Source organism: Pleurodeles waltl, chromosome 1_2, assembly GCF_031143425.1.
Source record: "Pleurodeles waltl isolate 20211129_DDA chromosome 1_2, aPleWal1.hap1.20221129, whole genome shotgun sequence".
Taxonomy (NCBI): Eukaryota; Metazoa; Chordata; class Amphibia; order Caudata; family Salamandridae; genus Pleurodeles; species Pleurodeles waltl.
In genome coordinates, this window is record NC_090437.1 from 1,310,887,515 (window position 1) to 1,311,031,693 (window position 144,179).

At 46.6% G+C, this 144,179-nt stretch overlaps 1 protein-coding gene across 1 annotated transcript; it reads left to right on the forward strand.

The window, feature by feature from the left end:
- The first annotated feature begins 15,439 nt into the window (after positions 1-15,439).
- SMYD5 (SMYD family member 5) lies at positions 15,440-113,298 on the forward strand. The gene is made up of 13 exons (XM_069205600.1): positions 15,440-15,568; positions 22,638-22,746; positions 24,320-24,459; positions 27,309-27,430; positions 28,360-28,429; positions 50,419-50,523; positions 55,340-55,402; positions 57,645-57,715; positions 82,831-82,937; positions 84,954-85,010; positions 93,596-93,690; positions 105,684-105,754; positions 109,881-113,298. The coding sequence occupies exons 1-13, from the start codon at positions 15,479-15,481 to the stop codon at positions 110,023-110,025; spliced, it is 1,245 nt and encodes a 414-aa protein (XP_069061701.1). The 5' UTR covers positions 15,440-15,478; the 3' UTR covers positions 110,026-113,298.
- Positions 113,299-144,179: the final 30,881 nt, after the last annotated feature.

The following is a 144,179-nucleotide window of genomic DNA, read 5'->3' on the forward strand; positions in this document are numbered from 1 at the left end:
AGTCTTGAACGTGCGTGCGGACAGTCTCAGTCGCCACTTCTCAGCAGACCACGAGTGGCGTCTCCATCCAGATCAAGTCCGTTTAATCTTCCAGAAGTGGGGGTTTCCTCGGGTAGATCTGTTCGCCACTCGAGAGAACGCGCATTGTCCGTTGTTCTGCAGCCTTCAGTATCCGATGCAGGAAGCGTTGGGGGACGCGTTTCAAATGACCTGGTGCGGCCAGTTGCTTTACGCGTTTCCTCCCATACCCTTGATTCCTCGAGTATTGAGGAAGATTCGCCAAGACCGGGCTCTAGTAATCGTAATAGCTCCGGATTGGCCAAGGAGGGTGTGGTACTCCGACCTTCTCCAACTCTCAACGTGCCCGCCGCTCCGTCTCCCTTTCAGGGCAGACCTCCTCTCGCAGTCGCAGGGGCAGGTTCTACACCCCAACCTCCAGAGTCTGCACCTACATGCCTGGAGATTGAACGGGGCAACCTGAGTTCCTTCTCTCTCCCGCCTGAGGTAGTGGATGTTATATTAGCGGCCAGGCGACACTCCACTAAATCTATCTACGCTAATAGGTGGTCTAAATTTGTTGCGTGGTGTGGAGAGAGGCAGATTGATCCTTTACAAGCTCATCTATCGGACGTTTTGTCTTTTGCTCTATCTCTGGCGCAGAAAGGTTGTGCAGTGGCTACCATTAAAGGTTATTTATCGGCCTTGTCAGCCTTCATATGTCTTCCAGACCAACCATCTTTATTTAAATCCCCTATTGTTATCAGATTCTTGAAAGGTCTTCTAAATCAATATCCTCCAAAGCCATTCGTTATGCCGCAATGGGATTTGTCCTTAGTCCTGACTTTCCTTATGGGGTCCCCTTTTGAACCTATGCATTCTTGCCCCTTGAGGTATTTGGTTTTAAAAACAGTCTTCCTGATAGCTATAACATCAGCAAGGAGAGTGAGTGAGTTGCAGGCCTTATCAGTAAAACCCCCTTATACAACTTTTTATGGGGATAAGGTGGTGTTGAGGACCAAGGCTGCTTTCCTCCCGAAGGTTGTTTCACCCTTCCATTTGGCTCAGGCAATTACTTTGTCCACGTTCTATCCTCCGCCTCATCCTTCCAAAGAGGAAGAAAGACTGCACCGTCTGGATCCAAAGAGAGCGTTGAGCTTCTTTATCGATAGAACAAAGGATTTCAGGCTGGAGGATCAGCTGTTTATTGGATACGTGGGCAAGAGGAGAGGAAAGGCAGTCCACAAGAGAACACTATCCAGGTGGGTTGTTCTTTGCATTAAAATATGTTACTCTTTGGCAAAGAAGGATCCTCCTGAGGGCATTAGAGCTCATTCCACCAGAGCTAAGTCGGCCACTTCGGCCTTAGCCAGAGGTGTTCCTGTGGTCGACATCTGCAAGGCCGCAACTTGGTCGTCCCTTCACACTTTTGCAAAACATTACTGTTTAGATTCTGAGGTTAGAAGGGACGGCCATTTTGCACGGTCAGTGCTGCAGGATTTCTTGGTTTGACCATTTAGGCACCCACCGCCAGGCGTGGTACTGCTTTGGGACTCTATTCATGAGGTGAGGAATCCACAGGTAGTTGTATCCATCAGAAGAACGAGTTACTTACCTTCGGTAACGACTTTTCTGGTGGATACATTAGCTACCTGTGGATTCCTCACGGTCCCACCCGCCTCCCCGTTGCCTTTATGGTCTTGCCAAGTAATCCTTGAGTGCGCTCCTCTTGATCTTTGAGGGTGCAATAGATGTATATATATAATATATTTATATATATATGGGTATATGTGTATATATCTTTATGTATATACTTGGTGTGTGTATATATTTTTAAAAGAAAGAGTTTTATATATATATATATATGTACATAAAAAAGATTTACAGTTATTCATACAATGTGGTGTATTTTTACAATATAATGGATGTTGCTTTGTTCTTTCATTGCATTGCCTGGTTGTTCTCATGCACGTAAAAAATGATTGGTACTGACGTCCGCACGTCGTCGAGGACCTCTTATTGCCTGTATGACGTCAGACGGCGTCGCGTGCGAGACAGTGACGTCCTCGTCGACGTGCAGAGACTAGTAAGAAGATTTCCGTCGAATGCTGGCGCCATGGGAGTATTCATGAGGTGAGGAATCCACAGGTAGCTAATGTATCCACCAGAAAAGTCGTTACCGAAGGTAAGTAACTCGTTCGTTTGAGGGGTTGTTCTTCTGCTGCAGAGGGAGGGTGCTGGTGGTCTGTGAGTCCTGTGGCAGGTCCTCCTGCCCATTACCTGCAGCAGATGTGGAGGGCTGGTCAGTACACTGGCTAGTGGAAAGGGTCAGCTGGTGTGTTGGGTGTTCAGCCATATCACTGAGCACCCCTGCAATGGAGGCCATGGTGGCATTGAATGCCTGCAACTGCTGCATGACCTCCTGGTGGTGTTCTCTCTGCAGCCTCTGGTTCTCCTGCAAGATGGTAAGTACCTGGCCCATCCTTTCCTGGGATTTCTGGTATGCTCCCAGGACATGTGACAGTGCCTTCTGGGCAGTTGGTTTCCTGGGTTGGCCCACCCCTTGGAGCACAGATATCCTCCCACTGGCTCTGGCCCCCTGTGCCTGTGTCCCCTGAACTGTGTGCCACCTCCCACTGACACCAGGACCTTTTTCAGTGGTGTGTTTTCAGTGGGAGTTGAGATTACTATAATTTTTAAAGACTGGAAGCTCAGATGGTCTGTTGAATCCTATTCTTGATTGTCCAAAGAGAGGGTGACTCCACCCAGTAGACATAGTGCACAGGATTATATAAGCTAAAAGTATCAAGAAGCTCCTTAAGGGGGCCGCAATGATGAGGAAAAAAACACAAAGGGGTAAAACCTCCTTGGCAATCTTGCAGCTCTTGATTGAAGATAAACACTGAAATAATCAGCACGCTACAAACCTCCTATTGACATCAAGAGTGAGAAACGAACCAGGCACAATATCCAGAAGAAAAATCCAGAAGCCATTCCAAACTGTGAGAAGCAAAAATCATGGACAAAAATAGTACCAAAAGGGGCGAAGAATGCAACAAAAAAACAGGGAACAAATGTGCTGTGACACATCTTCCTTTTGTGATTGCTCCTTTATATAGGCTTCAAACAGGAACTGACATCAGAAGAAAAGACTACGGCCCTCATTATGTACCTGGCGGTCTTCAGCCCGCCAGAGTAATATGGCGGTATTACTGCCAACAGGCTGGCGGTACAGACCGCCACATTTTGAGATTGGCGGGTTGGCTGAAGCCAACCCACCAATTTACCACGCATATCGCCATGGTGGTATGAGCCGCCGGGCCGGAGTTGTCCATCTGCAGCCCGGCAGCTGACAGAGTACTGCCACTGGCATCATGAGCCGGCCTACCACCATGGTTTCTGTGGCATTAGCAATTCCTTGCCTGTCACCGGTAGGCGACTCCCCCACCCCCCAAACACTCACCTGACATCCCTCACCCCCCATCCAAACTTACCCCAATACACACACTGACTGCCCACCCCTGACATTCAAACTTACCCCCCACCCCCTCCGATACACACACATCCCTCCTACCCTCCGATACACAAACTAACACCCCCACCTCCCTCCGGTCCACTCACTCACCCCCCATACACGCACACACCCACAGACACACACACCACACAACTGCCCCAAACCCCACAGCCACACACACATCACCCCCTCCCTCTACCCCAACTACAGTCACAGCGCCCCTCACCCCCGCTGCATACACGCACAGACACCCACATGCACCACACATACTCCCATTCACTAACACTGCCATACACGCATTCATACATACTCACACATTCTTTCACACATTCACACTGACATGCAGACACGCACTCACTTCACCATTCTTACACGCATTCACTCACACGTATACAACCATGCAAACAACACAACGCACACAGACGCATTCACACATGCACTCACACACTCAGACACACACACACAACACCCCTCACCCCCTCCCCTGTCGGACGCCTGTCTTACCTAGTCCAGCGAGGAGGTCGACTGGCAGGGAACGGGAAGGGGCACTACTTCCGCCAGCAGCGCCCCCCTAGCAGAACACCGCCAGGCCATATTTCTGGTCAAAATACGGCTGGCGCCGTTCTGCTGGCGGGGCGCTGCAGGTGGTAGCAGCGCCACCTTACCACCATCCGCCAACATGAGTACTGCCGGATTTCCGCCCTTATTGTGGCGGAAGTCAGGCAGTGCTCATAATATGGCGGACGGTTGGTAGCCGCGGTAGCGGTATGTTGGCGCCCCTCACCGTGGCGGTAGGCGGTATTTACCACCAAAGTTAAAATGAGGGCATACATCTTGTGTTGGGAACCTCAAACAATATCATGTGGCTAGACTACCATCTTGGAAAGTGGTTGGCACTGCCATGCCCCTGTCCCCAAACTTGTGACATTTATTTGACAAACAAAACAGAAGTCTAAGTTTGGCATTCTTCACACCAGGCTGAAATCTGTAGTCCAGCTGCTGCCCTTTATATTCCATGCTTTAAGCAGCTCACCGAACACCACTCTGGGCAAGCACGAGTGTAGACACTAGAACAATCCAAGTGGTGAGGACGTCCAGGCATAAGCTGAGCATGGCTGTTTAATCTTGTGAAAATCTGGATGCCACTTCTTCTGTCTCCTAGATCCTCTGAATATTGAGAAGAGCGCTACATCACCATTATCGCTAAAATCTTTCCCTACTAATTGCCTTTCTTTTCTGTCTTTGTTCTGTTCTGCTTTCCAGCTTTAACCTACAACAAAGTATGCAATATCCTCCTCACCTTTACTGTTTCTAAAAACATACCCGAACATACTTGCTTTTCTTCACCAACAGCTAACCAGCTTTCAGACTGTCAAATAGCTGGGAGCGTAGTACTATGCAGCCTGAGGCCCTCAGCCAGTACTCTCAGTCTGATGTGGCTCTTCATCCGTAAAGCAACCCAGCTCTTGAACTTCCTGGCTGTATCAATTAGGCAGTTCCACTAAACTTGAGGGCCTCGTGTGGTCTGTATTCTAGAGTCTGGTTCCACTCTCTAGCTCATGGCTGTGCTTGTCTTGCTGTTCCAAGCAGCCTTATAACCCTGGGCCAGAAGCTTGGACCAGCCTTGCTGGTCTTCATCCTAGAGTTTGATTCCACCCTCTAACTTCTCAGATGTGCCAATCCAGTAGTTTCAAGCAGCCTTAGGGCCTTGTATCACGAACTTGGTCTTCATCCTAGAGTATGGTTCTCCCTCTAACTTCTCAGCAGTGCTTTTCCTGACATCTGAAGCAACCCAATACCATCGGACCATGAACCTGATCCAGCCTTATGTGGTCTTCATCCCTGGTTCTAGCCCCACCCTCCAATTTCCTAGCTGTGCTTGGTCTGACATTTCAAGCAACCTGATGTATTTCCCCAGTGTTGAGGATCTCTTGATCCCTCAGCGTACCCCTGCTCTGCTTCGCGCTTGTATTTTGTTAGCTGTAGGCAACATGGCAGATGCCAGCATTGTGTCTATAGCACATTAACAGTCTCTTTACTCACTTCCAGAGAATAGTTTTGCTACTAAATTTGACCAAATGGTACTTTAACAAAGGAGGAAAACACAATCCAAGATACAATTAAAGGGTTTTCTTTACACCTCGCTCCCCCTCCGCAATGAGCTGCAGACTATCAGACCCTATAAAGCAGCCCCTTGATAAATAGCTCACTGGTGGCCTTTTCTTCTCCTTCATAACTGCTTTTTTCCCACCCCCGCTTAGACGTTTTCAACCTCAGCTCTCCTAAGGAGGGTTTATAATGCAGAACTGAGGTAAGTGTAGATAGCCTTCGCCAATCTACTTGGCCTAAAAGACGGCTATTGGTTCTCCTAATCACCATCCCCTTTAACCCAGTCTGCACAGATATATAGCTGTTACCTTCAAGTGAAGACTAAAAAAGGCTTCCTCAGAATGTTTTACCCTACACAAGACTCTTCCCCAAGGATAAAAATCATTTTCCCACTCATAGGAGTAGGAAAGCCCCTGTGCCTGGATACATTGGCATGATTTTGCTGTACCACCATGAGAAATTTCATAGTTGTCATCTGGAAGTGAAGACATCATACTCCGGTGCTGCAAGCCACTGGACTGTTTTGAACAGCTTTCGGTTAGATTGCAAGTTCTTTGAGAACCTCTATAAAATCCTTATATTCGATCTTTCCTCCATCAAGCATTCTGTTTTACCCCAGGGGTCTTCCTCTTCGCATGAGTGCTGTTGTTTTCCTTTGACCCGAAAGGTTGGTTGCCAGCACGAGATCAATTCTAAGATCCTATTCTTTATCTGTGTATCCAGATACCAATCCATAAAAGGGTAGGGAGACTGCTAGGTCTGTCTCCTTGATATCACTGGCACTTTTCCTAAGGATCTTGACAAAGATCAGCAGAGTTATACCGCCAAACCACCATTCCCACTAACCCTCATAATCTCCTTCAAACGCCTGAGATTCCGCCTCTCTCTGTGACTATTGAGCTGTTTATTTCTTAGACAACACCAACACTGCTTTCTCTGATTGCCATTTTGGCCCAATAATAATGAGTTACCTCAAACTCACTGAGCTCAATTGGCTTTGTCTTTCATACTGAGTTTCACATTGAGCTCCAAAGAGCCATTCACCATGCATTGAAGGCTCTGTATTTTGGAATGGAGAGGATAAAGAGAATGATTTGACGGCTGAAGCCACATGCCTAAAAGATCCACATTTAACCATAACAGCAGACATCAGTGCAGCCAGAATACTTTCTTTCTAAAGTGGCAGAAGTGGCATATTCGTAGACCAGGGACATAAGGACCTGCATCTGCACCTGAACTCTGACCAAGCAGCTCCTGGTTAGGACAGATCTAAACCTTTTCTCTATGACCAACTGCATGGCACCTAGCTAACCTTGTTTGTGCACAGTTCAGACTTAATTCCGACCCTTGAGTCTTAAATGCAAAGACCACTACGGTCAATTTGTATCTCCATTCAAATGGTCTGGGTCTCTTCATCACCCAGGCGGTGGGGGATCTACTCAATAGCTAACAGAGAATCCATCTTATTAGTCTTATCTAGGTTTTATCTGCAATCATTTCCTGGTCAAAGGACAAGGACATGCACTATATTATAAATAAGCCCAACTCTCAAAATGGAAGGCATCAACATCATCCCATACATCTTTTAGCATGAATGCTAGCTAACCAGCCTAAACCTGAAGAATGCTTATGCCACCGTCCCTATCCATCCACTTCATTGGGATTTCCTTCAGTTTATTTGGCTGTGGGCTCCCTGGAAATTCACTTGCAGCCTCTCGTCTGCGCTTCGCGGATTCACTTCAATGGAAGCAAGCTGTTTCTGAACAAGTGGTGTCAGTATGCACACATTTTTCAAGAACCTCATTTTAATGGCCCAGACCTATGCCATGGCTCCCTGTCACACATCCTTTCATCCTTTCCTTTCATTACTTTCCCCCTTGCTTTCACTATTAACAAGTTATTTTTACAATTATGTATCCTTGTGTCACAATTGATTGGTTATTAGTTTCACACCCTATGTACAATGGCATCTGCTGAATACCAGCCCCTGGTGTATAATCCCACTGTTCATGATGTGAAAAGCACACTGTCGGCACAATCACACTGAGTGAGTTACAGTCATACACCTTGATACACAACCCCCACTAACTGTGAGCTTCACGATTTCAGCACATTCTCATTGAATGACAGTCCTACGCACACAATGCCAATATCTGTAATGTGAATACCATACTGTTGCACGATTTACATGCCCAAATATTTTAAATGCTGAGCTCATTCATGGACTGTTGGAGCCAGAACCAACAGCTGGCTCAGCTTGCTCTCCCTGATAATTTCTTGGCTTGCCCACTTGGCAAGTTTTGCTTGTAGCCAGAAGCTGTAGGAGTTTTAGGCTCTACCCTTTCCACACCGGTAGTGGAGAGACCATGAGGCTGGAGAGATTAAGAAACCAAAATAAAGACTGCAGCTCACCTCATGCACGACTGTGGCAAAGTGACAGAAAAGCAGAAGGGATGCTGTCCTCGGCGCTGCTGCCCACTCGACCACTAGAGTCCACTGTGAAGGTCATTGTGCGACATCACCACCTAGTCCGGGTGTTGCATGCAGGACAGGAAGCAATCAGAAATATGCCATCTCCTGGCCCATTAAACTGTAGTGTCAAGTAGAAAACAACAGAAGGCTGCAGATTCACATAAGCAGGGCCGGCATATGCTGTTATGTGATGCTCCCCCTTAGTGCCTCTAGGCAGCTGTGCTGGCTTGGTTGGCAGAGGCTGAGAGCAAATTGTCTGGGACTGCTGTCAGCCCAAAGCAGCTTTAGTCGAATCGCACTGACTGTGGTTTTTATTTTTCACCCTTACAGATTCGCACACTAGGTCGTCGTAGTTGTAATGTATGGCTAATATATTTTAGTGAGGTGATGTGGATACCTGCATTAAAATGCGTTAGTCTAAGCTCTGAAGCTTGGTACTTGGCAGGCCTGCCAAACTTGCGACAAACCATGTAATTGTGTAAGATTAATACTACAAGCTTCTGATTCTGGCACCAACTTTTTAAAAGAAGAATTCACAATCTAACATGGTAAAGGATGTAGTGACCCTCATGCGAACCAAACAGAACAATAACCACCTGCCCTTCTAGAATTACAGGTTGCACTAGTTATACCTTCAATACTTTTCAATATATGCGTTGAGCCAAATCTTCAACGTAAGTATAGACAATGCATTTAATTTCCTTTTTTATTTATCGAACCATTTTATCTTCCTTTTCAAAATATTTTCCTTTTTATACATAAACATTATTAGACACACCACTTTCTTGAAAGCATTGTTCATATTTCACTCTCAAGCCTACTTCTACCCTAATCACCACTCGCCCAACATAGATCCACCAAAATAGAAGGTCCATACTTCATTCAGTCATACACAACCAGTGCCAGGGCCAGTATTGAGCACTTTTTTATTTTGAGAGGGAGGGTACCTACTCTTCTCAAGAACAACATAATACTTTTCATTTGAGAGTACCGTCACTTCTCAGAAACAAGCAGGTACTCTGATGCAGAGTACCTGCACTTCCATTGTCCATTTCAAGCACTGTGCACAGCCACTTTCACATCATACAGCACACCAAATTAAAACCCACGGGAGGACAGTGGGAGATCTGCACATCGTGACAGGTGTTTTCTTGGTCAAAATACGTACATACGTGCTCATAGTGCTGACTTATAAATTCTATATCAGGACCGGAGGCTCGGATTATGCTTTCTCTTTCTTTACTGAAAATCACAGCAGCCAATTAAAACACGATTAAACAAAAAACAACATTTCCCAAAGTGCTCTAGTGTATAAGTCACATGCACCAATCAACCATAGTGACCTTAGTCCATAAAGTCCATAACCTCTAACGTCATATCCTCTTTCTTTGCTGCTTCGCAGCAGATAAGTAACTTTTCACTTGTACTAATTGTATTGAAGTTTAAGATTGTTTAAATTGTTAAATGTTACAGGCACCGCGAGTCTGCGTGCCTCAGTGTTTACTTTAAACCTTTAGTTTCGGTTTCTTAGAAAGTTAATTGGTTATATTGATTCTCTCTCTGCACTCCACTTGCCGAGTTTAGTGCTTTTATTGATTTTCCCTGGGAGAGAATTTCTCTGGGTTATTGATTTTTCTTGTTGAGTTAAGTGCCTTTATTGATTTTCCTTCGTGGAGGGAATCTCTCTGAGTTATTTATTTTTGTAAAGAATGCCGAGCACGCTTTCAGTTTACCGAGTGTCATTTAATTGAATTTCCCTTGTGAAGGGAACACGGGAGAGGGCTGCGCATTAGAAGCGCAGTCTGTTTTCTCTGGCAACAGGTGTTGCCAAATGCGCAGGTCATTTACGAACCGATCTCATTCCCCTGTGCCCTTACATGAGATCGGTTCGTTTATTCCTCTGCCAGCGCGTGAGGCATCGGAGCTTGCCTGAAGCAACTGCTCAACTCCTCCCCACGCCCAGATAAGGAGAACACTTACTGGGTTGTAAAAATTTATACACAGGCTGGGCCTAGAGTGAAATAATTATTACTGCAGGCATCCTTCTCAGTGTTTTATTATTGTTGTATATATATATATACTTATCTCTCATTAGGTGTGGCTTTAAGTATATATATATATTATTAATTTTGACCTGCTAGTGCTCCTGTTGGGGTTTTTTCACTCCCCCTGTTATTATTATTGTCTTCTGGTCATATATTTTACCTCAATATGGCCCAATGGAGTGACCAGGATGCAGGGTTCTACCCTGATGATACCGACAACCAACTAGAGATAAATTTGGTTGAAGTACTAGATTCAAGAGTGCAACAGTCGGTTGATGATGCTCTGGCTAGAGCTCTTGGCCCATTTTCAGGCCAATTATTAGAATATGCCCAAGCGCAGGGCTGGATGACTGGGGACCCCTCCCCCTCCTCCACAGACACTGCTACACCTGTTCCCAAAAAAATCTAAATCAAAATCTAAGAATATCTCACAGGAAGACTCGGCTGGAGAGTTACACGCAGACATGTTTGAAAGATTGCGCAAGAAAAGAAGCGCAGAGCACAATTATAGCTCCCAACGTAATTCCTCTTCATCGGGAGACTCCGATGATCCAGATTCTGATGACATTACCACCCTAAACCTTAGTAAAAAATCAAACTACCTCCACTACACCTCAAATTTTAGATTTTAACCCATCAGAGATTATATACCCTAGATCTTCGAGTTGGCTCCCAACTCCTGAGGTAGCACTTTACGTTCACGCAAACTTAAGGAAAGGTTTCGATAAAGAGGTGCGTTCCAGGCTCAAGGCGGAATGCCCCAGACCGGAGTTAGATAATAATGTGGCAGAAACTCCAGAAATTGATCCCACATTGATTACCTTCATGAAGAAATACGGGAAAGATCCCAAAAAGGGCCTAGACAGATCCTGGCGCCTTTGCCAGGACAAATTACTAGATATGGCAGGCCCATTGACAAAAATTTTAGATCTGGCTACCACATCCAAGGAATCAGGCACCCCAGTGAACACTGATGTTTTATTGGGATGGGCCCAGAGAGCGGTCTGCCTTTTAGGCAATACAAACTGTGCTATCTCCACTGAACGCAGGAAATCTATACTGATGCGGATGGATTCTAAGCTAGTAGACTTGGCTTCTTCCGAAGCGGGACCAGCTGCTGAAGGTCTCCTCTTTGGCTCATCCTTCATTAAGGAACTGGCCAAATTTTGCTCTACTTTTTCAACCTTGGTCAAGGCTCAACTGTCCCTTAAAAAGGTTTTTCGAAGGGGCCTTTTTGTCAGGGCCGGGCGTTACGGCGGACGAATGCTACATTCACAGGTTATTCTTGGGGGTAGAGTCAGTCTGTTTGTGCACAAATGGAGGGAGATTTCAGGAGATCCTTGGGTTATTCAGACAGTGTCAGGCTTTCACCTGGAGTTCCTCAGCACTCCGTGTCAGCATGCTCCTCCGATAAACATGTGTTTTTCCCAATCAAATCAGAATTTTATAGATCTAGAGGTGCAAGCATTGTTGGACAAAGGTGCAGTAACTTTTTCAACTCCACACCCTACCGGCTTCTGCAATCCTATTTTTGTGGTAGACAAAAAAGGAGGCGGTCACCGGTTGGTATTAAATCTGAAAGACTTCAATTCTTGGATTGTTTACAGACACTTCAAGATGGAGGGAATTCACATGTTGCGAGACATTCTATTGGAAGGGGATTGGATGGTTCGTTTGGATCTAAAAGATGCATACCTCTCAATCCCAATTTTCGCCCCCCACAGGAAGTATCTTCAGTTCCAGTGGAAGGGGCGTTGCCTAGAATTCATGGCTCTCCCATTCGGCCTATCCTCGGCCCCCTGGTGCTTCACAAAGCTATTGAGACCGGTAGTGGAATGGTTGAGAACTAAGGGAGTTCGTCTTATCATATATCTGGACAACATCTTACTGATGGCGTAGGATGCAACAACGCTACTGACACATCTGAATTGGACAGTCACGTTACTGCAGGAATTAGGTTTCCTTATCAATGTGCAGAAGTCATTGTTGAAACCGTCCCAAACGATAGAGTTTTTGGGTTTCAGGATAGATTCCATTCTCTCCCTATTGATACTTCCAGCTGCGAAAATTCGCAATATCAAACGAGAATTGAGAGCGGCATTGCTCAGCCCGAATATTTCCCTAAGGAGCATTGCTCGACTAGTGGGTCTGTTAGCCTCATCCATTCAAGCAATTTTTCCTGCCCCCTTACACTATCGGGCCCTCCAGAGATTGAAGATTCAATATTTGAGGCAAGGGCTGAGTTACTCAGCCCAGGTTCCTCTGACTTCAGAGGTCAAGGAAGAGATTCAGTGGTGGCTTCACCACATGGAAGCGTGGAATGGCAGGGCCATTTTCTGATCTCACCCAGAGGTTGTCATAGAATCGGACGCCAGTCAGTGGGGCTGGGGAGCTCGTTGTGGCTCAATGACAACGGGGGGTCGTTGGTCATCAACAGAGAAAGATTTGCACATAAATTGCTTGGAGCTCTTGGCGGGGTCATTTGCAATAAAGAGTTTATCCCCGATCAGGACAGATTGTTGCATTCTTCTGAGGATGGACAATATATCAGCGGTACGATATGTGAACAAACTGGGGGGAACGCGCTCCAGAATTTTAGCGGAAATTGCCAAGGAATTTTGGCATTATTGCCTGAAACACAGACTAGTGGTGTTGGCGGAGTATCTTCCGGGAGATCAGAACTTAGTAGCAGACTGGAACTCCAGATATCTGACGGATCCCAGCGATTGGAAGCTGGATCCACAGATATTTCGACAAATTATCCGGGCTTGGGGTTTCTGCGAGATAGACCTTTTTGCGTCTCGCCTCAACAATCAGGTTCCAAAATTTTTCAGTTGGAGACCGGATCCTCAGGCCTCGGCAACGGATGCATTTCTACAGAATTGGAACTCGTTCCAGTGTTATGCATTCCCGCCGTTCCTATTGATACCCAGAGTCCTGGCTCAAGTGAGGAGACAGAAGGCAGAACTGATTCTAGTGACCCCGTTGTGGAGGTCTCAGCCGTGGTTCCCTATTGCCCTTCAATTAGCATGTGCTCCTCCACTGCTAATTCCTCCTCGTCCGGACCTCTTGCTCAGTCCGGAGGGCCATCAACATCCCTTAATTGTTTCGGGGACTCTAACTCTGATGGCTTGGATGGTTTCAGGGCAAGTTGGAAAGCCCCGGGAATTTCGCAACAGGCTGAAGGCTTTATCAAGCGAGCATGGGCAAAGAGTACCCACAAGAGATATGCTTCGGCATGGCGTAAATGGGTTAGTTGGTGCAATGGAAGAGATCTTAATCCCATGGGGTCAGGTATTGACATGATTATTAATTTTCTGGCTGAGTTAGCCTCTTCAGGTTTGGCCTATAGAACTATCAATAACTTTAGATCGGCAATTTCTGCAGGTCATCCTCCTATTGAAGGCAAGCAGGTAGGTGAACATCCGCTAGTATGTAAACTGTTGAGGGGTATCAGATTTTCGAATCCTCCTCAGCCTAAGTACTCTGTACTTTGGGATGTGAATGTTGTGTTAAGATTTTTGGATTCTTGGCCTTGTAACAAATACCTGTCCCGGAAACAACTGTCAGCTAAATTAACTATGTTACTATGTTTAGTCTCATGCAAGAGAGTCTCAGACGTGAGAGCCCTAGATCTATCGGGGAGACTTTATTCTCCGGAGGGAGTAACCTTTAGTATTTTCAGAAGAACTAAGAGCAATTGCAGGTCAGTATCGTACCCTTGGTTTCCAGATAATCCAAAATTATGTGTGGTACAATGTCTTAAAGATTATGAAATATCCACCGAAGAACATAGACAGGACTTGAATGGGCAAGTATTAATTGCGCTTCAGAAACCCTTTAAACCAGTTGCTTCGGCCACTCTTGCAAGATGGTTAAGATGGCTTATGAATGAAGCAGGCATTGATACTAGTCATTTTGGAGCTCATTCAGTAAGGGGAGCAATGGCTTCTAAGTCTTTTACACTAGGTTCCAGTTTAGCGGATATTATGAAATCTGCAGACTGGTCGTCTGAAAGTACTTTTCGTAAGTTTTACTTTAAGCCTGTTTTGGATGTGGCCTCTGTTGTTATGGGTCAGCTTTGAACTAGCATAATCCGAGCCTCCGGTCCTGATATAGAATGAAAAATTTTCTAGCTTACGCGCTAAGAATTTTCAATTCTATTAAGGACACGGAGGCGAGGATTATCCCACCCGTTCATGAATATTGATAATTTTATTGCTCTTAAAAAATTTGTATTCATTGTTACCCTCCCACTGTTTATATCATATAATAAGACGTGAAAGATATTAAAAGGTTTTTACCATTATTTTGAAGATATTACCGGCTGGTTTTTTATTTTTTATTTCTTAGGAACTGATCAGAAGAATTCCTGAAGTTCCTTCCATCCAGATGTCTACGTTATTGGAAAACCGACTTGATGTTCAGTCTGGTCTCCTTCGTTGGTTTCTTCCTTCCTAGATGAGAGTTGGTATCATCTAAAGACTTTGAGATCGTGAGAAAGATATTACAGTTTTTGGTTGAAGCAAAGAAAGAGGATATGACGTTAGAGGTTATGGACTTTATGGACTAAGGTCACTATGGTTGATTGGTGCATGTGACTTATACACTAGAGCACTTTGGGAAATGTTGTTTTTTGTTTAATCGTGTTTTAATTGGCTGCTGTGATTTTCAGTAAAGAAAGAGAAAGCATAATCCTCGCCTCCGTGTCCTTTATAGAATTGAAAATTCTTAGCGCGTAAGCTAGAAAATTTTTCATTCTATCACACAGCACATCTTATTACACGTGCCAAGGTACCACAACGCACGCGCCCTTCCCTCCTTCCCTCACGAGACATTGCTGTGACGTGTTAGTGGGCGTGTCTTCCGTTTCAGCTACGCCCCCTTTGAGCGTCCAGAAATAGGAGCTAGCAGGCAGAGAGTATGCATAGACGTGGCCCTGATGGACGTCGTCCAACATTAGAGAAATTAACAAAGCCCGTTCCTAGGTTGATTTGGTGTAACACGTTTTGCAGTTGGGTGCCCACCTGTTTTGTGAAGGGAAAATAAGAACTCTCCGGAAATTTAAACAACTATTTAGTAATATTTGAAACCTATGATACTTTTCTTCACATAATTGCTTTAGTTATAAGATATAATAATAGCACGTTTTTTACATTGCTTTCTATAAATACTTGTTGTTTTATTTCGCAATCTGTATTCGTTTCCCCTCTGTGATACCATTCCAAGATGGCCGCGACGTCAACACTAGTCAGTGCCGCTGTAGTCCCTTTTCTGCTTCGCCGCTCCACGTGCTCTCGCCGGGAAGGGTTGGAGTTGGGAGGTCAGAGGTCGTACCAAGATGGCGGCCTCCACGACTGACATGTTCTGGCTGTCCGTGCCCCCGGCGGGCGGTGGCGCTGTGGAGGTGCGCTTCATCAACAGCGTCAAGGTAAAGGTGGAGGCTCCTGTGGCTGAGCCTTTATTGCTACTGACTCGTTAGTCCGGGAGAGACTTAATTGTCTTCCTTCTTAAGAGCCGGTGTCATTGATGCTGCTTCTCCCTTCTCCCATAAAGGGATCGCCGCATAAGACGTTGTGTTGTTTACCCAGCTCATGGGCAGGTCGTCACGCAGACGGTGATGTTTGGTTGTCAGGCGGGGTGCGTGGGGGTTTCCCTCACTGCCTGCCACACCCCAGTCCTTCTCCTACATGGTCTTTCCCCTGGTACTCACAGCTCTCCGGGGGTACCCTAGTAACCCAGGGGTACCCTAGTACCTCATGGGAGTCAAACAGCCGTGACTCGAGTTTCTGTAAGACGTTTACGGTTAGTCTGTTGCAAATATTGGTGCGCGATGCTCAGATTTACATCCTTTGCTTTCGTTTGAAGACTCTTACTTAAGGCGCTTTCCACAATATTTGGAACATTTTTGCTCCTTTCAACTGCCCACTGATTAGGCGTCATCTCTCATCACTTTAAGCTGGCATCACCAAGATGAGGACTTGTCACTATTCTTAAAAGGGCGGTGTACCTTGCCGCAGGACCAAAACACATCTCAAAATAATTGGTATCGGGTGCTGTTTGCCGTTTTGAGCAATTTATATAACTTTGTGATTAGTAATTCCCTCTGTAGTGTTGAATGAATTTTAAAATGTCACATGGGCACTCTGACATATCTGCACAATCTTTCTCATAGAAAAATGCTGCTGCACAGATTGCCATGCTAAAGAGACAGCTGTGTAGTTGCCAGTGCGTAAGAAAATGCAAAAACATTGAAGCAACCTTAAGATAGGACTACAGTACTGAGCCAATGCACTTGATGTACGTTAATTATTATAAATAACAGGAAGCAAGACATCGACTTCAAATATACAGGGATATTTATCAATAATTTTTTTTCTACTTTTAAAGTAATGTCTGTGGTGTAACAACGAGGGCTGCCATCTTCCAAACTGGGAAACCATCTTCAAGTCTCGTTGTCCTATGATTATAGGGCAATTACTTGATCTCCCAGTGCCTTAAAAACAAAAAAAATGTGTCTTTGTGTGATGTAACTAGTGGTCATGTAAAGCGATTCAGTGCCTTCAGGTTGAGTTTGCACTATATAAAACAACAAAAACGTTTGTGAATCACCCCTATATATTGAACTAGAGATATCAGCTACAGCCTAACCAGTTATTCAACTAAAAATGGGTCTTGACTCGATGAACTATGATAAAATGTTAATCACATTGCTAAGGAAAAAGTCTTTAAATTCTTTTTTTGTGTAAGTCATAGAATCTGCAATCATGCCCTTCTTAGCAAGAAAGAGAGTTGCAATAGTCAGTCTTATGGATACTCTAAGTACAGCCTGGGGGCCACTGACTTTTACATGCGGCCTCCTGGGCAACAGGAGTCCAGAGTTGTTGTTCCTTCGATTTAGCTTTAACAATAAAAAGATCTCTAATGGAGAGGCAATCGTTTATTTCAAGGTTAACTGGTGTTTAGGAAAGGAAGTAACTAGGTAGTCCTGAGCTTCACTTTAGAAACACGTTATTTTTAAAGACACTGAGCGGCAAAAGTATAAAAATATGTCGCTTCAAAATTCAAGAAGTGTATTAAGTTAACATGCTGAACCTTTTCATATAATTATAATTTATTATATCATTACAATGAGAACTATTAATTTAAAAGTGTTGGTTTTCAAACATGAATTATGAAATATTAATTCATACCCCTACCCTGACAAGCCAATAGTGAATTAAAGAGGCAAGTCAGATGTTATGTGCACTTTTTGAATGGCCTGGGTTCCTATTACACATCAACACCATTACAGTTAATTAAATCAAACGCATGAGCAGATTTGTACAGTGCAGACCCTGAAATTTCGCTGCCCTCATAGGTGATAATGAAGAAAAAGGAAGGAAAGTGAAATTAAAGAATTGCCTAAAATCACACAATTTGGAAAAGTAGGGAAGCCGAGATTCATCCCAGGTTTTCTAGTGTTCTATTGCTCAATTAAGTCACTAGATGTATGTCCTTCACTTCACCTGCCCATACCTAACCGCCAATCCTCCTAAGCCCCTTGCTCAACCGCCATTCCACTGGCATGAATGCGGCCCTCGGAACAAACTTTTTGGACACTGGGAACATGTTTGCGAGTAACTGTGGTCTTTCTCAACTTAAAAGAAGCATTACATGTATGACCAAGTATCCTTCCTAGTAATAAAGACAATCCTTGAAACTGTTTTAGTTTTGTTGGCCCTCGTTGAAATGATGCTGGCCATGTCTGGTGGCTCACTGGACCAGCGACCTGTATTTGACCTTTGGGTCACATGTTCAAATTCTGGAGGATCCTCCCAGCCTTTCAGTCTTCTCAGGTTGATAGAATAACTACCAGTGGTCTGGCTAAAAATAACTATTTGCTATTCAGTGCCAATGTGCCCCAAGGGCTGAACATGCGTTTTACAGGCATGTTATGTTTTTTTTTTTTTTGCGTTTTGATATCATGAGGAACTTGACCCAAAGGTGTTGGAGAGCTTTAAATGAGCACCAGTTACGTTACACAAGGACACATTAATTTTTGGTAGGGGCAGAAAGATTACGTGATTTGCCCAGAATCACAGGATTTTGAGCAGATGCCGAGGCTTCAACCTTGTTCCCCATCTCCAAAGTCGGCAACTCTGGCCATTACGCCACACCCTGTAGCTTATGACAGAATAAAGGGAAGGCTGAAGTGATTTTCAGACAGACATCTCTATGTGTAATTATATAATAAAACCAACATCACATTTGTCTTTTTGTTCACCTGTGACAAAACAAAAGAATTACAATAAGCACATTACTCTCACTTCACTCATGTTATGCAAATTTGTTGAGCGCACTATCATCTGGGAGGGTATTCTGGTGCTCAAAATATGCACTACATTCCCCTGAACTGGTATTACAAGTACGTCCTTGCGGTAGCCTTTTTAGGTTTCACTTCAATGTCACTACGCAGCGGCAAACTCAAGTATGAACTGCTGTTTTTGAAGGAAAAAATCGACATTCAGTACATCACTTTGCATACTACACTACCCTATGCTGTGCAAAGTGAAAAGTGTATCCTTCGGCTCGCATACCATGGAGATGCAATGGCAACAGGAAAATAATTCCTATACCAGTTCGTACAGTGAACCTGCCTTCTCACCCACCCAGAGCAGTGATGGCTACCGATTTCCACCCAACCCTTCTCTTGTTTTGCACACGTTCTCTCTCACTCCCCTACCCCACCACCAACCACAGTTTGGCACTTGACCTGTTTCCCTCTCCATCCCACACTCTTGCGCCACTGCTCTCCACAAAGCACTCCTCTCCAACACTTCTGTTTGATTCCCCAATCTTTCATGCTGCATTCCCTTTGGGTCCTCATTGCTCATTCTTGGCCTCCCCAGGCACTCATAACTGCTCCCCTCTCTACTAGGCCACCCAAGGCACTCTCCCTTCTCCCTCACCCCTCTTGGGAGCTTCGATCAAGGGCTGCATGAGGGAGAAGAGGCAGGACCCTTGGAAGATCAGCAGAAATCAGAAAGAAAGTAAGTTCGAAAAAAAAGGTCCTGCACTCTCTGTCCACACGCCCAAGTGTGTGTGTGCAGACATGTTTGTATGTGCAAGAGAGTGTCTGTGTTTGTAGTAGTCCTTGGGTGCATGCATTTGCCTTTTAGGTTTTGCCTACTGCCCCACCCATGAAATGCTGGACCAGACACAATGGTGGTAATTCATTACAATTTGCCAGCTCAGACCCAGTAGTAGTATTCCCTGGCAGTATGCAGTTTCTGGCAATATGATGGCAATTCTGTATTAAGTTCATGCCCTGGCACAGCAGTAGTAATCCTTAGCAACATGGTGGCCCTTGCTTAGTGTGGGTAATTCCTGACAATATACTAGTCCTTCCACAGTAGTAGTAATTCCTGGTACTAGTCCTTCCACTGTAGTAGTAATTCCTGGTAAACGTGTGTCCTTGGCACAACTGTGGTAATCTATGGCAACATGCTGGCCCTGGTACATTGTTGATCATTCCTAGCAGCATGCTGGCCTTGGCACATTGGTGGCAATCCCTTGCAAAATGCTGGTCGTGGCATAATGGTGGTAATCCCTAACATCATGCTGGCCCTGGTACAGTAGTAGTACATTCTGGTAAAATGGTAGCCCTACATCAATGATAGTAATGCCTGGAAACAAACTGACCCTGGCACACTGGTGGTAACCCCAGACGTATTGTGGGCAGCCGTAGTATGAGGGTGCTAAGGCACAAATGTAAATCATGGTCAATACATTCAATTTCAGGCAACTCCGAGAAGAAACAGTGTAAGAGAACCTATGGAACTGGCGCATTGGTGTAAATGCTTAGCTAGCCTCGCCAAAGCTCAAGACAAATGTCTGTATCACATTTTGGGGATAGAATTGGAGAAGGCGAAGTCTGTTGCAGTTGTAGATGTTTGTTTGCTTTTGAAGCACAGCAGAAGATTCAAACAGAGGCACAGAAATACTGTAAAATATTTGCAGTCAATAATAGTGTATTAGGCAATGCACACTTAAGATAACAGAAGTTTATAGTTACCGCTGCAATACTGTCTGTCAAAAACTGGGGTACACATAGTAACCTATGGACCAATGTATAGAGGAGAAAGTGGAAATCCTTTGTAACTACTTACTTAAAACTTGTACAATCATAGTAATCTATGAACAGTGTTCACTATAAAAACTTCAATAGTAATACGTGGTGCAGTTTACTCTGAAAATCTAACTCAGAGTGTTTTTTGAGCCCAAAGAGGCAGTGAAAATTAGTTTAACCTTCTTCACGTTTGGACAAAAATATAGACAAACCCATGTGTCTCCCTTTATTGGCGATCCCTGGAAGACCTTAGCTTTGATGGTGTGTTAAGGCTCCTCCCGGTTAACCATATATGTAAAATAATACGCACAGTGTTTAATGAATTGTGGGCTGCTTCAACCTTGACAACCATGGAAAGCATTATGTCAATGAAGAAAAAGTTTGGGATTTGATGAAGGATTGCATGTAATGTTTAAATCCTCTTCTGGCTCTTCATATATTTGTTAAATAAGCTTTGTGGAAAGAAATAAATAGGTGAATACAGTGACATCGTTGGCTGTAGAAAGCCCTTAAATTAAATTCCACTTAGATTCTCCCAATAACAAAATTTTACTTTTAGACAGTTTCAAACGCATTTTAAGTATTGTTTGTGCAGCTTGAAGATGAGTCAGAATGAAGATGAGATGCATTTTCTTTTTTACCTGTCCATTATAACAACGAACCATGTGTCTAAAGCCTCTTTTGAAATTCGTAAATTTAAGAACAAGTAAGGGACCTTTCTTTGTACTTATTTGTAGTGCAAATCATATATGCAACAATTTCAACGTCGGAGAAGGTTGTTGTGACTGAATGGAGGTATTTATGTTCAGCTTTGTTTAAAGCAGAAGTTGCTGTTTTTGAGTAATTTTAAGACCCTAAGATGAATTGTACTATTATTTATGCCACAATATGTGTTTTCTCTTACTTTTTTTAGCACACGCATTTTTGATATTGATTTGAGATGAAATTCTAGAGGAGCTTTTACTTATTAGTCTTTTATTGTATGTTCAAACGCATGAGGAAACTTTTGATTTCCAAAACAAATAGGATGGTGCTGAAAATTATTGTCAAATTGATTCTGAAATAGCAAGAGGGCTAAGAGAAGGTGATTCCGGTAGCACTCCTCACTTACACACAGGGTGACCACCCAACCACAGGTCATTACGGACACTGTTTCTAGTCCTGAACTTTTCATCTAAAATCATTAATTTCAGGTTTGTCATTCTATTACGTTCAATGGAAACAAACCAAAATGTCAACTCAACAGTGCATTAGGCTAGCACACAAAAGTTCAGGACTGGAAACAATGTTTGTAAAGACCTGAAGAGAGGCTGTAACTGTATCTCCATGTTCACTACACAGTTACACTAGTAACTGGTAAAGTATATAATGAAAACCACTGAATGTGAGAGTTCCTCTCCTGCATCATAACCAACCCTCAAATCAAATAGACGGTTTGAAGTGGAGTTTGAAGTGGCTTCAATTTTAGTGGCACTGCTACTTTGACATAAGCCTGCCTCTGCAATTGTTACAAACCACTCCACTGATTCCTAGCTTCCAGTGGCCTGTTGACACTGCTGCTTTGACTTTCACTCTCAATGTGCTTAAGCAGTCAGTGGTAAGGGTTGCTAAACTACAATATGTTTTCTGTGTTCTATATGCCTTATAGTCTAGCTGTATCTATTTTTCAGCTCTTATTCACTGCTCCCCATTTGGGAGGTTGAGTATTGGGAGCTTCATAATTAGTTGTGTTCCTCATAATGTAAATTATAACATTACTTTAACATTTTAAAGTATTTATGGTTTCAGTGAGTTCTGCATTTAAAAGTCTTTTTCAATGAAATAATTAGTGTATTAAGCTAATGATTACACGAGTTTCATAATTTCAATGATTTAAGTTTGCAATGAAAAGATGAGGCAAAATCTTATAGAACCTTGAGTTAAATTCATATTGAGGATTTCGAAGTCTAATTCAGGATTCATGACTAAGACCCTCTTTTGAGTGCATTGTGGACGATTACTACCAAATATGTGAAAACTGTAAATTTAAATGCCGAGAAGGCCACCATATGGCAGCTGGAGGATAGCACTCACTAGTATTCTTCTGTCTTTCTTTGGGGATGAGCAGTAAGTTCAGACTATAGCACCAATACTGATGCTTTTAGATGAGTTTGCGTGAATTGGGCACTTGCTACTAGGCTCTGCTGTATAGCTGTCTGCATCTGGTGTGGAGATGAAAGGCTGTTTAACTTCACAACCAGTCTCTAATTTAATACTGCCTTTATTAACCCATCAGAGTACAATTTAATACGAATGTCTGCCTCTTCTATATTGGAAGCACCCTCACCTGGCCTATTGCAACCATGATGCATGCTCTCTTACACTCACAGCTTACCTTTTTATCTTACAGGGTAAAGGACTTTTTGCCACAAGAAACATACGCAAAGGAGAGACCATCTTCAAAGAAAAGCCTCTTGTGTCCACCCAGTTCCTCTGGAATGCGCTGTACAGATATAGAGGTGTAAATTAAATTAAGCTTCTTTTTGACCTGCATCCCTTGTAGTTTCACAGTCTTTTAGTGTTCAGATTGAAAGCAGTTTTTATCGACTTGCTAGATAGGAGTCGTTTATTTATTTATATTTTTTTCACATTTGGCGAGGGCTAATCCTAAGGTCATTTTTAAGGTGCCTAGAAGAGCTCGAAGAGATAAAGTAGGAGAGGGAACAGCATCGGGTCTGAAACTACGGTCCAAGCACGCAGCCATTTCTTTCTTTTGCAATTAGCACATGCAAGTCACCTGCACACAAAACTGCAGACTGATATTAGAAGCATGCCTAAATGTGCTCGTGAACATGCAGGCAGTATAACAGGCACACAGTCTCACCCAGACAGCACTGCTGGAATGCCTGCACGTCTGGATAACTTGGTCAAGTGATACTTCTTTGATGGTGTGTACATAATACATTCATTAAAGGGGCTAATTACATGCTAGTTGAGACCTATAATACAATAGTAGCAGAGGACAGGCTAGGTGTCAAAACCTAAAAAAAACTGAACCTTCAAGACAAGCTACACTGTCTCCTCTTTCGGAAAATTTAAAAGTGAATCTACACAAAAAAAAAAACACACACTTTCACTTATTATACAGTATCTGTTTTTAGGAAATGCTCCATTTCTTATTCAGCATAAACAATGTTCTATTTACTATTTAGTACATACAAACTTTAAAATTGAGGTATTAACCTTTTTACTGATTCAAAGGTAATACAAAAAATGTTGCGGTATGAATCAATCACAATATTAGATGCTCTGGACAGGTGAGCTGTTATACACCTTTGATTTTGATATATCTGTTTTCTGTAGTAACACAGACAATTGGTCATTTGAAGTGTTCTTAGAAGTTTCTTCTAAAACGTGCAGGCTCTCAGTTAGTGTTTTACATGGATGTTTTTATGTGGTGTTTCAGTAGAGCAGACCTATTCAAATGGCAGCAGCTCTGTACATGCTCAATGATTGTCTCAAAGTCAAACAGTGATAAGAAAGGTAGCTGGACTGTTTATGTATTGTGATGTGGTGTTCCTTAAAGTGTTGCCAGTTCAAATTTTTTTTTTTTTGGTTTTTATTTTTAAATTGAAGCAACGTTGGGGCAGTCCTGATGGATAAGGGGTTTGTTCTCCCAGATCCTGCGTGCATAGATGGAAAAGGCTTGTTGTCACATTTTTTCTTTTTTACACATTTTAGTCTGCAGTCTGCTGGCATCCTCTCTTCAGGTGTGCCAAGAACCACCAGTGATGGTGAGTTTGTTTGAAAGTTGAGATCCTGTGCCTTTAATAGGATAGCATTATACGTCTTTTTGGTCAACATTTGCAGTGAAATGGGTAGAATGCACAGTACAGATTTTTCCATCTATGTCGTTATGATCTGGAGTTCTCATTTGTACAGAATATTCAGTGTTAATAACCGTGCACCTGCATCCTGATAATGAAGACAGTTGACCTAAATCAAGTACCTGCTTGGTGGTGTGGTGTGGGTAAGTTATTGTATTTTTGTGCCAGCTATGTCTCAACATGTGCTTACCCTATCAATTTGCAGCCTGTGATCACTGCTTGCGAGCACTGGAGACAGCAGAAGAGAATGCACAACGGTTGTCTGGAAATGCTTTTCTTGTCCTACCTCACCCAGAGCAGTGCCACATCAGAAGAGATTTGCACCAAGTTTGTCCTAACTGCCAGGTGAGTGATGGCATAAGTTAATTGTGTGTAGCGGATCTAAGTTTCTTAATCCAAGGATTGAGGCTGATGTCAGTGTTGTTTTGGTATATGGAGGAAGAGCAGGTTTAAGTTGCATATTAGTTTCCTGCCTTCCCTTGCAGCGCCTGAATGAGAAATCTTTTGTTTCTTGTAGTTTTCTACAAGCCTCACCTCGAAGTATAAGGGAGGTGTAAGAATGAGGTTGAGTGGATTAGTTTGGGTTTGTGCCAGTCACTAAAACATACAGCGACTGAATATAAAGGCTTCACGTTCACTGTTATTTAGATTATATGATCAATGCATTATGCTGATGAACCTTTACTTATTTTGAAGTTGCACTATAGGCATACCTAAACGTCAGTGCTGAAGCAGACTGATAGTAGGAGCTCTTCAGTGAACACAAAGTGGTTTGGAATAATCCTGATGCTTTAATCCCAACAGTTTGGACACTGTAGAGTGCTCGGATCTTTCTGCTTTCCATTAAACCACGAGTTTTCGATGAGTCCCAAATTTTGATTAGATATTTTTACAGGTTTGAGTGAACTGCTCCAGTTTTCTAGTTTTATATTCACTGAAGATTTTCCCATGAACAATTGGTGGGGGGTCGCTCCTAGAAGTTTTGGTTTTGCTATGTGCGCCCTAAGTGACAAGGGTATACCCAGACATGTGTCCCTTGCTCTCTGCACCACTGGTTTCAAGCTAGCCTGGCTAGCTGGCGGATGAGGAGTGATGCCCTAAAACTGGTCCCAGGATGCTTGTTTCTGGTCCAGGGGAGACCTGGCTTGGCAGTTCATACTGAACTGTTCCCATGGGGAGCAGGGTCAGGACTGATCTTCATATGGGTGGGTCCAAACTGGGGAGACGTGGCAAACAAAATACTGATGGATTCAACCCAGATTTGTGACTGGGTGTGAGTGTTTAAAAAGTTTCAACACTCCTTCCATCATTTTATTTTGGTTTTAAAAAGGAAAATAGGAACATAATGGAGTGTGGGATGAGTAGTGAAGGGGAGTATTGGGGTGAGAGAAAAGAGGAGAGGTTACTGCAACAATGGAGGGTGTCAGTGAGGTGGAGATCGCGTTGAAGAAAAGGGAGGGCTACTGCTATGCCATGTATTTAGGCCTTCCTCAAAGTGAAGTCCCCAGGCTCCACTGCATCCAGAACTATGCTGCAGAATTTGTCTGTAACCTCAATTAATACAATTGAGTATCACTAGCAAATAGGAGCCAGCACTGGGTGCCTGTCGATCTAAGAATTAAGTTCAAAACTCTGTACCTGGTGCATAGATTTTACTCCAAAATGGCACCTGCGATGGACTTAACCAGCCGAATTACTGGTGCCCTGTAAAACACTCAGATAACCAGGACTTTTCCTGTAGGATATCCTACTTATAAACAAACCTTGAAGAGAGGTCTGATGCTTCCATAGCCAAGCGGTTGAATTGCCGATTGGCCTGAGTGCATCCTCAAGCAAAATTTCCAACTACCTGATTTTCAGGAAGGTAGTTACATCGTAAGAGTGAGGACTCCATTTCTGTGTAAATCCACCTGCAGTTTTACTACATTTACATCTGCATCTAAATCAGGTTTTAACTCAGCACCAAGAGGTCACTCAGATGGTTATGTTGTGCTTCATACATCAAGTAAAAAATTGTGTTCTTGGGATGTCCAGGTATTTTGTGTTTCAATGGCATAGGTTGTTTGCTTCCTGATGAATTATAGTGTTTCAAATATTTTTGGGTGTGTCTGCTTTGTGGATTAATGCTTATAGTAAGATAGGAGTGACTGCTGAGGAGAAGTGTGGCACAATGGTTAGAGTGGCAGACCCTGATGAAGAATCTGGCCCGGGACCAGGGTTCAATTCCCGTCTAGGCGGGTCTTGGGCTCAATTCCCTTGGACCAGATAATTCTCACCTCGGTGCCTAATCTAATTAATGGGTCCTACTCTGTAACTCTGGGCAATAGCTTGCTTAATCTCCACAAAGGCCCTAACAGCGCTTGGATGCCTGGCTTCACCCTGGGGGTTGCCCAGGAGTGGGTGCCTCACAGGAAAAAGCCAGGAGGGGTTCCACAGCGGTATGCGTACAGCGCCTTGAGACCGTAACGGGTCAGTAGTGCACTATACAAGTGTGAAGTTTTTTTTTTTTTTTACTGCTGAAATGGGTCCACTATGGAGACTTCTCATGAAGTAGTTTTCTTCTCGTCCATTGCTATCAGATTCACTGCCTCATTATTTCTGCCATGAAATCTGTTTACAAGTTTCTCTGAAAGTGTTGCGTAGACAACTTTTGGTGGGTATGTAAAGGACTTGATTAATTATGAATTTGCATGGGGAGATGTAGTGATGCACTCCTGCACTGTGTCCTGAAGCTGAAAACTGTACACTAACTTGTCAAGCCAATGTGTTGTTTATTGGAGTTGTCAAATTTCGTAAAAGCTTTTTTGTGTGTTTGTAACCTGTCAGCTGTTTGTATGCAGGAATAAGCGATTTCCAAATGTACATTGAGTCTTAATGCTCTCTAATTCGTACCGCTGTGGAAAGTTTTGCACACAACTGCGGTTGCCTTATAGTACTCCTGTAACTAGTGGATGTACTGCTTCTCTTTTATAAGTCAAATGTGGATGTGCAGCCTTTTTCTTGAATCCTGTCCTTTAGAGACACGGTATAAAGAGATATCCTACTTATAAATAAACCTTGAACACTACACAAGGATGATCTACATGCTGCTGTGCTTTATCGGATGACTTTTGGGGAAGTGGGGTATTCTAGTTTCTCCTGAATACAGTTCTATTGGGAATTCCACGAACGGTACACCCTTTTATCTTATTCAGGTGGTATACTGCAGTGCTGCCTGCCGGACATCCGCCTATGACCAATATCACCAAGCACTCTGCCTTGGAGCATCCCGTGAGGACCCAAAACACCCTCTTAACAAACTTCAGGAGGCCTGGAGGTTGGTGGATTTCACTTGTTCTCACCAGCCATCTTTGCATGGCTGACAGCAGCAGAGGCACCTGGTGGACTAGCAAAATAAATCGTTATTTTTTAACCTAAAAGCGAGGTAGTGGTATGTTGATGTAGCAGACACCAATTTACTTTCTCCCCTAGCTCACCTGCCAGCCGACTTTAACCTTAGTGTCGTGTCACTGGAGTGACCCTGTAAACAGCCTGCTAGAATATTGCTTACAAAGACCATCCTGTGCTTTAGGAAATCTGCTATTTCCTTCGAGAGTCTGCAGCTTGCCTCCACAATATTTGTTCCATTAGAGTACCTCAGTCAGTAACCATTTCTGACCTTTATTCTGGTGCTATGACATTACCTACTGATTTTCCTACTTAACTTCCTTGGTGGATGTTACTAAAGGTGCGGTGTGTAAGCACCAGATATTTATTTGAACCCATCTAACAGTTGTGGTCCACATGGATATGCAGTTAATTACTAAGGCAGGCTCCCTGATGTGTGCATGGGGCTGGTCAGGTGCTGTGGGCTTTCTCTGTAGTCTCACCCACTCTAGAGTACCTTTTGACAGATGATTTCCAATTCGATCTCTTCATCCAAGACATGTGAAGCAACTTTTTTGCATTCTGTCTCTATTAACAAAAACAGCATTTGTTATCTGAGAAATTGATAATTTGGTGTTGAATTGCAGCCTGGAAGGCTTAAATGTGGGGTATCTCAGTTGGGATTTTTTGTTTTTAAATCTGATATTGCTGGGTTACTGGATTTGTTCCACACAAATACTTTATTGCAGAAACTAAATGGAGGCTGTCATTCTACTGTATTGCTGCTCTGCAAATAAAATCGGGCAATTGTTTTGCTTTCCCACTTGTGCAGCTATGCATTATTTTTTATTATTTTTATTTTTATTCATTCCCTTACAGAAATATTCACTACCCTCCCGAAACATCAAGCATTATGCTGATGGCTCGAATGGTTGCCACTGTGAAGCAGGTAGGTGGGCGCATTTCAAGGAGAGGTAAATGTGGGTGCAAGTTGATTTAATTACTTGACAGGCGTGTACTTCATACGCGAGTGAACATAGCGCTGCTCAAAATTGTCTTGTGAAACATCTGGAAATTAGAAATTTCTTGTTTTTGTATTTTACACTTCCCCATCCTACTAAATGACATCAAAACACTTCAATGCACTAAACACACAGTAAAGACATTTAGAAGACAATAATACAAACCGCAAATGAAATTTTAAAAAGAATATTCGTAAGAGCTGATCAAGCATAAGAAGTTAGGGCCAGTTTGTAGTCACTTCTTATACTGCAAGACTGATGCACAAAATGCTGGAAATTTGCACCCGCCATGAAAAGTCCGCAACAAGCCCATCTTGCCCTCTCTGATAGTCTGTACATTTCCACCACACTTTTTCCAGCTCATGTGGTGTATTTTCAACTTGGTGTACCCAGAATTTACAGGCAACACTTGTCCTGATCCAAAGACTATCCTGCAGGTTGATGGAGTATCAAAAATGCAATGAAAGAAATGGAATGTAAAGCATAACTGTTAGCAGACAGAGGGTTGTCGCATGCTTAAAGTGCATTTTTGAGAATGCAGTGGGTTTATAAAGAAATTGTGTTGGAGTTAGATTGGCACCAAGTCACCTCTCACTCTTACTGTCACAAAAAACAAGGTTCCACAGTATAGGCAATGTTCTTTAACCAAACGTTCACAGTAAAAAAAGAAAAAAAACAGATCAGGGCTAGACAACTTAAGGTACCTCACTGACATACGGTTCACAAGTGATTGTCCAGGTGATTTTAAAATCTCGTGGAGGGGTGTAGCTGTTAGCTTCCACAAACAATTGGTGCTCGTGGAGGATGTAGCATCTGTTTGACCAGACTGGGAAGTGCTTGCATATTCTGATAAAGTTCAAAAGTTTCTTTTTCACTTTGTGCTCGTTTATCATCTTTCTAGTTACTAGATACTCTGACTAATATTGACTTTCTCTGCCAAACTTCACTCAGAGTTAGAAATGTAGTGCTGTTAGGTGACTTAGGGCCAGATGTAGCAAGGCATTAGCGCCTCGCAAATGGCGAAAAACGCAGTTTGCGAGGCGCTAATGCCTGCGCGCGATGCAGAAATACATTTTGCAACTCGGAACCGACTCGCAAAATGTGTTTCCGACTCGCAAATAGGAAGGGGTGTTCCCTTCCTATTTGCGACTCGCACCACGATGTAAGTTGATTTGCGACCGCAAAAGCAGTCGCAAATCAACTCGCAGTTACCATCCACTTGAAGTGGATGGTAACTCATTCGCAAACGGGAAGGGGTCCCCATGGGACCCCTTCCCCTTTGTAAATGATCACAAAAGTATTTTTTCAGAGCAGGCAGTGGTCCTATGGACCACTGCCTACTCTGAAAAAACCGAAACAAAAGGTTTCGGTATTTTTTTCTAAGTGCAGCTCGTTTTCCTTTAAGGAAAAAGGGCTGCAGATAGAAAAAAAAACTGCTTTATTTAAAAGCAGTCACGGACATGGTGGTCTGCTGTCTCCAGCAGGCCACCGTCCCCGTGAGTGCCCAGACTCGCTATGGGGTCGCAAACTGCGACCTACCTCATTAATATTAATGAGGTGGGTCTTTGCGACCCCATAGCGAGTCGCAGAAGGTGTCTGAGACACCTTTCTGCATAGCAAATTGCGAGTTGCAATTTGCGAGTCGCTCTGACTCGCAAATTGCAAGTCGCAATTTGCTGTCTACCTACATCTGGCCCTTAAATCCTCCGGCTTCAGGTCCCGGATGGTACAGGACGGAGCTTTGTCAAAGAGAGGGCTGTTTTATGGGTTGCACTGCTCAGTGTGAGCCTTCACAGCCATACCAGTGAGATCCAACTCTTTCTTCTATGTGGGCTGATCATTTCTGCATCGCTGTCAAATTTACTTTTCCAAGGTGTGACATTTCCTGGTTTACTAACCCGATTGTTAACAGAAGGAATTGGAAACGTTTAGACTCTGCCTGTTATACATATTTTTTTCTTGTTTTTGGAAAAAGCCTGTATCCCCCTATGATGTTACAGATCCAGCTGACAGATCTGAATAATGCCATGAGCGGATCATAGCTTTTATAATTGCTTGTGTTTTTGAACTTCTCTTGTGGGGGATTTCCATGTATAGACATAAGCACTGAATAGTTCCGCCCATGTGCGGGGACCCCAGAGCACTTAATTAAAATATCTTCCTAAGTGGAAGTTTTCGCCTTTCTTTAGGAAGGCCTGTAAAATCACTTAAGAAGTGGACAGATAATGCAGCCTATGTACATAGGCTACTCTAATTCTCCATCTTAAATCAAAGAAAGGGCCAGCACAATGTAGTTTGAGAGTAATTTGTCAACAGAAGGAATCTTCCTCACAAACCCCTTTTGCATGATAGAGATGAAGGAGAAGGACCGAATCACCCCATAGGCTGCAATTATATAAATTATATAAAAATGAGACTGTGCCTTTAAGAAGTCAGAGACCACCAGTATCCCATCATGCACAGCCGGTGGCAGTTGCTTCAATTCTTTTTTCCGGGTCCTGCTGACAGGACCCTGGAGCAATGAGCTCGACCAATTTATTTTTGTTTCAGGAAAATTCACTTCTGAGTTTCATTGACAACTATTTCACTCAACGTCTTTGGTCTTCCTCCACCTTTTTCTGCCATTTACTGACAGAACTCTGTGTTTTTTATTATCAGAATGCCATCTCTATTTGATAAGTGCTCAGACTGTGGGAGGAAAAATGGCCAAGACTGATCTTCATACAGTTTGTATTCTATGCTTCCAGATTTCCACGTATCTGACGTGCAAACTTTGCAAGACATTTTCCAGGCGCACCCTACTAGATGGCGCTCCAGTTAAAGAAGGCCTTAAAAATGACATTGGTCCCAGTCGAAAGCAAGAGCATCAATGTTAAGGTGAGGTGTAGTGCCAACCTGCTCACCGTCTCTCCATGGGTCAACGTCAAAGAAATGCCGTACATCGACGTTGGAGTGAAGAACAACAATGGCGATACGATCGTCACACCAAAGGCCTTCAACGTCTAGGACTCCTTCGACATCAAGGCACTCTCACCGATCACCATTGAGGTCCTTATCAACGTCGACTCATCATGGCCTTTTGCCGGCAAAGTCAAGGTCGATGCTTGCAAGGCAGACTCTGATGTTGAGAAGTGGATCGATAGCGAGAGATCAAAGTCTATCACCATTTCAAATTCTTCACCTTTAGAAGGGCGCAGAAAGCAGAGACTAATCTATAGTTCTCCTGATTCAGATTATTTGCCCACCTGTTCTCCATCAGGAGCGGCCCAAAGTGATCCCTCACCAATACCTGCAACGCTTGCGCCTCCAAACCGGTTCCTCCATCTCTACCGACACCACCACAACCACCCTCTCCTGTGGGAACCAGGTCTCATTCTCCTTGAAGGCACCATTCTAGGCAGTGCTCCAGACACCGTCAACCGATGTGACACTCGCCTACAGTACCAAGACGCTCACATCATCGATGCCATTACACCAGGTCTCGTTCCAGGCATACCACAGATACTTCTCCACAAGTACAGGGAGAGATTCCCCATCTCTCTCTGACTCTCCTCCACTGCGCATCTTACTGGTAGATGACATTTCTGCATTTCATGAGGTACTAGTCCGAGATGCACACAAGTTATGTATAACTCTGTCCACACCTACATCGACATCTGTCATCTTCGAGACCTTACAGCAGAGACCAGCCTCACGTCTGTTACTACCTTTGATTCCAGGGCTCTTGGAACGAGTTATGGACTTATTGTTGACTCCGTCATCTATCAAGGCTGCACCTTCAAGGCTTCAGAAAAAATATCGACCTCACTAACAAGATCCGGCCTGTCTATGCTCGGACCCAACTCCAGACTCGTGGTAGTGGTAGCAGCTAGAAAACAACATTCCACAGCTCCCACTTCCACAGTACCACAGGACAAGGAGAGTCGTAAATTAGACTCAGTAGGTCGTAAAGTCTGCAATAATGCACCAACTACAATGGCCGTTACGACAGGGCCCTATGGGAATCACTACAACAATTCATTGAACAACTTACCAAAGATAAAAGAGAGGACTTTAACGAAATTCTCAATGAAGGCCTAATGGTATTGGATCAGATCATTAGCGCAGCAGCAGGATTCCTTTTTGCTGGCAGCACACGAATACTGCCACCGAGTCTCCCTACTACAGCACTCACGGCTTCGCCTCCCTCTCTCAAACCAGAGTCTCAAAAAAGGATTCTTTACTTGCCATTCTCCGGAACCACCCTCTTCGGCTCTTACACAGACAATGACATGGCAAGGATGAAGACTTAGCTAGAGACATTGAAAGCTGTCTGTTTAGAGAAGACTCAAGAAAGTCTTTCAGGCCTTACCAACTCCGCTTCTTGTCACAGAGGGTTCAAGCCCCTCGTTGATATTGGGGTCGCCAACAGACTGTGGCTCAGTGTAGGAAGTTGGCTCTGTATGTGCTATTTCAAAGTAAGGAATAGCATGCACAGAGTCCAAGGGTTCCCCTTAGAGGTAAGATAGTGGCAAAAAGAGATAATACTAATGCTCTATTTTGTGGTAGTGTGGTCGAGCAGTAGGCTTATCAAAGGAGTAGTGTTAAGCATTTGTTGTACATACACACAGGCAATAAATGAGGAACACACACTCAGAGACAAATCCAGCCAATAGGTTTTGTTATAGAAAAATATATTTTCTTAGTTTATTTTAAGAACCACAGGTTCAAATTCTACATGTAATATCTCATTTGAAAGGTATTGCAGGTAAGTACTTTAGGAACTTTGAATCATTACATTAGCATGTATACTTTTTACATAAAACACAATAAGCTGTTTTAAAAGTGGACACTTAGTGCAATTTTCACAGTTCCTGGGGGAGGTAAAGTTTTGTTAGGTTTCACAGGTAAGTAAGTCACTTACAGGTTTCAGTTCTTGGTCCAAGGTAGCCCACTGTTGGGGGTTCAGAGCAACCCCAAAGTCACCACACCAGCAGCTCAGGGCCGGTCAGGTGCAGAGGTCAAAGAGGTGCCCAAAACACATAGGCTATAATGGAGAGAAGGGGGTGCCCCGGTTCCAGTCTGCCAGCAGGTAAGTACCCGCGTCTTCGGAGGGCAGACCAGGGGGGTTTTGTAGGGCACCGGGGGGGGGACACAAGTCCACACAAAAAGTACACCCTCAGCAGCGCGGGGGCGGCCGGGTGCAGTGTGGGAACACGCGTCGGGTTTCCAATAGTTTCCTATGGGAGACCAAGGGGTCTCTTCAGCGATGCAGGCAGGCAAGGGGGGGGCTCCTTGGGGTAGCCACCACCTGGGCAAGGGAGAGGGCCTCCTGGGGGGTCACTCCTGCACAGGAATTCCGTTCCTTCAGGTGCTGGGGGCTGCGGGTGCAGGGTCTTTTCCAGCCGTCGGGAAATGGAGTTCAGGCAGTCGCGGTCAGGGGGAGCCTCGGGATTCCCTCTGCAGGCGTCGCTGTGGGGGCTCAGGGGGGACAACTTTGGTTACTCACAGTCTTGGAGTCGCCGGAGGGTCCTCCCTGAAGTGTTGGTTCTCCACCAGTCGAGTCGGGGTCGCCGGGTGCAGTGTTGCAAGTCTCACGCTTCTTGCGGGGAGTTGCAGGGGTCTTTAAATCTGCTCCTTGAAACAAAGTTGCCGTTCTTTTGGAGCAGTGCTGCTGTCCTCAGGAGTTTCTTGTCTTTCTTGAAGCAGGGCAGTCCTCAGAGGATTCAGAGGTCGCTGGTCCCTTGGAAAGCGTCGCTGGAGCAGGTTTCTTTTGGAAGGCAGGAGACAGGCCGGTAAGTCTGGGGCCAAAGCAGTTGGTTTCTTCTGTTCTTCCTCTGCAGGGGTTTTTCAGCTCAGCAGTCCTCTTCTTCTTGTAGTTTCAGGAATCTAAAATCTTAGGTTCAGGGAAGCCCTTAAATACTAAATTTAAGGGTGTGTTTAGGTCTGGGGGGTTAGTAGCCAATGGCTACTAGCCCTGAGGGTGGGTACACCCTCTTTGTGCCTCCTCCCAAGGGGAGGGGGGCACATCCCTAATCCTATTGGGGGAATCCTCCATCTGCAAGATGGAGGATTTCTAAAAGTTAGTCACTTCAGCTCAGGACACCTTAGGGGCTGTCCTGACTGGCCAGTGACTCCTCCTTGTTGTTTTCTTTGTTTCCTCCAGCCTTGCCGCCAAAAGTGGGGGCCGTGGCCGGAGGGGGCGGGCAACTCCACTAAGCTGGAGTGTCCTGCGGTGCTGTGACAAAGGGGTGAGCCTTTGAGGCTCACCGCCAGGTGTTACAGCTCCTGCCTGGGGGAGGTGTTAGCATCTCCACCCAGTGCAGGCTTTGTTACTGGCCTCAGAGTGACAAAGGCACTCTCCCCATGGGGCCAGCAACATGTCTCTAGTGTGGCAGGCTGCTGGAACCAGTCAGCCTACACAGATAGTCGGTTAAGTTTCAGGGGGCACCCCTAAGGTGCCCTCTGTGGTGTATTTTACAATAAAATGTACACTGGCATCAGTGTGCATTTATTGTGCTGAGAAGTTTGATACCAAACTTCCCAGTTTTCAGTGTAGCCATTATGGTGCTGTGGAGTTCGTGTAAAACAGACTCCCAGACCATATACTCTTATGGCTACCCTGCACTTACAATGTCTAAGGTTTTGCTTAGACACTGTAGGGGTACAGTGCTCATGCACTGGTACCCTCACCTATGGTATAGTGCACCCTGCCTTAGGGCTGTAAGGCCTGCTAGAGGGGTGTCTTACCTATACTGCATAGGCAGTGAGAGGCTGGCATGGCACCCTGAGGGGAGTGCCATGTCGACTTACTCATTTTGTTCTCACTAGCACACACAAGCTGGTAAGCAGTGTGTCTGTGCTGAGTGAGGGGTCTCCAGGGTGGCATAAGACATGCTGCAGCCCTTAGAGACCTTCCCTGGCATCAGGGCCCTTGGTACCAGAGGTACCAGTTACAAGGGACTTATCTGGATGCCAGGGTGTGCCAATTGTGGAATCAAAAGTACAGGTTAGGGAAAGAACACTGGTGCTGGGGCCTGGTTAGCAGGCCTCAGCACACTTTCAATTCAAAACATAGCATCAGCAAAGGCAAACAGTCAGGGGGTAACCATGCCAAGGAGGCATTTCCTTACACAACCCCCCCCCCCCCCCACCCCCCCCCCCCCAAACGAAAGAGGATGAGACTAACCTTTCCCAAGAGAGTCTTCATTTTCTAAGTGGAAGAACCTGGAAAGGCCATCTGCATTGGCATGGGCAGTCCCAGGTCTGTGTTCCACTATAAAGTCCATTCCCTGTAGGGAGATGGACCACCTCAACAGTTTTGGATTTTCACCTTTCATTTGCATCAGCCATCTGAGAGGTCTGTGGTCAGTCTGAACTAGGAAGTGGGTACCAAAGAGGTATGGTCTCAACTTCTTCAGGGACCAAACCACAGCAAAGGCCTCCCTCTCAATGGCACTCCAACGCTGCTCCCTGGGGAGTAACCTCCTGCTAATGAAAGCAACAGGCTGGTCAAGGCCATCATCATTTGTTTGGGACAAAACTGCCCCTATCCCATGTTCAGAGGCATCTGTTTGCACAATGAATTGCTTGGAGTAATCTGGAGCTTTTAGAACTGGTGCTGTGCACATAGCTTGCTTCAGGGTGTCAAAGGCCTGTTGGCATTCTACAGTCCAGTTTACTTTCTTGGGCATTTTCTTGGAGGTGAGTTCTGTGAGGGCTGTCACAATGGATCCATATCCCTTCACAAACCTCCTATAGTACCCAGTTAAGCCAAGGAATGCCCTGACTTGAGTCTGGGTTTTTGGAGCTGCCCAGTCCAGAATAGTCTGGATCTTAGGCTGGAGTGGCTGAACTTGGCCTCCACCTACAAGGTGTCCCAAGTAAACCACAGTTCCCTGCCCTATCTGGCATTTGGATGCCTTGATAGAGAGGCCTGCAGATTGCAGAGCCTTCAAAACCTTCTTCAGGTGGACCAGGTGATCCTGCCAGGTGGAGCTGAAGACAGCGATATCATCAAGATAAGCTGCACTAAAGGATTCCAACCCAGCAAGGACTTGATTCACCAACCTTTGGAAGGTGGCAGGGGCATTCTTTAAACCAAAGGGCATAACAGTGAACTGATAATGCCCATCAGGTGTGGAGAATGCTGTCTTTTCTTTTGCTCCAGGGGCCATTTTGATTTGCCAGTACCCTGCTGTTAAGTCAAAGGTACTTAAGAATTTGGCAGCCCCTAATTTGTCTATGAGCTCATCAGCTCTAGGAATGGGATGGGCATCTGTCTTGGTGACAGAGTTGAGACCTCTGTAGTCCACACAAAACCTCATCTCTCTCGTTCCTTCTTTGGTGTGAGGTTTGGGGACTAAGACCACTGGGCTAGCCCAGGGGCTGTCAGAGTACTCAATTACTCCCAATTCCAGCATCTTGTGGACTTCCACCTTGATGCTTTCCTTAACTTGGTCAGACTGTCTAAATATTTTGTTTTTGACATGCATGCTGTCTCCTGTGTCCACATCATGGGTACACAGGTGTGTCTGACCAGGGGTTAGGGAAAAGAGTTCAGCAAACTGCTGCAGGACCTTCCTACAGTCAGACTGCTGTTGGCTAGAGAGGGTGTCTGAGTAGATCACTCCATCTACTGAGCCATCTTTAGGGTCTGATGAGAGGAGATCAGGGAGAGGTTCACTCTCAGCTTCCTGGTCCTCATCTGTCACCATCAACAGATTTACATCAGCTCTGTCATGGAAGAGCTTAAGGCGGTTCACATGGATCACCCTCTTGGGGCTCCTGCTTGTGCCCAGGTCCACCAGGTAGGTGACCTGACTCTTCCTCTCTAGTACTGGGTAAGGGCCACTCCATTTGTCCTGAAGTGCCCTGGGAGCCACAGGCTCCAGAACCCAGACTTTCTGCCCTGGTTGAAATCCAACCAGTGCAGCCTTTTGGTCATACCACAACTTCTGGAGTTGTTGGCTGGCCTCAAGGTTTTTACTTGCCTTTTCCATGTACTCTGCCATCCTTGAGCGAAGGCCAAGTACATAGTCCACTATGTCTTGTTTAGGCTCATGAAGAGGTCTCTCCCAGCCTTCTTTAACAAGAGCAAGTGGTCCCCTTACAGGGTGGCCAAACAGAAGTTCAAAGGGTGAGAATCCTACTCCCTTCTGAGGCACCTCTCTGTAAGCGAAAAGCAGACATGGCAGGAGGACATCCCATCTCCTTTTGAGTTTTTCTGGGAGCCCCATGATCATGCCCTTTAATGTCTTGTTGAATCTCTCAACAAGGCCATTAGTTTGTGGATGATATGGTGTAGTGAATTTGTAAGTCACTCCACACTCATTCCACATGTGTTTTAGGTATGCTGACATGAAGTTGGTACCTCTGTCAGACACCACCTCCTTAGGGAAGCCCACTCTGGTAAAGATACCAATGAGGGCCTTGGCTACTGCAGGGGCAGTAGTCGACCTAAGGGGAATAGCTTCAGGATACCTAGTAGCATGATCCACTACTACTAGGATATACATATTTCCTGAGGCTGTGGGAGGTTCTAGTGGACCAACTATGTCCACACCCACTCTTTCAAAGGGGACCCCCCCACCACTGGAAGTGGAATGAGGGGGGCCTTTGGATGCCCACCTGTCTTACCACTGGCTTGACAGGTGGGGCAGGGGAGGCAAAACTCCTTAACCTTCTGGGACATATTGGGCCAGTAGAAGTGGTTGACTAACCTCTCCCACGTCTTGGTTTGTCCCAAATGCCCAGCAAGGGGAATATCATGGGCTAAGGTCAGAATAAACTCTCTGAAACTCTGAGGCACTACCACTCTCCTAGTGGCACCAGGTTTGGGATCTCTCGCCTCAGTGTACAGGAGTCCATCTTCCCAATAGACCCTATGTGTTCCATTTTTCTTGCCTTTGGACTCTTCAGCAGCTTGCTGCCTAAGGCCTTCAAGAGAGGGACAGGTTTCTTGTCCCTTACACAGCTCTTCCCTTGAGGGTCCCCCTGGGCCCAAGAGCTCAACCTGATAAGGTTCCAGCTCCATAGGCTCAGTTCCCTCAAAGGGCAGAACTTCTTCCTGAGAAGAGAGGTTCTCTTTTTGGTGTTGTGTTGCAGCTAGTTTCCCAGCTGACTTTCCTTTTCTCTTGGTAGGCTGGGCCATTTTTCCAGACTCCAGCTCTACTTTTTCACCCTGAGCCTTGCATTGTGCCCTTGTCTTGACACAGGGTTCAGGGATACCCAGCATGGCTGCATGGGTTTTCAGTTCTACCTCAGCCCATGCTGAGGACTCCAGGTCATTTCCAAGCAAACAGTCTACTGGGATATTTGAGGAGACCACCACCTGTTTCAGGCCATTGACCCCTCCCCACTCTAAAGTTACCATAGCCATGGGATGTACTTTAGTCTGATTGTCAGCGTTGGTGACTGGATAAGTTTTTCCAGCCAGGTATTGGCCAGGGGAAACCAGTTTCTCTGTCACCATAGTGACACTGGCACCTGTATCCCTCAGGCCCTCTACACTTGTCCCATTAATTAAGAGCTGCTGCCTGTATTTTTGCATGTTAGGGGGCCAGGCAGCCAGTGTGGCTAAATCCACCCCACCCTCAGAGACTAATGTAGCTTCAGTGTGACACCTGATTTGCTCTGGGCACACTGTTGATCCCACTTGGAGACTGGCCATTCCAGTTTTAGCTGGATGGGAGTTAGAAGTGGTATCTTTCTTGGGACAGGCCTTGTCTCCAGTTTGGTGTCCAGACTGACTACAGCTACGACACTAGGCCTTTTTGGGATCAAAGTTTTTACCCTTGTACCCAGAATTGTTTTGTGAAGAGGCTCTGGGCCCACCCTCCTGTGCAGGTTTTTGGGGGCCTGTAGAAGACTCTTTACTATTTTTGTTTTTGGCTGTCTCACCACCTTTCCCCTGGGGAGGTTTTGTGACCCCTTTCTTTTGGTCACCCCCTGTGGAAGTTTTGGACACCCTAGTCTTGACCCAATGGTCCGCCTTCTTTCCCAATTCTTGGGGAGAAATTGGTCCTAGGTCCACCAGATGCTGATGCAGTTTATCATTGAAACAATTACTTAATAGGTGTTCTTTCACAAATAAATTGTACAGCCCATCATAATCATTTACACCATTGCCTTGAATCCAACCATCTAGTGTTTTTACTGAGTAGTCTACAAAGTCAACCCAGGTCTGGCTTGAGGATTTTTGAGCCCCCCTGAATCTAATCCTATACTCCTCAGTGGAGAATCCAAAGCCCTCAATCAGGGTACCCTTCATGAGGTCATAAGATTCTGCATCTTTTTTAGAGAGTGTGAGGAGTCTATCCCTACACTTTCCTGTGAACATTTCCCAAAGGAGAGCACCCCAGTGAGATTTGTTCACTTTTCTGGTTTCACAAGCCCTCTCAAAAGCTGTGAACCATTTGGTGATGTCATCACCATCTTCATATTTAGTTACAATCCCTTTGGGGATTTTCAACATGTCAGGAGAATCTCTGGCCCTATTTATGTTGCTGCCACCATTGATGGGTCCTAGGCCCATCTCTTGTCTTTCCCTTTCTATGGCTAGGATCTGTCTTTCCAAAGCCAATCTTTTGGCCATCCTGGCTAACTGGATGTCCTCTTCACTGGAGTTATCCTCAGTGATTTCAGAGGTGCTGGTCCCTCCTGTGAGGGAGCCAGCATCTCTGACTAGTATTTTTGGAGTCAGGGCTTGAGAGGCCCTGTCCTCCCTAGATAGGACTGGTAGGGGGGAATCTTCCTCCAATTCACTATCATCTTCATCTGTGTTATCCACAGAGGGGTTGGCTCTATCATACTCTGCCAACCGCTCCTGGAGCTGTAGTTTGGTAGGTCTGGAGCCCATTGTTATTTTTCTTATTTTACAGAGTGACCTTAGCTCTTTCATCTGGAGATGGAGGTAAGGTGTGGTGTCGAGTTCCACCACATTCATATCTGTACTAGACATTATTCTTCTAAAAGTTGGAATGCTTTTTAAGAATCTAAAACTGGTTCTAGAATCTAATTCAAACTTTTACAAACTTTTAAACTCTAAAAGGAATGCTAACAGGGACTAACACAAGGCCCTAGCAGGACTTTAAAGAATTTAGAAAAATTTCAAATTGCAAAAAATCAAGTTCTAATGACAATTTTTGGAATTTGTCGTGTGATCAGGTATTGGCTGAGTAATCCAGCAAATGCAAAGTCTTGTACCCCACCGCTGATCCACCAATGTAGGAAGTTGGCTCTGTATGTGCTATTTCAAAGTAAGGAATAGCATGCACAGAGTCCAAGGGTTCCCCTTAGAGGTAAGATAGTGGCAAAAAGTGATAATACTAATGCTCTATTTTGTGGTAGTGTGGTCGAGCAGTAGGCTTATCAAAGGAGTAGTGTTAAGCATTTGTTGTACATACACACAAGCAATAAATGAGGAACACACACTCGGAGACAAATCCAGCCAATAGGTTTTGTTATAGAAAAATATATTTTCTTAGTTTATTTTAAGAACCACAGGTTCAAATTCTACATGTAATATCTCATTTGAAAGGTATTGCAGGTAAGTACTTTAGGAACTTTGAATCATTACATTAGCATGTATACTTTTTACATAAAACACAATAAGCTGTTTTAAAAGTGGACACAGTGCAATTTTCACAGTTCCTGGGGGAGGTAAAGTTTTGTTAGGTTTCACAGGTAAGTAAGTCACTTACAGGTTTCAGTTCTTGGTCCAAGGTAGCCCACCGTTGGGGGTTCAGAGCAACCCCAAAGTCACCACACCAGCAGCTCAGGGCCGGTCAGGTGCAGAGGTCAAAGAGGTGCCCAAAACACATAGGCTATAATGGAGAGAAGGGGGTGCCCCGGTTCCAGTCTGCCAGCAGGTAAGTACCCGCGTCTTCGGAGGGCAGACCAGGGGGGTTTTGAAGGGCACCGGGGGGGACACAAGTCCACACAAAAAGTACACCCTCAGCAGCGCGGGGGCGGCCGGGTGCAGTGTGGGAACACGCGTCGGGTTTCCAATAGTTTCCTATGGGAGACCAAGGGGTCTCTTCAGCGATGCAGGCAAGGGGGGGGCTCCTCGGGGTAGCCACCACCTGGGCAAGCGAGAGGGCCTCCTGGGGGTCACTCCTGCACAGGAATTCCGTTCCTTCAGGTGCTGGGGGCTGCGGGTGCAGGGTCTTTTCCAGCCGTCGGGAAATGGAGTTCAGGCAGTCGCGGTCAGGGGGAGCCTCGGGATTCCCTCTGCAGGCGTCGCTGTGGGGGCTCAGGGGGGACAACTTTGGTTACTCACAGTCTTGGAGTCGCCGGAGGGTCCTCCCTGAAGTGTTGGTTCTCCACCAGTCGAGTCGGGGTCGCCGGGTGCAGTGTTGCAAGTCTCACGCTTCTTGCGGGGAGTTGCAGGGGTCTTTAAATCTGCTCCTTGAAACAAAGTTGCCGTTCTTTTGGAGCAGTGCCGCTGTCCTCGGGAGTTTCTTGTCTTTCTTGAAGCAGGGCAGTCCTCAGAGGATTCAGAGGTCGCTGGTCCCTTGGAAAGCGTCGCTGGAGCAGGTTTCTTTTGGAAGGCAGGAGACAGGCCGGTAAGTCTGGGGCCAAAGCAGTTGGTGTCTTCTGTTCTTCCTCTGCAGGGGTTTTTCAGCTCAGCAGTCCTCTTCTTCTTGTAGTTTCAGGAATCTAAAATCTTAGGTTCAGGGAAGCCCTTAAATACTAAATTTAAGGGTGTGTTTAGGTCTTGGGGGTTAGTAGCCAATGGCTACAAGCCCTGAGGGTGGGTACACCCTCTTTGTGCCTCCTCCCAAGGGGAGGGGGGCACATCCCTAATCCTATTGGGGGAATCCTCCATCTGCAAGATGGAGGATTTCTAAAAGTTAGAGTCACTTCAGCTCAGGACACCTTAGGGGCTGTCCTGACTGGCCAGTGACTCCTCCTTGTTGTTTTCTTTGTTTCCTCCAGCCTTGCCGCCAAAAGTGGGGGCCGTGGCCGGAGGGGGCGGGCAACTCCACTAAGCTGGAGTGTCCTGCGGTGCTGTGACAAAGGGGTGAGCCTTTGAGGCTCACCGCCAGGTGTTACAGCTCCTGCCTGGGGGAGGTGTTAGCATCTCCACCCAGTGCAGGCTTTGTTACTGGCCTCAGAGTGACAAAGGCACTCTCCCCATGGGGCCAGCAACATGTCTCTAGTGTGGCAGGCTGCTGGAACCAGTCAGCCTACACAGATAGTCGGTTAAGTTTCAGGGGGCACCCCTAAGGTGCCCTCTGTGGTGTATTTTACAATAAAATGTACACTGGCATCAGTGTGCATTTATTGTGCTGAGAAGTTTGATACCAAACTTCCCAGTTTTCAGTGTAGCCATTATGGTGCTGTGGAGTTCGTGTAAAACAGACTCCCAGACCATATACTCTTATGGCTACCCTGCACTTACAATGTCTAAGGTTTTGCTTAGACACTGTAGGGGTACAGTGCTCATGCACTGGTACCCTCACCTATGGTATAGTGCACCCTGCCTTAGGGCTGTAAGGCCTGCTAGAGGGGTGTCTTACCTATACTGCATAGGCAGTGAGAGGCTGGCATGGCACCCTGAGGGGAGTGCCATGTCGACTTACTCATTTTGTTCTCACTAGCACACACAAGCTGGTAAGCAGTGTGTCTGTGCTGAGTGAGGGGTCTCCAGGGTGGCATAAGACATGCTGCAGCCCTTAGAGACCTTCCCTGGCATCAGGGCCCTTGGTACCAGAGGTACCAGTTACAAGGGACTTATCTGGATGCCAGGGTGTGCCAATTGTGGAATCAAAAGTACAGGTTAGGGAAAGAACACTGGTGCTGGGGCCTGGTTAGCAGGCCTCAGCACACTTTCAATTCAAAACATAGCATCAGCAAAGGCAAAAAGTCAGGGGGTAACCATGCCAAGGAGGCATTTCCTTACACTCAGTCTCAACACTGTTAAAGGTCATACTAGCCTTATGTCAAAAGCGGCTGATAGGTCGAGGAGGATGAGGGCTGAGGTTTCGCCGTTGTCCATTTGATGTCTGATGTCATCTGTGGCTGCAAGGAGGGCGGTCTCAGTGCTGTGGTTTCGTCTGAATCCGGATTGTGAGGGGTCCAGGACCTCCTCGCATTCAGAAGGCTCCTCAAGACCTGGCTCTTCGACCGCTAAACCATCAGCGCTCCCCCCCCCCCCTCCCCCCTCAACGCCTCGAAACCCTGACGGGTACATAGCGCGCTTTATAAATACTATGATTGATTGATTGATTGATTAAAGAAAGCAGGCTAGAGGAAGGTTGAGTTAATGACCTGATCAGGGAGGCAAGCAGCCAGGAGGAACAAAACCCTAAATCATCTCTTCCCCCTCTTCCATTATGCACTCCGGTAGGGGAAAGCATTCAACATTACTCGGAAGAGTGGCAAACCATCACACAAGACCCATGGTTTCTGAATGTTGTTCGCAATGGTTAATGTCTCAGATTTTCTGCTCCTCCACGTCTATTCCACCAAAACCTTCCAATTTCCACATTTCCCAATTACAAGCGGAGGCAGACATCCTATTACAGAAGCAGACTGTGGAACCGGTACCTTCTCATCGATGATGGACTGGGCTTTACTCCATATACTTTCTAGTCAAGAAAAAAGGCAGTATCGAATTCAGACTCATTTTCGATCTGAAGCTGGGCAACAAATGGATTCGGCAAGAAAAATCCTGCATGCTGATATTACACCAGATCTATCCCCAACTGCACCAAGGAGACTGGCTCTGCTCCATCGACGTACAAGATGCGTATTTTTATATACCACTAGCAAGAAAACATCGCAAATTCTTGAGGTTCATAGTGGGGCACTATCATTACCAGTACCAAGTGATTCCATTTGGCCTAAAGTCAGCACCCAGGAGTTTTCCAAATACATGGCAGTAGTTGCGGGCCTCCTTTGCAAACACAAAGTATTCATCTATCCTTACCTGGACGACTGGCTAATCAAAAAGTCCACGTTTCAAAAGGACCAACTTCACTACAGTTTGACTCACGATCTCCTGCAACGGTTGGGACTTCAGGTCAACCATGCAAAATTAATCTCTCTCCTAGTGCAAACCATACACTACCTGGAAGCCCTCATTGATACCCTTCAAGCAAATGTGTATCCTTCGGAGGAAATATGCTTATCGATCCTTTGGAAGCCTCAAGCTCTCATGAGAATTTCTCATCCAACTGTGAGAGCAGTGTCCTCTCTGCTCAGCCCAATGGCATCCTGAATATTTCTCACACCAAATGCCTGTCTCCATATGAGACCCCTACAGAAATGCCTTGAGGATCAATAGAACCAAGTGACAGGCAATTGGGAGGACAAGGTTCAGCTGTCCCATCATGCCAAACTGTCTCTGAAATGGTAGTGCTGTCCTGCCAACATCCTGCAAGGAACACCATTCCATCAGGAGATTCCTCCTCAAACCATAATCACGGGTGCCTCTCTTCTGGGATGGGGAGCCCCCACTATATTTAAATTCAAGGCAAGTGGTCCCAGAGAGAATCTATATATAATATCAACCTCCTCGAACTGCGAGCATTTCATCTGGCGCTGAAAGCGTTCCGTCCATCATTCAGCTCCATTTCCCTGCTTGTCCAGACAGACAATACAGCACCCATGTACTCCCTCAACAAGCACGGAGTAACGAGGTTCAGGCCCTTGTCACATGAAGCCCAGGCAATCTGGACATGGCTTCTGGCCAGGAACTTATCGATAACTGCTACTCACCTTCCAGGAGTGCAAAATTCCCAAGCCGATTCTCTCAGCAGACCCCTTCAAGAAAATCACGAGTGGGTTTTAAACGTCAGTCGTTCAAGACATATTTCAGTGGTGGGGAACTCCAGACATAGACTTGTTCGCAAACCGCAGAAAATGCCAAATGCTGAAGCTTCGCCTCAAGATACTTACAACCAGGGACCCTGGGGAATTACCTATGGATCAATTAGTCCAGCATATTTCTCAATGCTTTTTCCACCAATTCCCCTAATTCCGGCAGTCCTCATCAAGCTATCTCAGTTGAGAGCCAAGATGATACTCATAGTTCCGGAGTGGCCACGTCAGTGGTGGTTCACGAACCTCCTTCATCAATCCATCCATCAACATCTCAAGCTGCCATGCAGACTTGATCTATTAACAAAATTCGGAGTTCATAGTAAAAATGTCCTTCACAAACCTCTTTTTTCAGAATCTCTGTCATCAAGTATTTTTTAGAGGGTTTGAAGAAAGTTTTTCCTCCAATTAGATGCCCTTCTCCTTCATCGGAGCTAAATATAGTTCTTTTACGCCTTAAGCAAAACCCTTTTGAGCCCATACGTAAGACCTCTCTCCAACATTTATCTTGGAAAACCGCTTTTCTAGTGCCCATTACATCTGACTGCAGAGTTAACGAAATTCAGGCACTCTATTCAAATGTATAGTTTGGGTAAGAAGGCTATAGCAGCTCTCGCTAACAGTTGGGTACACTTCAAGTGCCCCAGACATTAGAGTACCACTCTTCTGACAGGCACAAAAATATTGAGGACCCCCAAGCTCACTAGAAGAAAAATGCAAGGCTGTACAGAAAATCTTATGAGGACAGGATCGGCATTCACTCTCAAGGCAATGCAGAGGGCTTTCATCCCAGTACTGCCAAACCAAAATCTCTCATCTATCCACAACTCTGGGCAATGCATAGTAATGTATTTGCAGCAGAATTTAACTGTTTTAATGCAGTGGATGAACCATTCACGTCAACCACATTACCTTGTTAGTGCAGTGGACTTGAATGGTTTGTCCTCCACACTAAAGGAGAAAAATCTTCTGGAGCAAGTACCAGAAGGATTTTGCTTCTAGAAATATAATGTTGGCATGTGAGGGAAGAACTATCCTCATGTCCAACATTAAAAAAAAAAAAAAAAAATCAGTTTGTTGGGCAGCGGGCAAAAGGTAAAGTCTGTCTTCTAAAACCATTTGCTTCAACTAGCTTCACTTTGATTGGTGCTTGGAAGCTTAACTTTGGATTTACCCCCAGTGTGCTTCATTGGGGGTGGGGTAGAATATACCCTAGTATATTTAGAAAGTAATTAGAGGCGGGGGGACAGCTACCCTGTATCAGACCATACCACCATTTCTTAATCCCAACTCTTTCTGCCCTCCTCACCTGGGGGTAATGGAGTTGTTGGATGAGAGACTTTATTAACATCTAAGCTGCGCAAAGAAGGCAGAAAGCCCAGGGGTATTAATACAATTTTTAAAAAGGGATTAAATGAAGGGCTTGAAAAATCTACTCGGCCACTTGCTATGGCTAGTCATATTTTCTACGGTCGAGCTATTTTTAGAACCTACTTGCCCCTTCTGGCGAGTGGACAAAGAACAGGTGTTCTGTTCAGTCAGAAACTGAATTAGCAATTAAGATGCCTTTAAATCTTATTCTTGTAACATTTGCTCTGTGTTCAGAGACAGAGGTCAAAAGTCAGTTTGTCTTCTTGCATTGCAAATACTTTTCCTTGTGACTGCAGAGTTCCAGAACTTTGAAAGGTGAACTGAAAGTCTGGCGGTATCAAGGCTTTCTTAGCGCACAACATTTATATAACTAAGTCAACTTTACAAACATTTCAAAATATATTTCAGTAGCCGTGAAAAAACTGAACACTTTATTTGGTGATGAGCAAATGATAAATGTTTTCTGAAACCCAATTTTCACAGATTATTGTTAAAATACTATATAGTTTTATCAGTAAAGCTGCAAGTTAGTGGGAAGGTTTTTGGAAATTTACTGTCTGTAAATGACAGTGCACTACCACATCATGCTTATCAAAAGTATACTTATCAAAAGTGAATGATTAAACATAAACTGAGAAACACTCCTGCCCGGATGGCAAAGCTATGCATGGATCATGTGTACCCTATATGTGGGCTAGGTATATTATACATGTAGCAAACGTTTAGTGTATTTAATCAAACAAAAGAGGATCTTTTTTACAGCAGAAATGCTGAACTCACATATTTGAAGGTGCACTCATATGTGAGAATGAAGAAAAAGGCGACTGTAAAATATAATATTTGCCTAGGATCACACAATTTGAGACCCGTTTCCGAGTCAAGTACATTACAGTCAGTTTGAGTAGATTATTCAAGCTACTCGACCTTCAGGTCTAGTAACTTTTTAATGATTTTTTGAGGCGTGATGTGGTGGCTGGCCCATCCAGACAACTGGCTGCAGTCCCACTCCTAAAGCTCCAACAGTCTGAAAAATGCCCTCAAATACATGGTAGTATGTGTAGCCCCCAAATTCAGAGTTATTCAGATAACCACTATTGAACACTGTGATCGATACACAATGAAAAGTTATTGTATGCTGCAGCTCTGTTGGCTTTGGGTATGTTTTAGACAACCAGCATTTACTATATATCCCTGCGACCAGAATGGTCGGACAATTGTACCGGTATTACATTTGTAAATTGGCCATTGTGGCAAAAAAAATTACAAATGAAAGTTGTCACCTATTTTTGTTCTTTTTCTCTCGACTTTCATTTTTTTTTTTTTATTCACTGATTGTTTTTATTAATGAAAAACATGAATGATCTACATAAATTACCTTTTGCTGAATTAGAAATGTATTAAATGCATAGCTTTCGGGATACGCCCCTGGGTTTCACACCAGTTTTCACCACAAATTGTAAATAGGCAGAAACCACAATATATATATATGGAAAATGGACTATCATTTAAAAATGCAAAAACTATGGTTAAAAAGCTGATGGCAAAGCCCTTTTCCTTCATTTTTTTCTGAAACCAAAAATTAGTTACATTTTGGCTGTTTTCTCTGTTTCCTTCAGGGAAATGCACAAACCTGTGTACCTTTAGAATCCCCAACATGTTTGTAAAATAAAAAAAAAGGATGCAAATTTGTCCTGGTGAACATTTGTGGCAATAGTTACTAAGGCCTAAGCCCGAAGTGCCTCAAACATCAAAAATGGGCTCCACACAATGGGAGGAGTAAGCCTCAGCAGCTAGGGGGCTAAATACAAATTATGATTTCTCTGCCAGTGTGTGCTTCAAGCCCAAATTGGCTGTTCCTCGCGGTCTCACGGGATTGCAGTAAATCATTGTCGCAAGGATAATGATCAATCGCTCAAAATTGCCTTTAACTAGCAGTGCTAACAGCAAGCACTCAAGCTGTCCTTTCGGTGCATCTCCAGCCAGGTGTATAGAATGCGGGCACCAGTTTTGGCTAAATATCCCATGGACTGTTCACTGAAATCGGAGGCAATGCCTTCAAATTAAAAAGCATTGTCAATGCCAGTAGGTCTTGCCTATGGGTGAACTACTGACTTTGTCAGTGAGGTGGGGGTGGTGAATGGGAGGGCAGGTGGTTGGTGGCGAATGTGATTGTGGGAGGAGTAGGGGGTGGGGAGTAGAACAGTAAAAAAAACGGCGCTATGAAGCAGCCAGTGCTGGCCACATCATTGCCCTCTTTTTCCTTTTCTGTTGGGAGGTGGGAGCAGAAACAGGGACAGGTGTGCTGAAACTAGGACTGGGCTGGTTAGGGAGTCGAAGAAATGGGCAGGTGATGGGAAGGCGAAATAGCTACGGGTGGAAGGAGAAGAAATGGATGGGGGCTGGGAGGAAAAAAGAAGCAACTAGGACAAAGGCGGGTGTTAGATAAAAGAAGCAACATGGATGGGGGTGTGGGGACGGAAAAGAAGCAATATGGTGGGAGGAGTATGGAAAAGAAGCAACAGGGGAAGGGAAAATAAGCAACGTGTGGGGGAAGAAGTATGTGTAGTAGTGCTTGGGAAATCACCCGAAAACACAAGCATTCATTTGCAGTTTTTGAACACAAAAACGTAGCTCCAAAAACAGAAGCCGTGGAAGGACTCAAGTACTTGGTTCATGCTCCAGGGGAGGGCCAAACACCTGACTGTCATGCTGTGACAAATGAGAGCGACACCGAAGCTAAGAAGTGGTAAGCATTTTGGTGGGCTGTAAGCCCACTGTATGTAAACAACATGCCTGGCAGAGATATAGCGCATGCACTGTCTAGGCGAGACCTAATAAAAATCTGCTTTACTGGCATTTTCAGAAACCGGCTGTCAATCACAAGGACTTGAACACATTTTATACCATATTGCTGTTGCCTAGTCTGCTATACTGCTTAAAAATGGGGCGATTACTCAGCTCCATTGGTCTGCAACTAAGAGTGATCTACTCAATCCCATCTGGCCCTTATCCATCCAAGCAAGAGCTCAGTAACGGATGGCCCTCTTCGTGGGAAGTGGGTGGTGGTGCTAGCCTTTATTTTATTCTATTTTACCACGGCCTTCAACACAATTGACGACAAATTACTGACCTCATGATTAAGCTACGCAGATTTTTTTATTACAATATTATTTTGGCTGCAGTCGTTCCTTTTGCTCAGATCTCGGGCAGTCACTTCACCTTCTTTTGGCTCTGGAGCTCTGAGGCTGAACCAGGTTTACCGCAGGGTGCCTATATTTTCGGGTGATTTTTGGTGAAACACTGGTGAGTCATTTGCTCAAAATTCCACACAAATATAGGGTAGTGAATCTCTGATGTTTCCAGCTGCTGCCCTTTGTGAATCTGGTTCTGTGTTATTTGTCTACTGGATCCAGACAGGATTTAGATTTGATTTAGTAGTGGCAATAGAGATGTCCTAACTTGGTTCTCTTTTCTTTATTTGGATTTGTTTGATTACATAAGAAGGTTTCTGTATCCAGAGAGCATGCATGAAAGTGCCATGAAGAATTTGGGTCTGTACAAGTGGTTCTGTGCTTTTGTATGATTGGTCCTGTTGATGTATTTTTTTATCTAGTTTGCTATCTTTATTCTAGTTTGCTATTTTTCTTGGCCGCTGGACACATCACACCTGGACAGTGGACCACACATGACAGGTTCTCACCTAACTTCAGCTGTTTAATTTTTTTTTCTGTTTCAGGCAAAGGACAAGGAGCGGTGGGTGAATCTCTTCTCACAGTTCTGCAACAAGACTGCCAATGAGGAGGAGGAGATTGTCCACAAACTTCTGGGAGACAAATTTAAGGTACGGCTACACGTTCTCAGAAAATATGGTTCATGTAGGTTTTTGTGTTTCTGCTAATTAGGTTCCCTCTAATTTGCTGTGATCAGTTGATGTACCCCAGTCCATCCTCGCCCTCGTTGGTTCTTTTTGTTCATTCCAATAATGATCATAGGAATTAGATTTTTTACACAGCTCTTCAGATTGCTCTTTAGCCACATCTAAGCACCATAAAGGTTAGGTGTTGCTGTCGCTCAATTTCCTGGTACTCCACACACTTATTCTATTTTTATTTCTTGAATTTTAATTCTGAATCTTCATTGTTTTACTTTTCAGTTTCTTGACTGTAAAATAACTTTTATTCCATTGTCCACCAGTGACACGTTTGTAACATTTCAGGAAGTAGAGAAAAGATCCCCAAAGTAAGAAAATGATGTGGAATATTGTTTCATCCCAACTCCAGCAGATGTGTGATTGATTTTGAACAAATTGCTGTATCCTGAAGCTTCTAGTTCGATGCAATGCCAAATTTGGGGGTGCTTAAAAATAGACCAGGAATTTCCAGCTCTAGAAAAAATGAAACTGGAATTCTCAATTCTTTCTTGGCAAGGAATCAAAATTTGGGTAAGGAATTCATGGAGACTCAATCATTGTCATGTTAACTGCAGCCAAACCCCATGTGGAGGTGCAGCCGAAATGAATCGCTACACTATGTTAAGCTGCATAAACCGGCGATTTAGCTAATGGTGTGTCCATAGCTATCGCACCTTGCCCTGAGTCGCAGGTGGAAAAAATCATTTGTTAAGGCTGCTCAGGAGGAGTTCTGGGTCCAAAAGGCCTCCCTCAAGCTCTGTTCAAATTGAACACAAGGTTCTGGTCGAAAAAGTTAACCCCACTTTATAACCATGTACTAACAAATGAGCAAGTGCCAGACTTACGGCGTGGAGCAATAACCCACCACATTGTAAGGGTAGGGATGATGCGGACCTGGCAAACAACTGGCAGGTCTCACTATTTGAAGTAGAAGCCAAGTATTTCAGAGGCCTTCTCTACGATTTGGAGAAACGGGTTTGTGATGACAAAATAGTTCCTATGACCCAACCAGGATTTAGAGAAGGCATGGGCACTGTATCTAACTTACTTGCCCTTTCAGTATTTTTTGTGTTTTGTGGACTTTAAATCTGCATTCAACCTGGTGCCCGGAAGAGCACTGCTGGCCAAGTTATCGAGACCGGGTATTCTATTGGGTATTTCGTCACCCTTGTTAAGAGGCATAACCCTCCTATATACCCGTTCATGGCTAAAGGCAAGGTCCGGGATGGAAGCACAGTCTAGAGAAAGATCCACACTACTACTGGAGTAAAACATGGATGTGTCTTATCTCTGCTTTTGTGCAACATTATTTTTGGAAACCTGTCCAAATCAGTAAATTTTTGTTCTGCTCATCCTCAAAAAACAGGGGGTCATGCCATGTCTAACCTTTTCTACGCATACATCATCTTACTGTTGAGCCAAACAGGAACTGCTCTTCAATGTCTGCTGAATGTCCTCAACCAGCGCACACATTCAGACAATCTTGAAGTGAACCTCAAAGAAACTAAAATCTTGATTATGGGAAACATTTTATTTTAAAAAGGGGGTTTTGGATGACAACAAAATCAAGAGTGAAGTGGTGTATAAACAGCTAGGAGTATTGATGGCCATTGCTGCCCTTTTCTGCCTGCCCCTCAAGCAATGCACCAAAATAGAGCTTCTGGACCCCTCGATGCATTTTCTGCCCTGTGGCACAAGTTTCAGGGCCTGACTTTTAAACAGATTTTAAATATCATTCAAGGGAAGTTGATTCCAACCATCGGTTATTCTACACTGCCAAGATGCAAAATATTTTGAAACCATATAATGTCATATATAAATTTATCGGAGGGTATTTAGTCTCCCACTTTACGTCTTGCCTAGTCTGTTGTGTCTTGAATCCATACTGGTCAACCAAACCATCGCTCAGCTAGGGGCTTTCATGAGGATTTGCTTGCTATTACGGAAAGCATGGCCTGATACACTACATCATTTGCTGAGGTAGGAAATAACAACTATCGACGACAAGACTCGGGTTCCTCACTTCATAAAGAAAGCCATGTCAGTTTTACATATAAGGATTTTTTGGGACGTCCAGGTGGGCTAAGGGACTTTCAAGAACCTTCTTAGAAAAAAATATATGTGCTCTCTCATCTGGTGGACCAAAAAAAATAGCAAAGCGGGTACCGCCTGGACATTAATTTACATCTATTATTCACTCACGGTTCAGCCCTGCATGGGCTTTAGCTATTAAAGGACCCTAAAGATGAGGTTCATGTAGTTTCAGTTTGGAGGGCTTCCATTCTTGAATCTTGCACTAAAATGGCTAAACTGCAGCCCTATAAAGCGATGCAGGCTTTACGATTATGCAAGAGAATCCTTTGAACATTTACTCTGCATCTTCCCATGTTTGCTGTTTGAAAGAAGGCGCTGGTTGAACCAGCTGTTTATTACATTGTACATTTGCTTCTGTAGAAAGGCAGTGGTGATGTCAGTGCAAGGAACAAATTCCATGTTAAGTGTCCAGTTTGTGAAACCCCGACTGTAACTGAAAAGAAATTGAAAAGGACATGGGCAAGTTTGTAAATGATTTCTAACATACTTTTAGACTTGCTTCTTATTAGCAATAATTCTCGACTTGGCTATAAGCTGATTATAAATGCAGTGGGTTTAATTAACTGAGCGTTAATAAATATTTTTACTTTCTGTTTAAAAAAAAAAATAGTCAACAGGCACAATCATTTATTTCATCTTCCTCCATCCTTACAGTACTCTTCACCCATCTGTTTTGCCTCTGAAAATGTCTTACTCCACTTTGCTCCATTATGTTTTGTATAAAATGCCCAAATGACCTGTATCCTTGGACCATGGAAACCTCATGTTTTCTGAATGAGCAGATAATGTAACTTTCCTGGACTATTGAATGGATGTTGACGAATTCCCTGCACTAAGGCGGCCTGTCTTATGCCACTGTCCTACATTAGGTGAAGACTGGGCCTTCTTTGGACTAGGCTGTGTTGCTCTTTGAAGAGGTTAAGACTTTCATGTCTAGCCCTCAGATAGGATGCATAATCACTGGACTTTGGAGGGGCTGCTGAATCCCAGGACTAGAGGAGGATGTGTCTTTCCTGGACCTGAGGGAGTCACCGCTTTCCCTGACCTCTGGGAGTCTGCGTCTTCCCTGGACCTGGGGGAGGCTGCGTCTTTCCTGGTTGAGGCTGTGTCCTCTCTGGGAGAGACTTCACCATCCACAGACCTGAAGGAGGCTGTGTCCTCCCTCGATCTTGTGGGGGGACCATGTATGTCTCAGATGGAGCTGCATGCCTTGTAGCAGGGGGTGCATGTATTACGGGGGGTGGATGTCTTCCTTGAAAAAAAGAAAAGAAGAAGTTGCATGTTGTTGCTTTATTGGGGTAGGAGGGGAAGGAAGTATGTGTTCTTTGTAATCGGATAGTGCTGAATGGCTTCTCTAAGCAAGAATGAGGCTATGTCTTCCTTGAAGAAAGTGACTATTGCTATGTTTTTTTCCAGACGTGCCTCAGGTTGTGTGTTTCTTTGAAAAGGCAGCAGCATGCCTGTGAGAGGAAGTTGGGTTCCACGGACAAAGGGAGAACTTCATCTTGTTCCTAATGCACTGGTGTATGCGTGTTTTTTTTTTCCTTGGAGGAAATGACTGGGATGGTATGTGTTCTTCCGACAAGATGTAAGGCTTCCTCAAAGGAAGGAGGAGTCTTGTTTTCCAGGTTGAGTAAGTTAGGGTGGGATATCTTCTTGGAAGAAGACTTCTGGTCTTCTTTGGAAAAGGGGATCACATTGGATTGATGGCAATGTCATATTTTTACTGAAAAGGCCATGCCTAGAAGAGGGAGAGACTGTATTACTTGGAGGTAGTAGATACATATACCATCTTGTTCTGGTACACACTACCATTCTGATCCAGTGGGGAGACGTCCCTCCAGTCTGTCCCTGCATGAGTGAGGCTGTACTGTCACTGGCTGGGAGTTGAGGTCATGTCAGAGTGGAGAAGTGTGGCTCAATGGTTAGAGCGGCAAACCCTGAAGCAGAGATCTGGCTCAAGACCAGGGTTCAAGTCCCGCTTCGGCAGGTCTTGGGCTCAATTCCCCTTGACCAGATAATTCTCGCCTCGGTGCCTAATCTAATTCATGGGTCCCACTCTGCAACTCTGGGCAATAGCTTGCTTAATCTCCACAACGGCCCCAACAGCGCTTGGATGCCTGGCTTCACCCTGGGGGTGCTCAGGAGTGGGTGCCTCACAGGGAAAAGCCAGGAGGGGTTCCATAGCGGTATGAGTACAGCGCCTTGAGACCCTAACGGGTGAGTAGTGCGCTATACAAGTGCTAATTTACATTACATTACATCTCCATGTAAGGGGAATGGAGGAGTAGACAAGCCTATTGTATCTCCATAAGAGAGGATGAGTGAAAGGCAAGGCACCCTCAGACTAGAGGGAACTGAATGGTATCACCTGAGACAATTCAAGGCTATTCAGTCGCCAAATGAGAAAGGACCATTGGTTCTATCCGGAGGAGATGGATAAAGCCCTACAATATTCTTGGCAAGGTAGAGAACATCCCTTTTGCAGGTGAAGGTGACCACCTGGTCTAACACTGAGTGGGAAGTTTGGTTCCTCTTTACAGCCAAGTTCCAAAACTGCCCTTATCACGAAGTAGGTTCTGACCGCTAAATATGTTGAGACTTCACAATAAAAGACAGCCGTCCATTTTCCTTTGGTGTTTTCCTTCTCCAGGGCCAGCTCGATCTTCTGCGTGGACTCTTTGTGGATGCCATCTATGAAGAACGTGTTGGCAGGGTGAGTGATAAGTTTTTACAAACTGCAAATGAATGGTTTCCTAAGTAATATTGTATGGAGGAGCCAATGTACAGTTCAGCTAGGAAGCCGTTGGCTTTCTGCCTTGAAGGCCATTTAGCCCACACAGTTGCGCTCAAAAACCCCTTTAACATGCCTTCCCCAAGATAGTGAGTTCATAGAATAAATGTTCCCAACAGCACTGCAAATCGATCCTCTAAGCACCCGCCTCCTTGGCAGCTACCCAGTCCTGGCCATTCAGACCTTCTGCTCCTCATACCTCAACTTTCCACCTCTTTCCCTAAACCCTACTATCTTTCTCACGTTAAGTTCACCCTCATTTCGGCGTCATGCCACTCTCACTTCAGCCTCACCCTCAGCTTAACTAAATTTTTCCTCACCTCTTCTGTCTCATCCCTTCCTCACTTCATGCTCGCTTCTATCAACATCAAGTCAGCCTCATCCCATCCTTGCCTCCCCACTCACTGCACCTCTTCTTGCCTCACATTTACCTCCTCACCCCGGCTACCCATTTCATGCCTTTTAATGTTTATAATGTCCCCCTGCTTCACTCCCCCACTCCAAGTACTTGTGAATATCAGTGCTGCTCCCAGTGTCTCCAGAAATGGGTGAGACCCTTCAGGGGAGGCCTTTAGAACTGCATGCTGTACTTTATATGTGAGTTTCAGAGCTATGGACTATGCCATAGGTGTCGTCTTGAGTTGCATACATTGTGCAGAGCTTACCCCAGAACGTGACACAGATTCAGCACTACACTCAATCTAAATATGGCCCATAAAAAATACTGTAATGAAAGCACTGAGTTTTAACTGAACAGTCGCTTTAAGCCTTTATGCTGGCCTTACTTTATGCTGATATGTGGCGCCCATGAAGCGTTAGTCCATTTATGCTTTTGCGCAGTACAAATATGTCCTGATCGAAATTCCATAATTCACTGCTGTGATGTAACAAGTGGAAATCAAAAGTCCATCACATTGGAAATGCTTGCTTCCCTTGCCCTGAATACCACTTTTCCCTTTCAGCATGGGCCTCTGCAGGCCTCCGCTGACTGGAAACTTCAAAGCTTCATGACATGCCTCTCATAGAGACGGTCAGCGCAGGCCCGGTGTTAATTTCTGCTCCATAGAGCGCAGAGAGCACCACCTTGGTGGCGAGGTAGAAGGGAAGGTACAGAGGCTTGTGGGGATGAGTGGAGGAAGGATTGAAGAGAGGGTTGTGTGGGAGGATGGCCAACCACCAGTTTGAACAGGAGGGAAGGGCGCAAATGCTGAGGGTCGTAGGGGTTTTGGCAGGGGGCCATGTGTTTTTACACTTTTTCTGGTGGAAAGGTGGGATGGCCAGAGAATGGTTGGAATGATGGCAGGACACCACAATTAATATTTGGGGATGGGGAGGGCAGATACAGGTGAGGAATGTTGCGGGTGGCTCCATCATGATTCCTCTAATCTGCATAGCTGATGTTATCCAAAGGTGGATTAAAAGGAGGGCCTGTACATAACACCAATAGAAAGACTGACAACTGTGTATAATAGGCCTTTGGTCTCATCTGTTTTGATGTCTTCAGAGCTCCTCTGAGAAAAAACATCCCCATCATTCACAGTTCCTTATCTATAATTCTGTATGTTATACAAGTGTCCCATGCGCATCCACTTTTGTCAACGGGCTTTTCTAAATGCCATTCTTCACTGTAATTGCATCTCAGCTGAGAAGCAAAAGCTTATTCCCCCTGCTCTGATTTAACATTGCTCAGTTCGGGAGCTGGAACCAGCCTGTTACAGTCCAAATGTATTATTTATTTTTACGTCCAAACTACCACAATTGAAAAAGCTTGTACATGATAGTGGACAGGTTTAGAATCCGTAGAACATAAAATTGTAGATGTATAACTGAATAAATGGAATATTTTTCTCCTTGTCTTAATAACTGGCGTTATAAACCGCTCCAGTTTTGTTCTCTCCTCTAGTTCAAGTTTCTCAGAAACTCTGTGGAAAAAACATCAACGTTATTCACAGTTACCCATCAACAGTTTTATATATTAATAATAATACAAAGCAGAAATCCAGCACTGACTCGTATCCCAAAATAAGGCCCAATTAGTGGCTTGTAGAGTGTTAAAATGACCCCTGTTATATTGACCTTTTCTGTTTACAATATAGGTCTTTTGTCCATCACTGCCTAGTTATCTTGTTTGCGGTCTTTGAGATCTGTTATTGTCTCCTTACAGTGGTTCACACCTGAAGGATTCCAGTCTCTCTTTGCCCTTGTTGGAACAAATGGTCAAGGTATCGGAACAAGGTAATCCTACTTGTCAGTTTTCTGCTCATTTCTTTCTTTCCCTCGGAGTGGTCTCTGTCCTGTTCTCTGTGAACTCCAACCTGTTTGTACTTTTGTATAAATGTAACTGGATTTTATGAACTTTACTTTGATTGGGGGCTTGTAAAAACAGACTGCTCTTTTCAGCTGCACCTGGCTTCAACAACGAGGTCATGGATGTCTTGGCTAGTCCAGTTTTGTAACAACTGAGAGGACTCTTTGTAGAATTGGGACACATAGGGGGTCATTATGAACACGGCAGGATTTCCCGCCGTGTTCGTGCTGGCAGTCTAAACACAGCCCGCCAGCCCGTTGAAGACCCCGCCGGCCCAATAAAAAACATTACGCTGGGTTGGGTGCCGGAATGCGGTGCCTGGAGATCGCTGACAGCTCCACAGCAGCACCCGTCGCACATATCACTGCCCGGCTGGGCTGTGCACGGGGGCTCCAGCACTGCCCAAGTGCTCGGGCAGTGCAGGGGCCCCCAAGTGAGCCCTGGAACACCCCTTCTGCCAGCCTTTCCATGGTGGGAGAAACCGCACCCTCTTTAGGATTCCAATAATCAAAGCATTCATGGAATGCCTTAAACGGGTCATTCCACCAAGAGTGCCCCCTGCACCATCATGGAACCTCAATATTGTCCTTACCAGGCCATGGGTCCTCCTTTTGAGGCACTTCACTCATGTCCTCTTCAGTACCTCTCATGATAAGTAGCTTTTTAAATTGCTATCACATCTCTGACGTGTTAGCGAGCTCCAGGCATGAACACTGGAAGAACCATTATTCCAATTTCATAGGGACAAGGTGGTTCTTCACACTAATCCGAAGTTCCTCCCTAAAGTGGTTGATCAATTCCATATTAATATATCCAGTGTGTTACCAGTCTTCCCTCCGCAACCTGACTCATTTGCTGAAAGAGCCCTTCACACTTTATTAATTAAACGTGCATTAATGTTCTACATTGACAAAACTAAAGACTTTAGGAAGACTAAACAACTCTTTTAGCCTTCTCACTACCTCATAAAGGCAATCCATTTTCTAAGAAAAGCATAGTTAGGTGGATAGTAAAATGTATTCAGACTTGTTAAACTAAGTCGAAAGACAACTTCCTGTTTCTTCCATAGCACACTCTACCAGAAAGAAGGTAGCCACTATGGCTTTCCTTGTAAATATACCCATAGCTGACATTTGTAAGGCAGCTATATGGTCTACACCACACACATTTACAAAACAGTATTGTGTAGATGTATTTGCATGCCAGCAAGCTAATGTATGCCAAGCAGTACTAAGAACACTTATTCAAACAACTGTAACTCCCACAGGTTAGCCGTTGCTTTCATGGAGGGATTGCTTTACAGTCTATGCAGAGCTTGTGTATCTACAGCCACACATGCCATTGAACGTAAAATGTTACATCTGTTTGTGGCATGTAGTGCTGTAGATTCACATGCACCCTCCCTCCTCCCTGGACGCCTGTGGCCGTTTCAGTTACCTTATACTTGTATATAGTTGTACATATATAGTTACATTTGCATGGACATCCCTTTCTCTATACTTCCTCTACACTCCTTTTCTCACTCGCCTGCGAGAAAACAATCTTAACTAAAGGAGTCGATGTCCATGCGCAGTATCACCGAGAAGAAGTCACTCAACCCAATGACTCGAAAATGCTTCCATGAAGAAAAACAACTTGCAACACGCCAAACCCAACACTAAATGGCAGGAGCATGCAGAGCTTGTGAATCTACAGCACTACATGCCACGAACAGATGTCTACTGGGTAAGTAACATTTTCCTTCTAGTTTGACTTTGAAGGTAAAGCAGGGAAATTTACCAGACCTATCATAATCTTGGACTTTGTGTGGGAGGCAGGAGCGATTCATCCGCTTGACGTCAGTATATCTAGAGCAAAAATATAAAGGCCCTCATTCTATGCTAGCTTGTTTCTTGAATGGGGTAAACGCTGAAGGCAGTTTCTTCTGCAGTTGCACAACAGTGCTTACAAAACACTTTGGCCACTGATACTGCACCAACTGGTGAAGAGGATAGTCATCTGTATAAGGTGGGTAAATACATGGGTGTATTTGCAGCAACTTCAGCCAAAATTGGCACCGCCTCTGTCATACTGTCACAGTACAGTAGGCAGCTTTAACGTGAAAAATCATATTCATATTTTTTTTATTTTGCTAAACTGCCTGAGCATCACTTTGCTGAGTCCAGCTCTATTCTAAAAAAGGAAGAACTTGTATCCTCAGCCCTTATTGACGCTTTGTTAGATGCTTCTAAGAGTGTCTTTCACCGCATATCCACAGCAATCCTGCTAAGGAAATATGCTATACTGCATACCATTCACGCCGTAAGTCCAATCAGTGGGTTTGGGCATGCCCTTTTCAGACCAACACTACTTTGGCAGTCAGGTAGATGATGTGCTGCAAGCTGTTACTACTTAAAATGATAAAGCCTGACATTTATAAAATTGTCAATGTTATCAATACCAGAGTCAATACTAAGAACAAAAGGACAATTAACAAACCTCAAAATGTCATAGGTGCAGGCCAGGTTTTTACAGATGGGACAGTTGTACTTTGAGTAAGGAGGACACAGTCAGTCCTCTAACAATGCTGATGAAATGCCGTCATAACAAAGTAACCTTTGTTTCTGGTCTTGAGCCTTTTATTTCCTCGCACCCTACAATAGTATGACCACTGCTACCACCCCAGGTGCTTTGAATGTACTGTATGTTTTCTTAGTACAGTATACTCCTTAGAGAGATACAAACCCCATATCAAATGCGTAAATCCTATTGTGTTTTAAGTAATGTTGTTGGTCCTGTTTGTATTTTATACTTATGTGGAGACCTCCACATTACTATAAAATATTTTTTTTTTTGATCAGTCGCATTGCCCTCACAGAGCTGTTTGTCTTCCTGATCCCAAAGTCAACCAACAATAACCATCCCCATGAAAAAGTTAACAGTGACAATGTAACAGTAGGCTTTAAAACTAAACATTTACTATGGATACTTGAAAACTTGAAAACATTTTGGATGAGAATGAGGACGGGCCCCGCAAGTAGCTTCTCACCAGGGCCCCACAAACCTTCTTTACCAGCCACAACTGAAAATTAGGGTATGCCACGACACTCCACTGTGACAGGAGACAGAGAATGTCAGCCTCCATTAGTGGCTAGGTTACAGAGTCAAAGACAGATAATGGACACTTGGCATGGTAAAAGATCGTACCCACTCAATGGACAGATGTTGTCAGAGTCTAACGGCAGATGTGCAGAAATAGTATTTTTGTTCGCCTTCCCTGCGTATACTCAGGGCTCATCCATGCTTGATTTCTTTCTCAGATCCAGAGTCCTGGAGCTGCCCTGCATTATAAAAGTGAGGGCACTGATGTTGATGTGTTCAGGGACAGGAGAAGGGGGTGTAAAGGCGAGGGATCTGTTTATGATGAAGGCTGCACCTCTGCTCTCTTTAATGAAGAGATGAAAGTGGCAAATTCAGCAAGAAGATACAGATGCTGTGAATGTATCTTCATGGTTAAATCCAGACTTCTGAGAAGGTGGTAGATTTCATGGGGAACAGATGGTCAAGTACCATGTAATGTAGGTGCTTTTGATGCAAGTGATGCAGCCATCATCATAGCTAGCATAAACGTTTCTCTGTTGAGTTATAGTGCAGGGCTTGAAAAATCTACTTGACCACTCACTTTGGCGAGTCATGTGTGAACTGGTCGAGATATTTTTAGGACTTACTCGCCCCTTCTGGCAAGTTGACAAAGAACAGGTGTGTTCAGACAAAGTGTCGGGGCAATAAAAGATGCCTTTAAATCTTGTTTTTGTAGATCACATTTGCTCTGTGTTCACATACAGAGGTCAAAAGTCAGTTTGTCTTACAATTAATTTTGCTTCTGACTGCAGTTTCACAATTTTGTAAGGTGAACTGTCTGACCTGCTGTTTAGAGTGTGAAATAAAAGGCTACAGGGTGTCAGGTTTTTCCTAACACACACGTTTTAAATGACTAATTCAACTGTACATACAATTCAAAGTATATATCAGTAGTTGTGAAAGGCAATTTTTTGTATTTGTGTGATGAACAAAATATTTAATAGGATGAAAACAAATCAGAATACTTTGGGGGTCATTCCGACCCCGGCGGGTGCTGCCCGCCGGGTGGAGACCGCCAGAAGACCGCACCGCGGTCAAATGACCGCGGCGGTCATTCTGACTTTCCCGCTGGGCGGGCGGGCGACCGCCAAAAGGCCGCCACCCAGCAGGAAAGCCCCAGCAACGATGAAGCCGGCTCCGAATGGAGCCGGCGGAGTTGCTGGTGTGCGACGGGTGCAGTGGCACCCGTCGCGATTTTCAGTGTCTGCTAGGCAGACACTGAAAATCTTGCTGGGGGTCCTGTTAGGGGGCCCCTGCAGTGCCCATGCCACTGGCATGGGCACTGCAGGGGCCCCCAGGGTCCCCACGACACCCGTTCCCGCCAGCCTCTTCCTGGCGGTGTAAACCGCCAGGGACAGGCTGGCGGGAAGGGGGTCGGAATCCCTATGGCGGCGCTGCTTGCAGCGCCGCCGTGGAGGATTCCCTGGGGCAGGGGAAAACCGGCAGAAAACCGCCGGTTCCCCTTTTCTGACCGCGGATTTACCGCCGCAGTCAGAATTGCCCCAGAAGCACCGCCAGCCTGTTGGCGGTGCTTCCTCCGTCCCCGGCCCTGGCAGTCCATGACCGCCAGGGTCGGAATGAGGCCCTTTGTGTTGATGCCCAAAGGATATGTTTTCTGAAACCCACTTTTCACAGACTGTTAATACATTATATAGTTTTATCAGTAAAGCTGCAAGTTAGTGGAAAGGTTTTTGGACATTTCTTAGAAATTTACTGTGTGTAGATGACAGTATGCTACCACATCATGGTTTAGTAATATATCTTTTGAAAGTGAGTGTTCAAACAAACTGAGAACCACTCCTGCCCTGATTGTAATGCTATTAGTAAACTAAAAGCAAGTCATGGGTCATGTGTCCCCTATATGTGGGTATATTCTTGTGATACTTGCAGCAAACATTAGTGTACTTAACCAAACAAAATAAGTTTTTTTTTTTTTTTGTACTGCAGAAATGCTGAGCTCACAGATTTGAAGGTGCAATCATATGTGAGATTGAAGAAAAAGGTGACTGTGTAAACTATTTCCCTAGGATCATTCAATTTCAGACCCATTTACGGGTCAAGTACATTACAGTTAGGTCGAGTAGAATATTCAAGTTACTTGACCTGCAGGTCTAGTAACATTTTTATGATTATTCAAAGACTGTAGTGAAATAATAACAATAATAACTTATTTTATGTAGCTCTAAATAGTGCACTTGAGCTGTTTCCAAACGCCTGTGAAAAACAAACATCCACGTCTCGGTACCCCATTTACCCTGAAAGGATAGAAGGCTAAGCCGGCCTTGCTAAGAATTGCATAGAAGACCTCCAGAAGGCTGTATTTGCCAGCAGCGAACGTTCAGCTTGCTGAACATTCCTTCAGTGTTTTATATTTAGATGGTATCTTGTGTGTTGATACGAAAAGGGGTGGCCCATACGGTTTGGTTACGCTTATGCGTCTGGCCTGTTGTTTTGTGGTTGGGGTGCAAAAGTCTTATGGTTGATATAGTGCACCATTCTGTGTGCTTTATGGTAGTTTCTGGGGTGTGAGGGCAGTCCACGAAATGGGTGGTACAGATCTCAGTGTAGGAGGTGGATATTGTGACAGTAGAGGGATACTGATAGCAGAGTGCAGCGGCCACTAGTTACCCAGTGAGGGGCTTCTGGTACAGGGTTCAGATTCACAGCCTGGGGCACACCACTGTGCGGGCACTAGTCACTTTAATGGGGCCAGAGTTTACACCCTGCATAGGGTATTATACCTATTTCCCTTAAGCACCAACAGGGCAACAAAATGCATGTATTTGCTTGGGAGGTATTTTCCTCTAGAGCACCTGCACACCCCTGTTGGATTTTCTTTGTGTTAATGTTTCTTACAAGTGTTTTGCATTATTGTGCATTTACAAGTTAGTGTTTGCATCAGGTGTAAGTGTGCAGTGCTTTCATTATGAACTGTTTCTCTGCACTCTCTGGGAACGGTCTAGGCGCCTTCCGCAAAAAGTCGAAAGTAGTACATATCATATCCCCGGGACGTCCAGGGGGTCGGACCCCGCCACACCACCCTGCTCCCGGACACCACCCCACCACCCTGCTTCTGGACACCACCCTACCACCCTGCTACCGGACACAACCCCACCACCCTGCTCCCGGACCCCTCCACTGGTCCCTCCACGCTGCTCCCGGATCACACAGGCCACTGAACATATGGTACTGCCCATGAGAGACCTGACCTGTGTGAGCTCCACTCCCTCACACCCACAGCAGGCCTCCCTTTCATGTGACATGTACAGAGCTCACGCAGGCGGGTGAACACATGGTACTGCCAGTTTCAGACATGGCTGTTGTGAGCTCCACTCCCTCACACCCACAGCAGGCCTCCCCTTCCTGTGACATGTACAGAGCTCATGCAGGCAGGTGAACACATGGTACTACCAGTTTCAAACACGGCTGATGTGAGCTCCACTCCCTCACAGCCACAGCAGGCTTTCTCTTCTTGTGAAAAGTACAGAGTTCATGCAAGCTGGTGAACAAATGCTACTCCAGTGACCCACCTGGTTTGTGAGGGCTCTACTCCATCACACCCACAGCAGGCCTCCCCTTCATACACACAGCCGCCCCACCCATACCTAGGTGCCTACTTATTACCAGCGCAGAGACAGGGCAGATGAGGTACCTTAAGTGTTAACATAAAGTGCAAGACCCACCTAACCTCCCTGGCCTTCAGTGCATTGCAGGCACAGACCTCATATCAGAGTTTGGAAAATTTATGAATTGTGGTTTATTGTAGCCAGGACCTGTCCCGGGGTTGGAGGGAGGCTACGTTCCGGGGAGAGGCTCTAAGAGCCCCATGTACTGTCCTGCACCTGACCCGGAAGCACCACCTCGTAGTGTGTGCATGGTCATAGCTGCGAGTTTCCCAGGTTCAGGCATGACTAGTTAGAACAGTTCTGTTTTTTCCCCTCTATAATTCTAGGACTTGTAGTCTTGGTTGACCCAGTATAAAGCCAGGACTATTAGCCCCAGAATTCGGAGGAGAAAACGGGGCTGGCCTATATAGTCAGCCATGAACCTGGTATTCTAGGTAGCTATACATGTTTTTTTTTTAACTGTGAATTGTGGCCGGGGGGCACAAAGCATGGTACCTAATCCCTGGTGTCCTGCTTGTCTCACATTGTAGCCCTGGGCGGATACTTATTCTCTTGATGCATCTGTCCCTCTTAGTTTTGTTTTATTGTCTAGATCAGTGGCTTCTTTCCTTAGGCCAACATCACCTATCACTCAGGTTCACTCAGTAACTTCCCCCACGAGTTCAGGTACCTCTGTCGGCTTGCATGTACTAAACGTGGACCTTCTTTCACATGTACTTGAGTGCCTACACGGTGTACATGAAGCGCTGCATTCAGCCTCCGCGAGCGTCTATATGTTGCACGTGCATGAATGGCAGCAGGCGTGCGTTAACAAGCAGCAGAGTAAGTGTTCCTTGTGGCAGGCCCCGCAGTCACCGTGAGGGCTTGGCAGGCCTGTCTGTCTGGTTTCATCCGTGTTGGCCAGCCTTTAATGCGTTAAACTCACAGAGAGAAGGTATGGAGAGATTGGTGGGTTGAGGATACCCTATAAATATAGGAAGAGATAGCAGGCGACAAATAACATACATTGGAAAAACCAATAGGTTTCGCCTCCAGCAGAGTGGAGTGGACTGGAGGGGATGGGATGGGAGTACAATGGAATGGCGTAGAGTAGAGTGACCTAGAGTAGAGTGGTTTAGAGTGCCATTGAGTAAAGTGGGGTACGGTGTTGTAGAGTGGCGGCACTTAGGAGTGGGGTAGAGTACAGTGGTGCAAAGTAGATTGGCGTAGAGTGGTGCTGAGCAGAGTAGAGTGCACTCCACGCCAATCAGCTCTAATTTGCACCAGTTTCGTAGTGTGGTGCAGAATGCAGTGGCAGAGAGTAGAACGGTGTAGAGTGCAGTGCCATGGAGTAATGTAGAGTGGCCTGTAGTGCAGTGACGTGGAATGGTCTACAGTGCAGTGGCATGGAGTCCAGCGCCTTAGAGTGCTGTGGTGTAGAACAGAGTGCAGTGGCATAGAATATATGGTGCAGAGTGGCAGTGTGCAGTGGCGCAGACTAAATTGCAGTGATGTAGAACAGAGTGGCGTAGAGTGCAGTGGTCTAGAATGCAGGTTAAGGGGGTGGGAGGGAAAATTAGCAACATGTAAGTGGGGCGGGAGGGACGTTACATGGATGGGGATATGGGAGACGGACTGGAAACATAAGTACTCGTAAGGAGTGGTTGAGGACAAATGAGAAGTAGCTCCAAAAGCGTAAGCAGTGGAAGGACACAAGTACGTGGTCCATGCTCCAGGGGCGGGCCAAGCACAAGAAGAGGACATTCCTCCTGCATGCCGTGACAAACGGGAGCGAAGCAAACGAGAGCAACACTGAAGCTAACAAATGGTAAGCTGTGGACGAGCTGTAAGCCCATTGTATGTAAACAACATGTCTCGCGGAGACCGCACATGTGCTGTCTCGTGAAACCTAAAAAGGGGCAACGGAGTGAGAAGAAAGTAAGTAGTAGAGGGGAGGAGAGAGTGTGTGGAAAAGAACGCGGAAGCCCTAGAGAAGCGGTAGTTAGAGAAAAGGAAAACTGAGCTGGAGAGTGAGGATGGGGATGAGGGGGAAGAGGACATGAACATGGGGGAGAGGCGGAGTGGAAGAGGGGGAGGGCAGAGACAAAAGAGAGGGAGGGCAGATAGCCTACAGGGAGATGGAGGGAGAGAGAACTTGATTGGGGGCGAAGGGAAAAGAGGGTAGAACAGTGGCGGAGACAGCCTGACAATTAGAAAGAGAAGGACAGAATGAGAGGACGTACAGAGGGGTAAATGTATGTGAGGTAGCGACAGAGGAGGAGAGGGAGTGAAAGGAGACCGGCCCCGCACCTGTGGAGGGTCTCTTTTTCCGCTGCTGGGTGTGTAAATCAAGTACTCTGCGAATCCGTGGGAGTATCGGACTGCTCTTCCGGCGTTTCCTCGGTGCACCCTGCAGGGTGGGGCAGGCTGTCAGGCAGTGCCAGGCTGCGACCCCCAGGCACCCTGCCAAGAGGTCCCTGCGTGCTGCGCTGCTCCGGCTGAGGCTCTTTATTTGAATTCTGGGACTTGTAGTCTGGGTGATTCCATTAGAAAACTGGACTACAAGTCCTAAAATCGGAGGACAAAACCTGGATTGGAGCAGTACACAATGCACGGACCTGGAAAACTTAGGGAGAAAACTCCCTTCGCACCAGGGCCCGGTGTATTTGGGTTTCACAACCCGACTGCACTGTTGTGGAGATGCGGGGACTGTTTGTGAAAAAAACAAAAATGCCAGGGCGGAGGGAGCGTGGGGGCGGCTCGCATGCCCGGCTCTGGGTGTGAATAATCCGCCGTGGGGTCCCTTGCTGCCCCAGTTGAAGTTCTCCCCACAACGTGCAGCGCAGGTGGATGTTGTGCTGCCAAGTTCTGGAAGCAGGCCCGCTGTCGGTACATGTCCCGAGGCCCCGACGTGGAGGCCTTTGATGGAGGCCTGTGGAGGTGATGGGCCTCCAGCCTAGCGGCCTGTGGTGCCATTCACAAGCGCTGCTCAGGGTGGGCCCACACGCCCCTCCCGGCCCCATTCAGCCGCTACTGCTGTGGTAATGGGGCCCGTCTGGAAGTTCAACATCCTACCCCGGTTTGTGTATTGACTGTCTGGTTTTCAGCTCAGGAGAGGGAGAAGGGGTTCTGGGTGGGGGGACTGGTTCTACTCTAGGTGAAGCAATATGTGCAAGGCTTGGGCTGAAATAATAGCTCCCATCCTCGTGCCTTTGTCGCTCGCTAGTGACCAGTGGTGCTGGCATCCTCGCTCCAGTGACCAGTGGTGCTGGCATCCTCGCTCCAGTGACCAGTGGTGCTCCCATCCTCGCGCCAGTGACCAGTGGTGCTCCCATCCTCGCGCCAGTGACCAGTGGTGCTCCCGTCATCACACCAGTGACCAGTGGTGCTCCCATCCTCGCTCCAGTGACCAGTGGTGCTCCCATCCTCGCTCCAGTGACCAGTGGTGCTCCCATCCTCGCTCCAGTGACCAGTGGTGCTCCCATCCTAGCGCCAGTGACCAGTGGTGCTCCCATCCTAGCGCCAGTGACCAGTGGTGCTCCCATCCTCGCTCCAGTGACCAGTGGTGATGAGAGCTCCAGTGACCAGTGGTGCTCCCATCCTCGTGCTAGTTATCAGTGGTGCTCCCATCCTCGTGCCAGTGACCAGTGGTGCTCCCATCATCACACCAGTGACCAGTGGTGTTCCCGTCATCACACCAGTGACCAGTGGTGCTCCCATCCTCGTGCCAGTGACCAGTGGTGCTCCCATCATCACACCAGTGACCAGTGGTGTTCCCGTCATCACACCAGTGACCAGTGGTGCTCCCATCCTCGTGCCAGTGACCAGTGGTGCTCCCATCCTCGTGCCAGTGACCAGTGGTGCTCCCATCCTCGTGCCAGTGACCAGTGGTGCTCCCATCATCACACCAGTGACCAGTGGTGTTCCCGTCATCACACCAGTGACCAGTGGTGCTCCCATCCTCGCTCCAGTGACCAGTGGTGCTCCCATCCTAGCGCCATTGACCAGTGGTGCTCCCGTCATCACACCAGTGACCAGTGGTGCTCCCATCATCACACCAGTGACCAGTGGTGCTCCCATCCTCGCTCCAGTGACCAGTGGTGCTCCCATCCTCGCTCCAGTGACCAGTGGTGCTCCCATCCTAGCGCCAGTGACCAGTGGTGCTCCCGTCATCACACCAGTGACCAGTGGTGCTCCCGTCATCACACCAGTGACCAGTGGTGCTCCCGTCATAACACCAGTGACCAGTGGTGCTCCCATCCTCGCTCCAGTGACCAGTGGTGCTCCCATCCTTGCGCCAGTGACCAGTGGTGATGAGAGCTCCAGTGACCAGTGGTGCTCCCATCCTCGTGCTAGTTATCAGTGGTGCTCCCATCCTCGTGCCAGTGACCAGTGGTGCTCCCATCATCACACCAGTGACCAGTGGTGCTCCCGTCATCACACCAGTGACCAGTGGTGTTCCCGTCATCACACCAGTGACCAGTGGTGCTCCCATCCTCGTGCCAGTGACCAGTGGTGCTCCCATCATCACACCAGTGACCAGTGGTGTTCCCGTCATCACACCAGTGACCAGTGGTGCTCCCATCCTCGCTCCAGTGACCAGTGGTGCTCCCATCCTAGCGCCAGTGACCAGTGGTGCTCCCGTCATCACACCAGTGACCAGTGGTGCTCCCGTCATCACACCAGTGACCAGTGGTGCTCCCATCCTCGCTCCAGTGACCAGTGGTGCTCCCATCCTTGCGCCAGTGACCAGTGGTGCTCCCATCCTTGCGCCAGTGACCAGAGGTGATGAGAGCTCCAGTGACCAGTGGTGCTCCCATCCTCGTGCTAGTTATCAGTGGTGCTCCCATCCTCGTGCCAGTGACCAGTGGTGCTCCCATCATCACACCAGTGACCAGTGGTGCTCCCATCATCACACCAGTGACCAGTGGTGCTCCCATCATCACACCAGTGACCAGTGGTGTTACCGTCATCACACCAGTGACCAGTGGTGCTCCCATCCTCGTGCCAGTGACCAGTGGTGCTCCCATCCTCGTGCCAGTGACCAGTGGTGCTCCCATCCTCGTGCCAGTGACCAGTGGTGTTCCCGTCATCACACCAGTGACCAGTGGTGTTCCCGTCATCACACCAGTGACCAGTGGTGTTCCCGTCATCGTGCCAGTGACCAGTGGTGCTCCCATCATCACACCAGTGACCAGTGGTGCTCCCATCATCACACCAGTGACCAGTGGTGTTCCCGTCATCACACCAGTGACCAGTGGTGCTCCCATCCTGGCGCCAGTGACCAGTGGTGCTCCCATCCTCATGTTAGTTACCAGTGGTGCTCTCATTCTCGTTCTCCCATTCTCGTGCTAGTGACCAGTGGTGCTCCCATCCTCGTGCTAGTGACCAGTGGTGCTCCCATCATCACACCAGTGACCAGTGTTGTTCCCGTCATCACACCAGTGACCAGTAACGCTCCCATCCTCGTGCCAGTGACCAGTGGTGCTCCCATTCTCATGCTAGTGACCAGTGGTGCTCCCATCCTCGCCCCAGTGACCAGTGGTGCTCCCATCCTCGCACCAGTGACCAGTGGTGCTGGGGGCGCCAGTGACCAGTGGTGCTCCCATCCTCGCCCCAGTGACCAGTGGTGCTCCCATCCTCGCGCCAGTGACCAGTCGTGCTGAGTGCGCCAGTGACCAGTGGTGCTCCCACCCTCGTGCCGGTGACCAGTGGTGCTGAAGGCTCCAGTGACCGGTGGTGCTCCCATCCTGGCGCCAGTAACGCTCCCATCCTCGTGCTGGTTACCAGTGGTGCTCCCATCCTTGCGCCAGTGACCAGTGGTGCTCCCATCCTTGCGCCAGTGACCAGTGGTGCTCCCATCCCCGCGCCAGTGACCAGTGGTGCTCCCATCCCCGCGCCAGTGACCAGTGGTGCTCCCATCCACACACCAGTGACCAGTGGTGCTGACACACTCGCCTGACTTGAATGTAGAAGCATTAATGTGGAGGGCACAGATCTCAAGAGGCAATACTCGTCAGTGTTTACTCGGCAGTGTTTGAGCAGACCAGACATTAAATTGTAAAAGAAAATCTGAGCTCTCGAATTCCCAGTGTTCACGTATAAGTAGCTCACCCGGTTCTTTGTTTTTGTTTTTTATTCTCTGGCCTGTAGTCAAGTTTATCCCATTATAAAACCAGGACTACAAGACCCAGAATCCAAAGCTAAAACTTGGCTTGAATAAGCTACTCACGCATAGACCTAAGAAACTGGAAATCTCTAAAAATATGCAGCTTGGATTCACTTTTACCAGATGTAGAAGCACACAAGCGTCATTCTAGCGCTGCGATGTGGTGCCTGAAACTGGGACACAACAAAAAATCGAAGCCCTGGACTTGTTATTCACAAGTAACTATTATCCTGTCGTGCGCCTAGTTGGTCTAACTAAAGATTTCAAGTACCAGAATGCCTTTGTTTCTTTAAAAAAAAAAAAAAAATACTGAAGTCGAAAATCAGGGCCCTGTTGATCTCAAGTGTCAGACTTTAATCAAGTTCTGGCGTTTCGCCAATAAATAGCCCGTTACATCTTAGGACATGAACTTTCATGTTAACTTAAATGTGGGCAAACATCCTAGCGCCCACAGTGTTGTTGACTTACAGACCAGGCCTGGCTGAAGGAGTCCAGGATGACCTGAGGTCCTCGGCACTCCGGCGCCCCTGCTTCTGACCAACCCCAGCGCGAGGATTGTGTCCAGCTGTGTGGGTGCTTACTTAGGGCGATGTTTAACCTTCCTACGTCACAGGTGCCCGCATTTTATCTTTTTATTTTAATGTTGCTCCTTAATTTTCCCTCTCACCCTCCTCCCAAAATATTAACATGCAGGGGGCGCCAAATTTTGTTTTGCCCGGTGCCTAGCTGAGTAGCCGAGCAGGGGCCAGAGCTGTGCATGGCATTGCGACTCGTAGTTCCAGTCTGTGCCAGTTTCGAAGGTCCTGTTGAGATAAACACACTTCCAACGAGTGCCACGCGTGAGAGTAGTGACTCTGTGTCTCGGAGACATGCGAGTGAGCGGGCCCAGGTGCCCTTACCTGCTGGGGTTATCTTAATTTATGCATTTAGTCTATTTGGTGCACTTCAAATGGCCCAAGACTACAATTCCCAGAATTCAACGGTTCCTTAAATGAAATTCTGTAGCTAGTGAGGTGGGAGGGTTCGGCTATCAAATTCTGTTTCGATGATGTAACTTAAAAAGGTAAGAGAACAGCAAACTCCTTTTTTAAAACTATATATTTACAACACAGCCTATGATACGGATGAATTGGTCCCAGGCGAGAGACGAAAACGAATAGACTTTTGCGCTGTGGAAACTATATTTAAAGTTTCCAGTTGGGGTGCACGGCCTTTATTATTCTGCAAACCTGCTCTCAAGTTTTCAGTTCTCAGCCCCATTAACACCCATTTGAGAGCACAAACATCCATTAAAAGAGAGGGGGCGGGTCCCCTCCCTGAAAGCTGGGGGTCTTCATTAGTTTTTGCAATTGATGGGTAATCTGGCGGAATATTGCATAATGGCCTGGGTACTTACCACCGTCCTGCAGGTCGCCCCCAAGCCTCCGGCCCTTGAGGTGAGGGAGTCCGAAGCTCCCTTTTGTTATTGATAATGTTCAGCGCAGCAGGTGATTGGCTAATTAATAACAATGGCCACCATTAGCAAGTCAATCGCTGGGGGACCTGGTCTCCCCGCAGAGTGTCTGGAAGTGCGGGGCTCCCAGGCAGGATGTGTATTAGCTGTCTGGCTCTGATACACAGGCACGGTTATGGGGGTGCCCCGAGCTCAGGGTTGAACCCGAAAAACCGGGGTGAGGTTCAAGCCGTCACTCCACATCTCAGGTTCCTGTTTGTAGAGTTTGATCACAGAGGGTCTCAGTGAAACTTTAGTGAATAACAGGTAACCGTGATTTATGCACACCAGCGCCCCCCGAAACCACAGCCCCCCAGAAACCACAGCCCCCCAGTGCTGATGTTAAATCACCGGAAATCTGGATGTTTAAATGTTCCCATCCGCGTCATCAGCCAAACTCTGCACCCCTCTGTGCCGACATTTAACAGTGTATGTAGTTCTCAGCTTCTAAAACCCCCCACCCTTTGGGATTGACGTTATGGGGTGAGCATGTACGCCACTACCCCGAGTTCCGAACGCCTACCCCTAAAACATGCAAGCTTAGTGGTTCAAAACTGTCATTACCCGGCCTCTGGTGCCCCCTGGTGCCAAAGGTTTAATTCTGCATGCACCCCTCAGCTTCGAGAGCTGGGTCCCTCTGGGACGGACATTAAAGTGTGAGTTACTATCCGGTGCGTCCGTTTGGCGTTGATCATGCATGAGCAGCTCAGCTCCCAGAAGCTGGAATGCTCTGGCACTGTTAGTATGTTAGCCGCCTAAGCGCCCCGAACCTGCCCCCTCCGGAGCTGATGTTCAATTGTTCATTCATGGCGGCGTCCATAGCGAGAGCCCCTGGGACTGAGGTTATCGGGAAGGCATGTGCATCAGTAACCAGAACCCTTAGGCAGGCTGTGCACTTACAACTGAGCTCGTGGCATGTGTAGCTGTAGATACTCCTGCCATCTAGTGTTGGGCTGGTGTGTGTATGTGTATATAGATATAGATATAAAATAACCGTGCATTTTCTGATGTCCGGTGGACAGACCTAGTGAAGAACTGATCAGACCTCCAGTTCTGGTCACCCTGCTCAGGGATGTTACCTCCAGACCTGAGCCCTGCACCCTAGATGAAACCATCAGTGCAGGTCACCACGCCCAAGATTTTACCTCCAGACCTGAGCCCTGCACCCTAAATGAAACCATCAGTGCTGCTCACCCCGATCCAGATTTTACATCCAGACCTATGTGCTGTACATTAGATGAAACCTCTGGTGCGGGACACCATGCCTCCGAAAGTAGACACCATACGAGATGAGGCATCCAGAGCTGGCCTCCAACTTTAGTTGTCACCTTCAGGAAGGGACACTGTGCTCCAGATGTGCATCCAGACAGTATATTATTTCAGATGAGGCCTCGATGTCTGAAACCGTGCGCCAGATCCGACCTCAGCAGCTGGATGCTGTACCACAGACGAGGCTTCCTGAACTTGACACCCTACATACTTCAGATCTTAAAGGAAGGACAGGATGTCATGCCCTAGATGAGACCTCCAGAGTGGGACACTGCTCCAGATCTAACATAATTCGGAACTGTACATGGTAAACATGTAAACACTTCGCACTTGTATAGCGCCCTACTCACCCGTTAGGGTCTCAAGGCGCTGTACGCATACCGCTGTGGAACCCCTCCTGGCTTTTCCCTGTGAGGCACCCACTCCTGGTCAACCCCCAGGGTGAAGCCAGGCATCCAAGCACTGTCAGGGCTGTTGTAGAGATTAAGCAAGCTATTGCCCAGAGTTAGAGTGGGATCCATTAATTAGATTAGGCACCGAGGGGAGAATTATCTGGTCCAATGGAATTGAGCCCAAGACCCGCCGATGCGGGAATTGAACCCTGGTCTTGGGCCAGATCTCTGCATCAAGGTCTGCCACTCTAACCATTGTGCCACACCTCTCCACTCGAGCTTTGTGTGTTGGAAACAGTTCTCCTGATCTATTCTCCTGAGCCAGAGACAACACTATAGAAGGGGCCTACTGTCCCGGACAAAATGCCTCAGATCTGCCCCTCCAGACAGAGATGGCTGTCAGAGCGGGGCTGCGTGCTACAGATCTTAGCAGCGGAACCCATAAGTCGAACTACAGGTGAGGTTTTCAGAGCTGCAGATCATGCTATGAACCTGTAAGTGGACACGCATCAGCTGTAGCTTCCTGAACAGGATTCTATAGAACAGTAGTGTGACTCGCTGACCTTGAAACCGTACCCCAGATAAGTAGCCCCTTTCTGTTCTCTCACGATTCTAGGTCTTGGTTGATGAGTTCAAAATCTGGCTGGTGGTGGTGTTTCATGCCTTCCCAACCCGTGTTCATATAGGATTACAGAACGTTTTCAAATTAATTAGAGCTATTAGTACAATCTGCCCTAACAATTGTGCTAAGCACATGTAACAACCACTCTTGCCCCCCCCCACCCCCCAAAAAAAAACCACATACCATCAGCAAACCTTTGAAATGATGCTGAGGCTGAAAGAGTACAGTGACAAAGAATTGTTTAAATCTTATGTGTACCTATTGCTGACATTCTGATGTGCAGATTTCTGCAGGAAACATCTTTACACAGACTGACCACTGATCGTAATGCAAATGCATCGACAATAGGGTTTAAGCTACAGGTTCCTACTGGAGACACCATTGACAAGTCAGGTCATCTGCCTACATGTGACTAGGAGTGGACCGAGTTGAATGAGAAGGTCAGTACACGTTGCAGTTGACCACTGACCGCGTCACACAAAGGTGCTTGTCACTGGAGACAGAAGAGAGGGCCCCACTGTGTGAAACGGAAAAGCGCCTTTGTTACTCTGACAATGTGGTCCTTAGTGCTGGGCGGATACTTACAGGAGAGGAGACTAATGCACAGGACAACCACATATATTTTACATAGTTCTACTGCTTGGATAGAATGTGCCAGCAGCACAGCAAAGTCCTGATCATATTTTGTCTACTGCATTGTATTAGGTTCCATAAGTAGTTTTATATAGCGCTACACATCACTTTATTATCCACTTAACGCTGAATTGTTCATGATAAAAATGTTTGTGTAGTTAAAGTGTGCACGGTGTGACCCCCTTTCTGCAGTCCTCTTTCACGTCCTTTAAGTTGTGCCACCTGAGTTGAAGACAAGTCTGAGCACCTCCATTTTCCTCTGTTTCTGAGAAGGGGATGGTTAGATTCCACCAAACTATGCCAGAGGCTGGAACCCTATGCTCAGAGTCTGGGATCTGGCTCCATGTTGTTGCTTAAAGCTCGTTAGTGCATGAGTCGTGGCGCTATGCCAGAGGCTGGAACCCTATGCTCAGCGTCTGGGATCTGGCTCCATCTTGTTGCTTAAAGCTCGTTAGTGCATGAGTCGTGGCGCTATGCCAGAGGCTGGAACCCTATGCTCAGAGTCTGGGATCTGGCTCCATCTTGTTGCTTAAAGCTCGTTAGTGCATGAGTCGTGGCGCTATGCCAGAGGCTGGAACCCTATGCTCAGAGTCTGGGATCTGGCTCCATGTTGTTGCTTTAAAGCTCGTTAGTGCATGAGTCGTGGCGCTATGCCAGAGGCTGGAACCCTATGCTCAGAGTCTGGGATCTGGCTCCATGTTGTTGCTTAAAGCTCGTTAGTGCATGAGTCGTGGCGCTATGCCAGAGGCTGGAACCCTATGCTCAGAGTCTGGGATCTGGCTCCATGTTGTTGCTTAAGGCTCGTTAGTGCATGAGTCGTGGCGCTATGCCAGAGGCTGGAACCCTATGCTCAGAGTCTGGGATCGGGCTCCATCTTGTTGCTTTAAAGCTCGTTAGTGCATGAGTCGTGGCGCTATGCCAGAGGCTGGAACCCTATGCTCAGAGTCTGGGATCTGGCTCCATGTTGTTGCTTAAAGCTCGTTAGTGCATGAGTCGTGGCGCTATGCCAGAGGCTGGAACCCTATGCTCAGAGTCTGGGATCTGGCTCCATGTTGTTGCTTTAAAGCTCGTTAGTGCATGAGTCGTGGCGCTATGCCAGAGGCTGGAACCCTATGCTCAGAGTCTGGGATCTGGCTCCATGTTGTTGCTTTAAAGCTCGTTAGTGCATGAGTCGTGGCGCTATGCCAGAGGCTGGAACCCTATGCTCAGAGTCTGGGATCTGGCTCCATGTTGTTGCTTTAAAGCTCGTTAGTGCATGAGTCGTGGCGCTCTGGCAGGAGGTTTGTCAGGAGGCTGTTCCTACTTGGACTCTAGGCCTCTGCTACAGTATTATATAACATATTTGTACTTTAATCCTCTGCAGCACTGGCAGGGAGTGGGCATTGTGGAAGGCTGAGCGGGTGGATGTGTGGAACATGTACCACATGGAGCCGGGTTCACTTTGGGGGCCGAAGTGGGCACATGCGCACATGGATCTTGGGAGAAGTTCCTTAAGTATCCCTTTGGTGTGATTTATGTAGAAATGTTTAACGAGGATGATTTCGTCATGTAGAAGCTAATGGATTCCTTAGCCAGTTTCCACAGTCATGTATAGGAGTTGAGCAGGATTTCAGGAGAGATATCTGTGTATTGCCTGTTATAGATTATGCAGACTAAACCGCAGCGCTGATTGAGTTCTGCACAAGGGGTCAATTTAGGAGGGAAATACATGGAAACGTTCACTGCTTTTCCTGCTAAAGCACTATGTAATGACATACCTGTCAGGTGTTTACTGAGTCGTGCAATTGTTTTTTTTCCTATGGCAAGTTTAATACATTTCGCTGAGTAAATATGACCTGCTAGAGATATACAAAGTGCCTACACTAAATAAACTATTCACGTTAGCCAGTCCTTTAGCACCCGTCTCTGGTCAGTGATGGGGTGGAAGCAGATGGAGGTGGGTGGGAATTCAAAACATAGCTTAAAACTCTTTTTGGCAGTATATATATTTAAGCTAAAATATTTAGGTGCTTTTCACCTGAGCAGGCCGTGGAGGGGCGGAAGACAGTCACATGCAACCCTTTAGGGGAGTTCTGGACCTGCATGACCTTAGTATCACCCATGATTTGATACTAAATTCCATGGGCTGGTAGGACTGTGGTCGAGCCTAAAGGCTCGCCACTGTTCAGACTGTTGTGAGACAAGCCAGTGACTCACATGTTCCCTGTGGAGATAGCACAGTGGGCTAATGCACGTGTTGCAGAAAACTGTGAACAGTTTTCAAGTAACCGGTTTCAATCCTTGAGATATGACGTTAAGAGTTCTCACTCTTTCATTATTTAGGGGTTGATAACTTTTGACTGGTTTCTTTCTTTTAAAAGAACTGAGCTTAAATGATGTTTAGTGTCTTCTGAAGGCTGGAACCTAGTGATCCAGACCACTTGTCTTCTAGAGCAAGGGTTGTCCGTACTGTTCTGTGGCAATCCGTGGTTAATGGATTGTGCCCGTGGTGGGTAATGTTGTTTACCATCCTGCCCACTAGACTGCTAGTCAGTAGCTTCCAGGTAGAAGTCCAAAATAAAGGCCATGCAGGTTGTCACAAATCAAGAAAGAAGACACCCAGCTTGTTGAAACTCACAATGTGTCCTTTGTATATATCCTTTGCCCCTGCACATAGCCTGCTGCCTCTCCATTCCCTCACACAGCCAAACCCCATAACTAGGCAACCTCCTAACACTAGCATAAGAAGGCACAACCAACATTATTTGAGGTGGGATGAGGCCCAGTATACTAGCAACTTTAAGGAAAACATCTGACCGAAACCTGTGGCGACCTGTTGGTGCTTTCTGGGACGAAGGTGCACCCTTCTTGCCCCCTCAAGGTGTGGAGTTAGTCTGATGCTCTGTCCCTGACCCTGCTACTATCTGCATGCTTCCGGCTGGCAATGTTGCCTCAGAAGAGAACGCCAGCTAGTCTGTGAATATAATAGAAGCTTGACAGACCCACCTGATTCTCCGCAAGGGATTTCAGTTTCACACAACAAACACAACTGTACATACATTTTATTGTGTGTTTGATAACTAAGTAACTTATGTAGGAAGTTGGCTCTGTATGCACTATTTCAAAGTAAGGAATAGTATGCACAGAGTCCAAGGGTTCCCCTTAGAGGTAAGATAGTGGCAAAAAGAGATAATACTAATGCTCTATTTTGTGGTAGTGTGGTCGAGCAGTAGGCTTATCCAAGGAGTAGTGTTAAGCATTTGTTGTACATACACATAGACAATAAATGAGGTACACACACTCAGAGACAAATCCAGCCAATAGGTTTTTATATAGAAAAATATCTTTTCTTAGTTTATTTTAAGAACCACAGGTTCAAATTCTACATGTAATATCTCATTCGAAAGGTATTGCAGGTAAGTACTTTAGGAACTTCAAATCATCAAAATTGCATGTATACTTTTCAAGTTATTCACAAATAGCTGTTTTAAAAGTGGACACAGTGCAATTTTCACAGTTCCTAGGGGAGGTAAGTATTTGTTAGGTTAACCAGGTAAGTAAGACACTTACAGGGCTTAGTTCTTGGTCCAAGGTAGCCCACCGTTGGGGGTTCAGAGCAACCCCAAAGTCACCACACCAGTAGCTCAGGGCCGGTCAGGTGCAGAGTTCAAAGTGGTGCCCAAAACACATAGGCTAGAATGGAGAGAAGGGGGTGCCCCGGTTCCGGTCTGCTTGCAGGTAAGTACCCGCGTCTTCGGAGGGCAGACCAGGGGGGTTTTGTAGGGCACCGGGGGGGACACAAGCCCACACAGAAATTTCACCCTCAGCAGCGCGGGGGCGGCCGGGTGCAGTGTAGAAACAAGCGTCGGGTTTGTAATGGAAGTCAATGGGAGATCTAGGGATCTCTTCAGCGCTGCAGGCAGGCAAGGGGGGGGTTCCTCGGGGAAACCTCCACTTGGTCAAGGGAGAGGGACTCCTGGGGGTCACTCCTCCAGTGAAAGTCCGGTCCTTCAGGTCCTGGGGGCTGCGGGTGCAGGGTCTCTCCCAGGTGTCGGGACTGAGGATTCAAAGAGTCGCGGTCAGGGGAAGCCTCGGGATTCCCTCTGCAGGCGGCGCTGTGGGGGCTCAGGGGGGACAGGTTTTTGTACTCACAGTCTTAGAGTAGTCCTGGGGTCCCTCCTGAGGTGTTGGATCGCCACCAGCCGAGTCGGGGTCACCGGGTGCAGTGTTGCAAGTCTCACGCTTCTTGCGGGGAGCTTGCAGGGTTCTTTAAAGCTGCTGGAAACAAAGTTGCAGCTTTTCTTGGAGCAGGTCCGCTGTCCTCGGGAGTTTCTTGTCTTTTCGAAGCAGGGGCAGTCCTCAGAGGATGTCGAGGTCGCTGGTCCCTTTGGAAGGCGTCGCTGGAGCAGGATCTTTGGAAGGCAGGAGACAGGCCGGTGAGTTTCTGGAGCCAAGGCAGTTGTCGTCTTCTGGTCTTCCTCTGCAGGGGTTTTCAGCTAGGCAGTCCTTCTTCTTGTAGTTGCAGGAATCTGATTTTCTAGGGTTCAGGGTAGCCCTTAAATACTAAATTTAAGGGCGTGTTTAGGTCTGGGGGGTTAGTAGCCAATGGCTACTAGCCCTGAGGGTGGGTACACCCTCTTTGTGCCTCCTCCCAAGGGGAGGGGGTCACAATCCTAACCCTATTGGGGGAATCCTCCATCTGCAAGATGGAGGATTTCTAAAAGTTAGAGTCACTTCAGCTCAGGACACCTTAGGGGCTGTCCTGACTGGCCAGTGACTCCTCCTTGTTTTTCTCATTATTTTCTCCGGCCTTGACGCCAAAAGTGGGGCCTGGCCGGAGGGGGCGGGCAACTCCACTAGCTGGAGTGTCCTGCTGGGTTGGCACAAAGGAGGTGAGCCTTTGAGGCTCACCGCCAGGTGTGACAATTCCTGCCTGGGGGAGGTGTTAGCATCTCCACCCAGTGCAGGCTTTGTTACTGGCCTCAGAGTGACAAAGGCACTCTCCCCATGGGGCCAGCAACATGTCTCGGTTTGTGGCAGGCTGCTAAAACTAGTCAGCCTACACAGATAGTTGGTTAAGTTTCAGGGGGCACCTCTAAGGTGCCCTCTGGGGTGTATTTTACAATAAAATGTACACTGGCATCAGTGTGCATTTATTGTGCTGAGAAGTTTGATACCAAACTTCCCAGTTTTCAGTGTAGCCATTATGGTGCTGTGGAGTTCGTGTTTGACAGACTCCCAGACCATATACTCTTATGGCTACCCTGCACTTACAATGTCTAAGGTTTTGTTTAGACACTGTAGGGGTACCATGCTCATGCACTGGTACCCTCACCTATGGTATAGTGCACCCTGCCTTAGGGCTGTAAGGCCTGCTAGAGGGGTGTCTTACCTATACTGCATAGGCAGTGAGAGGCTGGCATGGCACCCTGAGGGGAGTGCCATGTCGACTTACTCGTTTTGTCCTCACTAGCCCACACAAGCTGGCAAGCAGTGTGTCTGTGCTGAGTGAGAGGTCTCCAGGGTGGCATAAGACATGCTGCAGCCCTTAGAGACCTTCCTTGGCATCAGGGCCCTTGGTACTAGAAGTACCAGTTACAAGGGACTTATCTGGATGCCAGGGTCTGCCAATTGTGGATACAAAAGTACAGGTTTAGGGAAAGAACACTGGTGCTGGGGCCTGGTTAGCAGGCCTCAGCACACTTTCAATTGTAAACATAGCATCAGCAAAGGCAAAAAGTCAGGGGGCAACCATGCCAAGGAGGCATTTCCTTACAACTTATTTTTGATTCACCCTTCAAACCACCTCCCACGAGCTAGGTTTTCACTGTTTGACCAACCTATACTGGAGAGTCATTGAGGCTCTGGGTACCCTATTTTCTCTCGCAGACCAAATACCCATTATCCGATTTAGTAGGGGATACTTCCTATTGTTAGGTGGTCCCTAAACTAAGTTTAGGGTCTGGGGAAAAAATCTGCAATTGAGAAACCAGTGGAACCTGCGAAAAGGCATGGGGTACAACAAATGTATACCACCTCCCAGGTGTGCATGCTTAGTGTGCCCCAAAGGACATTTTGCCCTTGTGCATTCTTCAGTTATGTGGATCATTAGAACAGGCAAAACACTCCTCATTTCCAGGTGACAGTATCTCTATGAAAATGAGTGAATGTGCTCTTACAATTGCATGGGCTTTAACATGACACCCTTGTTAATTTGGGCACTGTTTCAAATAATGCTGGTTAATATGCCCTCTGTACATGGGAACGATGCATGCTTCACACATTAATCACCCTTCATAACCTTCCCTAACCTACACAAAATGACCAAAGCAAGGGTTGTAAGTTAATATATAAAATTAGGAGCTTGGCAGAACTGCTTGTCTCCCCAAATCTAACGAGCTTTCCCAACCTGAACCAAAACAGCCCTTCTGACACCAACCCAAACAGCCCTCTTGATCTCCACATGTGCAGTGCACCAGTTGTGTGAGCAACGCATCCTATTAGCCCACCATTTTCAGAATCATTTCTGGTCTTTCACTCAAACAACCAGTCAACGCTAAAACAAAGGGACCTCTCATTGCTGAGCTCCGGCAACCCATCTATCTACAAATCAGGCCATTCACCAGCCCTCACGCCAAGACGCTGTGTGTCCCATAACATGGCATCAGCAAAAATTACTGTAGACTGAGACAGACTATCTGCCCTAAAACTGGAGTCATTACCGGTCACACATCCTACCAGCCCTCAGTCCTGACTGCCCCAAACCTAAGTAGCCTAAAAGCCTGCAACTTAGTTACATTGATTTGAAAAAAGCTAACAAGCCTTAACTTCTCCTCGTGCCCATTTCCTAGGTCTCAGATCAAGCAAAACACCCATTGTTAGTCTAAATAATGTGTCAAGCTGCCCACTAGCCCTGATGCCAAGCTGTATGCAACCCTCAACCAAATCTGTCCACGTGCGCTCAATCCAAGAATCCCACCATCCCCTAACTCAGCACCTCTAAGTTCATCAACCACTGCTAACATCCGTCTCATAACCCAGTAAGCCCCCACAACCCTTATCCAGGCACTGCTGTCGCCCTCCACAGCAGCCCTCTATCCCTCACCCCAAGCAGGAAGGGGTAGATAAGGTGACGGGAGGGCTGGCAGTGAGAGAGTCACTCCAACAGCCTATAGGTTAGGTGCATGTCGCTGAAATAGAGAAACTGAACAGGAGTGGATGCAGAGTTCACTGAGGAATGAAGCTGTAACCGTATAAATGGTGTTATGGTGATGGGTTTAGAATTGTTAAATAGATGACAGATGGGCCAAAAGGGGCCGTTACAATGACAATACAGTGAAAACTGAAATAAAGCATGTAAGCGTGGAAGGATGAAGGATGGCGAGCTAGGGGATGTTAAATCCTTGGTTCACCCCTTAAATTAAAAAAAATAAACCAAATGAAAACTTAATAGAGGAAAAAGGAGATAAAAATTCCATCATTTTATGGTGACTATATTTTTATCATCAGCGACATTTACAGTATGACATCCTCCTAGGTGATCTTTAACACTGCTCCGGGTCTCACCTGACTGTAGAGAGGCACAAATCCTTTGCAGTAGCAACATCAGACCTCTATCCCCTCCACCAAAGTATTGTACCTGTTTTTTGAAAGTCAAAGGTTTTTTTGTTTCTCAGCACGATAACCACAATACCATATGGAAGGACTCAGTTACTCAAGTATGTAATAAGACAGCAAGTGTGTCGCTTGATTTTTCTGCAGCTCCTTGAGTCAGTGGGTGCATGGCTGCGATGCCCTTGATGTGCAGGCGCCAGAGAGGGAACAGCTGGACTCCTTCATTGACCAGCTCTACAAAGATATTGAGAAAGGTAAGCCAGCGATGATGTGTCTGGTGGGTCTACATGTGAGTCTGTGGTTCACAGTATGATTGCAATAGACCTTCATTTATTTAATTTCCAAGTAGGGTTGGTACTGTGTTGATAGGCTCTGCCTATGTGGTTAACCTCTTCTCTTCCATGTGCCTGATTTTGTTGAACATAAAGATGCAATATTTGAAGCCCGGGAAGGTATGTTACATGGTTTTTCATAATCATCTCAAGAATATTACTTTCTAAAGAAGGAACAGCTGTTTACAGGATATTTCACACACTGCCCCCAGGACCCCCTTGGAACAGGTTGCCCAGGCATAGGTCGGCCACAGTGAAAGGTTTACATCCAGTCATCGCGCTATACATTTTTTAGGGAAAGCGTACTTCTCTGTTCAACATGTTACTTTTCCTTTTTAGCAAGCTGAGGACCTGAACCCTAACTAGCTTAAAAGGCCTAAGATGTAAAGCTCTCACTGCAGCTCTGAGTTAGTGTGTCCATACAGGAGCTCGGCTGGCCTCACAAAATCCCATCCTGTGGCCGATTTAGTTCATGCAGGGTTGAGGCAGGGTTGAGGCAGTCTTGTACCTTGAAGATGTACGGTCAAATTGAATTAGCCCATTCCAAAATCTTGATATCTGTCTGGAAAGGTCTGATGATGTTTGATGCAGATATGTGAAAACATTTGAATACTGTTTTTTGAGAGGACCATCATAAATTATTGGTGTGTGGTGTCCTCGGGCAATCTACTGGTGAATCCTTGGCCTTATGATTTATTGCAGTGTTATGGTTTTTATCAAAAGCCCAAAACACTCTTTTGTTGGATATTAGTATCTCTCCTGTGGGTGAAATTTGTGTTGAGCATAGCCTTGCTGCCCTCCACTGACTTCTTTAAAGTGTCTCAGACCATAAACTGGATATAACCACACCCTTCTTTTACTGAATCTTCAGGTGACCTGGTGTAGAGGATGCAGATTTTGATGATCCAAGATAGGAACATAAGCTTCCCACGAATTATTTCTATTCTCTGGTATTCGAAGAGCCGGGGGCCTACATGGCGCATTTTCTTGATATAGCTACCGGAGGCCCTGTCTAGCTACCGGAGGCCCTGTCTTGCAAATGGATCAAAAAGGTTGTAAAATTCTTCCCTACGCTCATGATACATAGCCCTTTAAACACAAAATGTGGATCATTTGTGGATGAGTTTCTCCACGCCTCCATGCATTTCAACCATTTTGATGATGGCTTCCACTTCACATGGGTAAAAAACGAATCACACTTCCTTCCTACTCAGTTCCTCTGCACAGGGTGTAGATGTAACTTAGGCCTTTGTGTGTTGAAATAGTCCCAGATTCCTCATACTTTTTGGGCCTCCTAAAATGCATTTACAATCAAACTAGTCATGCTAAATGATTTTAAATGCAGATACTATCCTGATGTCATGGCCATACACTGGAGAAGCAGGAGATGCCTGTTGTCAGGCCACTGGATTCGGTGGCAGGAGAGGGCCAAATTATGTGGCAGGTTTGAGTAAATTGCACGGCAAGAAAAGGCAAATTATGCAGCAAAGATTGCCATAGTATTTCTTCATGATTTTATCATTTCTACACTTGTTAACAAGGTCTGGGCATTGGTTGATCCTCATTAGTACCAGCTTAGCACCCAAATATAACAATATGCAACAGAAAGGTGACCAGTCAACCTTTGCAAAAGGCCTTCATCTATGCAGCAACACGCATACAAACTGCAGATTAAGCATCAGATGATGGATTATGTCACAAATGCAGCAAATATGTGGGTTCTTCATGTTATGCAAAGACATATATTGGAATGAGACAGAACGTTGATTATTGAACATTTTGGATGGATGGCTGGAAACAATTGCAGATCACTTCAAGCCATCAGACGTTTTGCTTGATATACTTTTGTGGAAAATATTTTATTTTAGAAAAAAGTGTGTTGGTTATCAACCAAGTCTAAAGGATCAGGGTCTAAACATGTTTTTGTTTCTGTTGCAGTGACGGGTGAATTTCTGAACTGTGAGGGTTCTGGCCTTTACATGCTTCAGAGCTGCTGTAAGTATTAAGGACAAAACAGTTCTCCCTCTGGTTCTTGATTGTGAGAAATTGGGTTGTTGGTTGACTGGGGTGTGAGCCCTGGTCAAGCAACAGCAACAATACCTTTCTGATGGATACAACTACCTGTGGATTCCTCACCTGATGAATACTCCCATGGCGCCAGCATTTGACGGAAATCTTCTTACTAGTCTCTGCACGTCGACGAGGACGTCACTTTAGCCCACGCGACGCCGTCTGACGTCATACAGGCAATAAGAAGTCCTCGCCGACGTGCCGATGACAGTTCCCTTTTTTCCGTGCATTCGAAACGGTTATCTTCGAGGGAGTTACTGTTACCTTCGTGGTTACAGTGTATTGTCTGCTGCGTAGTCTTCTCTGCGGTAACAATGTCTCAGAGGAAGTCGGGTTTCAAGCCCTGTCGAGAGTGTGGGGGCAAGATGTCAGTTACAGATCCTCACTCCGACTGTCTATGGTGTTTGAGCTCCGACCACGACGTCTCGACTTGCGATTCATGTCAACACATGAATCCGAAGGCCCTCAAGGAGCGCGAGGCCAAGTTATTCATGGCAAAGTCAAAGAAGAAGGAGAAACATCATAAGAAGTCTTCTTCGCCAAGGTCTCACCGGCGTCATCGAGACTCCCGGCGCCGTAGAGACTCACGACGCCACTCCAGCAAGGAGTCTCGTTCGAGGTCACCTTCGGCTCGGCGTCGGAGGACTTGGGAGGTCAGCCCCACGGTCACGCCGCATCCATCGACGCCGTTGCCCTCTCCGGCGTCACCGACTTCACCTGGTCAGGCGTCAGTGATTGAGGTGGTGCAGCCTCTTGTGTTTTCTCCGGCGTCGCAGACGTCGAGGCCGGCGTCGGGGTCGCCCTCGATCCAGGCACCCCAGTATCCGGCTTTTCCCACTCCTGGAGCCGATAGTACCGCGTTTCTTAATGCGATGTATACCATCTTTCAGCAGATGGCTCCAGGAGCTGCTCCGGCTGGTCCTTCGGGGCCCTTGGCCTTTTCGTTGGGTGATCCTGCGCCTCTTCGGCCGGCACCCTTTATGCCCTTTCTCCCTTTTGGGAATGTGGGCTCGGCGCCGGTGCCGGCGTCGGTGGCCGCTCCGGTGGCTTCGGATGTTTCGGCCCCGGAGGTTGCCCCTCCGTCGAAGTCAGGATTTTGCCCTGTGACTCCGGTTGGTCCATCGGCTCCTGCCTCGGCGCCGAAGCTGCCTGTGGCGCCGGACGCGGCGTCAGATGCTTCTGGAGATCGGCGCCGTTCTTCGACGTCGGCGGAGGCCATGTCGACTCCGCGTATCGAGGAGAGACTTCATTCGAGGAGGCGTGCTCTCCGTCTTTTAGAAGAGCAAGAGTACCAGCGAGTCCTAGAGGAGGGAGAGATTGAGGACTCTGGAGACGGACTGCATGGTCTGGATACAGCCAGTGGGCTGGACACTTCCCCTGAGTGGGACCTTTCATCTCCAGGGGAATATACGGAGGAGGCTGCTTCCTTTCATGCTGTGGTGAGGAAGGCAGCGAGCTTTTTGGACCTGCCTTTGCCGGTGGCAGAGGCAAAGCAGAATTTGCTGACAGAGGTATTGCATCCGGCCTCTGCTGCAGCTGAGCCTCTCTTGCCATTTAATGAGGCTTTGCTGGATCCGGTGTTGGAGGTGTGGAAGAAGCCGGTGTCTTCCTCGGCCGTTCATAGGGCTGTGGCCAGGAGGTATCGAGCTGCACCATCTGACCCTGGCTTTCTCTCTAGACACCCTACGCCGGAGAGCTTGGTGGTGCAAGCCTCCTGTTCCTCAAAGTCAGCGCCTGGTTCCTTCCCGACGGTGCCTGGAGACAGAGACTCCAAGAAACTGGATGCGCAGTCCAAGAAAATATTTTCGTCATGCAGTTTGGCGTTGAAGGCCACCAACGCCACGTGCATTCTGGGGAGGTACATCCATGCGCTGATGGATGATATTTCGTCTTCATTCACGGAGCTTCCCCAGGGTCTTTTGGATGTGGTCTCGGACGCCCAGGCTGCCGCGACCCAGATTATCCAGTCTGGGCTGGACACGACCGACTCGGTGGCCAGGGCGATGGGCACGGCTGTGGTGGCAAGAAGACAGGCCTGGCTCCGAAACTCAGGGTTCTCTGCGGATGTGCAGTCGACCCTGCTGGACCTCCCGTTTGATGGGGACAGACTGTTTGGAGCCAAGGCAGATTCAGCCTTGGAACGATTTAAGGAGAGCAGAGCCACAGCCAAATCGTTACGACTGCAAGCTCCTTCTTCCTCTGCCTCTTCTAGAGTTTTCAGGAGGTTTCGGGGATTTGGGCGTGGCTCTTATTCCTCTTCCTTTCGGGGGAGGTTCCAGCAACCCGCCTCTTCCCTCCCCTATAGGTCATTTAGAGGGAGGGGGAGGGGTGGGGTCCGTACCAGAGGAGCCTCTCAACAGCACTCTGCCTCTTCCTCGTCCTCTGGAGGGGTGCAGCAGGGGAAGCAGCCTTAGGCTTCCACCGTCTCCCACTCACTCCTCTCCTGTAGGGGGAAGATTACAGCGTTTTCTCCACAAGTGGAAGTCTATCACAACGGACACTTGGGTTCTCGGCATTGTGGGAAAAGGCTACGCCCTTCCCTTTCGGGAGTTCCCGCCCCTCATCCCGCCCCGCCCATCTTATTGTTCAGAAGAACACCTCCTGTTGCTAGAACAGGAGGTTCAAGTCCTCCTTTCAAAGGGCGCGGTAGAGTTGGTCCCAGAGCAGGAAAAGGGTCGAGGTTGTTACTCAAGATACTTCCTGATTCCCAAAAAGGATGGTCAGTTGAGACCAATCCTGGATCTGAGGATCTTGAATTGGTTCCTCAAACAGGAAAAGTTCAAGATGCTGACCCTAGCACAGGTGCTTTTGGCGTTGAACAAGGAAGATTGGATGGTGTCTGTCGACTTGCAGGATGCTTACTTTCATATCCCGATACTCAAGTCGCACAGGAAGTATCTCCGGTTTGTGGTAGGGTCGCAGCATTATCAGTTTGCGGTCCTCCCGTTTGGTCTTACTTCAGCACCTCGAGTCTTCACAAAGGTGATGTCAGTGGTTGCGGCGGAGCTCAGAAGGAGGGGGATAGCAGTATTCCCTTACTTGGACGACTGGTTGATCAAAGCCAAGTCCCCGGAGCTTGTGTCGCATCATCTGCAGTCAACAACCCAGTTGTTGTTCGACCTGGGCTTTTCGGTGAACGTGCCCAAATCTCACCTGGAGCCCTCTCAGCGCCTCCTGTTCATAGGGGCAGTACTGGATACAACATTGAGTCGAGCCTTTCCTCCGCCTCAGCGGATTCAAGATATTCAGGAATTGGTTCCAATGTTTCGAAATGGAGCGGTAGTTCCAGTCCTCAAGGTCCTTCGTCTGCTCGGTCTGTTCGCCTCCTGCATTCTGTTGGTCACGCATGCTCGCTGGCACATGAGGGCTCTTCAGTGGTGCCTCCGAAGGCAGTGGTCTCAACACAAGGGAGATTTAGAAGGTACTGTCAAGATCTCCAGAGATGCTGCTGTGGAATTGAAGTGGTGGATTGCGGGCAACAATCTTTCACAGGGGAAGCCGTTCGCGCAGTCGCCACCAGTGGCCACGGTAATAACGGATGCCTCCACCCTAGGATGGGGAGCTCATCTGGGGGATCTGGAGATCAAAGGGCTTTGGTCTCCAGAGGAACAGGTGTTTCATATCAATCTGTTGGAGTTACGGGCTGTACGTTTGGCTCTCAAGGCCTTCCTCCCATCCCTTCGTGGTCAGTCGGTACAGGTCCTGACGGACAATACTACCACGATGTGGTACATAAACAAACAGGGAGGAGTAGGGTCGTACCTTCTCTGCAGAGAAGCTCTTCGGCTATGGTCCTGGGCAAAGGACCATCAGATTTGCTTGGTGGCAAATCATCTGGCCGGGGTCTTGAATGTACGTGCGGACAGTCTCAGTCGCCAATTCTCGGCAGACCACGAGTGGCGTCTCCATCCAGATCAAGTCTGTTTAATCTTCCAGATGTGGGGGTTTCCTCGGATAGATCTGTTTGCCACTCGGGAGAACGCGCATTGCCCGTTATTCTGCAGCCTCCAGTATCCGATGCAGGGAGCGTTGGGAGACGCGTTTCAGATAACCTGGTGCGACCAGTTGCTTTACGCGTTTCCCCCCATACCCTTGATTCCTCGAGTGTTGAGGAAAATTCGCCAAGACCGGGCCCAAGTCATCTTAATAGCTCCGGATTGGCCAAGGAGGGTATGGTACTCCGACCTTCTCCAACTCTCACTGTGCCCTCCGCTCCGTCTCCCTCTCAGGGCAGACCTCCTCTCGCAGTCGCAGGGGCAGGTTTTACACCCCAACCTCCAGAGTCTGCACCTACATGCTTGGAGATTGAACGGGGCAACCTGAGTTCCTTCTCTCTCCCGCCTGATGTAGTGGATGTTATCTTAGCGGCCAGGCGACACTCCACTAAATCTATCTACGCTAATAGGTGGTCTAAATTTGTTATGTGGTGTGGAGAGAGACAGATGGATCCCTTACATGCTCATCTGTCACATGTTTTGTCTTTTGCACTGTCTCTAGCGCAGAAAGGTTGTGCAGTAGCTACCATTAAGGGTTATTTGTCGGCCTTGTCAGCCTTCATTTGTCTTCCAGACCAACCATCGTTATTTAAATCCCCTATTGTTCTCAGATTCTTGAAAGGTCTTCTGAATCAATATCCTCCAAAACCATTCGTTATGCCTCAATGGGATTTGTCCTTGGTCCTGACTTTCCTTATGGGGTCCCCTTTTGAGCCTATGCATTCTTGCCCCTTAAGGTATTTGGTTATTAAAACAGTATTCCTGGTAGCTATAACATCTGCAAGGAGAGTGAGTGAGTTGCAGGCCTTATCGGTTAAACCCCCTTATATAACGTTTTATGGGGATAAGGTGGTGTTGAGGACCAAGGCTGCTTTCCTTCCGAAGGTTGTTTCACCCTTCCATTTGGCTCAGACAATCACTTTGTCCACGTTTTATCCTCCGCCTCATCCTTCAAAGGAGGAAGAAAGACTACATCGCCTGGACCCAAAAAGGGCGTTGAGCTTCTATATCGACAGAATGAAGGATATCAGGCTGGAGGATCAGCTGTTTGTCGGATACGTGGGCAAGAGGAGAGGAAAGGCAGTCCACAAGAGAACACTCTCCAGGTGGGTTGTTCTTTGCATTAAAATCTGTTACTCTTTGGCAAAGAAGGATCCGCCTGAGGGCATTAGAGCTCACTCCACCAGAGCTAAGTCGGCCTCTTCGGCCTTGGCCAGGGGTGTTCCTGTGGTTGACATCTGCAAGGCCGCAACTTGGTCGTCCCTTCACACTTTTGTGAAACATTACTGTTTGGACTCTGAGGTCAGAAGGGACGGTCATTTTGCACGGTCAGTGCTGCAGGATTTCTTGGTTTGACCATTTAGGCACCCACCGCCGGGCGTGGTACTGCTTTGGGACTCTATTCATCAGGTGAGGAATCCACAGGTAGTTGTATCCATCAGAAGAACGAGTTACTTACCTTCGGTAACGACTTTTCTGGTGGATACATTAGCTACCTGTGGATTCCTCACGGTCCCACCCGCCTCCCCGTTGCCTTTTTGGTCTCTCCAAGGAATCCTTGAGTGTGCTCCTTTTGGTATTCAAAGTTGCAATACATTTTGCATGTATGATATTTGTATATATGTGTATATTTATATATAAATCTATATATATATTGGGTATATACATGGTTCGTATGTATAAATATATTTATTTGTTTAAAAAAAAAAAAAAAAAAAAAGTTATATTAAATCTATAGCTATTTTATTGCAATGTTGTGTGATTTACAATATTAAGAGATGTTGCTTTGCTCTTTCATTGCATTGGGTTATTATTATTATTCTCATGCACGTAAAAAATGTTGGTACTGTCATCGGCACGTCGGCGAGGACTTCTTATTGCCTGTATGACGTCAGACGGCGTCGCGTGGGCTAAAGTGACGTCCTCGTCGACGTGCAGAGACTAGTAAGAAGATTTCCGTCAAATGCTGGCGCCATGGGAGTATTCATCAGGTGAGGAATCCACAGGTAGCTAATGTATCCACCAGAAAAGTCGTTACCGAAGGTAAGTAACTCGTTCTTCAGGGTGAATCACAAAAAGTCACTAAATTAACTTGTGCTTAACACTGGGTAGCTTGGCACGAAAAGCAGCCCGGCTTAAATTAGAGGTAATATGTTAAGTATTCATGCATCACACAAACAGTAATAAAAACACACCACAAGAAAATTCCAAACCAATTAAAAAAATAGAGTACATTTTAATACATTATTTGACACCAAAATGACAACAATCCAATCTGTAGAACCGGAGTTATGAATTCTTAAAGTTAAAGGTTCAAATTAGTGTCTAAAAGAGAAGAGTCAACTGCAGATATCTGATCAGGCTAGACAGCATAGTCAAAAGATAACACTGACCGAGATGGAGGGTGGGTCTGATACAAGAAGTGACCTAGTCAGGGCTTACTTTCAGACATAAAAAAAAATCTTGACATGAAAATGTCTCAGAAGTTCAGTGGGACAAGGCTGCAGGAGTGTCTGAGGAGAAAGCTCCGTCATTGTATGGCTGTGGAGCAGGGTTTCGGGCAAAGGTTTTTAACCTTTAAACTTATGTGAAAGTCAAAAATCTTTAGCGGTACGAGGCAGAAGGCTGTTGCCGAAGACTGTTCAATGAGGTCATATGACCCCCTTGGCGAAAGTCAGCTTAAACAGATTTGCTGCTGCAGAGAAGAACATAGCTGGAAAAATCGCGACATCAGTGCGACCGGCAGTGCACCTCGGGCAGATAGGCGATTATGTTGGTCCGGGTCGCTTCCTGGTTCTCAGAGCACTTTTTGGCTATATTTTGTCTAAGTTCTTGGTTTTGGAAAATCTGGGCCACAGCCAAGGGTCCAGGAGTGGCTGGAGACCTCTTGGGGGTTCAGGACTTACTCCGGGTGCGTGTTCAAGGTGGTGGTTATGTCCCTGTGGCTCTGAACAGAAGACCAGCAAACTAGCCCTTGGAAACACTTCTAGAAATCCTGGGTGCAGGCGTAAAAGCAGGGCTCAACAGCAGGGCTTACCTCTGAGGGTTCAAGGCAGGCTCCAGGCAGCAAAGAGGTTGTTCCAGGTACAACAGCAGTCTGGCAGAGTATACAGCAGGTCATGGCGAATTGAAGTGTGGGTCTGATAGTCCTGTTTTTAATACCCTGGTACCCTGCTTCCAGAAGGTCTGTAAAGGTTCTTTACATTTCCTGACTCCCCTGCCTTAGCTACATGCTGGCTGCAGTGACAATACAGGATAGTTAGGCCCATTGTGAGGAGACAGAACGCAGCCTGTTCAGGTGCAAGTAAGGCTGTGTTCAGCCCCCGTCATCCTGTCAGTTGATGGCCCATTGAGGCTCAACTAATCCCATTATTGTGACTGTCTGGGAGGAATTCACAGAATCTGTCAGCTACACCCAGTTGTGTGACTCAAAACAGGCTACAGGCACAAAAGGCTGGGGCAGGAAAATGCCAACTTTCTAAAAGTGGCATTTTCAAAATTGTAATGGTAAATCAAACTTTACCATTAAAGAGGGTTTATCATTAGAATGTATTGGTACCAAATATGATATATCTACCTCCTCATTTAGGAATTACAGTTTATTCATTGTAATAAGGAATTCCCAGTGTTGTCTTATGGGAGCGGTAGGCCTCACAGTAGTGAAAAATTAAATTGGGAGTTTTTCACTACCAGGACATGTAAAACCTAAAAGTATATGTCCTACCTTTTAATTACACAGCACCCTGCCCTATGGGCTACCTAGGGCGTACCTTAGGGGTGACTTACTTGTAATAAAAGGGGTGTTTAATTCTTGGCAAGGTGGTTTAAATGCCAATTCAACGTAGCAGTGTGACACTGCATTCAGGATGCAATGGCATGCCTCGGGCAAGTTTTAGTAGGCTACTTAAGTGAGTGACACCATAAGTGCTGCAGGGCCACTGATAGCATGTACCTTACAGGTCCTGGCCACAAGTAATGTCACTTTACTATGGACTTATAAATGCATTAAATATGCTAACTGGGTATAAGCCATTTTAACCATGTTTTAGGGAGAGAGCACAAGCACTTTAGCACTGGTTAGCGAGGGTAAAGTGCACAGAGTCCCAAGGCCAACAAGAGCAAAAATCCAGCAAAAATATGAGGAGGAAGGCAAAAAGTTTGGGGGTGATCCTTTAGAAAGGTCCATTTCCACCATTGATGTATGATGAGGTTATAGGCTTGTGGCTAGAACGAACAACAATCTCCAAGCTGTTGTGGTCCAACACGAGCATCAGTCCTCAGCGTCTTCTGGTTCGACACAAGTGTCTGTTGTACGCTCTGCACCTTCGGGGACTCAGTCCCTACGAATGCAATCACATTAAACAGGATTCCTACTTCGCCACCCGCCTGTAATTCTGGGTTCTTCACAGTTAGTGGCTGACTATCCAAGTTGTGTCCTTCTCATTCTGCAAATTGGGTGGTGTTATCTTCAACTCACAGATTAACTTTTAAAGTGTTATTTTTTCATAAACACAGGCAACCACAGCTGTATCCCCAATGCTGAGACGTCATTCCCAGATAATAACTTTCTATTGCACCTCACTGCGCTGGATGACATACAGAAAGGGGAGGTGAGCTTGACTTTTCAAAGTGGCTATATATATGTTATTGTATGTTTTGAAGTATTTTGTCAGGGCAGTGTGAAGAGATGTAAAAGCAGCAGATCACTTTGGTAAATACATAAAAACCATATAACAAACAAATAACCCATCACTCCTAACAGGAAGTTCATAAGAGAAATAGGCAAACCTAATCTAATGAGTCAATTGATTTCAGAAACATATTAGGTGTGAGCTCGAGCGTAGGGCACGTGGGAAGGAATTCCATGCCTGAGTAAGAAAAAAAACGTACCCTATAATCAATGGTGCCCAGTGACCCGCTTCTATCATTTGGTTAAGTAAAGGGTTTGAAATTGCAGTTAATGTAAAAGTAAATCAAAATGGAAGCGGGTTTGGAAAACCAAAAGGTACTGAAAGGAGAAGGGGTGGGCAGGAGGTGCACGAGTGCTTTTAGGAAAGCACCATCGCTGTGTCTATGATGAAAGAAAGAGAAAAGCGGGCGGAAGAGGAAAATGTCAGGTAGAGAAGAAAATAGAACAGGACTCAATTTGAAGCATTTGAATCAAAGTAGCTACTAGCAAAGCCCCAAAAAATTCAAAGTAATCTCATTAGGCAATTTTACTCACTGGACTTGCAGAAGTGTAAACTTGTGTCATAAGACAGGCCTTGATAACCAACAAAATGATGGTTGAGCAGCATTGGGTTAGGGCAGATAAGGATGAATTACCCAGGTCTCCTAACTGACAGTGATTGTCAATCAGTTTTTTGCCTTCAGCCACTCACCAGCCTTCTAAGCATCCTGTAATAGTTTCAAACGCCCTGTCCCTTATGCATTTCCTTACCCGTCCTGCACCCTCCTTTTCCTCCTCCACTCTCTCATTCCTTCCCACTTTCTTGATTGTTCTTATGTCTGAATCTTCTGTAAGCAGTACATTAAAAATGCCCAAATGAAGAACAGACAAATGAAGATGATTTAATGTTCCTGTGATAAGATCCAATTTATGAAAATGGGGATTTATAGTGGGGTTTAAATATGCAATAGAATATCATTGTCACTGATGTGCATATAACAATATATCTAATTGGGGCAGTCTCATTACGGATTGGCGCTCACTAGGTCAAAGCAATGGTGGATGACTATGTAGTAAGCTGGTCTGGTGTATGGTGAGCACCTATGGTGTTATCACCTTATACCAGGTCCGGGTATCCCCTATTAGTGTAGTGTAGTCAGTGTCTAGAAGCCAGGCTCTCGAGCGGTAGACCACACAGTGTTAAAAAAAACAAAGGTACTTTGATAGTAAGACAAATACTAGAATACTAAATAAGCAGTCCCCCAACTGGAGGTAAGTAAACAAACTATTATATACACATTAGCAATCAGTAAATAGCATAGAAAGCAATAAGCATTGGTAAAAGCAATAGCAAATAGTGGGGGCTATAGGGGAGGGACAAACTATATACTAAGAAAGTGGAATGTGAAAGACAGTTCCCCACCCAATGAAGTGGAATCAGTAGAAGGAAGCTGGGGGAACCAAGAGGTGAGTACCAAAGTGACCCACAGTGACTAGGAGAGCAGAGGTAAGCAACTGGTTTTCCCCAATACCAGCAGGAGGACTTTGGAAAAGGATTACGCAAGACCCAACTGAGACTGGAAGAACCCAAAGGTGGATCCTGACAGAAGAGGGCCTACAAAGGAAGGGGACCAAGTCCAGTTTGTGATGGAGTGTCTGGTTGTGGCAGGAGCCACTACCCACCCTTCTGTGGATGCAGGATCAGGTCGACAGTGGACAAAGGTCAGCAGTGCAGCACAGGAGCCGAAGAGGAGTCCCAGAAGTGATGCAAGTGATGTCCCACGTCGGCAGTCGAGATGCAGTCGGTCACTGGTGCTGGAAAACCACCAACAAGCCTTGGCAAATGCAAGAGACTGAGAAGAAGGTTTGCAAGGCTGAAGAGGACGAACAAGGTTCAAGGGACTGGGAGAGTCACAAGAAGAGGAGGCAGCCCCCACAGGTAACCCACTGGCAGCAGGCACAGTAGTCGCACAGAGGCCCACTCAGCACACCTGAAGAGGAGTCCCACGTCGCTGGAGCAGTAGGCAGGAGACTGTGCTTTGCAGGAAGGAATGCTGGGGGTCAGGGCTACACAGAGCCTCAAGATCCCTTGGAGGAGAAGCAAATAAGCCTTGCTAGCTGCAAGAGTCACGGTGCACAGGGATACTGTCCTGCAAGGAGAGCCAAGGGCTTACCGTCTCCCAAGTTGGACAGCTGGTAGAGAGGACCACTCCAGACCGCCACCTGTGATGCACGATCCATGCAGCTCCTGAGGACATAAGATCCACGCAGCCGGTCGTTGTTGCAGTTGGTGCCTGCAGATGCAGGGGAGTGACTCCTTCACGCCAAGGGAGATTCCTTCTTACTTCTTGTGCAGGCTGAAGACTTGTCGCCCTCAGAGGATGCACAGCCGGGGAAATGTTACAGTTCCTGGAAGGAGCAGGAGAAACAATGTTGCAGAGCGGAGTCTTCGCTGTAGTTGCAGATTGTCGGTTCCTGGAGGGTCCAGTTGCAGTCCCAGTGGCCAGAAGATGAAGTACACGATGCAGAGGAGCCCTGTGGAATTTTGCACATTGAATCTGAGGCCCCACCCAAGAGGGAGACCCTAAGTAGCCCAGGAAGAGGGGGATTGGTCACCTAGAAGGGTGACCACCTATCCGGAGGGGGCTGTGACCACCTACCTGGCCTGGCCACTCAGATGCACCAGGGGCCTCTGCCCACCTTAGATTCAAGATGACAGAATTAAGTGTCCACCTGGGGGACCTCTGGGCACCACCCCTGGGGTGGTGATGGACAGGGGAGTGGTCACTCCCCTTTCCTTTGTCCAGTTTCATGCCAGAGCAGGGACCAGGGGTCCCTGGACTCGTGCAAACTAGTTTATGCAAGGACAGCACCAAATGTGCCCTTCAAAGCATACCAGTGGCTTGGGGAGGCTACCCCATTCCACGTTATGTAACACTATTTCCAAGGGAGAGGGTGTTAACTCCTTCTCCCACAGGAAAACCTTCCTCTGCTTGAGCTGGTCAAGCAGAAGGAGGGCAGAAACCTGTCTGAGGGATGGCAGCAGCGCGAGCTGTCTGGAAAAACCCAGAAGACTGGTAGGAGCAATGCTGGGGGTCCCCTCAGGAGCCCCCAGAATGCATGGACCCATACAACCAATAGTGGCAACTGTATTGGGGTTTGATTCCGACATGTTTGTTACCAAACATGTCCAGGTTCGGAGTTACCATTATGTAGCTGGATGCGGGTAAAATGGCTTCCCCACACTTATGCAGTCCAGTGTAATAGAGCTGGAGTTCGTAGGGGCACCTCTGCTCATGCAGGGGTCCCCTCACACACAGGTACCTGCATCCTGCCCTCTGGGCTAGGAGGGCCTACCATAGGGGTGACTTGCAGTGGCCTGGTGTAGTAACCTGTAGTGAAAGGGTGCATGCACCTTTTCACGCAGCCTGCAAGGGCAGGCCTGCAGGCATTTTTTTGCTGGGCCCCCATGTGTGGCACAGTACATGCTGCAGCCCATGGGGGATCCAATAGTGGGGTGCGCAGAGTCCTAAGCAACCAAATTTAGAGGGAGAGAGCACAATCAGTGGGGTCCTGGTTGGCAGGATCCCAGTGAAAAACAGTGAAAGCACACTGACAGCATTCCAAAAAGAGGGTACTTTCCTACATACTACATTTTCACAACTCAGCTGATGAAGTACCACAAGTTAGACATAGGAGCTTAACACGACAACTAAGAATCAACACGAACAATCCAGGTTGTTATGTGAGGGCGATTGTTTAAAGTATGTACATAGTCCTGGTAATATAGAGTATAGTTTCCTGTCCTACAAGTACTGACTCTGTCTTCAACTTCTGCATCCACTGGCAGATTGTAGTCACATTTGTTTAATGAATAGAAGTGTGACTGAGATAAACACAACACACGATCGTCCTACACTCTACTTACATATGAGTTTCATCTCCATATTTTGCCTACAAGAAACTATGGCCCTTGTTTACAAAACCATTTTACGGTCAGTAAAGCCTTGAATCTGAAAATTGGAGCCTTTCCGACTGCAAAATGGCATTTATTTATTCACCAGACCCAATTTGTGTATTATTGTGTATTAATATGATGTAAGCAAATCTTACCAAATCACAGTTTGGGTTTGGGGATAGATAGAGATTCGATATTTTGAAGGGGAGAGTTAAGGGTGTCCTTCCAGATACCGAATTATTAACCTATGTATCAATGTTTTGCGTTCAAAATTCAGTTGCAAAACATAAATATATTACCACCTCCTTATACGAGGTGGTAAGGCATTCACGAAGGGGAAGGGCTCGCAGTGAGACCCCTTTCCCTTTGCGAATGTTCACAAAAACGTTTTTATGAGTATGCAGTAGTTTATGAGGCCACTGCTTGCTCTTAAAAAAAGGTTTGTGTAATTTTTGTATGTTTTTTTTTTAAATGCACCCCGTTTAAAGGAAAACAGGCTGCATTTAAAAAAAAAATAATAATAATTTTTTTTTTATTCTTTATGTAAAAGCTTCGAGCAGGCCACCCTGCCGGTTATTGTAGCCAGTCGTAGTGGGTTTCAGTTTCCAACCATCCTCGTGCATATTATTGAGGTCAGTCAAATTGCAATCAATCCCATTCGATATTTTGGGGACTGACCTATTAATACTTAGGTGGGTTCCTAAAATGCAAATAAGTTTGTTAAAAGTCTGTGCGCATATTGTGACCACTTTTAACAAATTAATCTTTGAACACTCCTTTTAAGGAACGGCAAATTGCAGTATTGCAATTACAATTCTTTCAATGTAATCTTTGTGCATGAGAGCCTGTGTGCCTAAGTAAGACGTCCTTGTGGTAATAGTTGGATATTTTAAGGGAGAAGTTGGAGGATTGATCCAATGTGCCACTTAAAAGTTTGTTGAGAAAATCCTAAACTCCTCTTGTTTCAAGTGCCTCGGAGGATAGGATTTAACAAGTCCTGGTTAGCACGGTCACACAGTGCCCATAACAAGCTGGCACACCCTGAAGTGCTATACAGTGAGGGTTCTCTTAGGACCAGTGTAGGTAAGGTGGCATCCCCGGATCATAGACAGGCAGCAGCCTACTCGACATCAGGCAAACAGCACAGTTCCATGTGGGAAGACGGCAGCAGCCAGGCGCATGAGAGTGGGAGCGTCTACCCACGTTAAACCCATGTGAAGGGGGAGTCTTTTATAAGATCCTTGGTGACATGAAAAGATTACAGTTGGCATTTTTTGCTAGAATGTAAACAGAATAGTAGCTTTTTGTCCAAATCCACAGTGCACCATAATGTGGAAATGTGATTTTTCATCAAGCTGATGGGTATGACAGAAAAATGCGTCCAGTTATTTTTCTGTCCACATTAGAAAGAAGATAATGAGACGTATTATTCCTTCCCAGTTCAGGGTGGTGGAATCAGAAGAGACCAGGGAAGATTCGAAGAAGCATGTATTCTTTACTGTTACTCACTTTATTAGAGTTCAGTATACTGACCTCAGAAGGAAAGAAGGCAGCAATGTCTTTGCCCATGACTCAAACAGATTTACATAAAAACTTGACAGCAATCTAAGGCTTGCAACAACTAAATGTCGTTTTTGTGGTTAGTTGCAAATGTTTAAAGTAATTCTTATAATAGAAAGAGAAAAAGAACATTGATGTACCAGTTCAAAGACCATAATCCTTTGTGTCCCCCATGCCACAGCATAGGTAGATGGTAGCATAGGTAGATGGTGAGCATTTAATTCTCTAAACCCTCTGTTCAATGGCATGTGTGGGTGTAGATACACATGCTGTGCATACTCTTGCCATCTAGTGTTGGGTCCAGAGTGGTGCAAGTTGTTTTTCTTCAAGAAGTGTTCGGAGTCATGAGATAGTGACTTCTCCTCTCTGTGATATTGCGCTGTGTGGTTCGAACATGTGTCTCCACTACGTCTTTTCGACTCCAGCTCGGTTTTCAGTCTTCCTTTTCTGTTCCGACAGTTTTTTATTAGATCACGCTTTTCTGCCTCAGTGCTCCTTACGCTTTTTGTCATTTCAGGCTTCGACCGACTGCTGCACGGGGTGTTAGCACCCGTCTCAGGCCTACCTTCTGTGTGGCAACGGCATTGACTGAAATGGTTCCCTGCTGGAACTTTACGCCATTCTGCTTCTGTCCTCGGTGCCACGCTAGGTTCCCAGCACACCTACCAACACTGACCAGCACCTTGTTTGCAACCTTTGCCTCTCTCCAGGCCACTGTAAGGCAGACTGCGATGCCTGTGAGTCACTTAGATACAAAATGACTCTTCGGGACCGAAGGGCTTGTGAACTGGAAATGGCTCAGAAGGTGCCGGATGACAACATGGACCTCTTTGGGGAAAAACTCACTCAGGAGGAACCAGCAGCGCAAGAGAAGGAAGCTTTTTCCATCCAAGACAGCTCCGAGAATTTTCCTCAGCTCAGCGCATGAGTACTGTGGCCCGTGTTGTCCCACAGAAACCCGACAAGAAGGTCCTACAGCCTGTTCTAGAAGTTGCAAGTCTGCCACTGCCATCTGGCCATGGTCGGTACCGAAAGACTGTTTCGACTGCCCCGCCTTCCAACTTGGTACCAAAAATGGCTGCAAAGCCTAAAGCCTTGGCTTTGACCTCGACCACCTTGGACCAAGAGATCATTTTGGTGTCTATCCAAACTTTAGGACCGATCTGGCAGCTGTCTGCTTCGACCTTGGCACCAACCAAGATCCAACTGCACAAACCTGTGGCGCCGAAGCCTTCGGAATCCAGAGACTCAGGCTAGTCTTCCACCAGTCCTTCTCCAGTTGAGCAAGTACTTGAAAAGATGGCCGCTAGACAGCACAAACTTCATATTCAAAAAGGCACAGGCTGCATCATAGCAACACCTTCCTGTCCTGTGCTTCCAAAGAGGAAATTGACTTTTGAGGAGGCTCTGGACATTCCTGTCCCTCCAAAAAAGAGGACAAAGGACAAGGCTACTAGCCCAGCTCACAGGCTTTCTCCACCACCTCCGCCTCCACCACCTTCATCACCTCTACCCCAATCACTTATACAAGGGGATGACACACCTCAGGCGTCAATGCAGTCTTACACTTGGGGTTTAGGGGGTCCTCCTGATGATATGGATACATGGGATGCTTATGACCCAGATCCCATTACTCCAAATGACCCGGATCTTTACCCTGCTCACCCCTTCCCTCCAGAGGGCACTAGCTCCCATCAGCAGGTGGTCTCTAGGGCTGCTCCATTCCACCACGTGGACTTCACAAAGAACCCGTAGAACAGGACTTCTTGTTTGAAACTCTTTCCTCCACGCATAGGAACACTCAATATCGTTGGTATGCTTAGGCATGCGGAGGACATGTATATAGGGAACCTGTGCCCTTGAGAGAGATCACACCACGGGTGAATAAGAAATATAAGGCAGCCCCTTTAGATCCTCTTTACAGCAGGGAACAAGTACCACCTGATTCCGTAGTAGCCACCACCGCCCATAAACAGGCTAATAGTCAAGCCACCAGGGACTCTCCTCCCCCAGAAAAGTAGAGTAAAGAAAATGATGCTGCAGGAAAGAGGATGGTGGCGCAAACCCCACATCATTGGCACATTGCCGGTTCTCAATCCCTTTTGACATGATACGATTGGACACATTGGGATGAGATGGAGGAATTGATAAAATACCTCCCTGAAAAGCACCATAGATGGGGACAACAAATGGTCTCTGAGGACCAGAGTATTATGAACAACTGTATCTGATGCGTCCTTAATGCAGCAGCCCAGGGGATTAACACCAGTATGCTCCTGAGATGGCATGCTTGGCTTCGGTGTTCCATCTTCAAGCCAGAGATCCAACAGGCTGTTTTGAACATTTCCTTTGACAAAGAGCACGTTTGGACCACAAAGGGATACATCACTTGACAAGATGAAGGAGACCACCAAGGCCACAGGTGCCCTACAAACTCCCACCCAGAGAGGTTTCTTTCTTCACCCAAGGTACAGGGGAGCACACAAATACTCCATGACCGGCTTCCACATCACAGACTAGACAGCCCCATTCTTCCTACAGTAGAAGTTATTTCAAAGGCTCCTACAGGGGGGTCAGATAACAAAGGGAGAGGAAAGAGTATCCCACGGGCGGATCCTCCTCTTCGGCCAAACAGTAACTACTTACGCCTTCTCCCCAACCATCCAACACCTGTCGTGGGAAGACTCCAACACTTTCACACCGTCTGAGACGCAGTCACCACGGACCAATGGATCCTTGCCAGTATCCAATATGGCAATTGCCTGGAGCCCATTACCACACCTCCCAACATTTCCCCTCGCACCCATAGATAATCGCAGGAACATTTAGCGCTTCTCAAGCAAGAGGTCTAAGCCCTTCTTCTCAAAGTAGCCATAGAGCCTGTCCTGCCCATCACCAAGGATCAGGAGTATACTCTTTGTATTTCTTGATTCCCAAAAAGGATGGGCCCCTCAGACCAGTACTGGATCTCCGACCTCTAAATACATACATCTAATCAGAACACTTCCACATGGTCACTCTTCAGGATTTCATTCCACTTCTAGAGCAGGGCGACTTTATGACAGCTCTAGATCTAAAGGACGCCTGCTTTCACATACCAGTCCACCCAGTACACTGAAAATGCTTATGATATGTCATTGCAGGCAAACATTATTAGTTCAAAGTCCTTCCCTTCGGGGTGACTACTGCTCCCAGGGTGTTCACAAAATGCTTAGCCATAATCGCAGCACACGTTTGAAGACGAAACGTCCACGTCTTTCCTTATCTGGACGACTGGCTCATCAAAGCCAGTACAATGCACTATTACCAGCAACACACTCGGATAACAGTGGACCTCCTTCACAAACTGGGGTTCACTCTCAACATTCCGACAACTACAAGTTTAACCCTACTTGGGAGCAATTTCGAATGCATATTTATGGTTAGAATAACCCAATCAAGCTCAAATTCTGAATTGTCAGACACTTCTACGTCCGTTTCAGGAAAATCAATCCTAAATGGTAAGGAACTCCATGCACCTCTTTGAGATGGTGGCTTCTTGCATTGCCATAGCCCCCCCCCCCGCCAGACTACACATGAATCCCCTACAACAGTGTCTGTCTCACCAATGGTTTCAGTCACAGGATTACATGGAAGACCTAGTGTTGTTAGACTGCCAGACTCACCGTTCTCTGCATGCGTGGAACACCACGAACCTTTTGAAGGAGTGGCCCTTTCTAAACTCTGTGCCTTACATCACATTAACCACAGACTCATCACGAATGGGTTGGGGTGCTCAACTTAAAGACTTGACAGTTCAAGATCTGTGGGATGCCAGACACCGGTCCCTACAGAGAAACTACCTGGAACTGCGGGAAGTATTCCTGGCACTGAATGCTTCCCTTCTTCACCTGTCCCACATGGTTGTCCTAGTCCAGATGGACAACATGACAGCCATGTATTACTTCCAAAAATAGAGGGGTGGCACGGTCTTCACAACTATCACACCTGTCTCAGACCATATGGAATTGTGCTTTTCACCACCACATTCACCTATAGGCGGAGTATGTTCCAGGAACAGACAACAACTTTGCAGACCTGCTCAGCAGGATGCAGCAAGAAGTCTACGAGTGGGAACTCACCCAAGTCCTCCAGTCATACTTCAAAAAAATGGGAGCTCCTCACATAGACCATTTCGCCAAGGCAGAAAACGCAAACCGCCCACACTTTGTTTCCAGGTATCCGTAGCCACTATCGAAGAGCAACGCTCTATGGACGAGTTAGTCAGGGATATTTTCCTGCACTTTTCCACCTCTCTCTTTCTATTTCTGGTTCGAAGGATCAGGCAAACATCTCTCACCATGATCCTTGTGGCTCCCACTTGGGCAAGCCAGCCTTCGTTCAGCATACTACTGTACCTTTCAGCAGTCCCCCAAGAGAAACTCTGCAGCAGCACAGAGAATCAGGGTCAAATCGGACACCTAGACCCCCAAGTCACTCAACCTTGCAATATGGCTCCTGGGGTCAAAGTCTGGCTATTTAGGTTTGCCAACATCTCACAAAATAAAATGATGGCTGGAGTGTTGGAACGTTTCAAACACTCACCCCCAGTCACATATCTGGGTTTAATCCATTGTTATTTTGCTCGCCATGTCACCCCAGTTTGGACCCAGCCATATGCAAATCAGTCTTGACCTTGATCCCGATAAGAACAGTCCAGCCCGAACTGCCAGGCCAGGTCCTTCCTGGACAGCAAAGAAGCATCCCAGGACCAGTTTCAGGGTATCGCCCTTCATCAGCCAGGCTAGCTTGAAACCAGTGGGGCAGCGAGCAAGGGCCTCGCGTCTGGGCATCGGATCCAGAAGTACACTGGTGCGCTGAGTTTACTTGTTCTGTGATTAGACGAGTAGAGTGGGGTCTAACTGATGTGTTTCAGTAATGGGAGAGCAGTGTTTTTCTGTAGATGTTTACTTTGTTCACAAAGCGACAAGTCAACATGTTATTCAATAGTTGAAGGAGTGTAGTTCCTTCCCCTGACCGCATTCAGCACAAGTGTCACTTTGTTTTTCTTATAAGGTTACAGCCATATCCCACGACATGACTCAGGGAAGAATCAGTGGTCAAGGGTGCCCTTTAAAACTGGGGAGAAATGGGAACAATAGTGAATGTGCCATTGGAATGGATACATCTACTATAATGAACTCACATTAAGGAACCAAAAACTAAACAAATACTTATTTCTGCAGAGAAAATCAATTAATAGAAAACTGTGCCCTGAGAACTGGCACGCAGACCATGGATCCACTTGTTGGTCGTTACTGTTACAGATACGATTTAAAAAAAAAGAAAATAAATCACTAGAGATAAAAAAAATTACAATTTGAACTTGTATTAGCATTTTAATAAATATATTGGGCATTTTCTCCCCCACTCGATATTGTGTGTGTTTGAAAAGAACTTGTAGAACAAGAATGAGTTTTGAACGTATTTATAATCACTGATGTGTCCAATTTACCCCTCCATCTGCAGAGACTACATTGCCCACAGTGGGGAATCGTTCTGTATGTAGTTGTGATATGCAGTTAGTACCTTCTTTTTATAAGGGCACCATCTTTGTTACATATCCTTTCTTGTGATGTTGTGTCCTAAATCGGTCCTGGCATCTAAGCTTTCCTACTATCTTGGGGCTTTCAGTCGTGAAAAGCACTTGCACAGTCTCCACCTTTTGCAGGGCGTTTGCACTTCTCTTTTACAAGATTGTTTTGTGCAATTGGTGCTTACAAGAGCAACAGAACTTTACAGATTCTCAAATGTAAACATCTTTGTTAAAGAGCTTTCATTGTCTACTCTGCATGTTAACATTTACCTGTCCCTATAACTTTATCCTTTCATTTCGAGGTGTAGCATGCACCCTGAGGTGTAGCTTCCTCCCTGAGGTGTAGCTTCCTCCCTGAGGTGTAGCTTCCTCCCTGAGGTGTAGCTTGCTCCATGAGGTGTAGCTTGCTCCCTGAGGTGTAGCTTGCTCCCTGAGGTGTAGCTTGCTCCCTGAGGTGTAGCTTGCTCCCTAAGGTTTTGCATGCATCCTTTTAGCGTGCACTGTGATGTTTAGCGTGCACTGTGATGTTTAGCGTGCACTGTGATGTTTAGCGTGCACTGTGATGTTTAGCTTGCATCCTGATGTTCAACATCCACCTGGTGTTTAAGTTGATAGCTTCTACCTTGAATCTGAATGTCTACCTTGCATTTTGCCTCTAGCTTGTAGTTTGATGCCCAGCATGCACCATACACTCATTACACATTAATATCAGGTAAGGATGTCGTAGTTTGCACCTTGGCTCCTGGTTTGTACATTGACATTATGTTTGCGCAATGCTGATAGCCTTCTCTGAAACTAAAACCCTCCAGTCTAGCTGTTATTGTCTTATGTCATCTTGCAGGAAGTCTGCATTAGCTACTTAGACTGCTGCCAGAGGGAGCGGAGCAGGCACAGCCGGCACAAGGCACTCAGGTGAGCGAAGGCAGCAGGTCTTTTTGGGATCAGTATTAAAACGTTTCAAACCGATCACATGCCCTGGGAGAGCAGTTTTGTGCATTTAGAGCTTTTATATGCGGCATGCCCCTTCTGCCACTGCACAACCGCTTGCGCGCGGTTAATGAGCTGCTGGCTGTATGGGTAATTGGGTGAGCACCTTGGCATAGCTGTACCTTAACGTGGGTGAAATGTTAATGGGTGGGGAATGCACACTAGTGTGCTGTGTGTATGTTGTTGAGGAGTGGAATCGAAAAGAGACCACTTTTCACTCATGCAGCACAGTCCAAGTTCAGTCTTATAAAGATGCTGAGGTATGAAGGGAACGGTGGGGATTTATGTACGTGTGCACGGTTGAGCCAAGCACTGTTTCGAGTGTGCTGGTGTTGGTACAGCTGCGCTTGTTTGTGCACTTGTGGTTCGCTTCTCTGACGCCATGTAATGAGCGTGCACATGCATTGAGATGCAGCAGCCTTTGCACGTATGAATGTTGGTCTGTGTGTGTAGCTGAAGGGTTTGGTTTGGTTGTGCACAGAAGCAAACTTTGTTTTCTTTGCTATTCAGACAGTTTGTGGAGTAGATTTCATATGAATGAGAATCTACAGACGGATCTGTATCCATCAGAAAGGATGTCATCAAAGGTAGCTAGTTCTTATAGTATGTGCTTCTGCAGCAGTGAAGAATATATTTGTGACTTGCTTGTGCAGTCTGTATGAGACATATGGGTGCTAGAGTAAACCAGAACCCAGTGACGGGAGAAAAAAATGGAACAGAGACTACGTAAAGTAATGACAAACCTCTCAAAAGTATGACAGCAAGGGTTTACAACTCAGCTTGTGTTGCTATACGGGAGACTATTTAAAAATTTGCAGAATGTGTTTATTACCAAGGGCACACACCGTGCTGATACAAAAATGCCATAAATATGGAATAGCACTGGTAGATTTCTAGTACTCAGAGATAAGTAAACGTGTACAAATTCTGGATAGTGCTGGCTCAGTACAGAGACACACAGATGTCTTCCACTGAAAATGGATCACGGATGGGAGTTGAAACCTCAAATTCTGAAATGGGTCCAGAGAGGAGAATAATTTGAGGTGGCTTCTTCAGCTTGTCACTGGTACATCAAGTTTCCCTTCCTCACTCTGGGTTCATGGGAAGTATATAGTCCATGGTGTGGAGCACCAGGACATCTCATGCAAGATTTACAATTTTGTGGTATTGAGGGGCACGCAGAGAAGTAGACTGGCTCTTCTCCCTCCGTGCATCCACTGCCTCAGAGTACCATCTTTTTCTTTCCCACTAGATGAACAGTTGTAGATTGCATTTGGCGCTTTATACCTTTCATTCCATCCTGATTCCTCCTTCGTTCTGCCTATGCCTCTGACAAGTGGACAAGAACTATATCTCATGTCAGTACAGTTTCTAAAGCTGACCTACACTGTCTGACTTCCTCGATAAGAAGAACAGGCTTCTAAATTCGCTTAGAAACGGTTTGGTTATCTGTTCGAGGGTCCCTCAGGAGTCTGTAACTAGGAAGCAGAGGAGGTCCAGTGGCCATAGGTAAACACGCCTGCCTTTCATAGCCTCCACAAGTACCATGGCTTTTGGAGAGGAGCTCTTATGTCACGGGGTGGTTGGTAGCTCCAAAATGAGTCACAACCTTTATAGAATCCCACATAATCTATTAATAGGGTCTCCCTGGTGGCCTAACATAATCTGGTGTGTGTGTTCAGCGTGTCCTTAAGATATAAGCCTGCCAGAGTCTAATAAAAGAGCTCGGACATACCAGTGTATAGATTTAAAATGTACCTTTTTTTAACGGTATGCAAAATTACACACTCTGGAGAAGGCTGTCCATTTACATGCCATAATCATCCTCTCGAAAGAGGAGAGTTTGTGCTTGGTCAACAGCACTTAGTGGTGTCTTTTCAACCAAGTGTTGTATTCCTTGGTCGTAAATAGTGGAGCAGCTGTATTTGAAACCCTGGAGTACAACAGCTGTCATTTAACAAGTGGTGTCTTCTGATTAGGATCCTAGGAGGATGTCCATCGCATCCAAATGGACACACCTTTGCTGGGCGCTGGTGCGCAGGAAAGAGTTATTAACGGGGGGTAGGTGGCAAAGTGCTGTTATCCTGGGAATTGACAGTTACTGACTCACTCACCACAGCCTGCTGTAGCTTTGGTGATATCAACCATGTCCCCCGCCTCCTTGCAATTTCGTTGTTGGCTCACACTAACTTTAGTGATCCTCTCAGGAAAATTAACCATTTGTAGAAGCTCAATGTCTATCATAAGGAATGATTTGGAGTACTGAATATTCTAAAAGCAAAAACCAAATTAAATATAACTTATAAATATTAGCATACTTGGTAGGCAACCATAGGTTTGAGTAAATTATTTACAATGGTAATTGTGTGGTTCCCCATTCCAACCACAACTTCTGAGCAGAAGGCATGACTTTCAGCAATGCCCTTTGTTCTTATTACCCACAATCAGCCATGCCAAACTGCATTGGGTACATGGCATGATTTTCAGTCAGTTCCTTTGCTAAGTTTCCATGTCTACAGTTCCTTCTGGGCACAGAGTAAGACCATTGTCAGAAAGTCTTCCAACAGTACCAGCTGAACACAGGGAGGGGTCTTCTTAAATTCACTCTGATCAGTACCTTGTCCCTTGTACCACTTGAGCCTGCAGTCACACCCTACGGTACATGGCCTTCAGCAATTTCCTATGCCATGAGTGCATGTCTATGGACCCTTATGAGCACAGAGCAAGGCCATTTTCATGAAGTCTTACAACAGTGCCAGTTGAACACAGGGAGAAGCCTTATTCGATCCACTCTGATCAGTACCCTGTCATCTATACTATTTGAGCCTACGGTCACACCCTACAGGCCATGGCCTTTAGCAGTGCCCTGCGCCATGTATGCATGTCTACAATTCCTTCTGGGCACAGAGTAAGACCATTCTCAGAAACTCTTCCAGCAGTACCAGTTGAGCACAGGGTGAGGTCTTCTCCAGTTCACTCTGATCAGTACTGTGTCATCTGTATTATTTGAGCCCGCAGGCACACTCTACATGCCATGGCCCTGTGCCATGAAAGCATGTCTACAGTTTCTTCTGGGCACAGAGTAAGACCACTCTCAGAAACGCTTCCACAACAGTACCAGTTGAGCACAGGGAGAAGTCTTCTCCAATTCTCTCTGATCAATACCATTTGAGCCTGTACTCACAGCATACAGGCCAAGGCTTTTAGCAATGCCCTGTTCCAAGCATCCATGCCGCCACTACCCTCAACACATCTCCTATGGTTAAAATTGTTAACACTCCGGACACTCACATTTCTACACGGGAATTTGGGAAATGTAATTTCTGGAAACCACCACCCCACTAAAAGATCCATGTCCTATCCTGTCATCCAAATAAGGTTGTCTATTTCAACTATCCTTGCATATTCCTGAAACGGAGGCAAAGCTTTAAGCAATTCATATATCTTCCCACATATCTTTCCAAATGTGGCACCAGAATTCCGGCCTGAATCTACGTCTATCAAAATACTGCAACATAAATATTTGTTTTTCATGGCAAATCCGATTTTGAGTTCAGACTTGAATTTGTGGTTTGTTCATATATCTTGGTTCCCAATTGTCTTTAGATCTCTAAATGTAGTCACGTCAGAATTTTGGAGCCATTAAAAAAATTTCTCCATAGATTTACACCGAATCAGAGAGGCAGACACAAGAAAGTAGTTCATGTATTCAGGCCATTTGTGGTAATGACGTAGTCCGCCTTTTACTCTGTAGTCTCGGTTAGAACTTCCACTCAAAGAAGTCAGTGGTCATAAACCCTTCCATCTTTAGGCAGATTTCACTATTTTCTAGAATGTTTCATAAAGATTTGTTTCATAAAGATTTGTTTATCAGAGCTGGAGTTATTAGAAAAGCAAATACAACTTTTCCTATGAATTAACCAACGTAAACATAACTTGAGTCAGATGTGTTTGTATGTGTGAAAGTAGTCACAGATCTACAATATTGTATGGATTTTCATGTCTATGCCATATTTCATTCCCTTTGATAAATGTTTTTTATTCTTTGAAGGGAGAACTACCTGTTTGTCTGCTCTTGTCCAAAGTGCCTTGATCAAGCTGATGACACCAGCGTAACGTCTGAAGAAGAGGAGGAAATAGAAGGCGAGGGAGAGACTGATGATGCAGAGCTGGAAGATGAAATGACTGATGTTTGATATCCAGGCTCTACACAGGCCTCCTAGAAACAACATTGGAAACATGGCTGAGGGGCTCCTCCTACAAGCTCTTAGTCAGTCTCTAAGTGGGGTCAAGGGAGGAGGGTGAGAAGCATTCAGGCTTTAACATTTGGCCCTATGTATCCCGTAGGGGTGGGGGGGGGGGCTTGTTCCGGACTCCTCTGTGCTTGTTTCTTAGGTATCTGCTCCATCCTATCAGCCTGGCCTGAAAAAGGACAGTAACATCTGTCTCAACTGCTACAGAGCCACGTTTTAGGTCTTGCACACATCTGGCAAGAGTATCCCTGGGCACTACCTCAGCATAAACCTTCCTCCCAAAAGTAGATTTAAAACACAAAGCAAGCACTGACAAAAATGTGAGTGCACAAAAATAGACAAAGCGAATAGTAGCTAATTGTAGGCATGAAGTTTCAGTATACTGAGTTAGAGAATGCGTGCAAATATTCACTTAATCATTAACTCTCTTGTGTAACCCGAGTGTTGTTGGAGAAATCTGTGCATTTCTCTTTTGCCACTAGTGCCCTTAACAGTCTGAAGCACGGCTGGCATTCTCTGTATTTATTTTGCAGTTGGCATGCTGATGCAACGCAGGTAGTGGTCTTTGTAATCTTCAGACTTGATGTCTTCATGGTCTTGAGGTTAAACTTTGTGACCGGTGTAGGATCCAGACTTCATCAAGAAATGCTTCCTGGCCTTTCATCTCTCCGACATTCCCTTCTCTTCACCTACAATACCATCAGATGTACTTTGTCAACTGAGATTACTGGCTGCATTTCCAGAAGAATATTGTTAATGAGCTGAACACTACACAGTGTCATTTTGCTTTGTTCTGTTTTTTTGATTTACTGGCACTGTTCTGCTGCTCTGGTAGTCCTTTCCGGATTGCCTGTTAGGGGAATTTGTCACTAATGCGGGTGTTGATATTTTCACCTGAAGGATATGCTGTTCACAGTAATGATGCATATTTTTCTATACATTTCACTCTACCCAACTAATAAGTGAGATATCCTCTTCGACAGATGAAATGGAAGTTACTCTGGCTTCTGTGCCATTGCCCTCAGTATGAATATTGACTAAGCATTATTCCTTCAGTCTAAATTTATTCAAAATCCTTAGCTCTTTACGCATGATAGAAATAAGCATTCCTAACTTTTGCAAAACATGCAGTTTGCAGGACCACATGTTGGGTAATGTGCTAGTCTGTTGTCTGTTGTTCGCCACAGAATTCTGCTGCGGATTCCCTGCCGTCTTTGAAAATGGGGTCCACTAAAGGCCCTTAGTAGTTCACATCCTTTGGCTGCAAGGAAAGGCTAGTTTTTCTTTGTAAGCAGTTGCCAACTCATAGCGGTTTGTTGAAGCTGAAATGCCTTCCTTGCATCTCTTGAGCAGGAAGAAGGTACCAGTATGTACAGAAAGCACAGTGTTCTACAATACCGGCAGTGTGTCACTGACCCACAACGGTGGTATCACTTGGTGATGGATGTAGTTCCTGCAGAGGTGAAGGACATGTCTTTCCCTGTTAATGCCCAACATCTGACACAATATCCGACACTGTGTACAGTGACCCAGGTGGTTTACAGATGGTCCAGAATATGTTGCTTCTCTGATCCTGTGACTAACACAAATAAAAGCTGATTCTCCCCACGTAGCAGCAGCTTGGGAGCAACAAAGTATTGATTTGCTATCCCTTATTTCTCTGTTGAATGACCAAAATACTGAACCTATAATCCTAAAACATGCCGGCCTCTCAGTATCAACTTTTCCTTTGAAGTCAGCTGAAATAAGTTCACTATAAAACAGGGAGGGGACAAATTATGTGGTTGCTGTGATTCGGCATTGGTATGAAAATAGGTTGGTGCCTTAATCCGTCTTCTCACAATTTACCAGTTCTTGTTTTTAATGGTCGCCTGACTGTACCAGAATTCTCCTATTGAATATTGAAAAGTTCAGACAGGCTGCTGCTTATGGTCCCATAGTATGGCATGAGACTATTGTGTGCAGCTGTTGGAGCCATCACATTGGCTAGAAGAGTCTGTCAAGTTCAGTCTCTCTAAGTTGCCGAGCCCCCTATGATCTTCCACTTAGACATTCAGACCATTCATTCATTTAAACCTAATATTTTGACTGTATTGCATTTATCTATTACATTAATCTTCTGGGTTTCTTTGTCTATCCTGTGTAAGAGATGGAGGATTGGCCGTAATATTAGGACTTTTTTTCATGTTTGCACCTTGATTGCATACAATGCTTTCCGCTGTTTGATAGACTGTTAATTATGATTACCCTGAATAGTACTGTTTTAATATTTAGAATTTTCACTGCTGCCAGGAAGATTCCTTCCCCGTGATCTTTGACACATCCACATCAGTGTTTTCTGCAAGGCACTGCTCAGGCTGCTTCTCATATTTCGTGAACAATGTGTTGTGAACGCCATTTCTTAAAAGGATGCTCACTTTGACTAACCTATGCTTAGAAGTAGCTTTAACTACAGTCATTCAGAAGGATGCAGATGTATTCTCACTTTCCCATCAGGGAAGAACAGTTGGAAGCCTCTCCCCCACCTTAAAAAAAAATCTGGAAAAAGGGATGAGGCTAAGTGAATTTGTGGTAGGAAGCTAGGGGACATAGCATTATGTTACAAGCCTGAAACCAGTCCTTGAAAGAAGAGGCTTAGGGCCACCAGTACACAGGTTAACATCAGTATTCGCTTGCATTCTCCTCCTTGGTAAGTTGGTGTTAAGAGAGTAGACATAACCTCTTAAGCCAAGTTCAAAGAGTTGCTGCTGCTATAGCAACATGGCGGATCTAGTTCATTTTTGTTCTTCATGCCTGTTCACTTCTAAGTTTCAGGAAGTTAACTTCCACTTCATTGGTCCTAATGCCTTCAGTAAACTTAAATAGTGTGCATGAAATCCCTTCGGCAGTCCAGAACATGTTAAAAGATGTACAGTCTGTTGAGGCTGTCCTTAAGCGTGCTTTTACTTTGTCTGTGGAAGTCACTCATTGAATCCCCGTAGCTTAAAGCCTTGGTTTATGTTGAACTGTAGATGATAGACTAAGATATGTCAGGAGCACACATTTCCACCTGAGTATAGACCTATGCAAGCTCCTACCAGTCCTCTGTTTACACGCTCTTTCGTTACTATTCAGCTTGATAGCACAGTAGAACTTTCCTGATGACTTTGAAGCACTGTAACCTAGCGAGTTATCACTTGCCATCACAGCAAAATATAAAGAAGTGTAACACTGTCAGTCGGAAACAACCTTGATTCTTTCTTCCATGTAGATCACTGCCTACACATTGGTGCGGGATATCTGTTCCCACCACTCAACTGATGCAGAACACCACCGCCTTTAGCTTTTTTAGTGCCAAACAGTATGTGAAATTGACCTACTTTTTTACTCCAGCTGAAGCAGCAGAAGTACAAGCCATGATATGAGCTGCACCAGGCACAGTTCAGAGCATTAAACCTGTTATTTAGAAATATCTCACTTTTCACCCCTTTTACCACCCAGAGAATAGTAAAGATGAGAAATGGTGACATGGAAAAGGAAGAGGGTATCTTTTTTGTTCTATTTATCTTAAATAGTGTGTTCTGTGATGGAGAGTGTACATAATACAACTTCATCTAGTGCAAATAATCAACAGGGAATGAATTTGTAACATTCAAATGCACCCAGCAGTAATGTTTACATCAGAAAACTATGTTCGATGGCATGTGCAGCTGTAGATAAACATGCTGTGCATAGGCTCGCCATCTAGTGTTGGGTTCGGAGTAGTACAACTTGTTTTTGTTCGAAGAAAGTTTTTGAGTCACAGGATCGAGTGACTCCTCCTCTTGATAATACTACGCATGGGCATTGAGTCCTTTGTTAGATTGTTTTTCTCTGCTGTTTGGTTCAGACATGTGTTCCTCTCGCTCTGAGTTCTCGGCTCCAAATAGTCTAAAACAGTATTCTTTCCGTCTTCTATCGTCGTCAGTATTGTTTTCCGATCACGTATTCTTTAATAGCTTAACCTTCGGTTCCTTTTCCATACTTGGAATAAAAAAAATTCGGTCCTTCCGGGAACGGAAAGGCCCTCTCGGGCCTACCTCTTCCACATGGTATTGAAAAATGCAGCCTTAATGGAACATACTCCATTCCGGTTTTGCCCTTGATGCCATTCAAAGTTTGCACACAACGACAATCATGAGGTGTGTAATTTGTGTCTTTCGCGTGTCGTTCTTTTTGATCGAAGAAAACGTTCAGAGATCAAAGAGCTTGACAGGCGGAAATGGTGTCTCGATATCCCGATGATATACCAGACATTGACGCCGACAAGCACGCGCAAGAAGCCTTGGAACAGGAGGGGGTCTTCTCCATTCAAGATTCGGACTCTGCAGTGCAGACTGATATTGAGAGTCAACCATTAAAACCAGCTCAACCTGTAAGTAAAAAGCTCCCTTTAACATCGGACAAAACAATCACAAAAGAGGTCACCGGTCCGCCACTGCCTTCCAGCCATGGTCGGAGCCAAGAAACTTATACGGATGCCCCGCATACCAGCTAGGCACCGAAAAAAGCCAAAGATAAATCTTTGGCATCAACCTCCAGGATGTCCATTTCCACACCGACAAAACCGAAAATACATGGTGCTTCAGTGCGGACCTCTTTGGGACCAAAAAGAGACAACAGTCAACTAATGTTTCACCACCGAAGATTTTCCATCCACAAAAACCTTCGGAACCGAAAACATCACAAAAGTCTTTCAGTGACTCTGGACAGTCTATAACAACCCCTACATCACAGGTGGGACCAATTTTAGAAGTTATGGATACTAGACAGTGCCAACTTCAAATTCAACAAGGAACAGGACAGATTATAACATCACCTCCGCAACCTTTAAAAAAAAAAAATAATAATAATAATAATAACTTTCCAAAAGAATCTTGATTTCTCTACACCTCCAAAGAAGACTACCAAAGAAAAGACTTATTTTTGTACTCACACTTCTCCACCTTTACCTACTTCTCCACAATATACTCCTCCACCAACAACTCCCCCTCCTTCAGGGTTCACACCACCTGGTGGGTCTCAAGTTATATGTTAAATGAACAGGACCCATGGGATGAGTACGATCCGGATCCTATTACACCAAACGATACGGATGTTTACCCAGCGAGACCTTCACCACCTGAGGATTCCACCTCATACCAACAGGTTATAGCTAGAGCATTTCACAATGTACACATGAACACTGATCCAACAGAGGAAGATGTTTTATTTGACACACTTAGTGCAACACAAGGAAAGTCAGTTCCTTCCAGTGCTTCCAGGCATGCTCAGACAAGTTAAAGAAATATTTAAAAAGCCTGTTAGAGCAAGGGTTATCACTCCCAGAGTTGATAAAAAGTACAAGGCTGCACCCAGTGATCCTTAATATATAATCAACAGGAGACACCCCTCCTCTTGGTAAAGAGAGTAAGAAATTAGATGCAGCAGGAAAAAGAGTGGCAGCTCAAGCAGCCAATCACTGGCGAATTGCAAATGCACAAGCTTTGCTGTCCAGATATGATAGAGCTCACTGGGATGCTGCGGAGGAACCTTTACAATACCTTTCAGAAGAACATCGTCAAAGAGGGGTAGAAATTGTAAATGAGGGACAACAGTTTCCAACAACTCCATTAGATGTGCACTGGATGCGGCTGAAACAGCAGCACGCAGTATTGACAGAAGTGTTATCATAAGGCGCCATGTCTGACTCAGATGTTTTAAATAGGAGTTACAGCAGGCAGTTTTAAACATGCCTTTTGATAAAGAGCGTTTATTTGGTTCACAAGTGGATACCACAGTTGAAAAATTAAATAAAGATAATCAAACTGCCAAAACTATGGGAGCCTTACAAGCCATCACACACAGGGGTAATTTTTGTTGAGCAGGGTTTACAAGAGGACTTAGGTAATCATTTCAAGAACATTCCACAAATCAAACTAAACCTACCTCACACCAGAGGTTACTTTAGAGGATCATATAGAGGAAACAATAATAAGGGAAGAGGAAAGCCATCTACATCTAGAGGTTCCTCATCCGTCACTAAGCAATGACTTACAACAAAAAATACTAACACACACCACTCCTGTAGGGGGAAGGTTACATCTCTTTCACCCCCGTGGTACTTAAAATTATCCAAAATGGTAATTGTCTGGATCTCATTTCCACTCCACCAAATATACCCCCTCGTGCTCAGACTCTCACAGATCATCGCACTCTTCTCAAAGAGGAAGTACATTCCCTTCTTCTAAAAGAGGCAATAGAATCAGTACCATTACAATACCAAGGAACATGAGTTTACTCCTTGTATTTTCTAATTCCCAAAAAAGACGGGTCTCTCAGACCAGTATTAGATCTCAGACCCTTAAACAAATACATCCTATCAGAACATTTTCATATGGTCCCTCTTCAGGATGTTATTCCTCTATTACAAGTAGGTGACTTCATGACAGCGTTAGACCTAAAGGATGCTTAATTTCACATTCCCATTCATCCTGCACACCACAAATACCTAAGATTTGTGGTGGCAGGAAAACATTATCAATTCAAAGAATTACCATTCGGGGTCACAACTGCTCCAGAGTATTCCCAAAATGCCTTGCAGTGGTTGCAGCACATCTCAGAAGAAAACAAATTCATGCTTTCCTCTCTTTGGACGATTGGCTCATCAAAGCAAATCATTCACACAGTGACAAAAACATACTCAAACCACAATTCATCTCCTAGACTCTCTGGGGTTTAACATAAACTGCATCAAATCTCATCTGCAACCTCTCCAAATACAACCCTATCTTGGAACTATCCTCAATACACAATTGGGGATAACATTTCCCAACCCAAACCATGTTCAAGCTTCTCAGACATTAATTGCTACATTAAAACAGAACCAAACATACACAGTAAGAACTGTTATGAAACTGTTAGGGATGATGGCATCTTGCATTGCCATAGTGCCTCATGCCAGACTTCTTATGCTTCCTCTTCAACAATGTTTCTCTCGTCAATGGTCTCAGGCACAGAGTCAAATGGGAGATCTAGTGTTGTTGGACCGCCAGACTTATCCCGCTCTACATTGGTGGAATATCACAGACCTTATGAAAGGGCAGCCCATTGTTGACCCTGTACCTCAGATCACTCTCTCAACAGATGCCTCAAACAGCAGCTATGGAGCTCATCTCCTCAATCTCATAATGCAGGGGATATGGGACGATACTCATTGGTCTCGTCATATCAATTACCTGGAACTGCAAGCAATATTCTGGGCAATGAAAGCATCCTTTTCACAATTACAACACCAGACAGTGTTGAAATGTACAGACAACATGACTGCCATGTACTATCTTCAATCAAGGGGGGGTGGACGCAATCTTATCAACTGTCCCATCTTGCACAAACAATATGGAAATGGGCAATTTGTCACCATATTCATATAGTGGCACAATATCTCCCAGGGACAGACAGCCATTTAGCAGACCTACTGCAGCAACAAACATTCGAGTGGGAACTCCACCCACAAGTCCTTCATCAGTACTTCAGAAAGTGGGGCACACCTCAAATAGATCTGTTCACAACATATCAAAACAAAAAATGCCAAAACTTCACCTCCGGGTAACCTCACCCTCAGTTCAAGGGCAATGCTGTATGGATGAGTTGGCCAGGGATATTTGCTTACGCTTTTCCCCCTCTCCCACTCTTACTGTTTCTAGTATTGAAGATAAAACAATCACCCTCAACATGAGCTTAGTGGCCCCTACATGGGCACATCAACCGTCACAAACCTTTTGGAACTCTCAGTTTTTCCTCATCAAAAACGTTCCAACAGACCAGATCTCCTGACAGTAAAACAGGGACCAAATTAGACATCCAAATCCCAAATCACTCAACCTAGCGATATGGCTCCTGAAGTCATAGAATTTGGATATTTACAATTACCACAGGAATACATGGATATCCTTAAACAAGCACGCAAACCTACAACTAGACAATGCCATGCGGCAAAATAGATATGTTTTGTTTGTTATTCCCAAACAAAAAATGTTGACCCTCTCAAACCAACAGCACAAGACGTACAATATTTATTACATTTACAAAAAGCAAATTTAGCTTACACATGTATTTATTTACATTTAGCAGCTAAAGCTGCATATCTTCAAAATAGACAACATATATATTTTTTTAAAATTCCAGGTATCAAAGCATTTATGGAAAGACTAAAAAGGGGGGAGGAGCCAAGATGGCGACCGGGAAGGACGCTTCGTAAAGCGCTCCGTCTCGGGCTCGCCTCCAAAACGATTGCGGGGCACCCTGGGGTCTCCAATATCCTCATACAGAGGAGTAACCCGCTCTAGGAGCCTCTCTCCCCTTGCTGACGGCCACGGGGGCGCTGGGGCGGCTGAGTGGAGGAGCCGCCGAGGGACAACATCGCCTCAGGACTGCGGCCGCCATTTTGCCTCGGCGCGAGGCTCGGAGCTCCGTCCCGGAGCCCCTGAGGTGAGGTGGGGGTGCGGCGGTGGGGGGATCCCGTTGCGGGAGGGCAGCGGACCTGCCTCGGGGCTCTCCCCCCCCCCCCCCTCTACCGCTGGACAACCCTCTCCACTGCCGTGGTGGGGAGGGGCGGTGGGACGGTGAAGCCGTGATTGGGGACCTTGGGCGGTTCCCCCCCCCTTGGCCTGCGTTCTGGCTGCAAGGCGTGCCCCCCCCCCCTTCGATTTAGGGGGGTCGCGCAGTAAAAGTCACGGGGCTGAACGGAGGAGCCGCCGAGGGACGACATCGCCTCAGGACTGCGGCCGCCATTTTGCCTCGGTGCGAGGCTCGGAGCTCCGTCCCGGAGCCCCTGAGGTGAGGTGGGGGTGCGGCGGTGGGGGGATCCCGCTGCGGAAGGGCAGCGGACCTGCCTCGGGGCTCTCCCTCTCCCCCCCCCCTCTACCGCTGAACAACCCTCTCCACTGCCGTGGTGGGGAGGAGCGGAGGGGCAGTGAAGCTGTGATTGGGGACCTTTGGCGGTTCCCCCCCCTTGGCCTGCGTTCCGGCTGCAAGGCGTGCCCCCCCCTTCGACTTAGGGGGGTCGCGCAGTAAAAGTCACGGTGCGCATCTGGAGCCCTGGCGGTTTGCTCTACACGCCCCCCTGGTCACTCCTAGTGGCTCCTGCAATTCATGAACGTCTGCGGGCTACGAGTGGGGCCCCCCCCCGAAGTATATTATGACTCCACCATTCCCCCGGTAAGAGGAGCAGAACCCTGCATGGAAGCCCAATTGGAAGTGAGTGCATATGGCAATTGACCTTGTGAGGGTGGGGGACCCACGCCCAGGCCCTGAATCGTTGGAGCCGACATGATGGGCATATTGGATTGACTTCGGAGATCATCCCGCTATCCGCCGCCCCCCCGCTGGCGCCGGGTGAGGGACCTGGAAACGGGCAACCAAGCAGGAACTCATTTCGTGGAATATTAGGCAGTTTGTAATCCAAAAAACTTAAAGCGCATGACGGTGGGGATCCGTGAGTACACACAGCCCTCCATATCCGTCCAACCTGGGGCTCGAGGAGCTCATGTAAGCGCAGTAGAAACAGAGACCCATAAATCGAGTCAAAATGGCCGGGAGATCAAAATCAGCGAGGAATCAGGACCGGGGCACGCAGGGACCAGCGCCTGGGGACCAACAACCTACTCCTACCTTACAATCACTGGAATCTACACTTTTGGCCCATTCTACACAATTCGAGAGAGTACTCCAAGCAATTATGGACACTAAAATTTCATTAGAAAATAGAATAGATACGGTATCGCAAGATCTAAATATTCTTAGAGCGGACCACCGCAAATTATCCGAAAAAGTGAAGTCAACGGAAGAGACGCTAAATGACATGTGCCCCAAAGTAACGGACAACCAAAAACAAATTCTCCGCCTGGACCTAGAGGTAAAAACACTGCTGAGGAGAGCAGAAGAGGCGGAGGGAAGATCACGCCGCAACAACCTACGGTTTCTTGGTCTCCCGGAAAAATCAATAGAACAAAACACAGAGATTCAACTGGAACAGTGGTTAGCCAAAGAGGTCCTGAACGGAGCCCCGTCAAAATTCTTCTCAGTAGAAAGAGCACACAGGACTCCCGGGCGCCCCCCAGTACCGGGCCAGTCCCCAAGACCGCTGATAGCCAGGTTCCTGAACTTTAGAGACCGGGATGCGATACTGCAACAATTCCGCAGCAATGGTCCATTTCAATATGAGGACTCCACTGTTCACGCTTACCCAGACTTCACTCAGGAAGTGCAAAGACAACGCAACTCCTTTGCTCAAATTAAGCAACGTCTCCGTGAACATGACATAAAGTATGCTCTGCTATTTCCCGCTAAATTAAGAGTACTAACAGATGAACGCACCCACGTGTTCACATCTCCGGAAGACGCTTGGACATGGCTACATGCCAAGGGGTTTGCCCAACCCTGAGAAGAAACCGGTATTAACGACAACTGGTCCACAGCATCCAATCGGAAACGCCCCAAAAGACGACCCGGTGGTCAACCTACGGAGAAACAGGCTGCGGAAGAGAGAGCCAGGGTCCTGAAGGAAACTCCCCTGCTGACACAAAATGCTTTTGAGACACTCAGAACCCATCCGGAGGAGGGTTCGGAATCGGATTCAATAAGCTCGGATTCCACACTGACGGGGTCGCTGAAAGGCCCAGAGATTACTCCCCGGACTGCGGACATACTCTGAACAACTGATGCTGACCCACCACCAGGGCGGGACCTGCTGCCACAGAAGGAGAACAGGATTGAATATTGTGTGTCCCGCCGACAGCGGCTGGATATATCGCTTGAAATTATGTATCCTTGTTTCTCTGCTTTCAGAGTCAACTCCTGTATTTAGCCTGCGTGTAATTGGAGGTGACGCGCGGCAGGGGAGGGTTGGCTTGCTGCGCCCCGGGGATGCCCCACACAACTTGCAGGCTGAATCTGCAGAAGGATGCGAGCCCCTATAATGAGCCGCACCCGGATAGTATTATAGCTCCCCCGCAGGCATCCACACGGACACTGCCTAGGTCGCACCTCTCTGGGGTGTGCGTTTGTTTTTTTGTTGGTTCACAGTTGGGGTTGGGATCCAGTTGGGGAGGGAGGGAGGGTAATTACCAGTTTGTACACCGCAGGTCTGCGCATAACACAAGACACATAGATGGAGGTTGGGGAACGGGCTGTAGTGGCGATGGGGAGGGGGAGGACTGCTTGGACCCCATCAGGGACCAGACTGTTAGATGCACCACTACGAAACAAACATGGCCCAGCAAACAGCCCACAACGTAAGCAAATATATCATAGTCACCTGGAATGTCAGGGGTCTAGGGAACCACAGAAAAAGGTCCAGGGTGCATGCAAGACTCAAACGCCAGGGCACACACATTGCAATTTTACAAGAAACCCACCTACTGGACCCAGACTTACAAGAACTGCGGAATAGATGGGGAGGTCAGATCGTAGGCACATCTTATTCAACCTTTGCGAGGGGGGTCCTGATATGGATGGCAGGGAGTGTTCCATTTCTTCTAACATCATACAGGATAGACCAGGGAGGTAGGTACGTGGTGGTGGAGGGTAAATTAGACGGAAAACAATTGTCACTCATAGGAGTATACGCCCCGAACACTGCGTTGCCTGTGTTCCTGAACACGCTCACCCCAGCTCTATTGACTAACCCTGCAGCACCTGCAATATGGGGTGGTGATTTCAATAATACGCCGGACCTGACATTGGATAGGTCAAGCCCCCCCACACATTCAGCGGCCAACAGACGCCCCGGGTGCCCACTGGTGACATGGGCCAGTGACATGGGTCTCTGCGATTTGTGGCGCATGAAGCACCCGCAGCGCAGAGAATACTCATTTTACTCAGTACCACACAAAGTATACACTAGGATAGATCTGCTATGGGGTACTCGGGACATTTGCACAGTAACCAACGGGATTGAATACTTAGCTAAGTCACTATCAGACCACTCACCGCTTAAAATAACTTTAGATTGGGGCAGGAGGCGACAAGCGATCCCAACCTGGAGATTACAAGTGGAAGCGTTGCAGGACCCTGCATTTAAAGACGCTTTGAGTACAGCGCTCAAGCAGTACTGGGAATTGAATGCTGGCACTACAAGCTTAAGAGCAGTAGAGTGGGACGCACATAAAGCAGTGACCCGCGGGCACTGCATTTCCACTACATGGGGGGTAAGACGCACACTCCATGCAGAGGTTACCAAACTGGAAAAGAAACTAAGAGCACTAGAAAACGCAGTGGCCCGCAGCGAAACACCATATACGTCATTAAAAGATGCGCGCGCAGAATACGCAGCTGCAGACGCCACACTACGCCTACATGACTACAAATATCACTTGACCAGATTACAAGCGGAAGGCGACAGATCGGGTAGGCTGCTCGCATGGCTCCTGCGGGAGGAACGGCAATGCCCCCCAATAGGGGCAATAGTGTTAGGCGTAGGCGCAATAGCAACCACACAGGATGAAATTAATGATGCGTTCAGGAAATACTACACACAGCTATACAGCACACGCACATCATGCACCCCCCAACAACTCGAGTCCTTTTTGGTGGAATCCTCTCTGCCCCAACTCACACAAAATGACAGGGAGACATTAGAGGCCCCCATCACACTAGGAGAACTAAATAAGGCTCTTGAACAACTACCTAGAAATAAAGCTCCAGGGGCAGACGGCCTGCCATCAGAATACTACTCCACTTTTGCAACACACCTGGTCGCACATCTCCTAAAAGTCATGGAAGAAGCAGAGATCAAGGGAAGTCTCCCCCCCACAATGAGAGAGGCAATGATAGTGGTCCTCCCGAAACAGGGGCGAGACCCCACTGACGTTAGGTCCTATAGACCCCTGTCTCTACTAAATCTAGATTGCAAACTACTTGGCAAAATACTAGCCAACAGGCTAGCTCCTCATATGCACACTTTAGTACACGAAGACCAGAATGGATTTATCCCAAAACGCAACACCTTTCTCAACATTCGTAGGCTACTAAGCGTAATGGGCGATACCCCCCAGAGTGCATCTGAGGAAGCAGTGATCTCGCTAGACATCGAAAAAGCATTCGACACACTAGAATGGGACTTCCTGTTTGCCACCATGCAGCGAATGGGCATAGGCCCAAAATTTATAAGATGGGTACGCATACTGTACACCAACCCGCAGGCCAGGGTGAAGACAGGAGGAGTCATATCAGAGAGCTTCCCAATTAGCAGGGGAACAAGGCAGGGCTGTCCCCTTTCCCCCCTGGCGATGGAACCACTGGCCGCGCGTGTCCGTGCAAAAACAGAAGAATGGGGGGTGGTAAGGAACGGCACATCCCACGTCATATCATTGTATGCAGATGATGCTTTGATCTATATACGCAGTGTTGGGGAGGCACTGCCCCCGGTGATGTCATTGCTACGCGAGTTTGGAGAGATATCGGGCTTGATAGTTAATTGGGGGAAATCCTGTATATTCCCACTGGTTGGCCGGTCCCCAGCGAGACGAGAGAACACTTCACCAGGCCCATTAAAATGGTGCTTCGACACATTCAAATATCTCGGGGTTAACGTCTATCACAGTGCTGAAGACCTCAGGGATGGCAACCTGGGGAGAGCGGTGACATCTATAAAGAGCTCATTGCGTTTCTGGAATAAATTACCGCTCTCACCATTGGGAAAAGTTGCCATAGCCAACATGCTAGTGCTGCCCAGGCTGCTATATGACTTCGCTGCCCTGCCGATCATAATTCCTAAAAGTTTCTTCAACAGTTTAAACTCTGCATTGGTGCAGCTGGTATGGGGTGATGGCAGAAGGCGAGTCGCACTCAACACACTATATCACCCAGTGGCGGCGGGTGGACTGGGAGCCCCTAACTTTGAGCTCTACTCTGCGGCAGCACAGCTGCAGTGGATCTCAAATTGGATTCATAACTCGGGGTCGGCGGAAGCTGCCTGGCTGGTAACCCGACTCCGGGGAGTCCCCCTGCTTGAGTGGCTCTCGAGCAAGCAAACTAAAAGCACATGCGCAAACCCATTGATGGCAGCAGCACATGCATACTGGAAGAAGTATATTCAAAAAGATGCCAAAAAAATTCCCTACTCACCTCTCATACCACTAGAACGAATCCCTGGATGGGTGACAACTGGTTCTCACCTATCCGCAACCTGGATAGAAGCGGGCATAAGCACGGTAGGAGAATGCTTCGAGGAAGGAAAACTAATGTCCTTCGAAGATATACAGGCCCTCACAGAGATCAGCCCAGGGCAATTTCTGACATACCACGCTATATGTCATGCAATTAGAGGTACATGGGGGCCCGGGGACGCTGAACCAGACATCTCAATAAACCTACACCATATGCTGAGCTACGACACACGTGAAAAAGTAGTCTCAAATACATACAAACTACTAAATAAGCCCCCGGAGTCTAATCTGCAGAAAGCCCGAGAAAGGTGGAATGCCGTACTGCCTGACCCGATCACAGAGACAGAATGGTCAAAAGCCCTGAGCCACACACGCGAGGTCTCAAGGAACCCCAGATTCCGATACACACAATTTAATTACTTACATCAGACTTATTTAGCGCCAGCCAGAATTAAACGTATGTTCCCTGGATCGGACCCAACTTGCCCTAGATGTAAAACCCCAGCAGCACAGTTTTATCATATGGTCTGGGAGTGCCCGCAGGTAAGGGGGGAGTGGACCGCGCTGACCACTGCACTGTCGGAAATGACTGGCCTGGGCTTGGACGCGAACCCCAAATCCTGTCTACTTGGCCTCAGGACCAGAACAAAAAGGAGCAAATTTATGCACAGATTCGTAGACCTGGCTTATGCAATGTACAAAAGACTAATAGCCATGAACTGGAAGGCCTCTAAGGCCCCTGACCATGGAGCTTGGCTCGCTCTTATGCTTCGCTGGACACGTGCTGAATATCAGGTACTAACGAAACTGGCGCGAGGTGGTCCTCGACACTCGGGCTGTGAAACCTGGGGCACATTGGTCTCCAAACTAGAAACAAAGAATGACGAAAAACCTCCCTGAATAGCAGTCAGACGCGATAACATAGACAATTGTAGGTTTCACCCCGGTTGCAATACCACAGTAATCATGAGTAGCGCACACACCTGCCAATGGTGCCTAAGCACAGATATAAATACACTGCACCCCCAAATACACACTAGCCAATTAATACACACAGCCCATCGTCCCCAACTAGTAAACTCAGGGTCTTCAGAAGTTAAGTTGCCCCTTCCCCCGCCCCCCGCTCTCTCCCGTCCATCTTAGGGTTCGCCCTGAACTAGAACTCTTGCAGGCATCGAAACCTCCGCACGAAAGATAGTATCAAACGCGCGAACTAGCAATGCCTGTAAGTACAGACATAAAAGCGCGGATCTAGCGGTGTACGAAAGTTATTGGTTGTTTGTTAAATCTAATAAATAAGCGCCCAGCAAACTATTGTAACTGTAAACATCCTATCACTGCTGCTAAAGGGATGCATCGAAATGTTTGATTTTATTGAAAATTTAATAAAAATATGTTTAAAAAAAAAAAAAATGGAAAGACTAAAAATAATTATTCCACCAAGAATTCCTCCAGCTCCATCTTGGAATCTTAAAATTGTACTCACAAGACTCATGCCTCCTCTGTTTGAGCCACTTTACTCCTGCCCTCTACAATTCCTTTCATGGAAAGTAGCCTTTTTAATTGCTATCACCTCCCTTAGACGTGTCGGTGAACTCCAGGCTTTCACTTTGGAAGAATCTTTCTTTCAAGTTCCTAAAGAAAATAATTGTGTTAAGAACAAATCCAAAATTCCTTCCAAAAGTAATTTCACAATTTCTTATTAATCAAACAATAGAATTACCAGTTTTTTCTCACAACCAGATTCCGTAGCAGAAAGATCTTTACATACTCTAGATGTTATAAGAGCTCTTATGTACTATATAGATATAACAAAACATTTTAGGAAAACAAAACAACTTTTTGTGGCTTTCTTCTTACCACACAAAGGAGATCCTATATCTAAAACAAGTATAGCCAGATGGATAGTCTAATGCATCCAGACTTGCTATACTAAAGCTAAACGACAATTACCTGTACCACCTAGGGCACATTCCACTAGGGAAAAAGGTGCATCTATGGCAACGTGGTCTACACCACACACATTTACAAAACATTATTATGTAGACGTAGTTGCCAGACAACAAGCAAATGTTGGACAGGCTGTACTTAAAACACTTTTTCAAACAATTGCAATCCCTGCACACTAGCCACTGCTTTATTGAGTGACTGCTTTACAGTCTATGCACAGCACGTGTATCTACAGCTACACATGCCATCGATCAGAAAATCTTACTTTCATGGCGTGTAGTGCTGTAGATTCACCGTGCCCTCCCTCCTCCCCGGATGTGTGTAGATGTTGCAGTTTAATCTTATATATAAATAGTGTGCATATGTAAATACATTGCATGAACATCTTTTCTATCCTACTATCCATTTTTCACTACTTCACTCACCCGCTTACGGAAAAACAATCTAATAAAGGACTTGATACCCATGCGCAGTCTTACGGAAAGGAGCCGTCACTCGATGCCATGACTCAGAAGCTTTCTTTTAACAAAAACAAGTTGTGCTACTCCGAACCCAACACTAGATGGCAAGCTAATGCACAGCATGTGAATCTATAGCACTACATGCCATAAACAGATGTCTACTGGTAAGTAACATTTTTCTTCCTTTGGTGACTTCTCTGAAATGTAAGTATCTCTTTTTAACCTGAAAATATGGATTTAAAGTGTATGCCATTAGAAAAGGTGCAGCCACAGTGCTGCCTCACTAAGTTCTTTAGGTGACGCTAATATCAATGACTGGTTAGAAGTAATTTATATGCATTTATCAGTCTCATTGGTACTTGTCAGAAAAAGTGCTTCTTGTTCAGGGCAACAATGCCTGTATGGTATGTTCATTCTACAATAGGCTGGAGCGGATTGAAAGTAGGAAAACAAAAGGTTGGTCCTTTCTACCCCCAGCATAAGAGGCAGGAATTAGTTTGCGCGGTTGTGGCTCCTTCCACATTGGAGGCAGGAAGTGATTTACACACTGATGGCTCCTGCCATCATCGGAGGCAGGAAGTTGTTTACACTGTGATGGCTCTTTTCCATCATCGGAAGTGGTTTACACTCTGATGACTCCTCACTCATCCTCAGAGGCAGGAAGTGGTTTACACTCCGGTGACTCCTCATCATCAGAGGCAGGAAGATGTTTACACTCTGGATGGCTCCTCCCCATTTTCAGAGGCAGGAAGTGATTTACATTCTGAGCTAATATTTTGCAACAATGAAAGATTATGTTGAGTGTGTGTCCTGAATGGCTAAAGTGCTTTAGTCCAGCAATAATAAATAACCAATACATTTTGTGGGTATTAGTTTCATTATTTCACCTCTTCCTTCCTGCTGTTAACGAATGTCAGGACACAGCATCACTATGCGTAGTAGATTGGGCACACAGCTTTATTGTTTTAGCAGCATTCCTTTTTGTCGTCCAGTGTGTTTTGTGAATTGTAGAAAGAATCAGATCACTGTGTGCAGCAGGCTGTGTTTTTTATGCAGTACATCGTGTGGCGGTTCCTTGCCCTGTTGACTCATTCTTGGGATGTGGGGTTTTCTAGGTGAGGGGTCTGCTTGAGGGTTGGGACTCTCGTTCATCTGACAGTGAGTGCAGGTGATTTGGTTCCGATAGTGAGACTGTGATTGTGACCTTGAGGGTAGAGTTATCTGTTGTCACCTCTGTGGGAGTGACCGCATCAGTGCCTGTCATGACAAACGTCTTGAAAAGTGTCTCGATTAGAAAAGAGGGGCGTGAACCACCATCGACCAGGCTTCACAGTAAGTTCCCAAACAAATACCGGGTTTGCTGGGAGCCAGGGAATACAGACCAAGAGAAAATCATGAGGCAGTTCTGTGCAATGTTTGGAGTGTTAGGCCAAGGGCAGGGTAACAAACATGGTGTCTGAAATTACAGACCAGGAGGATTACACATTACTCCCCTGTGGTATATCCACAATGTATATCCCTTTCCTAAAGAGTATTTATTAGCGATCTTGCTTCATGACTGTAGGAAGTTGGCTCTGTATGTGCTATTTCAAAGTAAGGAATAGCATGCACAGAGTCCAAGGGTTCCCCTTAGAGGTAAAATAGTGGTAAAAAGAGATAATACTAATGCTCTATTTTGTGGTAGTGTGGTCGAGCAGTAGGCTTATCCAAGGAGTAGTGTTAAGCATTTGTTGTACATACACATAGGCAATAAATGAGGTACACACACTCAGAGACAAATCCAGCCAATAGGTTTTGTTATAGAAAAATATCTTTTCTTAGTTTATTTTAAGAACCACAGGTTCAAATTTAACATGTAATATCTTGTTTGAAAGGTATTGCAGGTAAGTACATTAGGAACTTTGAATCATTTCAATTGCATGTATACTTTTCAAGTTATTCACAAATAGCTACTTTAAAAGTGGACACTTAGTGCAATTTTCACAGTTCCTGGGGGAGGTAAGTTTTTGTTAGTTTTACCAGGTAAGTAAGACACTTACAGGGTTCAGTTCTTGGTCCAAGGTAGCCCACCGTTGGGGGTTCAGAGCAACCCCAAAGTCACCACACCAGCAGCTCAGGGCCGGTCAGGTGCAGAGTTCAAAGTGGTGCCCAAAACGCATAGGCTAGAATGGAGAGAAGGAGGTGCCCCGGTTCCGGTCTGCTTGCAGGTAAGGACCCGTGTCTTCGGAGGGCAGACCAGGGGGGTTTTGTAGGGCCCCGGGGGGGGGACACAAGCCCACACAGAAATTTCACCCTCAGCAGCGCGGGGGCGGCCGGGTGCAGTGTAGAAACAAGCGTCGGGTTTTCAATGTTAGTCTATGAGAGATCAAGGGATCTCTTCAGCGCTGCAGGCAGGCAAGGGGGGGCTTCCTCGGGGAAACCTCCACTTGGGCAAGGGAGAGGGACTCCTGGGGGTCACTTCTGCAGTGAAAGTCCGGTCCTTCAGGTCCTGGGGGCTGCGGGTGCAGGGTCTTTTCCAGGCGTCGGGACTTAGGTTTCAGAGAGTCGCGGTCAGGGGAAGCCTCGGGATTCCCTCTGCAGGCGGCGCTGTGGGGGCTCAGGGGGGACAGGTTTTGGTACTCACAGTCGTAGAGTAGTCCGGGGGTCCTCCCTGAGGTGTTGGTTCTCCACCAGCCGAGTCGGGGTCGCCGGGTGCAGTGTTGCAAGTCTCACGCTTCTTGCGGGGAGTTGCAGGGTTCTTTAAAGCTGCTTCTTGAGACAAAGTTGCAGTCTTTTTGGAGCAGGTCCGCTGTCCTCGGGAGTTTCTTGTCGTCGTCGAAGCAGGGCAGTCCTCAGAGGATTCAGAGGTCGCTGGTCCCTTTGGAAGGCGTCGCTGGAGCAGAGTTCTTTGGAAGGCAGGAGACAGGCCGGTGAGTTTCTGGAGCCAAGGCAGTTGTTGTCTTCTGGTCTTCCTCTGCAGGGGTTTTCAGCTGGGCAGTCCTTCTTGTTGTTGTTGCAGGAATCTAAATTCTTAGGTTCAGGGGAGCCCTTAAATACTAAATTTAAGGGCGTGTTTAGGTCTGGGGGGTTAGTAGCCAATGGCTACCAGCCCTGAGGGTGGGTACACCCTCTTTGTGCCTCCTCCCAAGGGGAGGGGGGTCACAATCCTAACCCTATTGGGGGAATCCTCCATCTGCAAGATGGAGGATTTCTAAAAGTTAGAGTCACCTCAGCTCAGGACACCTTAGGGGCTGTCCTGACTGGCCAGTGACTCCTCCTTGTTGCTTTCTTTGTTCCCTCCAGCCTTGCCGCCAAAAGTGGGGGCCGTGGCCGGAGGGGGCGGGCAACTCCAGCAAGCTGGAGTGCCCTGCTGGGCTGTGACAAAGGGGTGAGCCTTTGAGGCTCACCGCCAGGTGTTACAGCTCCTGCCTGGGGGAGGTGTTAGCATCTCCACCCAGTGCAGGCTTTGTTACTGGCCTCAGAGTGACAAAGGCACTCTCCCCATGGGGCCAGCAACATGTCTCTAGTGTGGCAGGCTGCTGGAACCAGTCAGCCTACACAGATAGTTGGTTAAGTTTCAGGGGGCACCTCTAAGGTGCCCTCTGTGGTGTATTTTACAATAAAATGTACACTGGCATCAGTGTGCATTTATTGTGCTGAGAAGTTTGATACCAAACTTCCCAGTTTTCAGTGTAGCCATTATGGTGCTGTGGAGTTCGTGTAAAACAGACTCCCAGACCATATACTCTTATGGCTACCCTGCACTTACAATGTCTAAGGTTTTGCTTAGACACTGTAGGGGTACAGTGCTCATGCACTGGTACCCTCACCTATGGTATAGTGCACCCTGCCTTGGGGCTGTAAGGCCTGCTAGAGGGGTGTCTTACCTATACTGCATAGGCAGTGAGAGGCTGGCATGGCACCCTGAGGGGAGTGCCATGTCGACTTAGTCATTTTGTTCTCACTAGCACACACAGGCTTGTAAGCAGTGTGTCTGTGCTGAGTGAGGGGTCTCTAGGGTGGCATAATACATGCTGCAGCCCTTAGAGACCTTCCCTGGCATCAGGGCCCTTGGTACCAGAGGTACCAGTTACAAGGGACTTATCTGGATGCCAGGGTGTGCCAATTGTGGAAACAATGGTACATTTTAGGTGAAAGAACACTGGTGCTGGGGCCTGGTTAGCAGGGTCCCAGCACACTTCTCAGTCAAGTCAGCATCAGTATCAGGCAAAAAGTGGGGGGTAACTGCAACAGGGAGCCATTTCTTTACAATGACCTTTGCCAAAATATTTACATCGCAATGAATGCCTGGTGGGATCCAACAGGTAAAGGGTCTTGTTGGAGCATAGGAAGAACACAGGGACGTCTCACGTAAAGGGACAGGACAAGCAAAGTCTTGCAAAGGAAGAGGGATAAGCAATGTCTCAACCAAAGGCAAGGCATGACTCATTGACTCTCTACCACCAAGAATGAATAAGAAAGGGCCAAGGCTCCTTTAAAGGAAAAAGCTGATTTCATCAACAGTATTCACAACAAACCTGATTCAGCTTGATGCAAATGAAAGCAGCAGAATAAATCCATTATGTAAAATTGGAAAACATAATGTTGGCAAGATACCAGGAATCCCTGTAACAAATGCAAACAAAAATATTGGTGGTTGAAGCACTTCTTATGTGGTTAGAGGCCGTTTGTAATGTGAAAGTGTAAGCTGGTAGCACTTTTTCCTGTCCAAAGTTATGCTTGTTTTGTGCAAATACCCCTTAACATAAGCAGGTTTCCGTAATACTAACAAGGCCTGACGTGACCATTGTTGGAAATTGGGTTACTGGTTGGGTGAGTTGAAACCTTACTCAAGCAGCAACCACTATTACAGTTAGGGTGAAGTCACAGCACCCCCCAAATTAACCTGTGCTTAACCTTCTGGTAGCTTGTCACAAAGAAGTCAGCCTTAACTTAGAGGCAATCTGTAATGCAGCACTTCAAACAGTAATAAAGTGAAAACACAGCCCAATAATAATCCTATACCAATTTAGAAAAATAGATTGATATGTGTCATATTGACACCACAAATCCAATCAGTAGAACCAGAGGTATGCATTGTTAAAGGTTTAAGTGAAAATAGAACCTAAAAGCACAAAACACCAACTGTAGTTATCGTGTGGTGCCATACCGGGACAAAGTCACAAGTTCAGCCCGATTGTGATGAAGTGTGGGCCGGCTACATGGACCAAGTGAAGCCTGCTCAGCGAAAGTACCTTAAATCCTGATCTGTGAAGTGATGCAAGATTTAGCATTGAGGATGCGTTGCACAGTGCTGGTTCCAAGGAGCTGCGACACGAGGTCCTGCATCATTGTTGAGGATGCCGCAAACAAGGGGCTTGCAATGTGAAGTCCTGCATCAATGATGCGTTGCATGCTAGCAGTTACAAAGAAGCGACAGGGCTGCGATGTGGAGTCCTACATTGTTGAGAGGCTTGCACTGCAAAGGCCTGCGTTTATGTGAGGTCCTACATTGGGGAATGCATCACACAGTGGCAGTTCCGAAGTGGCTGCAAGGAGATGTTGCACTGCCTCAGTTCGGCACACTGGACCACAGCTGGCCTGGCAGAGCACCTTCAACCCACTTCCAAGGGTCCAGGCCTGGGGTGACCCATCTGCCAACATCTCTGCTCCTCTGTCTCATTATCTGGGAACAACATGCAAAGACCAACTGCCAGCTACACCTAGTCATGTTACCCAGAAAACGGGCTACGTGCACCAAATGGTTGAGACAAGAAAATGTCAGCTTTTTAAAAGTGACATTGTCAGAACTGTGACTTAAAATATGACTTTAGATACTACACTTGACTTCGCTACCTGGTTCCAATTGGATTTTATCACTTAATAAAAGTTAACCAAGTGTTATCCCATGGGGGAGGCAGGCCTTGTGGTAGTTAAAAACAAATTTGAGTTTTTCACTACCAGGACATGTAAAAGTACATGTCCAATGTCGTAAATACACTGCACCCTGCCGTGAGGGCCTTTTAGGGCCTAACCTATGGGTGACATGTATATATTAAAAAAGATGGTTTACACATGGCAAGAGGCTTATCTTGCCAGGTTGAAATTGCAGATTAAACTACACACACAGGCTGCAATGGCAGGCCTGAGATATGTTTAAAAGGCTACTTAGGTGGGTGGCAACATCAGTGCTGCAAGCCCTGGGTACATGTAGTCCCACTTTACTAGAGACTTGCAGACAAATGTGCCAGTTGGGTATACCAATTTCAACATGTTTAAGGGAGAGAGCACACACAGACACACACACATACACACACACATACACACTTTAGCACTGGTCACCAGTCCTAAGGCCACCACAAACAAGATCACCAAAAATGGAGATACAAGGCAAAAAGTTTGGAGAAGGCTACCCTAAGGCTGTCAGGTCTATCACGTGTACTCCTCCAGCTGAAAGTGGGTACATCTACCCAACCTCCTAGGAGTTCTCATGACTTATGCGGAAGAGCCTGGAGAGACCATCAGCATTGGGGTGGTTTGCCCAGGATGTTGTTCCACTGGAAAGTCCATTCCCTATATGGAGATGGACCACCTCAACAGCTTGGGATTTTCACCCCTCATTTGCATGAGCCATTTTAGGGGTCTGTGGTGTATCTAAACCCGGAAGTGAGCCCCAAACAGGTATGGTCTCAACTTCTTCAGTGGGCAGACTGCAGCAAAGGCCTCCCTCCCAATAGTACTTCACCTCTGTTCCCAAGGAAGTAACCTCCTAAAGAAGGCTACAGGTTGGTCTAGGCTCCCCTCATTTAACTGTGCTATGACAGCCCCTACACCATGCCTTGAAGCATCCGTTTGCATAATAAACTCCTTGGAAAAGTCAGCCACATTGAATATAGGTGCTGTACACATGACTTCATTGACATGCCTCTGTCCAGTACACCACCTTGCACTACTTCTTCAAAGTCAGCTGGGTTAATGGGTGTCATAACCCTTATTAGAACATTGGAATGTTGTGAGCTTCATTGGAGACATTAGAGTGCTCTGGGCTTTTAGTGGCTGGCAAAAGCCTGGAGCATCAACATTCCAATGTTCTTTGTTCACAGCAGCAGGTGTGAACAAAGGCCTCATGGATTAAAATCCCCTTGGGCTCCATGAGGACTTCGTTTTATTAGAACATTCTGCCTTGTAGTGGCAGAATGTTCTAATAGCCTTAAAGACGTTCACAGCAGGGCTTTACCGACAATTGAAGTCCCGCTCCCTTTTTAAAGGCCCTTGCCTTCAGCTCAGTCCTTTCACTCTAGAGCGGGCCTTTAATGGCCAGTATAGCCCGCTACGTTGGACTCTAAGACTATAACAAACCTCTTGCAATAGCTGGTTAGACCTAGGAAGGCCACCACCTCAGTCTTCTTTTTGGGTGGTTGCCAGACCAGGATAGTCTCATTCTTGGCCTGGAGGGGCTGCACCTTGCCCCCCGCCCACCATGTGACCCAAATACACTACAGTACCATACTGTATCTGGCATGTACATGTGCCTGCTGCAGGGCCTGAAGCACCTGCAAGAAAGCAAGATGGCAGAACCCAGGGATCCTCTGGAGGATCTCTGAATACCACCCCTGGGGTGGTGATGGACAGGGAAGTGGTCACTCCCCTTTCCACTGTCCAGTTTTGCGTCAAAGCAGGGACTGGGGGTTCCTAAACTGGTGTGGATTGGTTTATGCACAGAGGGCACCAAGCACAACCAGTGGCTTGGGGAGGCTACCCCTCCCAAGCCATTCACACCTATTTCCAAAGGGAGAGGGCGTTACCTCCTTCTCCCAAACAAAATCCTTTGTTTCTGCCTTCCTGAGCTTGATCGGATCAAGCAGCAGGAGAGCAGAAACCTGCCTGTGGGGTGGTAGCAGCTTAGGCTGCCCGGGAAACCCTGTAAGTCTGGTGGTTGCAATGCTGGGGTTTCGCTAAGGAGCCCTCAGAGTGCATGGAATCAAACTTCCAATACTTGCACTAGTATTGGGATATGATTCCGACATGTGTTGATAACAAACATGCCTAGATTCAGAGTTACCATTATGTAGCTGGACATAGATAATGACCTATGTCCAGTACACACGTAAAATGGCATCCCCGCACTCACGAAGTCCATGAAAATGGCACTGGAGTTTGTGGGGGCACATCTACTAGTGCAGGGGTGCCCTCACACATAGGTACTTGCACCCTGCCCTTTGGGCTAGGAGGGCCTGCCATATGGGTCACAAAACTGTGCATGCACCCTTTCACGCAGGCTGCAATGGCAGACCTGCAGAACACTTTGCATAGGGTCCCCATGGGTGACATAATGCATGCTGCAGCCCATGGGAATCCCCTCGTACCCCAATGCCCTGGGTACCATATATTAGGGACTTACATGGGAGCACTAGTATGTCAAATGTGGGGAGAAAGAGGAACAGTTACCAAGTTTTAAGGGAGATAGCATAACCACTGGGGTCATGGTTAGCAGGATCCCAGTACACACAGTCAAACACACTGACAACAGGCAGAAAATAGGGGTAACCATGCCAAGAAAGAGGGTACTTTCATACACACACACACACTCCCCTCCCCCAAACAAAGGACAAGAAGGCTAACCTTGCCCAGATGAGTCTTCATTGTGGAAATATCTGGAGAGTCCATCTGCATTGGAGTGGTTACTCCCAGGTCTTTGTTCCACTTTATAGTCCATTCCCTGTAAGAGATATGGACCACCTCAACAGTTTGGAATTTTCTCCTTTCATCTGCTTTATACATAGAAGTGGCTTGTGTTCTGTTTGAACAATGAAGTGAGTGCCAAAGAGGTATGGCCTCATCCTCTTCATGGCCCAGACTGCAGCAAAGACCTCCCTTTCTATGGCTGACAAACGCCTTTCGCTGGAGGTCAACTTTCTGTTAATGAAAGGTTGGTCCTGGGCCTCGGTGTTAAGTTGAGAAAAAACCTGCCCCAACCCCTGCCTCTGAAGCATCTGTTTGTACTTTGAACGTCTTGGAGTTGTCAGGGCTTTTTAACCAAGGTGCAGAGCACATGGCCTGTTTGAGGTCCTCAAAAGCTTTTTGACAGCTAGCTGTCCACAAAACTTTATTTGGCATCCTTTTAGAGGTGAGGTCATTAAGAGGGGCTACAATGGAGCCATAGTTCTTAATGAACCCCCTGTAGTACCCAGTGAGACCTAAGAACTCTTTCACTTGGGTTTGTGTAGTAGAGGGAGTCCAATCTAAAATGGTTTGGATTTTCCCCTGTAATGGTTGAATCTGGCCTCCACCTACCAGGTGGCCCAGATACACAACCTTCCCCTGCCCTATCTGGCACATAAAGGCCCTGATTGTGAGGCCTGCTTTTTGCAGAGCCTCCAAAACATTCCACAGGTGGACCAGGTGGTCATCCCAGGTGTATCTAACGACAGCTATGTCTTCAAGATAAGCTGCACAATAGGCTTCCAATCCGTGGGGGACTGTACTCACCAGCCTCTGAAAAGTGGCAGGTGCATTTTTCAAACCATAGGGCATCACTGTAAAGTGATAATGCCCTCCAATGATTGAAAATGCAGTTTTTGCTTTAGCATCATCTGAAAACTTGATCTGCCAATAGCCTGCAGTCAGATCAAATGTGCTAAGATACTTGGCAGATGCTAGTGTATCTATGAGCTCACCTGCCCTAGGGATAGGATGAGCATCAGTTTTTGTGACCGTGTTGAGCCCTATGTCATCAACACAGAACCTCATCTCTCTTTTCCCATTTCGAAAATGAGGTTTTGAGACCAGCACCACTGGGCTAGCGCAGGGGCTGTCAGAGTGCTCAATAACTCCTAGGTCCAGCATATTTTGCACTTATGCTTTGATGCAGTCTTTGACATGGTCAGGTTGCCTGCAAATCTTACTTTTGATAGTCAAACTGTCCCCTTATCAATGGTGTGTTCACACCATGTTGTCTGACCAAGTGTCGGAGAAAACAGTTCTGAGAACCGCCCTAGGAGGTTCCTGCAGTCTTCTTTCTGAGATTCAGAAAAACAGTCTGCTAGGATAACTCCATCCACTGAGCCATCAGCTGCTGTGTTGGAGAAGAGGTCAGGGAGAGGGTCAATCTCTTCTTCCTGTCCATGAGCAGGGTCATGTCAGCCCTGTCATAGTAGGGCTTAATGCGGTTCACATGAAGCAATTTGAGGGGGGCTTCTTGGAGTGCCCAGTTCAACCAAATAGGTGACCTCACCTTTTTTCTCCACTATAGTGTGGGGACCACTCCACTTGTTTTGAAGTGCCCTAGGAGCCACAGGCTCCAGGACCCACACTTTCTGCCCTGGCTGGTAAACAGTAAGGACAGCCTTATTGACATGCCACTGCTTTTGCAGTTCCTGGCTGGCCTGAAAGTTTTTAGTGGTCTTTTTTTTCATGTACTCAGCCATTCTGGGTCTGAGGCCAAGTACATAATCCACAGTGTCCTGTTTAGGGGCATGAGAGGTTGCTCCCAGCCCTCTCTTACAAGTGCAAGTGGACCCCTAACAGGGTGTCCAAACAGACGTTCAAAGGGGCTGTAGCCCATTCCCTTCTGAGGAACCTCCGTGTAGGCAAAAAGGAGGCATGGCAGTAGGATACCCCATCTCCTTCTGAGTTTTTCAGAGAGTCCCATGATCATGCCCTTGAGAGTTTTATTAAACCTCTCTACCAAACCATTGGTTTGGTGGTGGTAAGGGGTAGTGAACTTGTAAGTTACACCACATTCCTTACACATGGCCTTAAGGTATGAAGACCTAAAGTTTGTACCTTTGTCTGATACCACCTCTTTTGGGAAGCTCACTCTGGAAAAAATTCCCAGGACGGCGTTTGCCACTGCAGAAGCTGTGGTGATCCTTAGAGTATAGCCTCTTGATACCTGGTGGCATGGTCCACCGTCACCAGTATAAATCTGTTTCAGGAGGCAGTGGGTGGGCCCAGGGTGCCAACAATATCAACCCCAAACCTCTCAAAGGGAACCCCAACCACTGGCAGTAGAATTAAGGGGGCCTTTGGGGGTGCCACCTGTCTTGCCACTGGCTTGACAGGTGACACAGGAGCGACAAACTTCCTTTGTATCTTCAGACATATGGGGTCAGTGAAAGTGTGGGACAAGCCTGTCCCAAGTCTTGCTTTGCCCCAAGTGACCTGCCAGGGGTATGTCATGGGCAAGGGTCAACAAAAGTTCTCTATACTGCAGAGGTACTACCAGTCTTCTGGTGGTGCCAGGTTTGCGTTCCCTTGGCTCTGAGTATAAGAGGTTGTCTTCCCAATACACCCTATGAATGCCACTGACATCCCCTGCTTCCTGAAGGACAGCTTGCTTTCTTAACCTTTCCAGTGTGGGGCAGGTTTTCTGTGCCATACTGAATTCCTCCCTGGAAGGCCCCACCTGCACCTAAGAGCTCAGCTGTGTCCGCTTTCAGCTCCTTGAGTGTTGGTTCTGCGAAGGGAGTAGATTCCTCCTCCTCAAAGAGGTAATCTTCACTGGTGGGGTGGGGGCAACGTTTTGCCTTTCCTACCCTTAGGTTTTGGAAGATCTTGGGCCATTGTTCCAGGCTCCAAGTTTCCTTTTCTTTTTGCTTTTTGGCCTGTGCCCTAGTAAAGTAAATATATGCCCTGGGGTGCCCAGCATTGCTGCATGGCCCACCAACTCCACTTCAGCCCAAGCTGAAGTCTCCAAGTCCTTCCCTAGTAGACAGTCTACAGGTAAGTCTGTAGACACTACAACTTTTTTAGGACGAGCAACCTCCCTCCCCCCAGCTGAAATCAACAACTTCCAAAGGGTGGCACACAGTGGTGTTGTGGCCGTCAGTCACTTGGTACTTATGACCAAGTAGGTGTTGATCGCTCTGGGGACACCAGTTTTTCAGACACCATAGTGACACTGGCACCTGTGTCCCTGTAGGCCTCTGTCTGAAAACCATTTATTAAGGGCAGCTGCCTGTACTTACCCATGTTAAGTGGGCAGGCAGCAAAGGGTGGCAATGTCAATGCCCCCATCTGAAAATAACAGCCTCAGTAGTCTCTCTGACTAAACCAGCCCCCAATACACTTCCTATAGTGAGCCCAGCTACACCCTTGGACTGGCTATTGTTACCAGACCCACCACTACTGCTGTTACTAGGGGCACTATTGGTAGAGGTGGGGGTTGTAGTGTTGGGTGGCTTGGTGCTTTTCTTAGGGCAGGAGCTGTCTCCTGGCCTATGGCCTTTGATAGACTCTGACAGTAACAAGTCTATCCCTTCCCTTGTCAGAGAAGGAGAGCCAAAGAATAGCAACCCACTGTCTCTGGTGGACCCTCTGTACTTTACAGGCCCTCTCCAGAGCAGAGAATCGCTTGTGAATGTCATCCCCCAGCCTGTAGCGGGGTATGGGGGGAACCTTACTGAGGTTTCTGAAATCTAGTCCTCGCTGACCCTAGGTTCCCTGAAACCAAAGTTGCTGCCACCATGGGGAGCTAACCTCAACCCCTGCCTTTCACTCTCCATTGCCAAGGCCTCCCTGTCTAGGACTAGCTGTTGTTGTTGCTGCTGCTGCCGCCGCCGCCTCAGCTTGGCCTCCTCCGGTCTCAGTTACCTGAGTTCCCTATCTAGAGAATCCGCTGGAGTTGTGCAGTGGCTCGCCCAAGATGCTGAGGAGATGTGAGAGTGAGCAGAGCAGGATCTATTCCTATTCTGGGACAACCTCTGAACCAGCCCTCTAGGGACAAAGTTGGACCTACTGTTATGCCCCCTTTACACTACTGACAGTGCTCCTAGCAGGACTGGGGGTGTTACTAGGCTTTGCCTGATCCTCCCTGGGTGGGCCCTGACCCACCTCAGTGGCGAAATTATCTTTTGTTAACACTTCGGGGGGGGGTGTCAGAGTCAACTTCATCCTCCTCCTCCTCCTCCTCCTCCTCCTCCTCCTTCTCCTCCTCCTCCCGGCTAACAGCATGTTCCTGGTGACCCTGGAGGAGTAGGCCCAGAAGTAGTCTTTTTTGGATTTCTTCCAGTCTTCAGCTTTCTTTCTGCACACAGCTCCTTAAGCTCTTGGAAGGTCATTTCCTCATAAGGAGACTCCGTGACCTGAGTTGTGTGCTCTGCTGAAGACATGTCAGCCAGCTAGAGTGGTGTAGGATCCCTAACTATTCTAACTAAGTCCTCAAAAAGAGTTTTGGAGTAATGGTTACGTGTATACTCCTAACTAGTAAGTGGACTTTCCTGTGGAATATAAATGCCTGTAAATGAACTGTACAAATATTTCAGAATCAGGGAAGCACAAAAGAAGCACATTTTTGTAATTTTGAAGTGTGGTGGAAACATATTTTAATAGGATCAATACAAATCAATGCACTAGGTGATGCCGATTTCCACACTTTATGTGCACTGTGTAGTTTAACCAGTAAAACTGTAAGTCTTGCAAATGTAATGGTATTTCAATTGAAAATGTGTTTGCTGTAATTGCAGTGCACTACCGCACCGTGCATACTCCATTCTGACGTTCTACTACACTCCGCGCCACACCACTCCACTCTACACCGCTCCACTCTACACAAATCCACTCTGACCCACAAATCCACTCTGTGCCGCTCCAATCTATGGCACACTTCTCCACTCTCACAATTTACTCCACTACACGGTTCCCCATTCTTCGACAATCTACACCATGACGCTCTATGCCACTCTACTCCACAACACTCAAGTCACTTTACTTCATGCTGTGACACTCCACTCTACAGCACTCCGCTCTGATATTCTACTCCACTCTACTTCAATCCACTCTACACCATTCCACTCTACGACACTCCACTCTACGTCGCTACACTGTTTGCCACTCTACTCCACGACATTCTTCGCTACTCCATGACACTGTACTCCACAACACTCTACCCCACTCCACTCAACTCCATGATAATCTACTCTGCCACATTCCACTCATGTCTACAACACCAAGTGATAGTATTCCACTTTATGCCACCCCCTTTGCTCCATGACACTCCACTGTAGAACACTCTGACACCACTTCATTCTGCGACACCCCGCTCTACACTACTCTCTTCCACTCCACGACTCATTGCTCCACTTCTCTGACCCCCATGATACTCCACAGCACATTTCTCCACTCTAAAAAAACAACAACAAAAAATTCCACTGTAGGAAGTTGGCTCTGTATGCACTAATTCAACGTAAGGAATAGTATGCACAGAGTCCAAGGGTTCCCCTTAGAGGTACGATAGTGGCAAAAAGAGATAATACTAATGCTCTATTTTGTGGTAGTGTGGTCGAGCAGTAGGCTTATCAAAGGAGTAGTGTTAAGCATTTGTTGTACATACACACAGGCAATAAATGAGGAACACACACTCAGAGACAATTCCAGGCCAATAGGTTTTGTTATAGAAAAATATCTTTTCTTAGTTTATTTTAAGAACCACAGGTTCAAATTCTACATGTAATATCTCATTTGAAAGGTATTGCAGGTAAGTACTTTAGGAACTTTGAATAATTGCAGTAGCATATATACTTTTCACATAAAACACAAATAGCTGTTTTAAAAGTGGACACACTGCAATTTTCACAGTTCCTGGGGGAGGTAAAGTATTGTTAGGTTTTGCAGGTAAGTAAACCACCTACGGGGTTAAGATTGGGGTCCAAGGTAGCCCACCGTTGGGGGTTCAGAGCAACCCCAAAGTTACCACACCAGCAGCTCAGGGCCGGTCAGGTGCAGAGTTCAAAGTGCTGCCCAAAACGCATTGGCTTCAATGGAGAGAAGGGGGTGCCCCGGTTCCAGTCTGCCAGCAGGTAAGTACCCGCGTCTTCGGAGGGCAGACCAGGGGGGTTTTGTAGGGCACCGGGGGGGACACAAGTTCACACAAAAAGTACACCCTCAGCGGCACTGGGGCGGCTGGGTGCAGTGTAGAAACAAGCGTCGGGTTTCCAATGTAAATCAATGGGAGACCAAGGGGTCTCTTCAGCGATGCAGGCAGGCAAGGGGGGGGCTCCTTGGGGTAGCCACCACCTGGGCAAGGGAGAGGGCCTCCTAGGGGTCACTCCTGCACTGAAGTTCCGATCCTTCAAGTGCTGGGGGCTGCGGGTGCAGGGTCTTCTCCAGCCGTCGGGATTTTAGAGTCAGGCAGTCGCGGTCAGGGGAGCCTGGGGATTCCCTCTGCAGGCGTCGCTGTGGGGGCTCAGGGGGGACAACTTTGGTTACTCACAGTCTCGGAGTCGCCAGAGGGTCCTCCCTGAGGTGTTGGTTCTCCACCAGTCGAGTCGGGGTCGCCGGGTGCAGTGTTGCAAGTCTCACGCTTCTTGCGGGGATTGCAGGGGTCTTTAAATCTGCTCCTTTGTAACAAAGTTGCAGTCTTTTTGGAGCAGGTCCGCTGTCCTCAGGAGTTTCTTGTTCCTCTTGAAGCAGGGCAGTCCTCTGAGGATTCAGAGGTCGCTGGTCCTGGAGAAAGCGTCGCTGGAGCAGGTTTCTTTAGAAGGCAGGAGACAGGCCGGTAGGACTGGGGCCAAAGCAGTTGGTGTCTTCTTTCTTCTTCTGCAGGGGTTTTCAGCTCAGCAGTCTTCTTCTTCGGTAAGTTGCAGGAATCTAAATTCTTAGGTTCAGGGGAGCCCTTAAATACTAAATTTAAGGGCGTGTTTAGGTCTGGGGGGTTAGTAGCCAATAGCTACTAGCCCTGAGGGTGGGTACACCCTCTTTGTGCCTCCTCCCAAGGGGAGGGGGTCACAATCCTATCCCTATTGGGGGAATCCTCCATCTGCAAGATGGAGGATTTCTAAAAGTTAGAGTCACTTCAGCTCAGGACACCTTAGGGGCTGTCCTGACTGGTCAGTGACTCCTCCTTGTTATTCTGATTATTTCCTCCGGCCTTGCTGCCAAAAGTGGGGCCGTGACCGGAGGGGGCGGGCAACTCCACTAGCTGGAGTGCCCTGCGGTGCTGGGACAAAGGGGGTGAGCCTTTGAGGCTCACTGCCAGGTGTTACAGCTCCTGCCTGGGGGAGGTGTTAGCATCTCCACCCAGTGCAGGCTTTGTTACTGTCCTCAGAGTGACAAAGGCACTCTCCCCATGGGGCCAGCAACATGTCTCGAGCGTGGCAGGCTGCTAGAACCAGTCAGCCTACACAGGTAGTTGGTTTAAGTTTCAGGGGGCACCTCTAAGGTGCCCTCTGGGGTGTATTTTACAATAAAATGTACACTGGCATCAGTGTGCATTTATTGTGCTGAGAAGTTTGATACCAAACTTCCCAGTTTTCAGTGTAGCCATTATGGTGCTGTGGAGTTCGTGTTTGACAGACTCCCAGACCATATACTCTTATGGCTACCCTGCACTTACAATGTCTAAGGTTTTGCTTAGACACTGTAGGGGCACAGTGCTCATGCACTGGTGCCCTCACCTATGGTATAGTGCACCCTGCCTTAGGGCTGTAAGGCCTGCTAGAGGGGTGACTTATCTATACTGCATAGGCAGTGTGAGGTTGGCATGGCACCCTGAGGGGAGTGCCATGTCGACTTACTCGTTTTGTTCTCACCAGCACACACAAGCTGGCAAGCAGTGTGTCTGTGCTGAGTGAGGGGTCCCCAGGGTGGCATAAGCTATGCTGCAGCCCTTAGAGACCTTCCCTGGCATCAGGGCCCTTGGTACCAGGGGTACCAGTTACAAGGGACTTACCTGGATGCCAGGGTGTGCCAATTGTGTAAAACAAAAGTACAGGTTAGGGAAAGAACACTGGTGCTGGGGCCTGGTTAGCAGGCCTCAGCACACTTTCAATTCAAAACATAGCATCAGCAAAGGCAAAAAGTCAGGGGGTAACCATGCCAAGGAGGCATTTCCTTACATCCACTCTGCCACATTCTACGACACTCCACTCTACGGCACTATACTCCACTGTACGCCACTCAACACCACTCTGTTTACTCGACTCTACTCCATCCCAGTCTACGACACACTGCTACTCTCCACTCTAAGCCACTTCACCCTATGCCACGCCATTTCATTCCATGACACTCTACGGCACTCCATGACACACCATCTGTGGCCTGGCATGTGATGACTTGCTCCCGATGGATCCTGTTGTCATGATTCTGGTGGCTCCGGACTACATCCTAGTTGGTTCTTCTGGCAATGTGCATCAGGAAGTTAAAATCTGTTTCTTCCATGGGCAGTCTTTGTCACAGTTTTAGTCTGATACGGCAGGTATCTCCCTTGAACCCTACTCTGTCTCTAAGTCCTGTCCAGTTCTTGTGCTATACAGATAGCTGTTAAGAAGTGGTGTTCCACTTAATCTACACTGGAAAAGGCATAGATGGCAGGACTTTTTCAGTGGCACCCAAAGTCCACTCTAAGGGAAAGGGGCACAAAGGAAACTGGGACCCAGAAGCACTGGCTGCTGCCAAGCTGGCTCCTTCGGATACCTAATTTCATCAGTCCTGTTGGGAGGTTACATTAACACATGAGCCGCACAATTCAAAGGAATATGTGACCCTGCTGTTTGTTCAGTTGTCACTAGTTCCACTGGTGCAGCCTTTGGTCTAAGGAGTGTCT

Coding starts and splice junctions, on each gene's coding strand:
- SMYD5 (XM_069205600.1), top strand. CDS start 15,479: ATGGCGGCCTCCACGACTGACATGTTCTGGCTGTCCGTGCCCCCGGCG. Junction 28,430..50,418: donor TGGTTGCCACTGTGAAGCAG/GTAGGTGGGCGC, acceptor TTTCTGTTTCAG/GCAAAGGACAAGGAGCGGTG. Junction 105,755..109,880: donor AGCCGGCACAAGGCACTCAG/GTGAGCGAAGGC, acceptor TATTCTTTGAAG/GGAGAACTACCTGTTTGTCT.